Source organism: Lagopus muta, chromosome 3 (assembly GCF_023343835.1).
Source record: "Lagopus muta isolate bLagMut1 chromosome 3, bLagMut1 primary, whole genome shotgun sequence".
NCBI classification, from domain to species: domain Eukaryota; kingdom Metazoa; phylum Chordata; class Aves; order Galliformes; family Phasianidae; genus Lagopus; species Lagopus muta.
The window spans coordinates 32,389,534-32,498,477 of record NC_064435.1 but is presented as its reverse complement, the minus strand read 5'-3'; the positions used below and the strand labels follow the sequence as shown (position 1 = coordinate 32,498,477).

At 39.6% G+C, this 108,944-nt stretch overlaps 3 protein-coding genes and 2 long non-coding RNA genes across 7 annotated transcripts; 1 reads left to right on the top strand and 4 right to left on the bottom strand.

The window, feature by feature from the left end:
- Positions 1-2,227: 2,227 nt before the first annotated feature.
- Positions 2,228-22,266, bottom strand: TRAM1 (translocation associated membrane protein 1). Its single transcript, XM_048938944.1, has 11 exons — positions 21,968-22,266; positions 19,700-19,763; positions 18,953-19,074; positions 18,646-18,762; positions 17,590-17,648; positions 17,145-17,229; positions 14,742-14,812; positions 14,549-14,653; positions 13,801-13,944; positions 12,594-12,754; positions 2,228-8,716 (listed from the first exon to the last, which is right to left on the bottom strand). The coding sequence occupies exons 1-11, from the start codon at positions 22,088-22,090 to the stop codon at positions 8,643-8,645; spliced, it is 1,125 nt and encodes a 374-aa protein (XP_048794901.1). The 5' UTR covers positions 22,091-22,266; the 3' UTR covers positions 2,228-8,642.
- Positions 22,267-23,177: 911 nt separating this feature from the next.
- On the bottom strand, positions 23,178-38,198 carry LACTB2 (lactamase beta 2). Its single transcript, XM_048938945.1, has 7 exons — positions 37,992-38,198; positions 37,460-37,623; positions 36,079-36,205; positions 34,272-34,450; positions 30,296-30,444; positions 28,712-28,793; positions 23,178-25,973 (listed from the first exon to the last, which is right to left on the bottom strand). The coding sequence occupies exons 1-7, from the start codon at positions 38,111-38,113 to the stop codon at positions 25,930-25,932; spliced, it is 867 nt and encodes a 288-aa protein (XP_048794902.1). The 5' UTR covers positions 38,114-38,198; the 3' UTR covers positions 23,178-25,929.
- A 6,231-nt stretch (positions 38,199-44,429) lies between these two features.
- Positions 44,430-65,904, bottom strand: LOC125690536 (uncharacterized). 3 transcript variants are annotated; one of them, XR_007375700.1, is made up of 6 exons: positions 65,465-65,904; positions 61,677-61,900; positions 61,204-61,330; positions 46,880-47,108; positions 45,827-46,035; positions 44,430-44,786 (listed from the first exon to the last, which is right to left on the bottom strand). It is a non-coding gene; the product is annotated as an uncharacterized LOC125690536 (long non-coding RNA). The 3 variants fall into 3 exon arrangements; XR_007375699.1 differs by lacking the exons at positions 44,430-44,786; positions 45,827-46,035; positions 46,880-47,108 and adding an exon at positions 56,272-57,963 and having other exon boundaries at positions 65,465-65,898; XR_007375701.1 differs by lacking the exons at positions 44,430-44,786; positions 45,827-46,035; positions 46,880-47,108 and adding an exon at positions 56,291-57,963 and having other exon boundaries at positions 61,677-61,820; positions 65,465-65,896.
- Positions 48,231-55,886, top strand: XKR9 (XK related 9). The gene is made up of 3 exons (XM_048938943.1): positions 48,231-48,520; positions 54,021-54,244; positions 55,192-55,886. The coding sequence occupies exons 1-3, from the start codon at positions 48,246-48,248 to the stop codon at positions 55,827-55,829; spliced, it is 1,137 nt and encodes a 378-aa protein (XP_048794900.1). The 5' UTR covers positions 48,231-48,245; the 3' UTR covers positions 55,830-55,886.
- A 31,027-nt stretch (positions 65,905-96,931) lies between the features above and the next one.
- Positions 96,932-106,027, bottom strand: LOC125690540 (uncharacterized). Its single transcript, XR_007375705.1, has 3 exons — positions 105,926-106,027; positions 101,013-101,087; positions 96,932-97,225 (listed from the first exon to the last, which is right to left on the bottom strand). It is a non-coding gene; the product is annotated as an uncharacterized LOC125690540 (long non-coding RNA).
- Positions 106,028-108,944: the final 2,917 nt, after the last annotated feature.

Below are 108,944 nucleotides of genomic sequence, written 5' to 3'. Positions count from 1 at the left end.
CGTGCGCCTCACGACCCGTTTCCAAACGCATTTAACATTGACGCAGAGCCACACAGACGGACTTGCTGCACTTCTGCCCTGGTGGTCAGTGCAGCGCTGCTGAGCTGGGAGCAGGCGGGCCGGCAGGACGCTGAACCCGCCCACGGCTGTTTAATGAATTCCAAATCAGAGCACGCTCACAGCTAATAATGTGACCCTGCTCGTCTGCCATCCCTCACCAGGACTACCCAAATCCAGATGTTCAGGACAGATTTGCCCAGACTCCACCAAAGTCCCAAGACATTCCTGAAGGAAAGCCATTTTAATTATTCTTCCAGGGCTAAATCATCCTGCTCTGCAGTGCTTTCCAGCAGACGAAGGTAAAATGACCCAGAAGATACGAACAAAAAAGAACACATTGCAAACAGTCTTCCAAAATCACCCCAGAACGCCCTTCTGCTACATGAAAGTGGGCACATGCTCAAGAAACAAGACCTCTCTGTATTATTGAAGGCAAAAACTATAAGCTGCCAAGTTTTATGTATTTTTTCACTGAAATTACTTTTAACTGCAGAGTTCTTCTACAGCATCTAAAGGAGATGTCCACAGGCAATACTCCTGCAAAGTAAATCTCTCCTATCAGCAGATGAAACAGATCTTTTTCCATTGCAGAGAACAGATTTATGGGGCCATCACCCCATATCTTGTTCTGAAACCATCAAAAATTGCTGGATATGCAAAGAGCAGGTTTTTTTTTTTCTTTTTCTTTTTCCCCCCACACAAGCAAAGAAATCAGCATCTGCCTCAGCACTGTGTACTTGCCTGCAAAACCAAGCACAGCCAGCAGATCTAATTTGAGGCTTACGTTGCATTCTGTACTCTATTTTTAATGTAGGATGTTGCAGCTTTGGAACAAAATAAAGCTTTAATAGTGAAGATCTACATCCTGCTCTCCCAAACGTGAGTCAGGAAATAGTTTCCATCCCAACAAGATTGTCTTTTGAGATCTGCAGAGTATCACTTCTCTTAAAAAAAAAATAAATAAATAAAAATTAAATAAAAATTAGGTCAGCAGCAAGATCAAAACGACAAGGAGTTGTGACTAATTTAATTCAGTGCTCGGCTTTCTGAGTTACAGAAGAAATGCTGCTTACAAGGAGACAAAAATATATATTCTTTCTTGCAGGAAGGGTAGCAGGGCTGTGGGCTTCTGGACACCCACGCTCAAAGCCAGCTGCCAGAAAGATTGTGGTGGCCTCTAGTGGCTGTTTTGCCCAGCACGCCAAACTCATCACACACAGCTCCGAAGGCTCCGGCTGCTCCACCTCCCATCAGCATTTTGCAGGTCACCCACCTGAGATGGGCAGCAGGAGCATGGGAACGACGCTGAGAGGAGCAGCAGAGAAAGGTGAGGCAGGAGGTTGGACTGCGTGATCACCAGAGGTCCCTTCCAACCCTGCCACCCTGTGACTTGTCAGCCCTCCTGGGTGCCAGTCATGCAACATCCACCAACCCTCACCAGGTGACCTGACAGCTACATCTATCACTCAAGTAGCTCAGGTTCTTAGAATTAGATTATCAATGGAGACTACATAACACAATTTCATCTCAAGCTATGAGTGTCTCAATAACATAATTGACCCAACTGTAATGAACCTGAGAATGAGATGTGTCTTCACAGCTGACTAGCGGTGTAGGATTTTAAAACGATTAAATAGTTCTTCACAAGAACTCTGATTTATCTTGAACTGAATATGAAGATTTTTCAGCCTATTCTCAACCCCGTTACCATACAGGAATCAAACTCATTTGAAGGCAACACTTGTGGCACAGATTTTCTACAGCCCGTCTTTACTTTCCCTTAATTTGGGTGAAAGCTCCCTATCACCTGGCCTACATCACCAGTGGATCAATTCAGAGGTTGCTTTATAAGATTGCATTGAGTTGTTTTTCTTCTGCGTCAGTGAGCACTAAGCCTAAAAAGGCTTTAAATGCAAGTATTACCACAAACAAGCCGCATCTTCCCATGATGGAGCACAACTGGTTGATGGCAGGTGGAAAAACTCAGCCTTGAACTCCCAATAAACGGGCAAGCTCCAGCTCCAGCCTCAGTTGCAGGGTATTTCTCTTCAGCCTAAGGTTGTCTCCTGGCTGTGTTCACCTGTTACAGAGAACAGCGAGCACCTCTCTGCTGCTGGTGCAGCTTGGCTGTAGGCAAACCTCCATCATTTAACAGACTATCCAAGCACAATTTTAATTAGATACTCTTTATTATGATATCCAGGAAAACAATAACAAGGTGATTGCTTATTACAGCTTCCACAGATTGGGGCTCGAGGCCGTATTGTCCTGGGTACACACGCACACACACACAAGACAACTCTTGCCACAAAGAACTTACAGTCTAAATAAACAAAACAAAGGTAATGATGAATCTAAGAAACAAAGAGGAGGAATCACCTGCATGAGAACACAAGGTAGTTTTGGTTTGGCTTCCAGCCTGAAGTTCAAGAGTTGAAATTCCTATCCTATTACAATATTCCCATCACCACGGGCTGAATTTTTAATCCATTAATTACAATGCAAGATACATTCTTCAACATTCTTAATCAATATAAGGAGACACAGACAAAGATCAAAGTCCTTGACCATGATTCGCCAATATCTTTGTTGTGTGACAGCAAAACTACTCTCTACAGATACTGAAATCCTTTGTGCCCAGTTTCCTAAATGAGAAAAGCAGTACCAGTGAACGGTAATACAGAAAGATCTGGACTGAGAAACATCCAGGAATACCATTTTTTCCTAAAGCAGTCAGGACTTAGCACTTCTTTTTTTTTTTTCTTTTTCTTTTTTCCATTTCAGTGTATTGTATTGCATAATGTTCTTCTGTTTGGAATAAAGAAATGACAACTGCATTGTGCTGCATGACAGCGCCTGACCTTAAGTGTTAACCACAATAAATAAGAAGAAAAAACGAACACTGAAAAGCTATCAAATTGTAAAGCTACACCTCAGATGCTCTGATTCTGCAAAAAGATCCTAACATAAAAAGAAAAAGGAGTTGTCATTTCTGGCACTCACATCACAGATTTTCCATTCTCGAGCTGGATACAAATAAAAGTCTTTGCAGGTACCCAAAATAAAAGTGACAGGACACACTGCGCGAGATCAAGAGCAATCATCTTAGATCCAAAACTAGGTAGCACTTTTTCTTTTTTTTCTTTCAACCTGAAATAGAAGTTGTTAACTTTTTTCTTGTTGACATCAAAAGAACTTCCCTAAGAGGCAGAAAAAACCCACCTGCAGCTGCAGCCCAGGACTCCTCACCCATCACTCACAGAAGGGGAACCGACAGTTGTAGATGCTAATAGTAGTTCTGTTTTGTGGACAGAAAGGCACTTGCTATCTGAATGTGAGCTAAATTCAAACACCTCACTTGAAATACAAGTTGTATCAAAATGTATTCATGCTATAAAGAGTTTCAGTTCCCATTAAACGGGTTCTGATGACACCCTGTATATTGCTTTAATGTGCTTCTTTCTTCTTACGTGTCTGCTCCAGAAACACTCAGGCACTGCTTCTATTTTAGTTCTAAAAAGTATGCCAAATTCCTTAATGTGCACAGAACCAGGCTTATTAGATCCTAAATTGAGTAGTGTGGGGAGCAGTGATAAGGGGGATAGCAATGAGAAGAGGGTATACCCACCACAGAGACCCATCACCACCTATAGCAGAACAAGAAAACTAAAAAAGCTACAAAGCCAAGAACAACCACAACAAAAGCCCAAACAACAACAGGAGAAATTCAAACACAATGGACAGATGATAACGGACATCAGTTCTTTTAAGAGTCCTATTCTTTTCAAAGGATCTTTTCAGAATTTCCCCCCCAGTCTTAGCTCTGTAGGACACCGTCACACCCAGTGCAAGAAATAACTTCAGCACTTGAATAATAGGATAACTGTTACAGAACCTACAGGCATCAAACTACCAGCCACTAGAACGTAGTATGCTCTGTTTGCTGACTCGCACCGTGCCTGTACCTCAAACAAGCAGTATGACTGTCTACCTGGTGTTCTAACTCCTTCAATACCGACTTTTTCCACAAAGAACCATTAGGCCAGCAATGACCAACACAAAGAGAGCAGCCATGGAAGCTGCTGGTTTCTACCTTCTGAGCACAGGTCATGGGCTGAGTCACAAATGGAACAAAACGTAAGAATGACCTAGAAATGGGCTAGCCAGCATCCTGAAAACAGAATAACAAACTTAAGAGAAACAGAACAACCCTCCCTCCCAGATTGCTCAACAGAAAGACAACGCAGTTCTTGCAAAGCTCTTTGGAAGACCTGCTTTAACATATGAAGGGTTCACGGTGAAAAGAAGCTGTAGTTTCCCAGCTGCTAAAGAAAGTAATCTTGGTCCTTGATCCAGAAGAAATTACATTTTCAGAATTCCTATTTCTACACTTCCAGTTCCACTGCTTGGAAACCCATAAACCGAGACAGAGAAAATGAATTTCACTACAGAATACTGATTATTTCCCCTTCACCAAAATACCTGGCAGAAAGCCATAAATACTTAATCAGTTTGGCATGTCAGAGCTTTCAGATAGCAGTTTCCTTCTTGTATTGAAGACTGGAAGCCCTTCAATAAAGTCTTCCAACTTACACATAGTGTAATCTGTCATTTTCAACCAAAAAAAGTGCAGTTGAAAGGGACAATTGCCTTACACCTTCATGCACGTTTTTCCAGCTTATCTATAAAGACTTGTGTACCTCCAGGATTACTCTCAGGCAACTAATTCAGTAAAGAATAACTCAGCAAACATGGCAGTTTACAGCTGCGCCAGCTCCTTGATCGAGCTGACCATGCAACAAAAAAATCTTTGTGCTAGAAAAAGGGGCACTTTTTGGCAGCAACCTACAGTATTTTAAGTTTAGCACAGCCATGAAAATGCTCCTTCCCTCCAACACCAAATTTGACTCCCAGCAAAACTGCTTCGGGTGCAGTTACTTTTGCTAAGGTATTTGCTAAAAGGGCTGAAAATGTACATTAACTCTTTTTAAAGCAGTCTGATAACAGGAGGACAATTACTTTTATCAAAGTACCAAACTACTTACTAGAATTCAAGATGATGTAATTTCATTAGCACAACTAATATTTTCAAAGAAAAAAGCACTTTGGAAAGAGTATCAGATGCTTCATCATGACTGATACTCTAAATACATTATCCCAACATACTTTCAGTGTATTGTAACACCATAACCTACGCATTCTCTCCGCACGACTCCCTTCCCTCGATCACTCCTAACTTTGGGCTCGGGATCACACAGAAAGCAGTTTGTGAAGTGTCACCCTCACAAATAATTTACACATGAGAAATCACTCTTTTTAACTAGTCGTGAGAAATAAGTGTCCTAACAAGAGCAGAAAACCGCAAATGCTGAAAATGAATGTCAGCAGCTCTGCAGTCTCTGTTTACACTTCTAAGTTGCATAATGTTATTTAGTAACAGTAAAGTCCCAGCTTTGGTAACTAATTCTGCACATAAAGCAAACACACATTTAGGGCCAAAAAGAAAAAAATAAAAATAAAAAAGAGGCTCAGGATCATCAGTTAGGAAAGAGTTCTTCCAAGGTTGGGGGAGAGAGGTATGACAATAAAATGAAATCCCTTAACCACAGTCTGTATGGATCATTCTCTTCACATCCATTTACATGGACAAAGCCTTCTCTTTGTGGGATCTAGTAATTGATCAGGATAAACTGCCACAGCCTAAGCAAAAAGCATTACAATGAGGCATAGGAGCGCAATAACAAACTCTTCAGTCATTTCCATTTCTGATTTTCCTGATACCGTAACTTTGAAAACATTATTAGACAACTAATCTCCTATCCTAATGAATCCCAGATTACAAAGAGAGATGAAATGCGGTAAGGTTTGAAAATAGAATCATAGAATCATAGAATCATAGAATCACTAAGGTTGGAAAAGACCTAAAAGATCACCCAGTCCAACCGTTCACCTATTCCCAATAGCTCCTACTAAACCATGTCCCTCAATGCAACATCCAGTAAAATCAGACTGTAAGCAACTCAAAAGAAGTTATCCAAACAGGAAAGAACAACCTTATGCCAAAGCAAGTAACAAATCGGAAACAGAAATCTCAAAATGTTCTAAATTCACAGGGGTTTTCAGCACAAGGTAGAAATTAAAAAATTATTGCTTCTGCAGGAAGTCAGGAATGCCTCCTCCAAAACTATGAATGGGCATTTTTAGCTATGACGTAAGAAGATGAAAGAAACTGGCATTCAATGCTCTGTTCAAACTCAAGAACAAGAGAAATCATTCTATATTACTCATCAGAAAGCAACAAGTCCTATAAGGCAAAGATGAAGATCAAGCCATCGTGGAAGTAAAAATTCTTTTTGTGAAGTCCAAAGGCCGAGAACATCCATAAGGCCAACAGGAGACAAAAGCAATGTCAATATTAACAGGCAACAACACACTCTTCTGAAGTTTTTAGAAGGGAATCTACAGTTGACATTTCAAGACTCCCGTGACAAACAATGAGCTTTACAAAAACAGTTCCTTTAGGGACACAGCAATCACAATCCTCAGACTCCAATGTATCAAAGAGCTGAAGAAGTACCTTAAAAGCACCCTCTATAATTTCTTTCTCCATCTCTTATGATTCTGACAATACCAAGACAACCGGATATATCACACGCAAACTTGATTTACAAGTCAAAGTACCAGACAAGAAACTTTAAACATTTGCCCCTTTTGGCTTAAGGTACAACTTGAGAGCAAGGCACGCAGAATCTATGCACGTCTGTTAGAAATATCAGATGTGAAATGGGATTTTGTGCAGTATTTCATTTATCAATTCCCTCAGCATTTCTGTATTCCAAATTTCCAGTTTCATGGTCAGATTGGATAGACTCACAGTTCCATCACTTGAGTTTTCTTTTTTTCCCATCAGTACATAAAAATAACTACACCTACTGAAGTAGATTGGGAGCATTAAAGGGCGGGCAGCTCCAGGGTTCTCAAGTTAACTAAGTCCAAGTCTGTCAAGTACACTTCAGGAGCTGTGAAGCAAGTACTCAAAACTGTGACTTGAACTGCCTGGAACACACAACAAATTAAATGGTAGTAACACTAAATAGCACTGTATGACTGAAGAACAGATAGTTACATGTAGTCAATATTTTGCACTAGAAATTTTATTCTGTATAGTAAGCAACCGAACTGTGTAAGATACAGAATGCAGATTTTTTGTTGTTGTTGGGCATAAACTCAATTAAAGTAACAATTTTTAGTTAATCTGTTTATTTCTCAGTTTGATTGCTTATAATCACTCCTACTAAATCCATAAGCATTCTAACACTGGGGTTAACCTGAAAGCCTGATTTAGTAACTCGTCAAGACTGAATAAAAATCTTTAACTCATTCCCAAGTCAAATGGTTCCCATTACAAAAGGATACACAAGAAAAACATTAACTGCATATTAAATTGAAAAATTAACTGGACAAGGCTTCACATTTAATACAATTCTGAAAGACAGATAATGGAAAAAATCTTAAATCCAGATTCCTCCAGCCGTAGCGAAGGGCACACACAATATACCAGTTTTAAGAAGTTGTAGCTTTTAAATATTCTCTCATAAAAATATATATATAGGAGAAATCAAACTATTTCCTAACAGAGGCGAAACAAGGCAAAGCATTTAGAATAGAGGAATGTTTGTCAAAACTTGATCCATTTATCTAACAAATTCCCTCTTCATGGAGCATTAGATGCCTCCCCACCTAAAACAAACAACACAGTGTAAGAATCTCCCCCTCTAAAATCAGAAAGACAGGTTTTGGAAGAAGGTCCAACGCACAGTAACTGTCCAAGATATGTACACTTTAAAAGCACAGACAGGAGTTAACAGTGCTACTCAAATCAACTCCATGACATACACTTTTCCCTTCTAATTTTCAAGTGCTAAAGCTTTATCTCAGAAAGGTTTCTCTGTTCCTTGTAAGACATTTCTAACCAACGAGCAATAAGACTCTGCAACATTTCCAATCAGTTCAGTTTTGTTTTAATGATGTGGGGCAATTCTTAGAGCAGACATCGTGTAGCTAGCAACTACAAAATAAAGTAAGTTTACTTTTGTGGTCCTAGAATTCCAATTTGATCTGTGAATTTGAATCAACTAACTTAAAAGTCAGAGTATCCGAAAATGCATACTACATTTTTACTTCAATTTCGTAATATATTTGAAGTTTTGAAGAACTAGGAAAAAGTGAAGTTGGAAAACAGTATATATCACCAAGATTACAAAAACTGGAAAGGAATAATACATTGCATCAGTGATCCTCATTAAGTGAAGTTATTTCATCACAGTAAGTGTTTAAAAAAGTGTCAATGTTATTTAAAAAGTGTTTTGTCCCCCCACCCCCCAAGCGTTTGTTTGAAGACAGATAAACCTTTTCTTTTAGTCAAAATGGCTTTTAAAAAAAGTTTCACAAAACAATAGCAATAATCAAAAAACATGATTTGTATTTTCTTTAATCCATTACATCTCTAGTGCTGAAGGGCCATCCATGTAAAAAGCAGATTCTTTGGGGACACTTGTCAATTAACTTAATAAAACCCAGTTTTACGAGGATTTATCCTTCCTGCTACGAGGCGAGTCTGCTCCATTTGAGGTCACTGTCCCATTTATTCCATTTTCTACAAAAAAAAATAAATAAATCAAGTAGAATGAGACACTTTATTATTTTACTACATTTTAGTAGGTCCTAAACAGTCATTAACTTCTTCTCTGATGCATCTATTTTGTTAAATCTCATCATTACCATTTATAACTGGAACTATATCATTTATTACCATTTATTCACTGGAACAGGTTGCCCAAGGAGGCTGTGGAGGCCCCATCCCTGCAGGCATTCAAGGCCAGGCTGGATGTGGCTCTGGGCAGCCTGGTCTGGTGGTTGGTGAGCCTGCACATAGCAGGGAGTTGAAACTAGATGATCATTGTGGTCCTTTTCAACCCAGGCCATTCTATGATAATACAACAGTATAACGAAGCTTTTACCAACTGCAAAATACAACGTTTACTCAGACAACTGAAGCACAGTTTGCTGACATGGCCAAATACTGACATGGTTGTGTTACATGTATTATAAACTGAAAATCAACATTAGCTAGATATTCTCTGATAAAGAGAAATATTCAACTTGTTGGTAAGACATTCCTGTGAAATTCTGGAGTCAGATGGTACACCCCTCGTATCATTCTTCTTCCTATTTCATTTTCTAATGCCTAAGAAACTTGCACTCCTTTACTCACCTTTACAAGCTTTTTATACACATAGAAAAATTAAGGTTAATTAATCACGTACTTAAAAAAATACAGAGGTCATTTATTTTCTGAAGAAAATATTTAAATAGATAAGATGGACAGAAGTAAAACATCAGTTAAAATATAAGAAAAGTATACAAGGAGCTCAAGCATAGGACTTAGACACCTAAGAACACAAAGCAAGAACCTGATACCATCAGCAGCTCTTTACTTGTATCCCACTTCTGGGTCAGCTCAAGAGTTTTAATATGAAATAGTCAACAAGTGGTACCTGTGCACAGCAAACATTTGCTCTCAGCAATGACCCAACGTCTGTGGATCTATCATGTCCTCAAAAGAGTGGAACAGAGCAGCGTGATACCACTATGAACGAAAGCATCCCCTCTACTTAAAGTCACCACAGCCCACGGAAGCACAGCTGCTGCCTGACAGCAACCAAATTTATAAAACAGACCAAAAGAGCAGAAGTGCGTAGTCAGCTTTACTGCTTGCATCTCTGCTCAACTAACTTGCACCACCATTTTGATTTAAAGCAACTATACCTTCCCGTACAGATAACAGGTTAAGTTCATGTTTTTCATCTCCAAAAATGCTGCAGATCATCAGAAGGAGTGGCCAATCCACAGAAATAACTGCAGATATTCCTTCTCCCCTCCTTTCCTTCACCCAAAGCTCCCATGCATGCTAACAAGCAACTGAAGTAAAAAGGAGAACAAAAAACGAAACCAATCAACCAAGCAGCAACACGAGTGAGAAAGAAACTGGTCACAGGCCTGATCAGTCATAGAGGAACAGTCAGAGCCTCTTTATTTGGCTGTAAATGACACCACCATCTCAAGCTTATGTCAGGCTTCTTCGGGCTCCTCTCAAAAAAATTTGGTTATTCTTGATTTATAAAGCTTACAAACAGTGATCTAGATCCAAACCAGCAGAGATCATATTCTCTTAACAGTTAAGTCAAAACAAGTGAAAAGAAAGAACACAAATCAGCAAGTGCTGGGCATCACACATACATCACCAACATTTTCCCACTACTATTGCTTGCTTCTGGCACAGTCTAAAAGCAAGGCATTTTGTGTCCTGGCTCCCCAAATGCAGCCTGCCACACTCACGTGCAGCTCCCCCCCAAAATAAACATCAAAAAAAACCTGTTTGAAATGCAACTTAATTGCATGTTTTAGTTCTCAGAAAAAAAATACCACATCTTGTGCAAATGTTCTGAGTTAACACTGTTATAGGAATCTTCCAAACAGAAAAGTCTAAAACAACATCAGCCTTTGGGATCAACCTTTTCTTTAGAATTCCAATTTAAAATAAGCTGCAAAATTCCTGGGTCTTTAAGGCAGTCATAGCTCAATTATTATGTGAATTCAATCATAATTCAAGTTAACTACAAGTTTACCAAATTAAATCAATGAAATTTAAGAAAAGTTTTAACATTTTAACTCACTGATTAAATAGCAGATATATAAACGAATTCCACAAGTAAAACAAAGTAATAAATGAACATTAAGCTCCGATTCAGTCGGACACCTACAAGTTCTATTGATAAAAATGCCACTCCTATTTTTTTCTAGTATCACAGAATGATAGAATGGCTTGGGTTGGAAGTGACCTCAAGGATCACCAAATTCCAACCCCCTGCCACAGGCAGGGCTGCCAACTTCCCCATTTATTACCAGACCAGGCTGCCCAGGGCCCCATCCAATCTGGCCTTGAACACCTCCAGGGACGGGGCATCCACAACCTCTCTGGGCAGCCTGTTCCAGCACCTCATCACTCTCTCTGTAAAGAATTTTCCCCTGACATCCAACCTAAATCTTCCCTCCCTCAACTTAAAACCATTTCCCCTTGTCCTGCTGTTATCAACCCTTTCAAAAAGCTGACTCCCCTCCTGCTTGTAGGCTCCCTTTAGGTACTGAAATGCTGCAATGAGGTCACCCCGCAACCTTCTCTTCTCCAGGCTGAACAAGCCCAGTTCCCTCATCCTGTCTTTGTAGGGGAGGTGCTCCAGTCCCCTGATCATCTTCATGGCCCTCCTCTGGACCCTCTCCAACAGCTCCCTGTTTTTCTTGTATTGGGAGCCCTGGATCTGGATGCAGAACTGCAGATGGGGCCTCATGAGGGCAGAGCAGAGAGGGAGATCATCATCTCATATACACACCACCTCATGTATATTGTAAAAACCTAAACTCTGCCCACCAAGAACCCAAAACAAACTCAAAAATAATAAAATAATATAAAAATCAAGGTCTGAAATCTGTCAGCTGAAGTAAAAATATGTGCATGTTAGCAATGGGCAACAAAACCTAAAAACTAACAATGGACAAACACAAAATAGTGCTAATCGAAAACAACCAAAATGATGTAAGGAACAATCTAAAGCATGACTTTAATACAAAAAAGACACCTTAAAAGTTGAAAATCCACCTCTGACACATCTCAGTTCTCAGTACAACTGTCTTCATGCAGTAAATTCAATGTATTGAAAAAGCATTAGAGGTTGGCAACAAGCAAAAGATCATGTGGAAATAAGCTTTTGAGGTGACTGAGTTTCAAAGAAGTTCAGGAATTATTCAAGCTAGCACTTAACTACAAAGAAGCTCAACTGTACAACAGATTTATCTACGTAAACTGAGTACATAATTTCATTGGAGGAAATGGCAGACTGTTCATCTTTCATCTTCCCCTAAGAGTGACACAAACCATCAATTCATTTCCAAAAGCTCTTAAAGATTAAAGTAGTAACCAGTTGTTACCTACACCTTTAAAAGAAACATCAAAATGCTGTTATTAGTAAAGACAGCCCAACATGAGCTTATTTACTGGATCTTCACTCAGTGGCACTGAAAAATATGCCTGAAATTCACTGCAAGAAAAAAGAACTTACGAGCAATCATGGGAACATCTAAAAATGTCTCCTCCCTTTTTATAACTGTAAACAACATGAGCACGACAGATTTCATGCAATAAGATTAGACACAATAAATTGCAAAGCTGCAATAACTGTAACAGTGATTCCTTCATTCCATCAATTACAAAACAAAGCCAAGCCCACTTTTTCTAGATCAAGATTTTTTTTTTTTTAATCAATAAAATAAATTCACCAATACTGCTTCTGCAACTGAACCTTCCCATTGGAGAGCAGAACACAGAAATTACTTCATGAGTTTTATCATAAAAGGTTCTCTGTTATCTGAAGTTGCTTTCGAGACACCAAAGTAACAGGAAACTTGAAAATACAAACCTCTTTCTTTTCTGGAAGTCTTTCCTTTAGCTGTGACAAACTTCTTTTTCACCGATTGAGGCTGAGAAGAAGAATGCTCTCTCCATCTCCGAAGTTGGAAATTAATGAATTTCCACATCATAAATGCTTGAGCCAAGCAGATGGAGGCCAGCACGCTGATTCTGAAAAAGAAACAGGTACAGATTTAGCAGTAAGTCCACCTTGTTCAAAGAAAAAAGGAAAGCAGAATAGCACATCATACAGTTTTTTTTTGTACATCAGAAACGGCCTTTTTACTTTGTTTCCTCCAGTGCAACAGAGTTGTTCTTTCTGGACTACACATTAGTAAATGTTTCTTGCTTTCTGGCTAGGAGGTTTTCCTCTCCATCTCCTAACACCCATTTTTCCACAGATACAAGAGTTAGTGGGCTTAACACAGCAGAACAAAACTGGATGTGTACTAAGAGCAAAGACTTCATACTTCCATCAAAACTGAAAAGCAGTAAGTTTCTTTTCTGCTTTCTCCTTTCTCTAACACTCAAGGTACCTGTCACCAGAACACAGAATGGCCAGGGTTAGAAGGGACCTCAAGGATCATGAAGCTCCAAGCCCCCTGCCACAGGCAGGGCCACCAACTTCTCCATTTAATACTAGACCAGGCTGCCCAGGGCCCCATCCAATCTCACCCTGAACTCCTCCAGGATGGAACACGGGTCCTCCAGTTCTGAATAGTTAGACTGCAGGGTACTGTGGACACTGGCAATGTTTTAATAAATTCCTTTTATGCATTTAATTCATAAAAAGGCTGAATGGTTGGCCAAACCAACCATTGCATCAGGCAGCAGCAATAAAAGTCATAATAAAGGCAGAGAAAGAGGTGAGAATCTTCAACCAGATTCAAAGATGCTTGGATATGATGTCCAATTGTCACTGCAATTATTTATAGTTCAATTTAATAACTCTGAGGTGTGAAAGGCATCTCTACAGCTGGATATTCCTTTTAATCTTGTTTTATCTTCCTAACTCGTAACCAGTTATAGATTTCTCAGTGACAGACTGTAAATTCTTCCATTCACTTCAATGTGCTTGACAAGCTTTTTTTTTTTTTTTTTTTTAAAAAACCAAAGCCATGCCCACTGATCCCATTCAGTACTACTACCATTAACACTACACAGGTTTAACACAGGCTTACAGATCATGCTTAGGAACCATCCCAAGTTTACTGTACCTAACAGCCAGGATATTGAAGTTTCCAGTGCTGAAATTCAGCTGCTGATTTTCTGCTCTTGCCAGACCAAAGCCAAAAGTGAGGACAGAAAGAATCAAGGTGAGAAGCCTTCCCAAAACAAAAAGGACTGCCCACAGTGAAAATCTGCAAAGAGAAAGACCACAAACACTATACGAATTCTCTGCTCACAGCACAAGTACTAACAAGGAAAATAGTTACTCTTAACTCTAAGAACTCATCTGAGAGTTAAGAATTTGACTCAGTTATTTTTCACTTGTCCTAATCCTTTATTTTCAGTTATTACAGAAGACAAAAATTAAGAAACGCCTCACTTAGGATTTTTTTTCCTACAAACCAAAACTTTGTTCTGAAAATTATTTGTATCTCAACAGGAAGTGCCTCCCGTGACTATCAGAACATGAGTGTGTTTAGAGTTTATTCAGAACCAACTGCATTAGCAGCCCAGGCTGTTGCCTCTTCTACAAGACTTGTACCTGGAAAATGTTTTATTTTTACTTTTAATAAAAGTAGTATGAGATTTAACTCCATTTTACATAGCTACTAACATCTACTTATACAGGACAGTAAGTTAAAAAAAAAAAAAAAAGTTTTTTTTTTAGTCTGGAGGACAGTGGCCTCTAAGGAAATACAAGACAACCTTCCCTGTAATCCTGGCTTCTGCTTAGTTAAAATGCAGGAGGCTTGCAAGACAGAGGTTACCTGAATTTGAAAACTGCTGACTACTTACCCTTTCTGGTATCTTTCATCACTAAAGTAGAAAAGACGAGATATGTGGAAAAGAAATTCAACGAAGTAATGTAATACCAGGAGAACAAGTCCAAGGTGGGTCAGACTATTAAAACAAATAGAACAGCCATTCAAATGCTTTGTTACATCTTAGGACAGTGATTGAAGACAATAAAACCTCATACATTACTTACTTCAAAAGATAGGCTCCAGCAATATGAAAGAGATAAAGTCCAATGTAGACAATTTGGCGAAAGATATCCTCCTATTGAAAAGAAACAAATAAACATACATTACACGCAATGCTATATGATGTTACAGTACAGACTGCTTCCTAGTCCTAGAAATTATCATCTTCTCAGCTACCCCACGTGGCCTGTTTTGGCACTGAGTTACTCCATCTAATTCCACACCACTTACTGCTTACTTACCAGTAACATACTGCATTTTTTACATACACTTTTGTGAGAAAATGCATTTGAAAATGCATTTCAAAAGATGAATTTAATTCTTTGTTAAGACTTATCTGAACTTGCAGCAGTTACTACAATAAGTACATAATTGGTATGAATTATTGTATCTCCAGATAAACTTCTGTAGTTTGACACGCTTTCTGCCATTCTGATTCTGTCAGATCATTACAGGAATAGAACAAAAGCCTATGAACCAAAAAGAAGTTTACAACTGCTGTTGTGCATTTAAAAAAATTCAAGATCACTCATGATTTTGGTACATTGTTGGCAGTAAACAGAATAACATTACTAAGCAGTGATACAAACACCACCTGAGAAAAGAAAACTCACTGAAGTATACCAGATCATAGCATGAGTATTCATTCTGAAATGGTAGGTAGAATACATCCATTTGTGCTCAAGAACTCCAACTTCTTTAAAGATTCCCTACGCTTCAGGTAAGGGGCTTTCAGTTTTATCATGCATGCACATAAATGCAACCAACCAAAGAAACACAAGAAAACCTCCTAAAAATGTCATCCTTTAAGATCTACTCTACATCTCCAATACTTTACCTCAAAGCTGACAAAACAAAATGCCTGTTACAACACCTAACAACTCAGAGAGAGGGAATATAGTTAAAAACCTACTCTAAATGATCCCAAAGAAAACAAAAAACAGGTTGTGCAGAGAAAACACGAGTGTGCTCACTGCAAACACTGTGGTTCTCCAAGTACTACCAGAACAAGCCTTTTGCACTTTATTTTCAGAACAAAGGTAACATTTAAATAGCCTCAGCTGCCTGCTTACATAAACTGTCAGACTTAAGGCCTATTGGAATAACTCGGGTGGAGTTATCCACCACTAAACAAAAAGCAGAGTTGAGAACCCCCTATATTTTTCTTTTTTAAATGTCAGAAGTAGAAATAACTGGACCTGAGCAAAAGCAGCCAATTCCTGCATGAGAAATAAGGCAGCGAAGTCAAGACAGGAAAGGTGAAACTGTGGTAAGGGGGTGTCAACTCGAAACGTGATAAAATAAAACAAATAGCCTTAAAACTTAACCAAAAAACTGAAAACCCAAATGACCAAACAAAATGCTACTATTAAGCATACAGCATTTCTGCCACTTTCTGGCAGCTTTCATAAAGTCACATTAAAGCAAACAAAAAACAGAGCCAACCAATACTTAAATATTAATTCAAGTTCTAGAGATATCACTGCCCCAGTGTGGCAATATTGGAGCATCAGCTGAAATATCTGCATAACATCACTGCTGATACTGCAATCAGTATGAAAACAAACCTCATTACTACTTTCCCAAGCCTGCTCTATGTCCTGGAATAAAGACCTGTGGTTACCTAACATACATTTCATTTCCTTGAATGAAGCAGAATCCTGACAGCAGAAACTCAATCTAGTCACAGAGCAACAAGAGAAGAGTTTTTAAAAGGAAGCTGTGCATGCAAAGACAGCCTGAGCAAAGAACGTGCAAAGAGACTATTTGTGTTGGTCAAGAAAAGCAAAAACTGCTACAGAAATCTACAGTGAACTCAATGTGAGCAGTTAAATTCTGAGAAACACAATGGACAAAACTCTCATGTGGCAAAGATGCTGTTCAAAGACTCACTGCACTATTAACTAGAAATTCTGCTGAGGACAGTGGTATTTACAACAAATCTCTGTAGTTTATAGTGCTTGGATTCAGCACATTATTCACTGCCTCTATTAAATACCTATATTGAATAGAATACCTGTATTGTGATTCCTGAAGCATTTCTGTATCTCAGTGAGATTATTCAGACAAGTAATTACAGAAAACAAGAAAAGATTCTGAAACAATCTCCCAATCATTTGTTCAAAGGAAAATTCAAGTTCTTTTAGCAGATGGGATATGCTACTGATTTGTATTTACACAACAGACACACAGTGATTTTACTTCAGAAATACAGGGTTTAAGTGAAAACAAAACACTTGCTTCTCACATGTACATCAGAGCACCAAAATTCCAATAAGGAAAAGCTTAAGCACATAGATAAGAAAGGGGTTGCAAATGTAGGGTAACACACTTTCCCAAAGAGATGAATCACTCCACTATTCCAGCTGCTTTGCTTGGCATTCTTTCCATTTGCTTTCTGAACTTACTTTTTTAGTTTTCTGGAAGTACAATTCTGGGAAAGCATGAAACCAGTATGCCAACTGTAAGATGTAGAAAAACTTCATTTGAAACCTGTACAATACAGCAAGAATTGAAGAATATTACTTTCTCTTCATAAACTTAAAATGTTCCAGAAACTTCCTAGTGAATATATTTAATCGCTATCTCTAAAGAGAAGCAGAGATCCTTGTTGCCAGTCAGCTTTGTTCTCAGAAAGATCAAATAATCAAATTCACCACAGCTTCATTTCATAAATAAACAGCCTGCAGAAGGATTAATGTATACTCCCCACTGATAGGGAATAAAGCTTCTCTGTCAATACAAACAAAAAATACATCAGTGACAAATTTAATTTCAGCAATTTCCATATGACTTCAAAATGCCAACACCCCTTTCCTCCCCCAGAACCGTCCTTCAAGGAAGAGGCCTTACGGAATCAGAGTGTGTGGGTAGTCCCTCCACAGAGAGGTTGGATCTGATATATAGTTCTCCTAAAAAACAAAAGCACAGCTTCTGAAGTCACACAGCGTTGCTGTTTCCTAGTTAGAAATAATGAAGGGACACACATACATGTATTTTTATACATCTGATGTGTGCACACAGAAATACTGACACGCAACTAAAAGCTGCAGATTGATACATTGCCATTTACAAAACTAAAACAACAAAACACAACTGTATTAGCCTAAAAGGAAAAAAAAATAAGGAACAATAAACAATTCAAGTGCTCATTGAAGAAAAGATTCCTTCTGAGCTGGAGGTTATTTCAACATCACCACAGATAGAAGTCTTCCCTTGTAAACTGCTGACAAGCTTTGAGCTTAACTAGGAGAAGAAAAGTTCTTTTAGGAGTCATTGTGCTACAGAAAAAGATTCTACTCTACCTTTTTCTTGAAAATTTTAAGTTTCTATAATCATCGTTAGAAAATGAGCTTTCAAATTAAACAATAGGTTATACTCCTGTAAGGGAAGAATAATTTAGGAGCTTACAATGAACCACATACTTCTCCCTAAGCACCTGTGTAAGTGGGAACAAGAGATGGGTTATGCCTTTCTTCTAAAAGCAGGAAGTGGGGTGAGCACAAACAGCCCAGTGCTAGCAAAGGGCATAGCATCTGACAGGGCTCACCTAAGCCTACAGCAACTTGTCCACTGCCCATTCCCTAGGCTGCCAAAATGCACTGCATAACTAATACATTAAACGTTTATTTTACAATGATGAACCAACACTGAAAAACTATGGAGAATGAAGCACCCTAACAGAGCTTAAAAATCACATTTTATTCATTTGACAGCAAATTCAATTTACTGAGATGGAGCAACAGTAACGCTGCTGGACTTCATACTTAATTTTGATACAATTCACACTGAATTCTGAAACATGCCCGTGCTTTAATATTAAAATCAGCTAAAATTAGGATAAGTTGAAAACTTACTGGTGTTGCTAAGTTGCAGTCTTATAAGAAACACAAGAGGAAGTGTACTTACAGAGACAAGAATACTCGTGCCCCAAACACAGGAGAAAAGGTAGAATGCACTAAGTTGTCCAGACTCATTGAACTTGCTATGCTTTGTTTTGGAAAAGTGCATTTTCCTGTTAATTTTCTGAAATGAAAGTCCACTGTTATTTATATGTTGTTGTACTTAACATTAGCTGTTACCAGCATTAGGACATCTGAAAGTTCCAATAAATGTTTCAGTATTTTAAAGGTAAATTTTAGCATTAAAGCTTTTAAGTTAACAGTCAAAGTCTAATCTACTATCTTGATGAAAGGAATTAGTATTTTGTACTTACATCCAATACATACTCCTGAATAATAGCGTGTATGATTATTGCTACGAGCATATAAAAGAAAATTGTAGCCAAGTCTTTGATGCCATAGTGATAGAGAGAGATTGTTTCTGCAGATTGTTCTTCTAGAAGACAAAAACAGAATTAACTGTTAGGCACTGATACAGTTTTATTGCCAATAAGTTTGTTTCTTAAAGTGAAACCTTTCAGGCAAAAGTCATTTGTTGTCAGCTGAACAAATATAAGTCAAATTAAACCACCACCCTGAGCTAGGTCACTAGACTCCATTTACAATAATCTTCTCCATCGCATCACAAACTCAATTTGATTTTGGAAGGATGTAATACAAAAATGGAAACTTAAGTGCACTTAGGAAGCTTAGCCAAATGCACTGAAAGGGAACTATAAAATTATGTTAAACTATCAACCCTCCCCCCCCCCGTCCCCACACACTAAGTAGAACAGATCACTTGCATAACCAGAGTAAGAACATGAACTTATTAACCACCGAGACTGGGTTTCAGGATCAAGAACAAACCCAGCAGAGCAGAAACGTTTTCCCTAATGCAATTCACAAAATGACAGAACGGATTCCTTGGAAGTTTTACCAAAACAATTTATATTAAGTCCTTAAAATCTCTGTACTGTTCATTTAAACTCGGTAACTTATCCTCCGTTTAGGGCATACAACACGTTAGCAGTGTCTGAGGATAATAGCCCATGACTAACCAACCACCTGCAAGCACATACCTGTGGCAGGAATGGTAACGTTATACTGAAGAGTGACGAAAATGACAGCTGCTTTTGCTGTAATCTGGAAAAGAAAACACAGAAGTGCTGTCGAATCTCACCGACATAAGCTATTTTAAACTGAAGATGTTTACCCCCCAGTTTTAGCACTCTTCCCCAAGCATGTCTGCTCCTCCCAAGAAAACAACCAACTCCCACCATCACACCACTTCATCTGACTTTCTGAAGGCAAAAGAGACTACATAGATTTGTTTACAGAAATACCCTCAAAAATTCCTCTTCATGAGGGACAGCAAGAAAAAACAAAATTCACAATAGAAGAGAGAAGCAGAAAATGTTTGTTCTGAAGTCTTTTCTGGGCAGGGAGATGATACCTTCAAAGAAGAAAACAAAAGCAGCAATTCTTGTTCATCAATAACAATTTTCAAGTGTAAGACATTTTGCTACCTGAAGATAACCCACTAAATTATTATTATGGCTCAAAAGAAATTGGACTTTTCTTAAAAATTTTTATATCTTTTTCACTGAAACAAGCACTCCATAAACTAGGAGTTTTCCTTGGAACCAACCCTGTGCAACTTCTGGGAACCCAACTAGTCTGCCAGAATTTATTCCACTGCTCAGGACTGTGGAAGGAGCCTCCAGAAGACTCACACCACCAGCCAGTTCTGACATGCCATACCAAGCCTCACTCAGCTAACGTTGTTCAGCTGAGCAAGGGCAAGGCAGTACCTAAAGGGAGCCTATAAACAGGAGGGGAGCCAACTCTTTACAAGGGTTGGTAACAGCAGGATAAGGGGAAATGGTTTTAAGTTAAGAGAGGGAAGATTTAGATTGGATGTCAGAGGGAAGTTCTTTACCATGAGAGTGGTGAGGTGCTGGAACAAGCTGCCCAGAAAGGCTGTGGATGCCCCGTCCCTGGAGGCGTTCAAGGCCAGACTGGATGAGGCCCTGGGCAGCCTGGTCTAGTATTAAATGGGAAGTTGGTGGTCCTGCCTGTGGCAGGGGGTTGGAGCTTCATGATCCTTGAGGTCACTTCCAACCTGGGCCATTCCGTGATTCTGTGAGGACAGCATCAATACTGTACCATACCAGCACTAACTGCGGCAGATGATTTCTAAGGCCTGTATGCAAAGCATTTCAGAGACCTAGCAATCTGTTCAGCCTCACTGTATGTGTAACAACGGAGGTACATGGTCCCTCTATGCCAAGATAGAAAATAAATGTCGTGAAGTGAAAATCAGAGAGATTTTCAGAGAAATGTCGAAGAGACAAAGGCTTCGGCACACCCAATGCTAGCAGCAATGTGGTGAATAAACAGTAAGCATACACACAAGGGAAGGGTTTAGGTCCGTATCTCTAACCTTAAAACCACACTGTGAGGCATGGTGTGATTCCTGGTGACTTTTGGTAGTAAAAATCACACAGAACAGCGTTCTTAGTGTGTCCCATCTTTTCAGACGTTAGGAGTTTTTCAAACCCTACACCTGAGCAGCACAAAGGCCGGGTAAAACTGCCGAAAGTCATCTGCGTGGGTAAAACAGCCACCGGCTGGGACTCTGAAAAGCCACAACCGCGCCGCGTGGCGGACGTGTCCTGCCGCGATAGGGCACTCTGGGAACATCTCGGGGATCCCTCGCAAGGGAACCCAGCACGGCACGCTCAGCTCAGCGGCCGGCTCGGGGAGGGTTTCCGGGGAACCGGGAGCTCCGCAGGCCACGTGGGCCGGGCCGACCAAAGCCAGGCGGCGGCCGCCGGGGGACGCGCGCCCCGCTGCCCGCGCGGCGGCCGTAGGTACACGTCACCGCCGGCCGCCCTTCCCCCTGCGGGCCGCGCGGCGGCGCGCGGCCTCACGGGAGTCGTAGTGCCGGCGGGGCCGCCCGGGCAGCGCACACAAAGAGCGCGGTGAGGCAGGGCAGGGCCGGGCCGCGCCTCCCCGCCGCCCCCCTCCGCCTCCCCCGGTCCGAGCGCGGCCGCACGCCGCGCACCCCTCCCCCGGCCGAGTGCCACGTAACCCCGGCGCGGCGGAGGGAAGCGCGCCTCGGCTCCTCGCGGCGGCGGGGCACCGTCTCGCTCGCGAGGACGGTTGCGGCGGGCAGCGCGTCTCCGCGCCGAAGAGGGCGTTCCCGGAGGGGCCGGGCCCCGGGGAGCGGGGACGCGGCGCCCGCCCGGGCTCCGCCGTACGGCCGCGATCGCGGCACCGCGATGCCGCCCGCCCCCGGGCCGCCCGGACTCCCGGCGGAGAGGAGGACGGAGCGGGAGTCTCACCTCGAACATGAGCCCCAGCAGGAAGATCATAGCCATGCAGGAGACGATGTCGGCGTGGTTCTGCACGATGAACTCGTGGCTCAGCACCGGCGGGTTCTTGTTGCTCTTCTTGCGGATCGCCATGGCGGGCCGGGAGCTGGGCGCCGCCGCCTCCCCGCTGCCAGCACAGCTCTCGCTGCGGCCAGGAAGAGGCGGGTGGGAGGAGGCGGCCGCGCAGCAGAGGAATGGCAGCAGCCGCCGCTTCACCCCGCCCCGCCCGCCGCGGCCCCGCGCGGCCCTTCCTCCGCTGCCCGGCCGCCGGGAGCGGCCCCCGCCGCCGCCCGCCAGCGCCCCTGCCGGCCGGAGGGGTCTTCGGCCCGCCCGCGGGGAGGCGGTGGCCCGGCGCTTCGCGGGCCCCGACGGCTGGCTGAGGGCCGGCCGGGGCTCCTCGGGCGGCGCTACGTGGCTGTGGCTGCCTTCGCCGGCCCTGCTTCTGCGTTGCCCAAAGCCGACTTCGGTTTCGTTCTCTTCCCTCTCTCTGGCGAAGTTTAGTTTCTATTAGGCCGTTCCTAGCTGGACGTCGGGAGAAACGAAGGATGTCGTTAAGAAACGGAACGCGCTGGGTTTGTTAGGGTTATGGCTAGGGCACGGCCCCAGGGTATGAATAACAGCAGATTCCTGCCAGCCCGTAGCCTGGAACAACACACATCCAAACACCTTGGAATCCCAGGACAAGAAAAGTTATCCCATGAGAGGGGTAAAAAAAAAATTTCTAAATCAGAAATATGTTATGGAGAAGAGATATCAAAAGCCTGTGAATAATTTAAAAAACAAAAACAACAACAACAAACAAACAAACAACCAAAAAAAAACAACCAAAAAACCCCAAACCCAATTGCCCCAAAACAAAAGCCTGCTCTTAATTTAAAAAAGATATGTACGTATATGAGAAAGATCAGCCCAGATGGAAGAAAAGGGAAGGCAAATAAAGGTGTCCTGACAGATACTCCCACTGGAGAAGAATAGTCTCCAGCGTACCTGATGGCTGAAGCTGAGTGGTGTGAGGGTGGGTTCTGGCTTGCCAGAGCAGAGTGCACACCACATCCAGGCCATGACCAGCTTTCTGAACGACACCTGCCAATATAAACTAGATTTATGTTCAGGCTCAAGCATTAAATCAGGTCTTTCCAGAACCAGAGCTACTCTAAACAAATAAAATCTGTGAAGATGCTCAGAAGCTCTGTAAAACTTTATTAAGTCATGGAGACAGGAATACTCAGTAATTGGAGATGGTCTGGGATACTTAGAATACAGAATAAACTATTTTTTTCCTCCTTTTTTTTTTTTTAATATATGAAAGTAGTTCAAACTGAACAAGCGTTCCTGTTTCAATACTAATATATTTCTTTTCAATCCTAGGAATCCCTCAATCTCTTGGCCATATATTTTGTAAAGAACATTATTTCAAAAATGATGATGTGAAAGTTGCATTTAGGTGCATTCCACATAGTTACAGATGTAATATAATATAATGCAGAAGTGAAGTACACCGAGTTAGGATAAAAAATAAAAAAATTCTTTTTTCAAAGTAGTCTTGAATTTATTTATGAAAAGAAAACAAGTCCATAGAACTTAGGGAATGGGATTTAACTACCTGGGATGGGACATCCTATTTTTCAAGCAAAAATCAGCAAATGCCCTGAGCGGATGGCTACTGTCTTACTTTACAGGCACAGAGATCTTGGTGTTAACTGGCTTTTTGTGTTTATCAATACAAACCACTACACTGAAAAGGAAAATAAAGCAACCCATTGCCTCATCTGAGTGTTTTCCACATATTCCTATTGTTGGAGACCTCTCTTCTGCCACGTGATGTTTCTTACGGTGCTTTAGGCAAAGTGTTATGATCTGAAATACCTGTCAGTCCTCAGTCTTACTACTTGCCAAAGGGCTGTTGGTCTACGTTTGCCAGATTTTGTCCCAGCTTTCCAGATATTGAAAGACTATGCTTCAAAATGATCTTAGGAAGGAAGTCTGAAATCTATTTCAAGTTGGAAGATTGTGGAGGATTTAGCAGTAACCATATTACTGCACCTGACGTAACAGATACAGACAGAACAATGCCCTTCCAATTTGGGAACCTTTCAATCATCAGTTATACTTAAAAACATATCTCAAGAAAGATATTTATTAAGAAATATAAACTGCAAGAAGCAGAATGGGAAACTTGAAAATGTTATACCTACTGTCAAAATTATTTCCTAGTTCTTAAACCTAATAACCTACATTTCTGTGTGTTTCATCTCAGGACAGCATATTAAAACTACCCAATTTAGTGCTCCTTCTGTCCCCAGCTGTTTACAAAGTTAATGCACTGAACATTTGCCCTTCCATCTTGATGAGACAGAAATTGCCCCTTCTCCTGTTTTCATTCTCAGTCCTAAATAGATTCTGCACAGACTAATGAATTCAAGGCAGGGGTTGGAAACAGGATGATCCTCATTTTTATATAGGCATGGATTATAGCTTACTGTCCCATTATTAAACAAACCTAAAATCTCATAGCAAGGAATCTTATGACTTGTGCAATGTCACAGATGCAAGTATAGGTCTTAGTAAAGCAACCTCTGCTTTTAATATTTCAGACACCATCTATATCACAGAAGACAACTCAAGTCTGGTCAAACTGCTATTTCCCTCATCTTTCATGAGCTTTACACGTCAGCTGCATCACAGCATGGAATATGTAATGTAGTTCTTTGCATCACATCTCTTTACTATCTGTAATTTAACTCAGTTCTGAAGAATCTTCCATAAACACAGTCAAACAGAAGAAAATGGTGCAGTGACATTTGGGATGCCAGTAGCTTTCTTTAGCTTGGAAGGTAATGAGACATCATCACTTCATACCAAACCCTACTGTGTTTTAGGTTCTCAGGCTTCCCACCATGACAAAACTGTACCATTTCACTTAAATTTCTCTTCTCCTGAAGCAAAAAGCCATCATTAGGAACAAATGTTATCAACTTCATCAGATTCTGGTAACTATTAAGCTGTGCCTACTAAAAACACCCAAACATATGCATGTTCCACAAATGAAGATACAGGAGGAACTTGAAAGGTTCTCAAGGATTTTCAAGAACATACATTTGTCTTTAGTACCTTTAAACATCTCTTTAAGGTTGGACCAGCATTAGAAAAGTGAATCAAAAACATATGTTAAATGCACAATATAATACAAACATTTATATATTACTCTGAAAGCTACACAGAAAACTAAAGTTTGAATTCATCTGCAAACATATTTTACTACAACTACTCAGTATCTTACAATCAAATACAACCTTTAGTTAAAATATTTGTTCTTTAAATGGTGCTAATAACACAATTCTAAGCTTGTTATAAAGTGGTAGAAAAACATAACCTCATATTGTTTACAATATATATTTCAATTTAAGTAGCTTTTTAAACACATTCTTGCAGAAACTTAGAAGATATAGAATTAAAGTCTGTCTTAATGCTGTGTATGTTTTGACATTAATTAGGTAAATTAATGCTCCTTTAAATTTCACAGAAATGGTGTTTCCATGAGCAAACAGATATATCTGGAAGTACTCTCAGTTAAAACATACTGCCAGCAAAAACGTGCACAGACAGTTACATTATGGAAAAGAATATGAAAAACAGTATTTCCACTTGCTAGCAAGAATTGGTTGTATTTAGAATTTACAGAGAAGTTACCATCAGAATCACTTTTTGAAAAGCACAACAAAAGCAGCTGAAGTGTCTGATCTTTGTTCTTTTTACTACAGATTTGTTTATACACTCTCCAATTTACTGTTTAATAAACATCACTTTTAAATTGTTAGAACCTAAAAAACAAATGAAAGACTTTTACTTCACATATCCTCCGAGCTCATCATTCTCTTCTTTCATGCAGCAACCGTGCAGACTGAAAATGCTCTCAAGAAATCTTGTGTAAGCTACAGATTGTTTCTCCATCTGAAGCTGGGTGATGCATCATGTACTGTTAAGATAAAGAGTCCAAATTAGTCATAAGCTAACACTTAGATGCTACATATAAGCAATAGACTATCTCAATCTGCAAATTCTGCATGTCTTTATATGGCATTTTGAAGAAGATGATCAGGTTGGCTATTAAAATGCTTTCCTGCAGGCCAGTGCTGAATTGTAGTGGAAACTGATTAACACTGTTTTACAATGTAAGTCCTAGTGATATTAAAAAAAAAAAAAAAAAAAAAAAAAAAAAAAAAAAAAAAAGCTTAATAATCCTGCAGTTATTTAATGTTCAGGATACTAAAATTGCTAGACAGTAATAAATTTGAAGTAGAGGAACACTTGTTGCATTTTGTGACATTTATGAACTTGAGAAGTGTGCTGCTAAATTTATAGCAGCTTTATCTCTTCGACTGTTTTTTAAGAACTTGAAACAATGACAATTTTCCAAATATGGCAGAGTTTACATGTATGTGTCGTGCAATGCTCCTGTATGCAAGGCATTGTTTTTCTGTCCAAAGTGAGAAAAACAAATGAGTAAAAGCCATTATCACTCCTAATTGGAGCTATAAAAATTATGTACCCATATACACTGCAATCCCTAGGATGAAGTGGTAAATTAACAACAGTGGCAGGAAGCGTATGGCCATAATCTGCATGGAGCAGCTCTCCAGTAACAGTGGAATATGCCTGTCTTATTCATTACCAACACCAACAACACGTTTCTTTGAGATAATATTTTGTGAAAATTAGGAGCTGTAGCCATGCTGCTGTTTGCCTATCTTCCATCACAATGACAAAATCTGAAATACTGTAAGACTACATGTAAAGTGAGTATGCAAGCATTTGTATGCTACTCATTAAGAACCAATCAACTTTCCTCAACAGATGTGCTTAATTTGAACTGAAAGATCAGCAATGGTTACATGATGTTAAGTGTGTATCACAGGTCCAGGTCTAAGCTCGTACTGAAAAAGTTAGCAGCTATTTTCTAGGCTGTAGAGGTCAGCACATAGATGCCTCAAGTTTTCTGATGAGATGGCTTTCTTCCTTGTCTGTGAGCACGAAATGAGGATCAAAACCCAAAAACCAAACCAAATCTAAGACCTTTAAAAAGCACTTCTTGTGCTCCTCAGAAAACAAGAGAAGGCAGCAAAATCATGTAAAAGAATCATAAAAATTATTCTAATCAGTTATCTTCTAGTTACTACAGCTCTCTAATGTCTTCAAGCAGAAGATACTTTGTGAACAGGTATCTGACTGAAGCTCCTTATCTTCTGTATCTTCAACCTTCAGAGGTAAGCACCTTTCTGAGGAAAATGGTGTCCACTAAACATGGAATGTTGTTCTGAACAAAACTGGCTTAAAAGATGGAAGTAAGTAACTTTGAGAAATTAATTCCTCAACATTGATGATACAAACACACAGCCTACTGTATGAAAGGCTGCAATTCTACCGCTGAAGAGAAAGTTAATTTACCCACTACTTTATCTAAACGTAAAATGCTGTTGCTTGAGCCACTCCAGCAGTAAAAGGGAAGAGATAATTTCAGTCAACAGCATCGGATACCCTGGAGGAACTCTGTGTAGCCAGGTTGGAGAAACGTGCAGGTTTGTGCTCAGTAAGCTGCGTCAACAACCAAGAACTGAAATCAGATTGAAAAGTTGGTGCAGTGCCAGTCAGCAAGCTTACAGGGCATTCTGAATGAAGTACGCATGAAGATACTATATTTGAACTTTAATAAAAACAACTGTGTTTGCATGATTCTAGTCCTTTTTCTTGGAACGAATATCATATCATAATAATAACAAAAATTCGTTCTCAGCTTTTCAATCAGTACTGAGCCTATCAGATGATTAATTATTAAAATAAACAGGACGATGGAAAAAAGGCACCATGGAAAAAAAGGCACCAACTTCACATTGTCATCATTTACCAATGTAAGCAATTTTGAACAGATAAAATTGTTCATGTAATTGCTTACTTGCGGATGTGTACTTATGTAATGTACAGTGTGTGTGAGTGTACTTATGTAATGTACAGAAACAAATATTTTCCTCAGCTCATAGATGAAAGCGCTTCCAATTGCTCCTGCCATTACCAAAATAAAATACTTCATTTTGTTCACTAATGTAAAGGCAACAGTGTAAAAATAATAAATTAAATATAGTTGCTCTGCTTAAGTCAATCAGAATGTTAATCAGAAAAAAGTAACTCTATCTGATTTTAACCACCCCCAGAACACACATACACAACATGCACAGTGCACAAAATGAAGGGACCCCAAGGATCATGAAGCTCTAACTCTCCCGCATCAGGCAGGGCCACCAACCTCCACATTCAATACCAGACCAGGCTGCCCAGGGCCCCATCCAATCTGGCCTTGAACACCCCCAGGGACGGGGCATCCACAACCTCTCTGGGCAGCCTATTCCAGCACCTCACCACTCTTCCTGTGAAGAACTTCCCCCTGACATCCAACCTAAATCTTCCTTCAACTTAAAACCATTTCCCCTTGTCCTGCTATTATCTACCCTTTCAAAGAGTTGATTCCCCTCCTGTTTTTAGAGACCCTTTAGGTATTGAAAGGCTGCAGTGAGTTCACCCTGCAGCCTTCTCTTCTCCAGGCTGAACAAGCCCAGATCCCTCAGCCTGTCTTCATAGGGGAGGTGCTCCTGTCCCCTGATCATCTACACAGAAAATCAAAATGGAAATGACTACCTTTACATCCCACCATCCCCAACTTACACACTTTTCCTTCCTTTTCCAACTTCTTCAAGTGGACTATGAGGTTGTTTTCTGCTGCTAGAAGTAAATTTTCAGGAATGTCCTAATGGGAACACAAACATATGTTTTGTATTAATTTAAGTATCTCCCAAATATATATTTAGTACACTGATATTGTTTATTAATATAGCTTTTCCTCTTCTCATTACTGTCTTGCGCATTTAGCTATACAGTGATTAAAACCTGAAATGACTAAATTAACTTCAAACCCTTTAAACTGCAGACTATAACACATTTCTGATTACTGTGCCCACTTTTTGCATCACACACTTTCGTAATTCAAGCTTTGGTCAGCTCTAAGACTGCGTTCTTCTGAGCTTGGTCTACACTGGGTTGTCAATATAGCTAAGCATTTTTCCACAGGTTTCGATGACAAAATCAAAGATGCATTTCTCCACAGATACTGATTACTTCTTTTTCTTGACAATATTTGCATGGATTTTACTATTCTTTAACAACTAGCATCCATAAATGTGTAAGCAATTTAAAAATACAGCTTCAGGAGGACAAAGTATCTTAAAATTTCACACTGATAAAGTATAATATTATAACCAATGATAATAATATTTTTCAAAATCCCCTTCTGCTGCATTATCTTCATATATACAAAGCCTTCTTACAGAAGATTAAAAAAATTCTTCTCCAAGATCTGAAGTAAGGAAGAAACTCCCTAGAAAATTGGCTCAATAAATTGTGAATCTCTAAAACGCTTTGAGAAAAATACACTTTTTGTTTTAAAGCTTTAGTAGTACTGGAAAAAAACTCTTAAAACACAGTCACAGGAAAAATGGTTTGTGATTTACAGAAGCATAAAGATGGCTCTACACTTACAAAGTGCAAGAAGTAAATAGCCACAGATAATAGTACATCAGCAATGGAAAATGTTCAGTGTGACTTGCATTTTCTTCTTTGGAAACTGGGGCTTAGTAGAACCATGAAAAAAATAGTTGTGAAGCTGTGACAGACCTCTTCACATACTACAGCCATTGACAATTATGATATCTTCCTCTGAAGCTAAAGTTGCATCTCTTTAATGTTTGCATCTCTTTCTATTTGCTAAATGCAATAACTCCCACTTCACATGCACAAATTACTGAGGTTACATGAGGAATGAAGTAGGGATGCTTGTCTAATGACACATATGAGCTACCTGACTTCTGAGTGCAATACCTATCTCTGCAAAACTGCAGACCGATGAACGAAGACAGGTCAACAATTAACAGTAATCCCACACTTTGCACTTACAACCAAGCACTACAGCTGTATTTCAGCTTGGTCCTATGAAACCAAGCTTAAGGCTATGTAGTGGAATAAGAAATTTGCAAGGATCATCTGAGCTCCAATCCAATCCAATGCAGTGCTTAAACAATGCTATTTAAAATACACATTTTGAACAGGCAGAAATCTTTCAATCTTTTTTTTTTTTCCTTCTTTTTTTAAAGCCACCATAATCTTCAATCAAACATTTAGGCTGCTATGTACAATTTTAGTAACATACTCTCAATTTTCTTTAGTTAAAGCTAAAAGACTTCCATCAGTAATTACCTTGTACACTATCTTTACAAGCTCTGAAGATGTATATGATTTTCCAGCATTCTTCTGGAAAACATTCAGAATTTGCTCTTCACGTGCATTTCGGTGAGAAATGTATCCTTGAATTCTAGCATTTGCATCACGGACCACTGGGCCATGACCTAAATTGAAACACATGCACCAGAGTGCTGTTACTTACATTTGGATTTAAGTATGCTACAGAATAACTGACTCATTCTTATATAAACTTTGGTAGGCTTTAAGAACTGTATGAGAGGAACAGCACCTGTATGTATCACTCTGAGCATCCCTGGTGCAAAACTACAAGATGCTCTTCATGCTTTGCATTTTTTTTTTTCTTATAAAGGGATTGAAATTAAGTTTGAGTGCCTTCATCATAGTCTGCGCTTATATAGGACTTAGATGGAAGAGGAGAATTAGGAGATCTCACAAGTCTGAATGTGCAAAGGGAATGCTTTTGATAAGATAAAAAAAAAAAAAAAAAACTACTTTATACTGCTTAATGCAAGAAAAAAGAGTTTGCTACTGAACAGATTTGAAAGATGAGAGATTATTATATTACATCTGCTTGTCTCACCCTCCGCAAAGGATATCGGTATTGATTTAAATTGAAACTGGTCTCTATAAAGTAATGATTGAGGCAAAGACTCACGTATTGTACTACCATTCCTGTAACAAACACCAGCAAACACAGAGGTGAAGTAAGTTAAGCTGCAAGAGAACACATTTTCCATGACATATCTTCAGAACTCACTCATACACAGTGCTGTGTTAATATTTGTATAGCAAGGTTTCTTGTATCTTGCATGCATCATCTAAAGTAGCAGCATCAGCTTCTGGTTCTGCCAGTTCAAACTCTCTCACTTTTTAAATAAAATATAACTTTTCTTTAGAACTAAAATTATCTTTCCTTTAAGTTTTAAAAGTTTAAGTTTAAAAGTTACTGGTTACCATGCCAATCAGTTTTCTTTGATGCTCTTGGGCTGTTTCTGAAAAATCATCATATTCTCTACTTGTAGTTCTTGGTTGACTGACCAAGTAAGTTTTTAGCTTTCAGGTAGTTTAAATTATGGCTTATTTCACCTGAAAACAGGCACCTTATAGAAAAAGAGCAAATAATTTTTCATAATCTGAATACCTGTGAAATAAAAAAAAAAGCATCAAAGAAATCTATGCTTTACCACAAGTCAAAAGTTCCTTAACTTGTACACTCACTTCAACAGACTTGAAGTAAAAAATTATCAATAAAAGATATCATAGAATCATAGAATGGCCTGGGTTGAAAAGGACCACAATGATCATTTAGTTTCAACCCCCTGTTATGTACAGGGTCACCAACCACCAGACCAGGCTGCCCAGAGCCACATCCAGCCTGGCCCTGAATGCCTCCAGGAATGGGGCATCCACAACCTCCTTGGGCAACCTGTTCCAGTGTGTCACCACCCTCTGTGTGAAAAACTTCCTCCTAATATCAACCTAAACCTCCCCTGTCTCAGTTTAAAACCATTCCCCCCCCCAGTCCTCCCTATCACTATCCACCCTTATAAACAGCCGTTCTGTTCCTCCTCCAAACATATCAAGTACTGGAAAGCCACAATGAGGCCTCCCTGGAACCTTCTTTTCTCCAAGCTAAACAAACCCAGTTCCCTCAACCTTTCCTCACAGCAGAGGTGCTCCATGTTAAGGCCAACATAAAAATGAACTGTCACACATGCACTTATTTTTCATGATTTTAATTATATTTCATCTGAATTTATTTTTCCTTACAAAAGGAGCTATAAATATAACAGTAGCCCTTGTAAACACGTTGTCATTCATTAAAAAAAAAATTCAATTTAGAAAACCACTAAAATATACAGAGCAATGACCATAATGTCAACTGTCCACTTACATTCTCAAAAAGACAGCAGGCACAATAAAGTACTCAAGCACTTTAAGTACTTGAGTATTAAACGTCATAAAGCTTGGAACTGAATTTAGGTGTGGATCTTTCACACCTGCAATTTTCAGGGATAGCAACATAATTAACCTCACTAAAAAATTAATATCTACATAAATTTCAAGTATTTCTGAGTATTTGAAGAAGATATCTTAAAATATAACTATCTTTTAAAAAAATAACTTAGACATTATGTCAGACAGCTGCATATTTAAGACTTCTGTATATCCCAGGTGATCACACATTTATTCTTATAGCATCCTGTAAAGTAATATAGGTTCTCTTGTTTCATCCATGAGAAATGGAAGCAAGAAAGATAAAACTAAAAGAAAAGAATTGGCTCCTGAAGTCTTGCACAGATTTCTAACTACTGTGCCCTTTCTTCTATGCCGCCAAGTAGCAGTGTTTAATATTACAGGATAGGGCGCCCTCTGCTGGCCACAGGGCCTTTTCTGTTCCCAAGGATTCTCACCAACCACGAGCAGCAAAATACTGCAATGAGAACTTTGCCCGAAGTCATTCCAATGTGACAGTAAAACAAACTATCTTCTGCTACGGTTTTTACTATAGTACATAGCAATAACATAAACAATTATTTTGGCTAGGCAATAACTATCTTTTACGCTATTGCACATCCATTTTATGATGTGTGGATAAAGAAACAAAGTTATAAATCATATCAACACCTAGCTACCCATCAGTGAAAATGAGTAATATCCTACTGTCTTCCTAATTGCAAGCAGAGCATGAGCACACGCACAGCAGCGTTGCAAACGGTTACGGATAAGTGGGACAAACGTTCAACCTTGGTGAATGTGTAATCTAGATAAATAATGGTGAAGGAGAGAGTGAGACACAGCAGATAGAAGTAATAAACCAAACACAAATTGGCATATGTGGGGTTTTTGGAAGACAGAAATTCAATTAAAGGAACAGATTGTGCTTTGCAGGTTTTAAGAAAAAAAAGAAGTAGAACGTTTCATTGATCAATAGATTGAGATTCAGAACCTCAAGTATTCTTAGTTTTACCACTAGTTTAGTCAATTACTACAAGTACTATTTATGTTTGTGTCAGCCTCCACATCCATGGAATACATAGAATCATATTTTTCTTAAATTGCACTTTTAAAAAAAATTGATCTAAGCAGCTTATGATTTTAGATCTTAAATATCTACTATATCTGCATTAAAAAAGAACACAAAAGAGATTTGGCTATGCAGGCTAAACATAGTTAATGGACGTAGACAGAAATGAGAGTGTAGAAAGTCCCTCCAACTAGCTGAAAAAGATGAAACAGGAAAGGCCAGAGAAATTCCTGAGATGTAACTGAGGAAGAAAGTGAGGAGGTTAAACCCATTCTTCTCAAATAGAAATAAACACGTAGTTTATACAAAAAATAAACACATCTTCCCCAAACCTTGGGAATAAGAGGGAAAAAATGAAAAGCAGAGTTTTAGACAGAATCCATCAGCAATTTATTTTTAGAGCATAATGTTTGGATTTGTTGGATCCTGTTCCTATTAAGCTAAGTCATTAACTAACATAACCATTTGACAGTTCTGCAGCCTTCCAAGATGAATTTGTGATTAAACTGTTGCAAAGAACACACTTCTCTAAAAACACACTGCATAGTGACTGAGTACATGGGCTGCAGAGGACCAAAAGAAGAACTATTTTATTCTTCTAGGGTAACACTGGTGATAGATTGGTTAATGAAATAAAAGCCAACTTCTTATATGATTGCAGCAGTCAACAATCCTGGCTTCTGTATGCTTTTAATGCAGAAAGAACAAGAATCACCCTCAAAGGAAGAAATCACAGGAATGAAAACTATTTGTCATGGAGAGATTTTTAAGTGTCACAGATGTCCAAGCCATTAACTCAGTTTAGCACCAGGCATACATTCAATATTGAACATGAATTGTTACATTAATAACAATCTTTGACTGTAAGAGTTGATACAGTAAAAAAAATATTATATATATATATTTTAAAAATATATAAATAATCAAAACAGAACCACTAACCTGGATATATTAAATCTGGTTTCATTTGTAATAACATTTTCAAACTTTTCATGTAATCATACAGGTCTTCTATTACTGTTGTTCCTTCCCCTAAAATACAGTCACCAGAAAATATAGCATTTTCCTCTTCTAGATGTAAAGACATATGATCATCAGTGTGCCCGGGTGTATATAAAACTCTGTTTAAAGAAAAACGACAAGAAAGTTTAAGACTTTCATTCAGCAGTCATACAGAACTACCTTCATTTCCAGATGCCTAAAACAACAGTGATAAAATCATACCTTTCCAAAGGAACCTACAGGAAGAATCACAAAAGGTATTCTACTGGGAATTTCTGAAGTGTCAGTGTAAACACAATGTTATTTTGTTTAATCTCAGTCCATTCTCTTATACCAAATAGAGAACACAGATGAACATCTGTAACGTTCTTTGTCTTAGTCACATCACAGAGGCAGTGCATTAGTGCAGCTAGTTAGTCATGTAAAACTTCTGTTGTAGAGGGTTTCACTGTGATAGTTTAAGAAAGAAAAAAACAATGACAATTTGTTCTCAGATTGAAAAGTTCCTGACATCCACATTGCACCTGGCAAAAAAAAGGCAAAAAAAGTTGCTGATTCTCTGAGAAATTCCTTGTACATTAACAGACATAACACAAATAACATTCTGCATTCCTGTGTTTAGTTTACCCTGAAGGCCCCATGACACAGTGGGCAGAACTGTAAAATACAAGGACTGGTGGTCTTTTAGCTCTTTTATATGCAGGTCATGAAACATCTGTAAGGTATGGATTTAAGATACCACAGCTTAGTGAAATACTGTGTTAAAATTAAAAGACACATATATAGTAATCAGAGCTGCTAAGGAGCTGCACTACAGTTTTTGAAAGGCAGAAATCCTCTGACTCAAGCTCAGACCAGCATCAGTGCTTTAACTCAACAGAGTCTACTTGTCAATGGGATGCACAGAGCTGGTGCCAAACATGGCATATAACCTAATGCTAAACAGCCCCAGACACTTCAGCAGAGGGCCAGAAGCACAGCACTGATGCAACGGCTCTCAATTCTGGAATACCAAGTGCTGTGGAAAGCAGGTGAGTCATAACCCTGCTGAGGCAACAGAAAATCAGGTGAAAGGCTTTCCTAATGGAGCTTCACCAGGAAGTTTCAATACTAATATGCAAAAAACCAAACTTGAATGAAACTAACACGGATTGGCATCCTCCTTGAAAAATTTAAAGTTGCTAACCAGAAATGAAATGTGCTGACACTGTTGCTTTAAAACCACCAGGGAGGGCATCTATGAGTATCCTTCACTAGTAGAGATTACATGCTCTTAACCAAGTATAAAGGTTGGTTGCATAACTGCATACTTCAAAACGTACCACCTTCAGATTTGTTTGGAATCAAATTAGAATTTAACAATTTAATGCTAAATACTTAATGTTGCAATGTTTCTTTTAGAAGCATTTTATTATGTTCACAGAGATCATCACAAACATCACCAAAGTATCAATTTCACATCATAACTATGTATCTAAGAGTAAAGACAAGTTACATAAAATCTTGTGTGGTTTTTCCCTCAGGAAATATTTCTCAAGGAAGGCATTTCTCTGGTGAGGCCAAAGACTAAAGGCTGATTCCTCATAAGAACAACTTTTTTGCATAAACACACCCTGCTGAGTCATGACAGGAAGTCTACTTGAGTAAATGTTGGCAGGCTCAGACATTGGATTGTATGGATTACATATATGCACCAGATTTCTGAAGAAACAAATGATCAAACAAAGCTGCAGAAATCACTGCTTACCTGAGTGTGGCTCCCTCTGTCTGTATCACATCCCCATCTTTAAGATATAAATATTTATATCCTCCATCTCCTATTATTTCTTCACAGTGAGGGACACGAGGAAGCTTACAAATGCGATATTCAGAGTCTATTTAAAGAAAGCAAAGAAAATAACGATTCATATTTTGTCACTGACAAAGCTAATACTACAGAATTACTTACGCTTTTTGTAGATGTACTATAAATTATTACACTGTCTGATAGCAAATCTTCAGGTAAACAATGGTAACCAGTAATTTTATGCTTATAAAATAACCTTCTTCTAGAGCCAGAAATACCGAGTAGTGAAGGCTCTGAATTTTATATACCATACTCTGTACCAGCAGCAATTTTGAAGAGTAAAAAGCAAGAGTGAAATTAATACATAACTATGTATAAGCAGAATTCCAATAATCATTACATTTTGAAAATGTTGTTCCTTACTGACTCATCAAGAGCAAAAAGATAAGTGTGTAAAATAGCATTCGAGTCCAACATTATGATTCACAGAAGCACTATGCAACATTTATCTAACACTAAATGGTTTGACATGAAACCTCCCTCAGCATCTTTCATTCTATATTGCGCGTGCTTTGATCGCCTTGGCTACAGACAGCACACAATCCCAAAGTTAGGCACTTATACCCCTTGCAAGTCTTAAACTTTAAGGAGTAAATAAGATTGTCACTAAGACATCCATGCTGGTTTCAGCATTGCTAGAGCTTTTTTGAAGATATGCATCTGGCAACTCAACAAGATCTGATAAAGACTGTGACAAAGTCCACTGAAGCCAAGATGAGCTGCATTATCTACATTGCTTACTCTGTTCTATTAATAACTTCTCAGCTATCACTACAGAATACGCACTTGACATTAGAATTTATCATAAATAACATCCCTACCTTCTTCTCCTGATTTGAGGCCTAAAAGTTTGCCATGGTCTACAGTATGAAGTCTCAATGTTATGCATGCTCTTTTTTTTTTTTTTTTTTTTTTAAAAAGAGATTATTTATTGCTTTTTACACAAGTAAAAACAGTCAGTTTGTCACCACTGTCAATGCAGAATGGAAAAAGCGCTGTGTTATTCTCATGTCTTTTGATAACGTGCAAATTGCTCATTATACACTTGCAAGAAAAATTCTCTGTGAAGTTACACGCAGGTATTGAAGAAAAATACAGTACTGTAATTATGAAATTCAGACTATTCACTGTTTCACTCTACACATTATAGTGGTACAGTGAAGTTGCATGTGGATTATGTGGAGATTGCAAAAGATTATTCCAATTGTTGTACAAAGAATCAGCCGTTTTAAGTTACTTCTTGCCACATATCTTGCAACAAGAACTGAAAGTTGTGGCCTACCATTCAGGATGTTTGTGCAGATGTCAGGTATTCCACCGGTATGATCACGATGCCAGTGTGTCACCAAGATCTCTTGAATTGAGATGTTGAACTCGGACAGGGCCTGCTTCAAGCAGCCAATATACTCAGGAATAGCTGGCTCGCCTGTGTCAATGAGGATTCTTCTACACATGGGCAAAGAAAAAAAAAAAGAAAACAAACAACCACAGAGTTTAGAGCCCTTGTGTGAGTTAAACAATGTCTAAAAATAAAGGAAAAAAAGCAACCACAGCACTGCAGTTACTGAGGCAACAGTAGCTATCCCCAGCTAAACTCCACTACTGTTTCAGCTTTTTAGTCATTAGAAGCAACACAGTTTTCAACCCTCAGTCCTTACACACGATCACAGTTTACTTCCACCACCGACAGAGCACGGCCTCGGCTCCACCACCCTTCCCATGGGCTGCACCACAGCTCGGGCAGTCCGACCCGGGTTATTACACTCACACCGCCCAGCCCCGCGCTGCGTCGAGCCCCGCCGCCGGGCCGCTACCTGAGCCCGGTGCCCACCAGATAGGTGTTGGTGCCCTGCAGAGTCATAGGCCCAGGGTTGCAGCCCAGCACCCGCACCACGCGCGACGAGAGCCGTTCGATACGCGGCAGCAGCGACGCCATCTCCGCCGCTCGGCCTTCCCGCCGCCGCCGGACAGCCCGCGGGAAGGCGGAAGCGGCCCTCCGCCTCGCACCGCCCCCCGGTCCCGGTCCCGCTCCTCCCCCTGAGGGCCCTTGTGCGCTGCGGGGCGGCGCCGCCACACTCCGAGGGAACGTCCATGTGGGCCTGTGGCGGTCGCCTTTCTGCTGGCGTTCTTAGAGACGTTGCAGCACGCAGCCTCCCTCCTTAAAGAGCCTGCAAAAGGAGGAAAAATGCGATTATTTGAAATTAAAGCAGGCAGTACCACGTTGTAGGCAACTTCAGCGGTATTACAATCTCAAAGTCTGCATTAGTCTCATTGTTTATACATATAAAGGATCCTATGTATTACATACAGCCATATTCCCCTTTCTGAAGGGGCACGTATCCCCAGATAGAGTCTTGAGAGGCATGCTTCCAGAAGGCTTGTAAGATACAAACAACGCAGTGTGTCTTGGAACTGAAAAACTAAACTACAGACTTTCACAGCAAGTGATATATGCTACATATGCCAGGAAATGAGTTACTGGAGAGTTCACATGTAATAAAGGTCTACACGTTTCCATCTATGATAGACTGGTGTTCCCCACTCCTCTGCAATGTCTCTCTTCCCATTTCAAGCTCTCATTCTGCTGCAGATCCATCTGATATATGTAGCTTGCAGGGCAGCGGCAAGGCAGAGGATGTCAGCTGGCAGGGAGGCAGCTCCAAGGTAGACCTGGTTACCTGCCTGACCTTGTTCTACTTGTTGGTGTCAGTACGCAACTCACCTCTTCCAGCTGGCCTCCAAGGTTAGAGAACAATGTTTTCAGCTGCCAGGTCAGACAGCAACACTGTGTCTTTGCTTTTCAGGTGCCAACAGCATGCTTGCCTCTATGCTGTTTCAACAGTGCTAATTTAGCTGCATGTTAGTGCACTTAAAGTGCTAACCAGCCCTTCAGCAGTTCAAACAGTATGAATTATTTTCAGTCCCTCATTCAGCAAAACAATCTGTTCTGTGATGTACAAGATGCTTCCTAGCAGCATGTTGTGCAGGTCTCTGTATGCAGCAATTCAAAAAACCTACTCCTGGGTATGGACTTTAATAGCAGCTGTTAATTGCTAGGCATCAAAAAAAGCGACAGACAGCAATTGGACCACAGTGCAGATACTGGACAACCCTATGTTTAGATCTTCAAGCCAATCTCCATTATTCAGTTGAATTATTCCTATCAAAACATTGTTTACTTTCTTTTTTCTTCTTCAAACTCATGGAAGCATGATGCACTGATATCAAAAAAAGATATTTTATGTGGAAAGAAAGAGGCTTTTTTGTGTGCATGTGTGCTACTGGAATAAGGAAGACACACTATATACAATATTTCAATATTTCAATATCTTCCCATATAATTTCCCAGTCTTGTTTTATAAAAGGACATGTGACTAAATCTGAACTTACTCATGAGGTACTCAATTATGTTGACTTTGTAGCACCCATATATACCCATTTGCTGGTACATTCAACCCATTTTCATTCCCTAAGTGAAGTTCAGTTGCTTTGCCATTAAGCAAAAGTACTATCTAATCAAATGTGGGTGTTTCACTGGTTTCCTATTCCGAAAACGTAGAGGAGATTTCTAAAATGAAGATTTACATGTCCTTGACAACAGAGTAGTAAGGCACAAATTATTTTTATGATCATAGGTTTGATATTGTAAAAACTAAGAGCTGGGGGGAACTGCAGATTTATCCTGTAAGTGGGGATACTTACAACTATGGTGTAGTAAAATCGTATGTTCTATTATTAGGTGAGAGCTTGGATTCTGTTTCGTCTGTAGATGGCAGCAGTGGGTGCCTTCGGACAATTAATTCCAGGTTCTTTCTTTCATTGTGGTCTTCATTTCCTGCACAAGCCCACCAGCTAAAAGTTTAACGTTTCTCTTATAAAATGGGGATAATAGGCACGCATTGACAGTCTTGCTGTTATACATTTGGTACGATCACATGTGACTGCAGAACCTCAAGATGTTCTTTGGTTCAATAAGTTGCTGTTTTACATTGTCAATACAAATTTTTCAGGGGAAATGTAAGTGCTAGTCCTAATGAGGACCTTAGTTTCTGATATTCATAGAATCATAGAATCATAGAATCACTAAGGTTGGAAAAGACCTAAAAGATCACCCAGTCCAACCGTTCACCTATTCCCAATAGCTCCTACTAAACCATGTCCCTCAACACAACATCCAGCCTTTCCTTGAACACCCCCAGGCTCGGTGATTCCACCACCTCCCTGGGCAGTCCATTCCAGTGCCTGACCACCCTTTCTGAAAAGTAATACTTCCTCATGTCCAGCCTGAATCTCCCCTGGCGTAGCTTGAAACCATTCCCCCTGGTCCTATCACTAATGACACGAGAGAAGAGGCCGACCCCCAGCTCACTACAACCTCCCTTCAGGAAGTTATAGAGAGCAATAAGGTCTCCCCTAAGCCTCCTCTTCTCCAGGCTGAACATTCCCAGCTCCTTCAGCCTCTCCTCATATGGCCTGTGTTCCAGACCCCTCACCAGATTTGTTGCCCTTCTTTGAACACGTTCCAGGGCCTCAATATCTTTCTTGCAGTGAGGGGCCCAAAACTGGACACAGTACTCGAGGTGCGGCCTCATGAGTGCTGAATATAGGGGAACAATCACCTCTCTGCTCCTGCTTGCAACACTGTTTCTGATGCAAGCCAGGATGCCATTGGCCTTCTTGGCCACCTGGGCACACTGTCGGCTCATGTTCAGCCGAGCATCAATCAATACCCCCAGGTCCATTTCCTCTACGCAGTCCTCCAGCCACACCGCCCCAAGCCTGTAGCGTCGCCTGGGGTTGTTGTGGCCGAAGTGCAGGACCCGGCATTTGGCCTTGTTGAAACTCATCCCATTGGCTCCAGCCCAGCTCTCCAGCCTGTCCAGATCCCTCTGTAGGGCCTCGCTACCCCCAGGCAGATCCACACTTCCAGCCAATTTGGTGTCATCTGCGAATTTACTGAGGGTGCACTCGATGCCCTCATCCAGGTCATCAATAAAGATATTGAAGAGGACAGGCCCCAGCACCGACCCCTGCGGAACACCACTCACGACTGGTCGCCAGCTGGATTTGACTCCATTCACCACCACTCTCTGTGCCCGGCCCTCCAGCCAGCTCCTTACCCAGCCAAGAGTGTACCCATCCAAGCCTCTGGCTGCCAGCTTCTGCAGGAGAATGCTGTGGGAGACAGTGTCAAAGGCTTTGCTGAAGTCTAGGTGGACCACATCAACAGCCTTTCCTTCATCCACCAGATGGGTCACTAGATCATAGAAGGAGATCAGGTTGGTCAAACAGGACCTGCCCTTCATGAACCCATGCTGGCTAGGCCTGATCCCCCGGTCACCCTGCACATGCCGCATGATCTCCCTCAAGACGATCTGCTCCATAACCTTCCCTGGCACCGAGGTCAGGCTGACAGGCCTGTAGTTCCCCGGATCCTCCTTACGACCTTTCTTATAAATGGGAGTCACATTGGCAAGCCTCCAGTCTTCTGGGACCTCACCAGTCAACAAGGAGCGCTGACAGATGATGAAAAGTGGCTCGGCTATCACCTCCGCCAGTTCCCTCAGCACTCTCGGGTGGATCTCATCTGGCCCCATCGACTTGTGACAGTCCAGCTGGAGCAGTAGGTCTCTGACTGTTTCTTTCAGAATCACAGGGGGGTTAGTGTGCTCCCCGGCCGAGATTACCAGGTCAGAGAGAGGAGTATCCTGAGGATAACTGGTCTGACTTTTAAAGACAGACGTAAAGAAGGCATTCAGAACCTCCGCCTTTTCCTTATCCTCAGTGGTCACATTCCCAGCCTCATCCAGCAAAGAGTGGATATTCTCCTTTGTCCTCCTCTTACTGTTAATGTATTTATAAAAGAGTTTCTTATTCCTTTTCACACCAGCAGCTAGGTTAAATTCAAGCTGGGCTTTTGCCTTTCTGATTTCACCTCTACACATCCTAACAACTTTCCTGTATTCATTTTGAGTGGCCTGTCCCTCTTTCCACAGGCGGTAGATTCTCTTTTTCTCCCGGAGCCTCAGGAATAGCTCCCTATTCATCCACGCCGGTCTTCTTCCCCGCCGGCTCATTTTGCAGCTCAGGGGGACTGCCTGCTCCTGCGCCCTTAAATATATATATTTATATATATAAATATAAATATAAATATATATATTTATATATATATATATTTGAAAAAAGTTGACTACTCTAAAGGTAAAATATCCAGTGTCTTGTCAACACTAATCAAAGCAGAGAGAAAATATACTTCCTGCTCCATTTGGAAGCAAATAACAAGATGTGTAGTGAATACCATAGGATTTTTGTCATAGTGTGCTTTCTTCAATGGCAAGTCTAACTAGAAAACAAACAGGTCATCCAGCCACTAGTTTAACTCATGAGTTACGTGGTTATTAAGTCCAAGGATGAGATACGCAAACCTATCTCTCAGTCCTTATTTCTCTGTGCTACAGAATTTGCGTAATTTGTTTAATAACAAAGGTCACAGCAATGGCTTTGTGCCCTGACTAATTTTAGATGCCTTCCCTCAAGGCCACAGGAGCTTAGTTACCATTTGGACAAACAACTTGCAAAGCTTTGTAGAAATTTTAAGTCCTGAGCTTGAGTTATAAGCATTTGAAAATATAGCACAATATGTAATGTATTTATTGCTCTGCTACTAAATTATGAATATTATCATCATTCTGGTAGAACACTCACCTCAAATGATCAAAAGTTATTTCATACTTAAAAGTTCTGTTAGTAACAGGCTAAAGTCGTTGAAGTTTTTCAACTTTTTTCAAGTTTTAAAAGAGGTCTGTGTTGTACTGGAAGGCACCTGCTTTTCACATCTGGTTCAGACTCATGGAGAGGGGTAGTCTTGGCAAAAACTGTCAACTGTAGGTAATCTAATCCACAGCCAGGTTGTCACAGCCTTGTCTTGCTTGTGCAGTTGCATCCATCAAACTCCTGGTGAAGTGCAAGTTATGAAGAACCAGCAGCCCAGTGCATTCCAGTGGCTTTTATGCAAGCATATAATAAAGTCTGGGGGATAAAACAAAGTATGGATGAGATGCATCTCTTTTGTCTTGGCAGAGACAGACTTTCAATTTGCTGCAAAAGCCCATGGTAGCTTAGTCACATGTAAAGGCCAAGAAACCTGGGACTTATCACTGTTCATAAATACCAGCAGGGTGGGAGTCAAGTGGATATGCCAGGCTCTTTTCAGTGGTGCCCAGTGACAAAAGGAAGGACAATGGCTACAAACCAATGGGCACAAACACAGGGTGATCCATCGGAACTTAGGAAAGAACTTTAAAGTGAGGGTGACAGAACACAGGAACAGGGCACCCAGGGAGGTTGTGGAGTCTCCTTCTCTGGAGGTATTCAAAATCTGCCTGGACATTTTCCTATGTGACCTGCGTACAGAACCTGTTTTAGCAGTGGGGTTGGTCTAGATGAACATCAGAGGTCACTTCCAACCCCCACAATTCTGTGATTCTGGAAATATTGTCCACAAATACTATATTCTAACCAAGTGCTTGTATTAATTTCATCATTTATAGGACTGAGCAGGTATCATAGTTGCTGAGCTGCTTCTTTCTGGAAGTCACCTGGATTTTGCTGGGAGAAATATAAAACTGTTTTAAATTAATTTGTTAATGATGCTCAGAACCATAATGAAGACTTTGTTCGGCATGTATGCAGCAGCTCTATTATCTTTGAACCATCACCGAGATTTCATACAGGCAGAAAGATCTTCATCTTCCAGAGGGCAGTTATGGATAATGCATTGACCTGCTGATGACTGAAGGTGTTTTTTTAATGTGTTATCTCATAGAGATGAAGGAACCACGTACAGTTAAATCACGAATTCTGCTGGACAGTTTGGGATTCAGACACTGTTCTTTGAAAAAATCTCAGATAAACTGATGCCATTATTTAAATGGTGCCATGAAAATACTGGCGCTGCAAGAACTGCTTAGTATTCTAATCTATAGACGGGAGGGAGCACAAGAAAGGGAAATCAGTCATCTTATATTCCCTATGAAGATATTGATTTGGTTGTGTCTCCTGCCCTTAGAGCTAGAAGAGCTACAGACTGCTCTTGCTGAGGGCTTGTATCACCCTGTGCGGCACAGAAAGGCTGAATACCAACACCTACTCATTGTATCCTGCAGCTCCTTTAAATGTGCTCTGGATTTTCTCAGCAGCATCAAGTTTGTGTTGAGTGCTGATAGAACAACTGGAGCAGACTCTTGCAAACACCTGCAGTTTTACCAGAGGGAAGTTTTAATAAGTTTTAATAATTTGTCACTGGATACATGCCGTGTCTTCCCATATTATTACATAGGAAAGCTTTTCACAAATATTTTTAAAAGTGCATTTTATTGTATCTTTCTACTGTTGCCAAAATGATTTTTTTCATAAATCTTTGAGCTACAGAAATGTGCATACAAATTAATAAATATTTATAAACTTCCGTATAAACACACATATATTGTGGGAATACAAGAAAAACTGTTCAGAGCAGCAGCTGTGTAGTAGGATAAGCAGGCAGCATGAGAACCAAGGACACCTTCGGAAGAAGAAAGAACATCTCACGGCTCTGATTGGATAAGCGCCTGTATGAAAGGTTGGAGAATGTTTTGTTAACATGTAAATGGAATAGTGCTTAACAATAAAGTGGACTAACAGCTTCTAACCACATTGCTGTGCTGTTGCATCTCTGCATGTCCTGAGAGTCCAGAGACTTCCCCACAATATATAAACACAGATAGATTTGTATGTTTTCATAAATATATATTGGGTTTTGCTCAACAGGTCTGACAAACTATGTTCTCAGTTTGAACATGCATACACACACACAGGGGAAAAGTGGGATTCTGTTATTTCTTTTTTTTTATTATTTTGACCTTTAAGGAGCAAAGTGTCAAATTCATTTACTGAAGGGAATTTTATAATATATTAAACATAGACAGGGATTTATAAATAGACTCCTTACAATGGAATTTTTATAATGTATTCGTAAGAATAACAATTCTTAACAGGTAAAAAAATCATTAACTATGTCACATGCTTTGCATATAGTTTTAGTTTCGATTTGTGTTATGTCAGTAAGCCCTGAAACTTTTCTTGTGTTATGAGTCTTAAGGAAGTCTGGATGGGAAACCTGCAAATATGCAAATCTGCAGGTTAGTTTACATGAAAAATCTCTTGCATATTTATTGAGGCCAGTGTTATGGTAAGTCTGCATTTTGTAATAGCACTTGAATCATGAAATTATCCAGTTAATAACATTTTGTTGGTTCTGCTTTATTATAAACTAATTCTATTGAATTATTTTAGCTTTCAAGGCAGGTTTACATTTCTGTTGGGTGACAGATTCTATACTCTACTTGTTCCTGTCATGCTAGCTCATATGTGTTAAAGACAAGATAACTGTGAGTAATATAATGCATTCTCTCTGGTAGCATTTAAGCGTTCCCCGACAGGGGCACAACACTGTTCTGTTTTTCCAAAGAGAGCTCTTGTGGATAAAATATTGGGGATCTTAAGAGCTGAGATCTTCAACAGAGATTTCACCTGTGAGCAGACATTCATGCTCGGTCTTGATATTAAGACGTAGGACTACGGGCATGTGAATTTGTAAGTCTCAGCTTACCTGATGGCTTTCCATACCAGGCAGGATTGCAGACAGACAGTATGGCAGCTGTTTGGGCAGGATGCACTTCAGTGGTAGAAATCACCTTGCTCCCAGCTACTCTTCATGATGTTTTTTTCTGCATCTGGATGTCGCCCATAAAACTTCCTTTCTAATTAGGGTTAATAAGACAATAAGATAACTCCAGTTTGTTAAGTACTCGCAGAAGCCTGGGAAGGCAATAAAGATGGAGAAGTCCAATTACCCTCATTATTCATTCCAGGTATGAAATTAGAGGCTATTCTTCACTACTGAAATGGTGAATACAGTATTACTTATTAAATATGAAACCTATTACCTTCTTCGGTCATTTATTGTCTTCACAAGGAAATTTCTGTTTGTAGCAAATCGTTTGCTTACCATTTACTGTTGTGTCTTCTACACAAATAGTGAACTTTTTTTTTAAAATCTGTTCCAAAAATGGTGCATAATGTTCTTGTCATAAAAAGGATATACATCCAGTTGTAGACTGACATGATGCTCTTCTATAAAGAAAATGCAGGGCTTTTGTTTTCGATTTTATTGAATGAAGACTGTTTATAAGCTATTAAGTTGATTCATATGCAAGTTTTCAGCTTATGAAATATTTGTAAAGCTCTGTTTATGCTAGACTGTACTAAAGCCCATTTCCCTGAATCTGCCTGTAAGTTGGATGTAGTTTCACTAGTGATTTGAAAGAGACTAGTGATGTTTTGGAGAGGATAGGAAAGGATGGTGAAAGGATACCAGCTGTCCTAACTATGAGATCACCTTATGACCTTTACTGGGCCAGGATGTGCAACCTCAGTAGGAAACAGGCAAGAGGCAAGGAATAGCTAAGGCCTAGATTAAATAATAATAATAATAATAATAATAATAATAATAATGCTTAGAGACCCAGACCCAGCACCTATTTAGGCTGTTACGTCCCCACTGCCCTCTTTAGGAAATTAGGAGCTTAGGTTCTCTTTTCAGACTGGTACCTGGGTCAAGATACAGACAAACTCAGCCAGCACAGCTTAGAACAGTTGTTACCTTTCTACAGGTTGGTGTGCTGTTAACTGACTGTGCCAGCCTGCTCCTCCATGATGGTGAGCCTAAACTCACAAAAATCTGCAGGAGGCTGGCCCTGCATGGACCACCATGATGTCGTTGCCCTCATGGCACGGCCTGCTGCCCTTGGGTTTTGGAAGAACCGAACCTGCTGCTCTGGCACCTCCTGCCTCTTCTTCCTTGGGATTGCTGCCACAAGCCTTTATTTTTCCTGAGAAATGCAAACAAAAGAGGGAATGCTCTAATTCTAACATTTACAGATAGCAGAGTGGAACCGAACGAGAAAAAGGATGTATGTACTTCCTTATAGCTTTTATGACTCACCTGTCAAGTATCACCAATCTGTAGAAGGACTAATCAGAAAGATCACAAGAATCCTTGCTATGTTAGGCAATCTACACAGAGTTTGGACTGTGAACAAATTCCATTTGTGGTAGATAGTGTGGTTAGGTCATCTACATATAGCTGCTACTGATGCAGGCTGTGAGACGCCTGTCAGTGAGGAGTAGGAGCAGGCCTGGCTCCTTTCACATCTCCTTCACAGAAGAAGCACAGGCCTGCTCAGCACTTTGTTGCTGCATTGGGACAAATGAGCATAAAAGGTGAAACCATGAGGTGCATGCACACAAAGTCAGCCACTCAGATGGAAATGGCATAGTGACGTGTACTGTGATACACCACTGTGTACCCAGGACAGGAGTTCTCTCAGCCTTGCACGCTGTGAATCATTTGCAAGTTCAAGTTCTGGGATGGAGTCACTTATTTTCCATAAACTGGCTTTAAAAGTGATTAGAGGTAAGCTTGTTTCTTGGTATTTTGTTACAATTAAAAGTTGTCTCAGAAGCTGCTTAGTAAGGCGAAGAGTCACAGTGGTTGGGAGGATGAGTGACCATGGGGTGTTCAGAGGTGCAGCTTCTTTTACACTAATTGTTCACAGATATCTCAGTAAATTCTGATTCACATTCTTTGTATGCGAAGTGTGACAACTTAAAAAAAAAAAATTACTGTGATTCAATTAAAAAAAAAATATTGTTGCTGATGATCTTCCTTTTTCTTCTGTTTAGGAACCAGTAAAGAAGAGTGACTGAACCAACTACAAAGACAAAATAGATTTACAATTTACAGAGTAGGCACGCATCAAAGAAGTTGGCTTAATATTTCAATCAAGAACATGGGAAAATGGAAGTAGTGCTTTTAACTTGCCATAATAAAAACACGTAACCAACTTTTGCCTGCATAAAGCACTACAAACAGGAAAAAGGACTCTGCTGTAGGAAAGCATTTGGATTTATTCTGAATTTCCTTCACATAAAATGAGGACAGAATGACAACAGTGACAATCTAATGCATGATGAAATTTACCAAATGGAATTTTATTTTTTTGGTTGGTGGAATTGTAGTTTACATAGCTGATATTGGAGTGGATTTCTGGGTTGCTAGTAAATATTTCTATCAGGGACAATATTGTTGGGCTATACTGATACTCTGTTTTAGGGGCTTTTCATCACTAATAACTCAGATATTCAGTTATCAATGGTTTAAAAATGACTGGAAAGGTACTGCTCCTGGGAAGCTAGATTGGATCTTTCTAGTTCATTTCTTCCACTGTGGAATTTTTATAAGGTAAGCTTTGTCTTTTTGTTGTTTGTTTTTAATTTAAAATGAAAAATCATACTGCTTTTAGCTTTTCTTAAAAAGAAAATCCAGTGGCAGGCTGTCATGTTAATACAGCTTCAGGGATATTTGTGTTAACAATCATTGGTCCATATAAGTGTATACTGCTGCTTATGCTTATGTCAGGTTTTGCTGCACATGTAGATTTCTATTTAATTTTACTTACCAATAATAATCTATTTGATTAATAACCTTTTAATCAGGTGTATTTATAAACAATTCTTGCTTTACAGAGAAATACTGTCTTAACTGATAAAGAAATGTAAGTAGTTAAAGTGACGCTAGGAAGAGAAATCGTTTGGTTACACTAAGTAGGAGAGAAAGCTGATGAAAGAGCTAATTTGTAGATCCAAGTGTCTATCAATACTTAGAAAACCACAAGATTTGGGAGAGAAATGAATTGTTAAATACTGAAGAAGGATACATTCTATAGGGACCGAGTTAATGGTGATTGGTTCCTTTGTTTCCTGGCAGGTACACGTCCAGAAAAAGTTTAAGATATTACACATGTAAGATTCTTTAACTTCCATGGTGGTATTGCTGTAGAATTATCACTGTCACTACAGAAATCATTTGGGATAAGGTTTGACTTTTGTTTTCAAAACGATTTGAAAGTTTTTAGTGAAAAGTCCTGAGGAACTGAATTTTAATTATTTTCTGTAAGTTACATGCAATAAACACAGGAAGATAAAGACTCCTCAGAGACACTTAATAAAATTCTTATTTTAAAAGCCTGTTTTAAATTCCTATACAAATTAAAGGAAAGTAGCGAAATGTATATTTATGTCAGTGTAAAACTTCCCCTTGCACACACGTTTTATTCATTTTGTTATCACGGCTTAAGGAGAATGTTGAAGGTTTTGCTCACCACAGTTAACTTTTACTTCTCAATATTCTTTTTTCTTTTGCTCACCAGCTTTACTTTCCTGCTGTTCCTCATACAATCCTGAAGCCCTAGACTTCACAGAGGAGCACTTACTGCCAAGTTTAACATTTTGGTGTCAGGCATTAGAAAAGCTTTAAAATTTTGAAGGGCAAAAAAAAAATCCCTCTTCAATTTTTCTGAATGGCTTCATGTTCAGCACGGTTTGGTTCATGAGTGAGGTACAAAGATCCAGCCACAGGAACTGTACCACATTCTGCCTTTTAGGGAGATGTCTCAGGGCCTGCTGTAGCACCCCCTTTTTTGTCCATTTCCAAGGCTCTTAATCTTCAGTTTTCAGTTAACCTGAGCTTGTTTCTTCCAAAGGAAATTAAGGCTCTGACATCAGTTTCTTATAACTCATGATAAATGTTAAACCAGCAACTGTAGTGGCATATGGTAAGCCTCCCTTCTTCCCCTTTCTCTACAATGACATCATTCTCCATGATTTGTACTCGATTCTGGTTTCACCTTTGGTTTAACACACCCAGGTTGCCCCTAAAATCTCCCTCTGATTTGTGCCTATCTTTAAAAACTCTCCTCTTCAACATTCAGATTTAAGTTCTGATCATCTACAGTTCTTGGTGATATAATTTTGATTTAACTCTTACATCAATTCAATCTATTCAAAACATTGCCTCTACAGAGGCATTTTCAATGGATTACTTTATTTCCTACTCTTTCAATTTTAATCACACATTTTCACCGTTTCCTTCATACAATGAGCAACACCTTCTCTTAGCAGTTTGTTATCTAGTAAATGTAATTTTGTCTTCTGCAGTCAGTGCAATGTGGCTGTCTTGGTCCTCTTTTTCTCTATTGGGCAAATTGTGTATTTTCTTATGCTGCTGCTTCTGCATGGAAAAAGTTCCCAGGTTGACACATATAACTGAGCCGCTCCTCAAAATTCAATAGTGTGATAATGCACACTGTAAGGTGTAAGTTGGTATCAGCAAGCTGACACCTGTGCTTGTACCTTGTCATCAGCTATTATATACTTCCTATTTCATTTGTTTTCTTAAGTGTATGTATGTACACTCCCCTCCTGTCCCCTCCTCAGTCATCTGATATACCTAGTCGATGTAGACAGTGAGTCTCCCAGGTTTATCTCTATAGTCAGTATAGTCAAAATAGATATTGTCAAGAGTCAGGTCATAACTGTTAAGGTGAGCTTACCCAGAGGGCAGGAACCTATCTTCTTCACCCATCAAAGAGGGAAATGGGGGCCTAGACAGTAAATATCGACTCAGCCAGTGAACTGAGGATGCCTGAATTTGGAAGATATTAATACACTTCCTCAAACTCTCTTCCTTCATTTCTTTATTCTCTTATGCCTTTTATACCTCTTGCTTTGCCTTTGAAACAGGGAATTTCACTGTATTGTGTTTGTACAGTACTCAGATTGATAGAAGTCATCCAGTTTTTTTTAATCACAATATGAGTGCTAAATAATAATTGTGGAAGTTACATGCATATATATATATGAATGTATTTTACATATATATATATATATGAAAGAAATTAAAACTAGTCAATATCTAATAAGGCTTTATTTTAATGAAAAGATAACTGACATACCATTACATTTTATACAAAATGTTATTCTCTGAATGGAGTTTTTAAAGACAAAATGGAGTTGTTAAAGTATTAGTCATACCAACTAAAATTATTTTCAACTTGACCTATTTAAGTGGGTCCCAAAGATGTTAATGGAATTGAGAACAGACTGAAGCATAACAGCCAACATTAAGAAGATAACACAATCAGTGAATTTGGAAAAAGGGAATATTTCCCTGGAGCAGCATATGAATACACTGACTTGTAGCAGTTTGCAGCATCAGTCAAGAACACTTAAGAATGACTAAATTTTATCAAGAAATAACATTCCTGTCAGAACAGCAGGCCACAGCAGCAGCCATTGTGATATTGGCAGCTGCTACTGTACCTCTTGGTGCTTCAAGCAAGGATCAAAACGCCCCACAGCTTTAAACAGATGAAAACTTTTTTTTTGCTTATTTGTAGATACAAATTATAAGTACATGAAACAATAGAGCAACCTCTTAAACCCAGTATTTCATTTCAAAAAACGTGAAGAGAAAAAGAGAAGATACGCAGAATGAAGTTGTTAGGAAGGTATTTAAGGTACAAAGTCAGAGAGGTACAGATAGTTAATTGAAAGTGGAAAGTTTGTAAGGCTACTGTGAGTTAGAAGTCACAACATAACATGTACTTACTCATGCTTTCTTAATGCAAATGTACTGCCCCAAGGTATTGACATAGTCACTTCAGTTTCATGGATTGAATCCAAGCCTTTTGATACTTGGAAGATTAAGTTTAATGCGCAGCAAGGAAGAAATTTCTATTGATTAAAGATTTATTTAAAGCTGCAAATTGTGACTGCCTGATCAAAATTTAGAAGGGACAACTGTTGCTACCAGGTGTCTCTCACATCCTTCTTCCATGGAACTATACATTCTAGCTGGCACCCAAATCTTCATTGGTGTAATTTGATGAGATAGGACATATGCTGTAGTACTGGGACTGATTAGTCTCTTGGGGAACAGCCTTTTCCTAACCTCCACCTGACCCTCTCCTGACATCCTGTTCCCTCAGGTCCTGTCACTGTCACCAGAGAGCAGAGCACAGCGCTGCCCCTCTGCTCCCCTTGTGTGGAAGCTGTATTTCCATATTAATAAACATATTGCTATAGCAGCACCATGTTTCAATCCCCATAAACTGTTTTTATTATCTCGTGGCTTCACGCATCACCATTAGTGGTTAGTTTATAGCCTTGTTGCCTCCCATGCCCAGACATCCCTTATCATCCTACACACTACTTTTTCTCCTGCATCTCCACATTTCAGGATCTCTGCTATCAAACCAAAACTGTTTTTCTCTATCCTATGTCATAATGCCAGTCATACATATCTCATTCAATTTAGAATAGCAGGTTAGTGTTACCTGTGTAAAACCATGACAACGCCACACAAAAATAAACAAAAACATCAACTAATCGGTTAGAAAAAGATACCTTTTTTTTTCCTCTGCAGAAAATCCAAGGTAAGTCAATTTTGGCTACATGAAGGAAAAAGGTTGCAGGCAGGTCAAGAAAACTTCACTTAAGCCAGACAAGCAGAATTCTCAAGGCCTTGCAAAGCCAGTACAATGCTTACAGCCTACCGCTAGCAATGACTTGTTTGTGCTTATTGCTGTGCTTCAGTTCTAGCCTACTGCCTGCACAGCCACTTGAAATCAGGTAACTGGCAGAAGACAGCAAGCATCGCTTTGCTTTATGATGGGAAAGAACTGGCTGGCAGTAGGCTATTGGCAGTGAGAACCCACTCCTCTGGAACTTACACATTTCATCACTCATAGGTAGAAACTTTTCTATCTCCCCTAGCTTGAGAACCAGTACTATGAGCCAGATCATTCACCAGGGCCAAGCATGAGTGACTCCATCAAGTACAACAGAAATACCATAATTTGCAGCAGCAGGATTTCTGGTGCTTCATCAGGTCACAGCCACCATCCTGTTTTTCTAACACAGGTGTAAAAATTACCATGTACAAGATCTGGTTCCTTCCTTAGCTATCAAAACATTTTTAAAATTACAACTTAATTGTTCCCTTCCTTCTGACATGCTATAGCTCCCTTCAGGCCTGAAGCAAAAGCCTTGGAAACAAGAAAAAAACCTAGGTTTTATTTATGTCCAAGCATGGCATTAGAGATATCCTGAACAGAATAAGTTCTTCACTTAGTCAGTCAACTGGCTAACTAATTCCATGTATTTTTGAGTTTTCAGTTCTCTTAGAAGAAATTTTCATTTAGTCTTAATTGAAAATAAACTATTACTGTTCTAAAAGTCATTCAGGTGCAGTCATTCGCTGAAGCAAATGTTGTGTTTATGTAAAACTACTTAGATAATAGAATCTGCAGTCCCAGGAGATCCATCTGTTTTGAAAGTAGTTTTCTGAAATTAGAGTCTTTGTGACTATTTAGAAAAGAACACTTGAGTGGTTTTTTTTTTTTAAATTTTTGATGAAATCCTGTTGTATGTTTGTAGTTCATTAGATATTATCCTCGGGGTTTATAGACCTATATGCACTGGATATTCACAGCTGGGTATTCACTAATACCCTTAGAAGAATACAAAGAAAGTAAATAAGTATCTTTGAGAAAGTGAGAAAAGCTGGTCAGGGAATTTTTAGAAATTTTTTATCTTTCAACATATAAAAACCCAACAAAGTACTACTCATGATGTTTATTCAAGCAAGTCTCCTGCTCTTTTACTGGTTTTACATTGCATCAGTATCAGTGGGCATAAATGAATATCTGATATCACCAACACCAGTCAGATACTGGTCCAGATTTTATCTTAGCAGAAGGTACATTCAAAGATAAAATATGAATGGAGAATGAAATGGAAAATAATTTGTTGGCCAATATAAATTTATAGAATTGTACTTTAAAAAACATGGTCTAACCAGGTCTCTCTCTTATTTCCCCCCCCCCCCCCTTTTTAAATAGATATTGGTTTGCCTTGAAGTATGGCTGCCAAGCGGCTTTCAGACAAGACAGCAGTGGAGATATATCAGAAACAGACCCTCCCAACATCATCCATAAACAAGCTATTGAAGTACTGACTGATATTAACATGCTCAGGGTATTCAAGACTTTCCTTGAGACCACACCACAGCTCTTTGTTCAGATTTACATGCTCATGGAACACAACAACCATAATTTCTATCAATGTGAGTATTTGCTTCACTGTGACTTGGAAGTTGAGGATCTTACCCAAAAGCATAACTGTACAATCAACAAATGTACAGATATTACAGTTATGAAATACAACATGGAATTTAGCTACGCAGTTATTATACCAAAACAGAATAGATAGAATTCTTACCCATATTCTGGGCTTGCTATGAAACTCCAGAGGAGTGGATCTCCAGAAGAAATCCTTCCCTACTGGTAGTCAGCTCTTAAATGGGTCTAGGAGAGGTGGAGACAGGCTCCACCCCTTCCGGCAGCACTGGTGAATTGCCTTCACCTGTGCTCCCGTGGCTGACTTGCCTCAGGTGATTAATCAGAGGTTCAGGCTGTGATTCAGAAGTTCCCATACAATAACTCATATTATTGGATACTATTTTAAAAATATTTTGGTAAATGTATACTTCACTGTATAATTGCTTTGCATTTCATTAAAATTTCAGTCTGAAGAGATCTGCACTGTTAGGTAGGGTTCTTTGACAGTCCATGACTTCACAGGTACTGAGATAAAATGCTCAGATGAATCTCATCTTAAATATGACCACATGAAGGATCAAGTCTCAGCTATAGATGCTGACATAACCAGCATCTTTGTCAACATCAGTTGCTCAAACTCAACTATGTATGGGTATAAGGTATTTCCGACACCTTAAGTGTTTCTAAGTCATCTGTGTGTGCAAATGACAAACACAGTGCACATTTATGAGATGAGCAACAGCAAGAGATCCCAAATAACAATAGATATCTAGATTTAGGCAACTAAACTGAGCCTTAAAATTAATGTGTCTTGTTCAGGAGCACAGAAGATACATGAAGTTGGTATGAAGATAGTGCAAAGAAAGCATATACTTGTCCAAACATACAGAAGTTCTAATGTAAAAGAAATTCCGTTTCTTAAGTCTAACATTTGTTTTTGTGTTTTGTTTAGATGCTGCCATTATTATTTCATTTTGTGGTATTTCCTTTTCAATGGTTGATTATCAAATATCACTACGAAAATCTCTGCCTGATAAAGAGGAATTGCAAGTGCTTCCCAAGTTAGTGTATCTCTTCTATAAACTGTTCTCCATCACTTCTTGGATACTCAGTATTTCACTGATCACTCTACTGAGTGTTAGAAGTTCTGTAATTCTGCTGATACTTCTTTGGAGCTGCGGTTTTGCCTGGACTTTGAAACAGCACACAACATTTTGCAAATCCACAGAGATGGAATATCTGTACAGAACTGTTGTTGGAATCATTCTACTTTTTACTTTTTTTAACATAAAGGGGAGAAAAACAAAAGCTTGCATTTCTATTTATTATGCTACTCACACCCTCGTAACTGTAGGTATTTTGCTTGTATGTTTGTTTTGGAAACCTGCTGTTATCAAGGAAGTACATCTTACAGTTGTGAGCATCTTAACTATTCTCAGTCAGGTGTTAGGTATTATTTTTCTTGCTGTTTATTACAAGTATTTTCATCCCACTACTTATCGCAAGCATCAGACATTTTTTGATGAAGTTGATAGAAGGGGAGCAGACAATATGGAAGTTAGTAGATTTCAAAATTTCATAATGCAATGATCAGTATAGGTTTTGGTGTAGACCGCAAAGCAAAAACTTGCTGCAGAGTGTGCTTCTCTGTCTTTGTTTCTTATGTATTTTTACTAAGCAGCACTGGAGTTATTGGCTCTGAATAACTTTTCCACGATGTAATATAAAGTACCTTTATAACATGAATATTTTTCTATGTGTTAGTCAGTGTTACTTTTTCTAAAAGGAATCTATTTATGCATCCGATCCAATTCACTGTTTTAGTTTTTAGCAGTGCATGTAAAACATAGGAAAAGCTAAAAGCAAGTCAAATGGAAGTTAGCATTACCAATGTATTCTGTTTATGTTAATTCTGTTAAAAGCGAGGCTTAATTTTCTTGCTGGAAGGAAAGAGAAATATTGAGGGGTGATGATCTGTGAGCTGGCTGTTTCTTCCCATTACTGTAAGAGTTGCAGTTTTTATATAAATGAGCACAGATACAAACTTCACTGCCTCCTCCTTAAACATCCCATGAAGAAGAATGGCTTTGATTTATGACCCAATCACTGTCATGCTACAAGAAAACATGAGGAGTTATTTTAAAGCATTTTATCTTCTAGGTGTTTTAATGACTCCTTTATTGCTTTTGTTCTGCTAATCTTTCACACACCCCTTATTTAGGAGCGATGCCAGTTTGTTGTTCTGGATGATAATAGCAGCTTGAGTGATTTATTGACAGCAATACATGTCTCAGAAATAAAGAACAGCTATCTTCCTTGAAGCTTTCCTATCCTCTGAGCTCCAGGATACAATACTTAAATGCTAGCTTCCACTGAAGGACGAAGCTATGCAAGGTATGAAGTGGTACAGTTTCTTTAGTCTTTGCCACCAGCCACAGCTTTTTCAGAAATAAAACCTAAGGTGAAGTCTCTCAGAGCTGCTGGGTTTTTGAGTAACTTGAGTAATGAAAAATGGGCTTCTCTCCTCCGATAATTCACATTTCCAATTAGCATAGCCACAGGCAAAGGGAGGATACAGTGCTTGAGAAAGGAGACTAGAGATAAGCACAGCTGATAAACTTTGCCAGGAACAAAATCTGTTAGAATTACTGATTGACAGCAAACATCTCTTAAACTCTGGGGGGAGGGCTGATGCTTCGGTTGATACTTAGGGTGCTGAAGAGTTGTTCTCTGTGCTGCTTCGGCAGCAAAATACGTGATTTTAGTGTGAATATACTACTCTTTTTCTACAATAAATAAATAGGATCCTAAATAATGAAGACTAAAATCCCTTTATTTCTGTCTACACTTTTATTGTTTGCTCATCTGAAATCATGAGGAAGGGATTACGGGAAGGTAGGGTAGGAAAGTAAGAACATCATCTTGGAGAAAAACTACTTTTTCCTTTTCCTAACTACTACTTGGAAGAAGACCTCGAATCTTGCACATTATCTGGGAAGCAGATCTCTAGGGAAACATGAGCTTCTGAGAAACTGAGTGTCAGACTTCCAGCCCTGGGGCCTCCAGGTTGTCTGCCTGCTTGCCAGATGCCAGAAACGTGGAGCCTGAGTTATGCTGGAGGTTAGTTTATGCTGAAACAAAGCAAACTTGTCCTAGTGACTTTTTTTTTTCCCCTCCCTTTCAGTAAACTGACAAATCCCAACTGAAAGTATTTCATTGTCATACCTCTATCTGATTCTTAACACTTTTTTTTTTCTTCCATGAAATAAATGTGTACAGTGTGCTGGCTTCTATTTCTCCCCTTTTGCATTCTACTTATGTCTCATCATTCCCTCTTCTGAGCTACAGAAGAGGAATGTTATGTGGAAGTTAATTTGGCAACAAAGGGATCTATATCATAATTTATATCACATTAGCGCACACACACACACGCACACACACACACCCCTTATACATAACTTTCATTCCCCGTTTTATGCTTGTGTGTTCTTGAGGATCCAAGTTCATTCTTACTCTAAACTTTGGAACACATCCTTTGGGAAGCCATATGGGTTCTTTTCATAAAGCTTAAGCAGATCTTTGGTACCCTACCAAAGATACCAAAATGAAAATCTCCATTTTGCCACTATCCGTCAGCTGATCTTGAAGAAAAGTGAATTCTTGTCAGCATGTCCCTTGTAGACTTTTTTCCCCTCAGTTTGAATATCCTTCCTTTCTTCCTGACCTGCATTCAATATTTTCTCTTAATCAATGAATTCAATGACTTTGAATATCATCCTAATTCATTAGGTCATCCTAATTCATTATAGCACAGAGAGGGAAAGGCAAGAAAGCATATGGATTGGTTATAGACACATTTCATACCATCAGAGGCCATTCAGTCAAAACAAATAAACCCCCACTTCACCAAGGTGTAAAGTTCAAACAACAGATATTATACATGTCCTTTCTGTTCCCTGACTACTCTTAAAATTCAGCTGCCACTCAGTTTATGCATTGCATCTGACCTTGTCATTTTATTCTAACTGCAAATTGAAAACAAATGTTTTTTCTTTCTTTTTTAAAGAACATTTTTTAGGTCCATTACATCTTACAAGAAGTATTTTAATAAGTTAAATAAAAATAATACACAATTTCTTCCTGTTTTGACTACTGTCAGGCCTAAGTAAGAGGGACAACATTCAACAGAGTTGTTTTAAGTATCCTACTAATATTCAATGTGGTATTTGATGGCATTGGTGAGCTCACCTGATGTACCACAGATAGCACTGATTTATGAAGCCATAATTGGGGTTCCAATAAACATTTGTCAAAATAATGTATTCATTCAAACCAAAGTCTTCTTTATTTATTCATATAAAAGAGCACTTAACTTTCAACAAAGAATTGCTAGCCATCAAAAACACTCCATAAACAGAGGAAATTTATGAAGACACAGTACCAGAGGGTGATCAGTGAAAGACTAAAGTTCACTTTAACTCTTCAGGGTGCTCCACTCTGCCTCTTCCTTGTTTTTTTGGACTGTACATATTTCTTCCTAAGAGCCCCAAGCCCAGAGGTTAACCTTTGTATATTTACACATTCAAAGTACTAGTCATCTTTTCTACCATAGTCTTATATATCAAAGACTTTCAAACCTATGATCTTTCATTTTCATTATATGGTGTAGAAGTACGTATGCAATACAAAGGTAGTTGGTTTTAGGCTTACCAACATTTTTGCCTGAACCTGAAGCAGTGTATGTACTTGTATGTCATTCCAGTTGAATAATTTTCCACATTCTGCCTCTCTCCACTCTTCTGTATTTCCTTCCTATTAGTTTAGCTTAATTTTATAGTTTTTTTTTTTTTTTTTTTTGGTAGAGGGATAGCAAAATAGCAGAGATGTACAACTGATAATTGAAGTACAGATATCCCCTTGGGATCCATCTTCTTCAGATTTTTTTTTTTGTTTTGTTTTTAATCTCCAGATGTCTAGCATTTAACAAATAGGAGTCAGTGAAGATTCTTTCTATGAGAATCTTACATTCATCAGCTTAGCAAGAATGCACCTTGTTAGGTTAATGACCAGCACTTTAAACTTTCCTTAACCTGACAACTGTTGAAACTACAAACTGCACCAGCCTTTTGATATTACGTGTTGTAGCTAGGTTATGCATGTGTTTGTATTTTCAGGAACATTTTTGTTTTTGAGTACACACATTTGTAAATAGTAGAGTAGAATAAGAAACCATAGTAAAGATTTCAGGTGAACATTCACGTCTTAATTAAATGATAGATTCTTATTTCACCAATCTCAATATACAGTCTTCATCATTATTGTCACTGTTACTGGCACTTTGTGTAGAAGTCCAGGATGACATTACAAGGAATAACTTATGTCTATTGGAATGAGAATATAACGAAAAGTTGCTAGTAAAGTCCTCTGGTGAACCTCCTGCTCAGCACATGTAAGAGGTCACTTTTAAGCATGAAGTTAGATAGGAAGACATGCCAAATAATACTGGGAACTACTAGTTCACATTGACTATTTCATGTAGCATGCTCCACTAATTAGATCAAGCCTAAAGTCTGTTGCATTATAGAGTATGAAGGGACCTCAGACATCATTTTATAGTTTGCTTATCCCAGAGCAGCAGCATTATGCCAATCTTGGTAGAAGTCTTCTGACTTGTTTGGAAAAATATAAAAATATAAATATTTTTGGAAAAATATAAAAATATCCCAGGTAATCTCCCTAGATCTTGATTGGAAGCCTGCTACATCCATTTCCCATTAACTAGAGAGGGAACGCTGCCTACTAGCTATATTTACTAGAGGTAATATTAGGTGCGAAGTCAATGTTCGTAGAGTAATTCTATTACATACAGCAGAACTGCAGGCAGCAAATAAGGTCTCTCTTCAGGTTGTCTATATAGGGAGAACAGGAATATCTGTTCACTGCTTCTACCACTGAAAAGCTTAAAACTGAATGATGAGAGTACATCTTTCTCCTATAGACAGACTCTACTGAAGTGCTGAGATCTCTTGAATCTTACTTGCTGCTTCTGCTTAACAGGTTGTATTTAGCAATCTCAGATTGCTTATTAAATCCTTCAGACCATCTCTAAAGACAGTTTTAAAATCCTTCCTCTGAAACTCAGAATTAATGTTCCAGGTTAGTAAGCAACCATATAAATTTCTTCACAGTTAAAAATATATCAACTTGTACTAGATTTTGCTTAGATATAATTTGCCAGTATTATTCTAAAATACTTTCTCAGTTGAGAATAAAAGAACTTATTCTAAAGCAAATTCTCTTTGCATTCTCCACCATGCCACTGACTACACAATCTTAACTGAGTACAACATTACAGCTTGCAAAGCTAAAGGTAAGTAATGAGCACAAAGGAAGATAGGATAGACCACAATGTGGAGAAAGTTCTTTAAAAATCACTTAAATGATACTAAAAGTTTGCATTGGCTAATGAGCTTGGGCTTTGGGAACCAGTTATTTTAATCAACAGCTTTTTTTTTTTTTTTAAAGACAGCAACATAATTTTTTTTTTCCCCCCTCTCCCCCCTCAAGTCTCCTGTCTTTTTCTACTGTTCTTTTCAACAGCTTGGTGAATTTCATGAAAAGAAATAAACAGGGTAGTTCCAAATTGTGGGGGAAAAAAAGTTGTATCAAATTTTAATTAGTGGCTTAATGTCCATAACTATAGTAAGTATAGTAAGTACAGTATAGTAAGACTTTAACAATAATTGTAGCTATCACTAATTTATGCCTTTGAAAAACAAAAACCTCAAAGCCCCCCCTCCAGCTTATTTTCTCTCAGGCAAATAAATGTTTATGTGTATATAGTCAGCATTGTAATTCAGGCAGCTAGGTGTGGTCTTCCTCAGTCTGGATGAACAACATAAGACTCAAATAATGTTTTGGTAATGAGGGATTGTGCATGGGATAACAAAAGTGAATAACTCACCAGCCTTTTCATAGGCAGTAGCTTCTCACTCATCAAGCAGGGCTGGGCCTGCAGGGTTCAGGTTGAAGTGGTCCATGTGAAAGATGGATGGCACCTTGTTTTCTACTTTGTGGCTTCTTAAGCTTGGCTATTTTGGGAAAGGATGGAGCAAGTTTTCAGCTTAAATGCTTCATAGAAAAGTAACAGAATCCCATCAAAAACACTAAGCCTCCCACTTCCAGCTTCAATTTGTCAATAAGATGAGCACAACCAGTGACTGTCAAAATAACAATTTGCTGTTCAAAAAAAACCCAACACATCAATATGGTCAATGGTATCTCATGTATGTGTCAGACAGCCATATTCAGAGCCAAAAATTTAACTTGGAGATTAAATTTAAAGACTCCCAGCTGATTTTTTTACTAAATAAATGGTTTTCCTAGAAGCCAATTGAAGTGAAACTGCCAGTACTGATACAACTTAGGGTAGCTAACCTCACAAAGATGATGATCCCCAGGGCCTTCTGTCAGCTGTTTTCCAAATGGGTGGCTTCAGCAAGTTCTGGTGCATGCAATTGTTCCTTCACAGATTCACGACTTCACAATTCTCCTTGCTGAACTTCACATGGTCCATCTCAGCTGATTTGGGACATCAGTGAGATGAAGTAAGATGTACTAAGTTGGAAAATGCTAGTTATTCCTGCTTGCCATTCTTAGATCTGTAATCAATTACAAAATTAGTTAGATTAGTGGCTTATCTGACCACTCAACCATTTAACAGGGGTTGTCCTCTGTCATCTGAGCATCAGGGATAAGTCAACTTTTTGACATTCATAAATTAATATACTACATCCAGACAGACAATTCACTTTAAGTCAACTGCAGGTCAACAAACAAGACAAAAATAGAAACATTTGAAAAAAATCTCATTTTGATAGTGATGATGTTGGAGATGTACTGCTAACAAATGAAAAGAAAGCATTCTCAGAAGGCAGCATAGCTTCCAAACCAGGAATTGGTTACTGTATGTCAGAACTACAACATCTTCACATTTAGGTAATTTATTTACCAATAGAAAAGCAACAATTGAAAACCCGTGCAGGGAGGAGCAGTGTTGTTTACCATATAAGCAACCATAAATGTGGGGGCTGCTTTCCATTTTCCTTATCCTTCTTTCTCATCTATGCTCTGTTGCCTAACAACTAATCTACTTCATGCATAAAGGGATAATTAGCAGTTCTAGCACTCACTATGCAGTTGATTTTTTTTATTGCAGATGCTATTTTCAGAACAGGTTCCTTTAGGAACACATTCCTCACAGAATTACTAAAACTCCACAGTCTTTCAAAGAGGCATCAGGGCATGGCACGATCATTTTCTTGCATGGTAATCACGTCAGAAGTTCAGTTTGTGAAAACCATTCTCGATTTTGATGACTTAGCTCACTAAGCTGTTATTGGAGAAAGGAATGTGATAAAGCGATGGAAATTGTTCCTAAGCAACATTTTGGATCACAGTCCTGTTTCCTACTCCCCCTGCTAACTGCGAGGGAATCTTTTTACCCGGTGTACAAAGATGGGAGGCTGACAATGCCAGGGGTAGAGTTTCTCTCTTTATCCATCAAAATTTACAACAAAAGTAAAGGCACAGTTTCAACCCATCCTGCCCCATCAAGTTAGACTCTTCATTTAATCAGTGCCAGCCTGAAAAAAAAAAAAAAAACCCACCAAAAAAACCAACAAAATAAACCAAAAAGCAACTACTAGGAAGCAGGAATTTGAATGTTAAAAGCTTGCAGAAAAATTACAATCTGCCAACCGGCATCAGTGTTGCTCATTTCTGTTAGTGTTAAATAAAGCAAAATAAATGAAAAATTTCTTAATTCTGAGGTTAGATTGCCTCAGTTACCCCTAGATGAGAACTTCAGTAGTGCAAACAAGCAGCCAAAGCTCTGGCAAAGTACTCAACTCAAGGGCTTGAGCACATCCATAGCTCAACAGTAAATACAGATAGCACGTAAATACAGGCTAAGGGATTTGTATTTACCTGAAGAATTACAGAATTATTCTAAGAGTATTTATGAATCTCTGATTGTTATAGAAGAATATTTCAGTCCTCTATCACCCTAGACTTAACTTCAGTTTGATCAAGCGCTGAATTGATTGAATAGTATTTGAATTGAGTTGATTGAATAGTAGTTTAAATGAAGGCAGTTTAAGCTGTTTAAAGTTACTTGTGTTAATGAGTAAATCCCCTAACTTGATGGTCTGTAGATTTGGTCTCTCTTTAAGCAAGAAGACAGAGTGCACTTGAACTTCAAACTGACATAAGATTTTATTTCTCAACCTTTTTTCTGAGTGGATTCTTTATTGCAAAAATACTACGCAATTCTACAACTCTGCAGCACGCTGACCACAAGTCCTACCATTCCTACTTATAAATAATACATTATAATTACAAAAGATATCCATAGGGAGACAAGCACAGTCGAACTGATATTACATCTTTCACACACAAAAAAAGCAGATTATATCAAAACTTCAACTAGAGTGAACTGAAAAGTAGCATACAACAGGTGTCTGAAATTGCTATTGATGTGGAAAAGCAAATTACCACTCCCATTTTGCCCATCTCTTGTGATAGGAGAACAAAGAGACATCAAAGAAAAAGAAATGTGTCATTTTCAAAATGAAAGGAGAAGCTTACATGCTGTGGAAACTCTTGCCATGGGATGTGTTGGATGACAAGACATTGTGTGAATTTACTCAGCTATTGGAGAAAAATTGCAGAAGAGAAATTCTTGGAGGCCTTACTGAATACCAGCTTTGTATCTATTGATACAGATATAATTTCGTCAGAAACTTGTCTCATTTTCACACCATCAGTATAAAACACCCTTCCCCTCAGGAATGGACAAGCATAAGACATACAGGGCCTGGAGACCAAACATGTCACTGGATATTTTTCATATAAGGCAACTATTGGAATTTGTAGTCCAGACTCTTTGATACACCATTAATTTTGCAATGAAGCAGGAAACTGAACTTATGGAGATCCACATCTTAAGCATGCAGTTCTAATTTGTTAATGATTACTTGAAAATGTTAATAGGGATGGGTTGCCACAAGCACATTAGCAGCTTTAAGGACAGCTAATAAGGGTAACCACCTACCGCAATGTCAGAGTAAAGAAAATTTAAAAAGGCAAGTTGAAAAAAAAAAAAAAACAACAAATGGATTTTTTTTATTTTTTCTTGAAAAAAACCACAATGGTTTGAATATGTCAGTTCCAATCACTGAACTGACACTACTGAATCCAACTTTCTCAGTACCATACCAGGGAAACAGAAAATAAACAGCTCAACAGAGGAATGGCAATGGCTACTCCAGTCCTCCCCAGAAAACAGACCAGTGCTGTCATTGCTCTGGTGTACATTAAGAAAACAAGGAAAGCCCTGGGAACTGTGAACTGACAATGAAGTAGTACTATTACACTTTCAGTGGAACACTACCTAAAAAGCTCCCTTAGAAGTAAAGAAAAGACTGAAATATGTGAGTGCCTTCAGAGCACCGAAGTGCGTGGAAGAAGGAGGGAGACACATATAGACTACTGCATACACAGGAACAGAATACAAGCCTCTAAATTAAGGTGTACCCTGTGGAGAAGCAGGGCTAACATCTCTCACTGAGATAAGTAATTTGAAAAGGCAATGAAACCAGAAAATAAACATGAGTCTACTGACCTGGAATCGTAGTTCTTAGCCTGCTGGAATAATGAAGCACCCTGCATCCAATTACTGGTTGTCTGCTATACATTTGTATCCCTCAATGTGCATTAGTTTCCAAACATTTTAAAGGATGGAACATAATGCTCTGACGAGGAACACGTTTGCATGCTGATACAACTGTTTCCTGTAAAGTTTATTTCACCTAAACTTCTATGCTTTCCTAGGTATAATAGCTTTGTTTAAAATGAGCCAAGCAGCACAAATGCTACTGCTCCACATAGGAAAGTAGCCAACAATGTCAGTACATAGCATGAATTTATCATTATCAAAGTCCTCCAGATAACAATTTCTATATATGGAATTAACTGTCACTACTCCAGCAAAAGTGCATTAGAAGTCTGTAGCTTCCATTTTCTTTCTGAAATAATGAAAGAAACTACTGACTCTATCAATAACATAGTTTTTATAAAACTTTAACAAAGCAGAAAGATCATAAGTAGACCTGAACAATGCTTTTCTCTACTGCATTATTCCTACCGCATGATAAATTTCTTACCAGAAAAGGCTTCCACTGTCAGCAGCATCAGCTTCAACTAGGTGTTTCATTCTGGGGAGGAACACTACAGATAGCAGCAGAAGCAGAGAAGCACCACAAGCAGGGACAAGCCAGGAGCAAAGGCTGAGCAGAGCACCAGTAGCAATCTTCCAGTCAGCGTACAACCACGCTGTTCCTGGTCAGGATCACGTTGGCCACAATTACTACAAACTATCAAATGACAACCTCCAAAAATCTAAGGTTTCAGGTTCCAAGCCCAGCCAGGACAGCGGTCAGAAACAGCGAGCCAAGGATCAGTAGCAAGGTTCCTGCACAGGATATGTATCTAGAAGCTGGAATTAAATTAGAAAACAAACCAGCTCCACCACAGAAACACCGCTAAACAAACTAGGGAAACAACAAGAGCTCAGGGCTGAACTTAAATGGAGATCCTAGGCCCAGGAGCAGAGGTGCAGTGGAGGTTCCAGGTGAGGCTGGTCAGGGCAATTAAAGCTGATCAGTGTAATCAGGCTCATAGAGAATCACACCCAGCAGGAAAGAGAGAAACCACACTTTTTGATTTGACAGCCTAATTTGCAAAAGAAATTGGGGAAATTTCTCAGTTTTACCGAAATTCTTGGCTATCTTCATAGAATCATAAAATGGCTTGGGTTGAAAAGGGCCTCAAAGATCAGTTAGCCCCAGTTCCTGCCTCCCACCAGCTCAGGCTATCCAGGGCCTGTGCAACCTGGCCTTGAACACCTCCAAGGATGGGACACCCACAGCTTCTCTGGGCAGCCTGTGCCAATGCCTCACCACTCTCTCAGTAACATCTAATCCGAATCTCCCTCTTTTAGCTTAAAACCTTGTCCTATCACTATAAGAATGTGTAAAAAGTTGATTTCCATCCTGCTTAAAAGCTCCCTTTAAGTACTGCAAAGCTGCCGTGATGTCTCTTCTGAGCCTTCTCCAGGCTGAATAATATCATGCAGTATTTAAGTGCTCAAAACAAGCAGGTACTCTCTTAAACTTAGGGAAAAGTCACGTTTTATCTCAGTGAGGTCAGTAATAAAATTCCCATCAATTTCAATCAGGTCAAGGTTTTACCTTCCCATTTCTTTTCCTGAGCTGCTGCTGTTTTGAAGTCAATCACGGTAATAAAAATAATTAGAGGAAGTGCCACAGACTCTCTTTTTCCAAGCCTTTTCTGGAAATCCCATGGATCACTCTTATACCAGTGTGTTTTATACTCCCTACTTTGACCCTTTTGTCAGGCTAACAGCTTGCTGATTGAGAGTCAGATAAACCTACTCCAGAGCACATTAATATCATTCCCTTTCAGCCAGAGGTCTGGGTCAGCAACGTGAGCATGAAATATGCCTTTTATCCTGACCTGCTGATGGGGGAAATGTTGCTCTATTATAGGGCTTGCTGGTCCAAGCTGAAGGCGTCCCAGCAAATGAACCTGGAGTTTGGGGCCTTCCTATGGCAATTCTTTATTCCAATATTGACTATCTTTACTGTGAACTTTTATTGGCAATGCTTTTACTGTATCTGTTTGTGGAAATGGATTAATACTGTTAGTGCTTCTTATCATAGACTTTGGAATATATGAGTTTTTTTTTATTTTTTAATTTTTTTTATTTAAGTAAACAGGCTGAGTTACTGGAACCAGTAAGATGACAGGAGTTTATACATGCGAAATCCTATGACCTGTATGTCACAGAATCATAGAATTGCTCAGGTTGGAAAAGACCTTAAAGATAATCAAGACCGACCTCAACCTAACCATACTACCCTAACTCTAACAGCCCTCCGCTAAATCATGTCCCTGATCACCACATCCAAATGGTTTTTAACACATCCGGAGATGTTGACTCAACCACCTCCCTGAGGAGCCTATTCCAGTGCTTAACCACCCCGTCTGTAAAGAAGTTTTTCCTGATATTCAACCTAACCTTACCCTGGTGCAACTTGAGGCCATTTCCCCTCATTCTGTCACCTGTCACCAGTGAGAAGAGACCAACCCTGCTCTCGCTGTAAGCACCTTTCAGATATTGGAAGAGAGCAGTAAGGTCTCCCCTCAGCCTCCTTTTCCCCACACTGAACAGCCCCAGTTCTTTCAGTCTCTCCTCATAGGCCATATTCTCCAAATCCTTCACAAGCCTTGTTGCCCTTCTTTGGACCTGCTCCAGCACCTCAGTGTCCTTTCTGTACTGAGGTGCCCAAAACTGAACACAGTACTCAAGATGAGGCCTCACCAGTGCTGAGTACAGGGGCAGGATGACTTCCCTAGTCCTGCTCACCACACCATTCCTGATACAAGCCAGGATGCCGTTGGCCTTCTTGGCCACCTGGACACACTGCTGGCTCATATTCAGCCGACTGTCCATCAGAACACCAAGGTCTGTTTCTGTCTGGAAGCTTTCCAGCCACTCCTCCGCTCCAGCCTCTCCAATTCCATAGGGTTGCTTGGGGTTGTTGTGACCAAAATGCAGGATGTGACACTTGGCCCAATTGAAACTCATACAGTTTACCTTGGCCCACTGATCCAGCCTATCCAGCTCCCTCTCTAGTGCCTTTCTCAATGATCAGAAGGCTGGAGCACCTCCCCTGTGAAGAAACGTTGAGGGAACTGGGCTTGTTTAGCTTGGAGAAGAGAGGGCTCTGGGGAGGCCTCATTGTGGCTTTCCAATACTCGAAGGGAGCACTGAACAAGAGGGGGAACGGTTGTTTACAAAGATGGGTAGTGATAGGACAAGGGGCAATGGTCTTAAACTGAGACAGGGGAGGTTTAGGTTAGATTTTAGGAGGAAGTTTTTTACACAGAGGGTGGTGACACACCGGAATGGGTTGCCGAGGGAGGTTGTGGATGCCCCATCCTGGAGGCATTCAAGGCCAGACTGGATGTGGCTCTGGGCAGCCTGGTCTGGTGGTTGGTGACCCTGCACATAGCAGGGGATTGAAACTAAATGATCATTGTGGTTCTTTTCAACCCAGACCATTCTATGATTCTATGATTCTATGATTCTATGATTCTATGATTCTATGATTCTATGATTCTATGATTCTATGATTCTATGATTCTGTGATTCTATGATTCTATGATTCTCCTCACTGCCTCCCTCATGCTCGTGTCAGCACTTTCAATATTCCTTCTCTGAGGTTCATTATTACATGGTGTTCAGCAAGGAACTACACCCAGCACTGTCCAATGCTCTGCTCCTAGTGCCTCATGTACACAGTCCATCTCATAGCTAGGAACTATGGAACTGGCAAAGCATATGGGGTTTAGGTATCTACTTAAATTTAGGAATGAATGTATACATGTGTTAGTTGTTTGTTTCATACCACTAGAGCTTAGGATGCTTTTCAGCTGAGGGTGTTCCTCTCAGAGACTCTTGAGGAGTAACTGGTGTGGAGTGAAAAAAATCCAACAGATTCCTCTCCTGCTTTTCACTGAAACTCCTCCCTGACCACAAGAAAGAGAAAGAAATATATTAATAATGTCCCCCTCAGACTAATAAATAGCTCTGTTAATGAATAGCTAGATATATTTCTATACTGCTGTTACTCTGAAGATCTGCCCAGCTTTGAAATCTTGCAGAGGAGACCACAGCTTTTAGGTTCTATCTTTATTTTGTTTTTCCTTTCCAAAGAGGAAAGCTGACCTGCAGACAGCAAGACTCCATTATACATGTATCTATATCTGTGAATTAAGTATTTTTTAAAAAGATATATGCTACTGCAATTTATTGCTTGGAAAAATGACATATGATATTAATGTCAAAGATCTCACAGCAATGCACATACACAGGGGACAGAGGATAAACTTCAGTGTGGAAATGGAGTTTAATCTTTTCCTGACTTGTGCTTGGCTGATACTAAGCCATTTGCTCTCTCATAATGTTAGTGTTTATAGAGACCATGTACAACGCAAGACTATATTTCATTATAAAAAATAACAATATATTTCATATTCTAGTACATCCATTTCTACTTAAATCCTTCCAGTATAACTGATTCATGTTTAAAAAAATATTAAATACATTATTTTTCTTTGTCATTGAAAATCTAATCTTTGCTTCCAATTGTCCAACCTCATGCAAATATAAGTATGTTAACGATGGTATGAAGTCTATTTATTTGCATGCATATGAGAGAGCAGCAATGGGACCATTTGCAGACGTGAGCATCTGTGGTAATTTTAGCAAGACAGTCTTTTGGTAACAGTCTTTTAAAACTAAAATAGAGTTGACTTTCAAGAAGAGATAGATGCTGGTAGTTGCTTTTGGTACTGCGTTTTCTAGGTTCTTTAACAATCTTACACCCTATTTTTGCCTATTCAGCAGGGAGCCAGTCAGAACCCCTCCTACAGTTTTAATGCTGCAGTAGCTAGTGAAATGCATGCTTTCCACTTTCTTCACTTTGCTCCAGGAGGGAATTTCCAGTAGAAATAAAGGGTTAGACTTCATTTTCTACTGTTTTTGTCTGCTTTGTCTGTGTTCCCCCTCAGACAGCACTGATTCTGCTTGAACATTCAAACAACTTTCAGCTAGAGAATATTGGACCCTCCTATAGCCGTATGAATAAAATGTTCCTAATTGTTTTCTTGTGCAGTATATGAGAACAGCTGAAGTAAAAGGAGACACACACCTAGCATCCAAACAAGGCCTGTATTACGCTTGAACAACATCTGGAACAACCCCCTGTCTTTGTGGGAGTACAATCTCCTAAGCAAAGCTTAGCTTTTTGGAGGCCAAATACTCCTTTTGTATGTGTGCAGGTAGTTTCCTCGTAAGGTCTTAACTGAATCATGGTGAAGGTCGTCACAGCTCATTCTAACACTAATATTTTTCATAGAATCACAGAATGGCCAGGGTTGGGAGAGACCTCAAGGATCATGAATCTCCAACCCCTCTGCCACAGGAAGGGCCACCGACCCCCACATTTAATACCAGACCAGGCTGTCCAGGGCCCCATCCAACCTGGCCTTGAACACCTCTAGGGACGGGGCATCCACAACCTCTTTGGGCAGCCTGTTCCAGCACCTCACCGCTCTCTCTGTAAAAAATTTCCTCCTGACATCCAACCTAAATCTTCCTTCCCTCAACTTAAAGCCATTTCCCCTTGTCCTGCCATTATCTATCCCAGTAAAGAGTTGATTCCCCTCTTGTTTGTAGGCTCCCTTTAGGTACTGAAAGGCTTCAGTGAGGTCCCCTCAGCCTTCTCTTCTCCAGACTGAACAAGCACAACTCCCTCAGCCTATCTTCGCTGGGGAGGTGCTCCAGCCCCCTGAATGTCTATATGACTCTCCTCTGGACCCTCCCCAACAGCTCTCTATCTTTCCTGTATTGAGGCTCCAGACCTGGACATGGTGTTCTAGATGGGGCCTCACGAGGGCAGTGTAGAGAGGGACAATCACCTCCCTGTCCCTGCTGGCCACCCCTCTTCTGATGGAGCCCAGGATACCATTTGCTTTCCAAGCTGCAAGAGCAAACTGCTGGCTCACGTTAAGTTTTCAACTTGATTCAGCTGTGAAGAAACAATATAGAGAGCTGCAAGGTTTCAGTCTTGCGTATGGTCAAGAAGGAAGAGCAAGGCGTAAGGAAGTGTTTTCCCATTAGATAGAGGCATGCATGAGCTCCTTCCTAGCACTCAAGCTACCCTACCTTCTAATTGAATATTCTTTCCTTACTGCACACATCAGCACAACTTCTGCTCAGTCGAAGTGAACTTCAATACTTGGTGGCACTGCAACCTAGCAGAGCAACTTACCTTCTACGTACATGAGAAAATATTGTTTGTTTTATTTGTTTCAGAGCAGAAATGCTTAACTGGAAAAACACAGTGCTGCACCGTAAGCTCTGTATATGCAAGTGCTTTAATGAGTCCCAACTTTTAAAAATTTGTCAGACATAAAAGCAGTACTAATCCGATTAGTAACTGTGATTGAGTAAATCTACTGTAAAAATGGACCGTGCCCTGTTTTGAACATGATACCATGCTGGTCATTTGAGAACTGCCACTGTGAAACATAAAAGTCTCTTTGATGGAATATTTATTTCACGAGTTAAAAAAAGGGATAATATAGTATTGTTTGTTTTCAAAATCACTTGTAAAGTTTTATTAGCCAAGGAACCAATATTCAAAACAGCCAGGAAGAGAAGTGAGCTGTGCAGAAAGCGAGATGAAAGCTTGTGGAGGGGAAATGAAGTGGTTAAGCCCAAGAGTTGTTAGTTCTACTTATTTAGGCTGCAGTGTCTCATAGGAATAAAGGAAGAGAAGTATTTTGGAAAACCATATTTGTTAAGTTGAAAAAGTCAGCACTTTGTTGTGTGGCCTTGGAAACTCTCATCAAGCTTTCTATCTGCCCTCCAAAATATTTTTGCGTGTCACTTTGGGAGTCACAGCTACTAATTTTAAAGCAGAGAAGAGACTTCATTCCTTGGGGCTTACATGCGCTGCAATTAGTCTTATTATAAAATGCCAAAAAATCTCCGGCAGCTAAAATAAAGTCCAGGGAAATGTCCACACCACTGATGAATGAGTTCCTTGAAAAGAAGTAGGGGTGGGCATGAGCCACGACGATTGGATTTAGATCAGGTCTGGAAAACCTGAGGATTGTGTTTTGGCTGGGTCCATCATGCTTATATATAGAAGGAGATCAGCAGCGGCGTTTGTATCCAGATTTATGCTCCAGATTTCATTAACTATTTATTATAAGTCCATACACACGTACGCACACGTGCGGTTTACAATTGTTATCCAAACTTCAAATAGCACAATAAATATTATTGCATATAAAAGCTCTCGTTTTTCTTTCACCCACATGGAGCAGCATTTCCTTTCTGGTCAGAGTGCCTATGAGATTGTATTGAGCCATGAACGTTTGACCAACACTTTGTGCTCTAATGTTAATGCTCTATTTACCTAATTAAACATTAGATCAATTTGTGCAACATGCCAGACAACGATAGGAAAACAAACAAACAAACAAACAAACAAGCCAGCAACTGCATCTTTTCAGTCAGGACGTGCAATTTATCAACCCAGCTGAAAAGTTTTTCATTTTTTAAAGGAAGAATGAACTCAGTTTGTGATGGAGGTACTTCCGAATTGTTTGCCAAAGTGAAAAAATGTATACCAGTTTTAGGTTATAAGGAAAGCTTCCTGTGTTGCACAGAAACCTCTAGCTTGATGTCCAGTTTGCACCATTGCACAGAAGGAGCCATTTCAATCACCCGTCAAGACACCCTTCCTGCTCTCTTTCTGCATCACTGTATTCACAGCTGGGGGGATGTGGCTTGAGCTCTCACTGTCTTGGGTCTGCAGTTTTGAGTATCGCAGGCAGTTTCCAAACCACCATGATGAGGAATAGCAGCTCCTATTGTGAGAGAGCACTTGGTTCCTTGCTGGAGCCAAGGGGTTAGGGGGCCACCAGAGGAACACTGCAGAGGTACATCCCAAGGGTCTTTCAAAGAACGTGTCTATTAATGCAGACAGGTCTCTGGAAGTTAAATAGGAGGCAGAAGAATGCTTTATGCAGGCTTGAATACAACTTCTGAAGGCTACACAACCCTCCTTTGTTCCCAGCCCCACCAACCTGCATCTGCAGCGCACACCTTTTTTTAGTTTGAATCAGAACTGAATTTTTGCCAACAATTCAACAGGTGTAAAATGTAAAGACAAAAATTACTGTGTCAGCAGTTATTTTCATAATTTTCCTAATCAGATCCAGCTGTCAAAGAGGCACCACAGAACTGCTCAGCTTATGGAGTGAGATAAAAATTGTTTCTCAGAGTTGGAAGAATCACAGGATCACAGAATGATTAAGGATGGAAAAGACCTCTAAGATCACCCAGTCCAACCCATCCTCACCATGCCCACTAACCACATCCCTCAGTGCCACATCTCCACATTTCTTGAATACCTCCAGAGACAGTGACTCCACCACCTCCCTGGGCAGTCTGTTCCAATGCATCACCACACCTTCTAAGAAGAAATTCTTCCTAATATCCAACCTGAACCTCCCCTGGCAAAACTTAAGGCCATTACCTCTCATCTTACTTCTGTTACCTGGGAGAAGAAGCTGGTCCTCACTTCCTCACCTTTCAGGTGGTTGTAGAGAGCAGTAAGGTCTCCCCCAGGCTTCCTCTTCTCCAGACTTAACAGTCCTATAAGTATGAAAAAGGCAAGTTAGTGCCTGGGAGGGCTCACACACTGCTCCACATGGCTGTGAATAAAAATTGCATCCAATTACCTTCTTTTAAATAATATGTGACCCACTCTGTATTAAAAAAAAAAGAAAGAAACTGTGTCTGTAACACACACCTACTGGGATTCTACAGTGAAATGTGGATTTGATCCACAGAATGTTAATTTCTGACAGAAATTCTCCATCAGTTAACGACAGAGGAGCACTAGGGCACAGAGTGATAAATGTGCAGTGTGTTAGTGCATGGTGACTGCAGCAGAGTCAAGTCTGGCATTCTGAGAGCAACCGCAAAATACTCTTGGAAATCTCCAAAATCCCACATATCTTAAAAAACAGAGCTGCAAATCAGTCCTGCTAAAACACAGCATGGATTTTCTCACTGACATTTTTTCCTGACACAAGCTGGATGAGATGCACTTTTCTTTTACACTTCCCACCTGTTCTATCCCAGTGTATTTCAAAATCAGACTCCTTGCCAGAAAACCTTGTTTGTATTGAAACACAGGATTGTGTATTTCCGTCCTTCTGAACAAGGAAAGCCCAGCAGTGCAGTGTCCCTGGCTGCTTGTTAGGGATGATGTTGTGCACAGAGTGAGCCATGAACAATTCTTTGTTTCATTTCCAAACACTTTTATAAATAGAGTTCACTTGCAGTCTCATAAACTTCATTCTGTCCCGAGGCCTTTCTGCACAGCTTCATTTACACGCACACCAATCGAGCATTTAAGAGGTTTACTTTAGTCCGATAATGATCTATTAGGCCTGATTATAAAATAAAAAAATCCGGTATCTAGTACAAATATTCTTTCACATAAACAGCACATCACCTCATTTCACTGTGGTCTTGTTTCTGGATGGGGTATCGAGTTCATAACATTATTGCAGGGCAATGTGACTCGCTTGTGTAACATATTACTTTGGAAGTTGTATACTTTTAACAAAAGCAGAGCACCAGATCCCGAGTTTTTTTGGGAAGTTTCTTCCTAAAAGACATAAGTAGTGAATCAGATGGGATTCCACACGTAGGTATGTATGCGTGTATGTGTGCAGGGAAGCAGATGTGGACGGAAGGTATTCGTAATGCAGACTTGCACCATCCTGGTCATCCAAAAACTGCATGCTGCATGTCACTGGTTATAATTTAGGCTTCTTTGTTTTCAAGCTGTAATACATCTGGGATAGCAATTCCTAATCCCTTGCCTGCATTTGTTACTTACAAATTCCTCCTTATGCTCCATCCTACAAAACATTATACATCTTCCTAACTTTATATACAAAGTACGTGATGTGACCTGGGCTTAATGTGCTCAGCAGTGACCAATGCCACAAGCTGGGCTGGGGAGAGAAAGTGGGAATTATACTGGGAATGAGTGGACTAGGACAATCCTGACTGCAGGCTTCCAACAGCAGAGTCAGTGAGGTGGAGGTTAAAGAACACACCAAACAGGAACAAGTGCATTCCAAGCGCTTTATCTGCTGTCACTGCTGGTGCTGTAACCTAGCAAAGAGCTTCAATCTGCAGTGGTGGTGATGGCTTAGAGTGGTTGGAAGGGGTCTATGGGTACAGGGGAAACTGATGAGGAGAAGCTGAGCTGTGAAGGAAAAAGGAGGAGGGGCTTCTAGAAAACTCCCCTGTCAAATACACTGAATATCAGTTTATTGCTCTATTACTCCACCACTCTTCTGCTAAATGTCTTTGTGATCAGTGTTCCAACACTGTTTGTCAGCAGAGGAACAATAGGAAAGTCTGGAGTCACTTTCCAAGCACAGGCCAGGTGGTGGAATTGGACTGTGCTTAGCCCATAACCTAGTGGCCTAAGAATGTAAATGAGACAAGGTGTATGGAGAATAGAATAGAAACCATAAAATGGCTCACTACATATCTTCATAGTAGGAAGAAGAGAAAAAAATGAGACATTCCTGGGTTCAAAAATCCCTTCCCACACCTCAGGAAGAAGGCCTTGGGAGCTCTTTCTGCTCACAGTTGATATCAGGTACAATGCTGTAATTCTTCAGCACCACAAGGAACTTGTTAATATAGTACCCCAATGGGTTCAACCACTGGGCAGTCTGACCTGTTTATAAGTAGAACAAATAACTGCAAGTGACTATATGCAGGCAGAAAAAGTGAAAGGGTAAAAAAACTGTAAAATTCTGTCCTAGATTTGGTTATTTATTTATTAGAACAGAGTGCCCAGGGAAGTGGTGGGGTCACCATCCCTAAAGGTGTTCAAGAAATGTGTAGCACTGAAGAATGTGGACTAGAGGGCAAGCTGGTGGTGGGCTGACAGCTGGACTAGATGATCTTAGTGATCTCTTCCAACCTTAATGACTCTATGAGTCTATTTTTTTCTTCTGAAGAGCTTTCCTTTCAGACAGGCATTTCCACAGAAGGCTGCAGTGGTATACAGCTAAAAATCATTCAGTTCTTTGTTACCTGTTTGCACTTGATGAGATTCACAACATGATTACATGTAACATCAAAGAATGAGTCAAGCATTGCACTGAATTTGTTCCCACAATTAAAATGAAGTTACATTTCCATCCTGCTGAATGACCCAACCTATGGCAGCCATAAGACTCAACTGCAGATAAACATGTGGTCAAGACCCATCACGTTAATTAACTGACAGTGATCATCAACTCTAAATATCACTAGCTGTTATCTGTCCTGAGTATTTCTTGAAATTCTTGTACAGAATCCCAGAATGATTTGGGTTGGAAAAGACCAGTAAGAGTGTTCAGTCAACTGTCAGATCATCCCCACTATGCCCAATGACCATGTCCCTCAGTGCCACATCTCTGTGTTTCTTGAACACCTCTAGGGATGGTGACTTCACTACCTCCCTGAGCAGCCCGTTCCAATGCCTCACCACTCCTTCAAAGAAGGAACTTTTCTTAATATCCAACCTGAAGTTATCGAGTTGGTTGATCATCAGTTCAAACAGAGGAGAGCCTCTATCTCACAGCATCCTTTGTCGGAGGAAGAGAACGATGGAAAAAATGTATGTATACGGGAAGTTTTCAGATTTTTTTCCTTATTGGCTTTCAGCACTGACCCAGCGCGGCGGGAGCGACAAGCCCCGCGATCCGGCTCCTCACCGACCCGCAGCCAGGCTCTTCTGCCCCGGAGGCCACGGCGGATGCTGCCGGCAGGTGGCGCTGCCCCTACACGGAACACCGCCCGCTGGCCCCACGCGGGGCCCCGCCGAGCCGAGCGGGTCGGGGCTGCGGTAGCCGCAGGTCCCGGGCTAGTGCTCCTGCGGGGGCTTGGGGTGCAGCCGGTGCATCCTCCTTAACGCAGGCTTTTCTTCTTATTATTCACGTTTGTTTTTAAAATCATGGGTTTTCTGCTTTAGCACTTCTTCACGTAACAGACTGGGTCTGAATAAGTTGATGCATCAAAGATTTTGTCTTTTGTGGAAAGTATAGACAGCATTTAAAAAAGCTCACTGCACAGAAGTGAAAAACTAATAGCAGACCGTGTGTCTGCTTTGTACAGAAATAACAGTGTGGCAAGTACTTCATATTTCTGGGAATAATTACTTTACACTTTATTATTTATTTTTCTTTTTAAAGATCAATGTTTCTAAGACATTCCAATTTTCAGAGTTCAGTGTTCAGCTTGTTCCAAAAATGAGGCAGATGGAGTCTCAAACAGAGCACCCCCGGCTACTGGTCGCTTCTGGAAAACTAAGCCTGAAACTACAAAACTTCTCACTGCCACTGTATTTGCTGATAGAAGCTCATGCTGCCATCTGAAATATTTTGGCCTTCAGAGCAGACACAATTATGCTGTCTCATGAGCTCATCGCCAAGTCAAAAGTATTTGCTCAAATCTTTCTTTTTTTTGCTGGACAAACCTCAAAAGATCTGTGTTCAGGTTTGATCGGAACAACCATCCAACGGGAACGCAGTAAGAAGCAACGGTCAATTTTGGTTTCAGATCTGAATTTATTCAGAGCTCAAGGAAGAAACAGAACAGAAAGGTGATTTGGGTGTGTTTTGATTCACCCCTTTGTACCTGAGGGGCCCACAGAGAATTTTGGATCTGAATCCAAGCGTGTCTGAAATGCGGGAGCTTTGGTTTGGTTTGGATCTACCTCTCACTGCTTTGAACTGTTTGGGTGTTTACTTGAAACCTAGCCAACCTGTTCCACATTTTTTGAATTTGGAAAACTGAGTTGGAAATGTGACAAACTGACTTTTTTTCTTTTTCTTTTTCTTTCTTTCTTTCTTTCTTTCTTTCTTTCTTTCTTTCTTTCTTTCTTTCTTTCTTTCTTTCTTTCTTTCTTTCTTTCTTTCTTTCTTTCTTTCTTTTTTTTTTTTGGTGTTATTTAACAATTTCAGTTCTGAACAGAAACCAGAAATGAAGTCTACACATTGCAGAGCTTCTGGCACTTCAGCTGACAAAGAGTGTTTGGTAGCAGTGAGGGCAAAGAAGCACAGATGCAAGTGTGCCTGCACAGTTCTCAGCGTCTCCTCACTTCTTACACTCAGAGTACCAACAGAATGAAATGTAATTCTATTAGCAATGATTTGAGAAGGTGCAATGTTGAGATACCACATTTCCATAGATGTTTCAATAAAAAATAGACTTTCCTACTCTTTGATTTGCAAATCCAAAGGCTGGATGTAGCTTTGGGCAGCCTGGTCTGGTGGTTGGCAACCCTACACGTAGCAGGGGGGTTGAAACTAGATGATCATTGTGGTCCTTTTCAAGCCAGTCCATCCTGTGTTTCTATGAAGAAAGTTTGGTGAGCCTCATTAACAGAAAATTGCTTTCATCGTGTGTACCTTCAGTTTTCTGTAGTTCTGGGCACCTGAAATAAAAGATCCACTGACTTTGGAGGGTTTTTTCATCTTCTTATACATAATATGGTTTAAATCTTTAATGCATCATGTATCCCACTTTCACTTATTCAAAAATGTAATTATGCAAATATAATCAGAGCATCAGCACCAACCCTTGGCTTCAGGATCCTTCCATAGCTACACATGATTTTTATTTGAATTCTGACTTCATGTTAGTTCTGATGATCAATAAAACATTATTTTAAAAGTAACCTGTGATCTGATAATATTGGAACATTCAAACAGCTTTTTTTGATTGTGTTCTTTCTTTTCCTTGCCATTTCACCTTTTACATACTTTAAGTTATCCCAATTTATTACAAAGGCTATTCATGTCTGTAGATCTATTTAAATCTGCTTTCTAGCAAAGAGAATCTGCTGACTTCCCTTAAAATCTCACTGAAGCAAATATTTACACAATCGAAAACTGGAGCATATGCGGGTTTTGCTCAGGTAATTTATGAAACAAATGAGGGCCAAAAAGTGAAAAATCAGCATTTATCTTGTGCCAGCAAAAGTGCATCTCTCAAGTGAGTGTATAAAGCTGTCTGTGCATGCAGAGGGGAATCATATATATAAGTGCTACTTGCAGTCATCATACTCGGCCCCTTTTCAGGTACGTATATTCAACAGCGGCAAAGAAAATATGAGAGAATTAATTTTTAAAAAAGTCTCCCTGAATTAAGTCTGTATAGCAAATCTCTGCAGATAGTGATCTGAAAATTCTGATGTAAAAGAATAAGTATTTTAGCATATTTCTTTTGGGCTGGCAGAGTAAGTACTGAACAGCTTTCTGGGAGCTTTACCATGACAAGGAGCCGTGCATAGATCTCACAAAGTGCTTGAAGGATGACTGCAATAAGTCAGAGATAGTAGCTAGAAATGTAAGTAACAAGGTCACAGCTTATTTCTCTTCTAAAACAAAATAAATTGCTTGATGCTTCAAGGTGAAGAGCTTTAAATTTGCAGAGTGGATTTGCTTGAGCTGACAGTCTTTGAAGAGCTTGACCTGTAACTTGTATGCTCCTGTTCTACTGCCAGCCCAGCCCCATAACTCACTGAGATGGAGAGTGACAGCCTCACCTACAAAGTCATGTCTTCTCCTCGCTGGAGTTCACAGGATTAGCCTCCTTGGAAATGCTAACAAAAGTCTGAACGTATCGTATCACTGTTTGAGACAGCAGTGGGGATGTTTGTGGAACCATTCACTGTCTCAGGGCTAATCTCCGGGATAATTTAGATTGACCTTACAGATCTCTGGAAACCCCATTCCCCATGATGGACTATCTCCATTATATCCATTCTCAACCTTAAAGGTTTAACCCAAACTGACATCACAAAGTTATATCAAAAGCTTCAAACTGATATATATCTCTATATCAGTATAACCCTCAAACCCTCTTCAGTTAGACTTTACCTTTTGCTTTAAGGTCTCTGAGCCCCCTCGCAAAAACACTGTATCTACTGTGAATAATGCTAACCAGAGAGCGCAGGACATCTTGACATCTTCTTGTGTTTACTTTTTCGCAAGATGGATCGCTGTGGCAAATAGATGTAAAGTATCAAAGAGCTGCCCCTCTTGTGTTTGGGAAGGTTTTGAAATCGATCGGTGAGGGCTGGGAAGGGAGCAGGGTTCTTCACCTTAGCAAAGGTACCCCCGGGGCAGGCTCTGCCTCCTGGCATGGGAGGCCAAATCATTCTCTGTTCATGAAGGTATTTATAGCCATAATTACAACTTTGACTGCAGAGTACATGGCCAAAGGCCACTAGAAGCATGGGGAAATATGCACTAAGAGCATAATTCCAGTCTGAAGCTGAGTAAAAGAAATTAATCATGCTACATAGATTTATTAAAAACTATTCTGGTTTCAGGTGAGTAGAGTTGATTTTGTTCATATTGTCTGATATGTTGCTATGTATATGTTGTCTGATATGATGCTTTAGGAGAGAAGAAATGTTCATAACACAGATATGTTTTAGTTGCTGAGCAGTGCAGTACAGAGCCAAGGATGTTTCAGCTCCTTGTACTGAGCTGGAAGAGAGCAGAACCAAGATAGCTTTGGCCAAACAGGCCAAAGGGATGTCTCATACCATAAGTGTCATGTGAAAACTAGAAAACTGAGAAGAGTTGGCCGGGCAGCAGTCGCTCTTTAGGGACTGTTTGGGCATCAATTGGAGGATGGTGCTGGTCCTGCAGCTCCTAGGATCAGGAATCTCCTCTCACACATAAACTTGCTTCTAATTGCCCCCATGACCTGGCCTGCACTGCCTGAGCCTTCTTGCTGATTGCTGACTGCTCCCCACCAACAGGCTCAGGATAAAGCTGGCTGAGCTCAGCCATGCAGGTACTATTGCTGCCTATATAAAAAATGTCCAGTTAAGCACAATTATTGGAGGGCGAGGAAGATGTAATTGACTTTTTAGCCCAGGAAAAAAGCTGCCCCTCACACCCCCAGTTTTCATATGTGTCTTGCACTGAACCACACTATAGAAAAGGCATTATCCCTCTGATAACTAGAGATTACCCAGCTCCTTGGCTCCGTCAAGATGTTCCTGCCATCCCTGGGTCACAGCAGATAAATTTTACTTTTTGGCAGTTTTGAACAGGTTGAAGAACAGTTACAGAATACAGAAAAAAAATACGTACCTGAAAAAAGCAGGCCAACCATCATTTTGCTCTGGCAACTGTGAAAGTTTTTACTTCCAGACTACTTTTCAAGCACTAGTGTCAAAGATGGAGTAATAAAAGCAGATGAAAAATAATGATGCAAAGAGGCCATGTGTCTTATGGTTTATGTACAAGACAGAAGCTGACATAACATTGAAGGCTATAACTGTCTGGGAGGCACCAGCCTTTGGAGAACATTTTTTTCAGTTTCCATGTTGGTGATGCTCTGGGGAGTACTTATGTGATTGTTTCTCTGGTCTCTATGATTTCACAATTATGCAATCTACCTCCAGGGATGTGATCTCTTGACTCAAGAATAAAACAAAGATCTTAATAAAAATGAATACAAAGGTACAATAGAAAAATGGATTTTAGGACAAAGCATGGAAAATTTGAAGCATTCCTACAAAGGCGTTTAAACAATGCCACTCACTTCCACATACAGAAAGAGCAAATTTTGGAGCAGACAGTGAAGTCTCCTATTCTGGTGGTATAAAACAGATTTCAGCAAAACACTGGAGAATTTCTGGTGGAAAATCCTCCAACGTAAAAAAGAGCTGATGATCCATAAATTGGAGGATTTTCTAACAGAAAATATGCCAATGTACAGATTATTAACTCTTTTTGCCTGTTTCACAAGAAGAGGTTATCAATCCCATGGAGCTCTTATCTGTGGTATATCCATTTTGGGAGTCCTTAAAGAACTGCTACATAAATATGCCTGCTGTGCCTGGCAGCATAACATTTTGACTGTAGTAATAGTCCTAGTTCTAAGTCCTAGGACTTAGAAAGAAAGCCCATGGGCTAACCCACCAAGTCCATCCACTGATAGGGTCAGAGAGGAGTAGGTGCACATCCATGTAAAAAGTAGTTTGAATGGTGAGCAGGAAGTCAGGTCAGCTAAGGTATGTATGACCTACAACTGCAAGAATCAGGTGAAACCCCAGGAAATGTGTAAAATGAATGGTGTGAATGAATAATGAGAATGTTTTCTCCTACTCTAATATAAAAGTAGCTTTGTTTAAGAAGTGCCAGCCACTTTTCTTTCTTAGTTTTTCACATCCAGCTCCCCAAAGTGCAAGTACTAAAATTCAGCTAGTCATTAAAAAGAACCCCTATTCAGTCTAGATACTGATGTTAATAAAGTAATACATTCAACAGTCAGTATAAGTGACTTTGATTTTAACTGCACATACAAGAAGCATCCTTCCCATTGCTCGCCCCAAAGATCCTCTCTCTGTTACAAGTGATTTCACAACTATTTCCTTCCGTCTGTGGTGGATTTGGCCTAAACTTCAACTACATTTGTGCATTTTTTGCTCTGGAATCACTAATAATGAGTCAAAGAATCAATTCAAATGATGTGATTTATGTGAGAGTTAAGTGCCACTGAAAGGCAGGGTAACTCGTTCTCAAGACTGATTGCTGCTGCAATATTTGGTGTTTTTCTTAAAAGTCCCAGGGAGAGTTTCATGAGAATCCAGTTACTTTAAAATAAAAACCAACAAGTTTCAGGAGACTCAAAAATGGTTATGGGAATGTTAATAGGGGGGTTTCTTAAAGGCCTAGAAGACAAATGCATGAATATTTCAGCAAAAGAGCTGAACTTTCATCATTTGAATGAAGATTTTAAACCAAGTGCTTGGATAATAACTTTTGAATGATTGCTTTGGTGATGCTGAACAGAATCCTCAGCTCTCAAACACTCTATCCTTTGTGCCTGTTTTGGCCTTCAGGAAGAACAGTTTTACTCAAGGGTTAAGAGGTGGAAGAAGATCCTTTTATTACTAGTAGGGAGAAATCTGTTTGAAGTGTTTAGTTAGGATATGAAGAAACATGCCCTAGCTGTGTTTGGCAACCTTGGTGCTAGGACATTCAGCAGTGCTGGGCAGTGCTGGAGCTCACAGCCTGCCCCAACAGCTGTCAGACAGGGTTTGGGGCGCTCCAGGCCTCTGCAAATGAGCCCTTAACTTACTAATATATGTGTGTAGATGTATCCAGTTAGATGGGGACTTGCATATCTAATGATGGCAGAGACAACACATACACCCATTGTAGTTGATTCAGTGACTGCAACCTGCTGCCATGTAGCTGTTGGAAAAGTGGTCCTCGTTGTGTATGAGAGGGAAGAACTCATGACTACCATGTATCCACAAGCTAAAGCCCTTTCACAGAGACTGAAAGCAATTAAGACAGAATGCTAAAGGAATGGGATCAATAGGGCTGCCAAATAAGGTCAGTATGGCTTGGGAAGTGTTGCCAGAAACTTCTTTGATAGGCCTGGACATCCTGGGGCAAAAAATGAACTATCAGCTATCAGGTATGTGCTTGGATTGGCTGTGATCCTGAAGGCAGCCTGTGGACAGATCTGGAGATCACAGAATCATAGAATCATAGAATTGTTTAAGTTGGAAGGAACCCTTAAAGGTCATCCCAACTCTACTGCAATGAAAAGGGACACCTATAGCTACAACAGGTTGCTCAGAGCCCCATCCAGCCTGGCCTTGAACAGCTCCAGGAACAGGGCAGCTCACCACCCTTATTGTAAAAAAATTCTTTATATCCAATCTAAATCTCCCTTTGTTTAATTTGAAGCCATTTCCCCTGGTCCTGTCACAACAGACCCTGCTTTCTTATAGTCCCCTTTAGATATTGAAAAACCTCTATCAAGCCTCCCTGGAGCTTTCTCTTCTTCAGGCTGAACAGCCCCTGCTCTCTCAGCCTGTCCTTGTAGGGAGGCGTTCCATCCCCTGGATCATTTTTGTAGCCCTCCTCTGGATAAGTTCTAGAAAGTCCATGTCTCTCCTGTACTGAGGACTCTGTATCTGGAAGCAGTATTCCTCACCAGGGCAGAGTAGAGGGGTAGGATCACCTCCCTTGACTTGCTGGCCATGCTTTTGATGCAGCCCAGGATATGGTTGGCTTTCTGGGCAAGGACACATTGCTGACTCATGACCAGCTTGCCATCCACTAGTATTCCGAGTCCTTTTTGGCTGGGCTATGTTATATCCTTACAACCACTGGTTTGTATTGGTAGTAGGGATTGCCAGGTGCAAGACACTTGGCTTTGTTGAACTTCATGAGATTCTCCTTGGCACTTGGGCACTGCTTGAGCCTGAGATGAACTAGAAGATTCATTAACAGCAAACTTCTCTGGGGAATAGGCCCTCAAAATAGGCAAAGCTGTACCTTTGAGTTAAACGCAGTAAGAACCAAAGCCCACTAGTTTGGGGAAGGAACGGTCAACTTTAAGTTGGATACTGTATAAGTGCAAAGTATCTGGGACTTCCAAAGAGCTATTTTTTACCTGGTATGGCCAAAAGGAATTGTTTGGTTTGAGTTAATTTCATAAAACAGACCCCAGGAGGGAGATTCCTGCATTGAATCACCTGATGTGTGGTGTGCAAGTACCCCTGGGACTCATCAGGGGGAAATATATGGAACGGCAGCAGATGCTGCTTGGGGCAGGAGTGACATCCTGTCAACACTCATACATCAGCGGTTAAAGGTGCACTGTTCTGTAGCAAGGATTTCATGTTTCTTGAACTTAAGCTGCCCATGCAGCCTCTCTGCATTGGCCAGGAAACAAGAAGGAGAAAAAGTTCAACTGCATCTGAGGCCATGCATTTACTGTCTGTGATTAACAGATCAGAGTAAGTATAAATTTGGTTTTGTAAGAAATATGCTTCATGTTTTGACCTAAGTCACATCACATGGACATGGCTGAGGAGTATGGAACAGTCTAAGCCGAAGTAGTGAATCTAGCTAGCTGTTATTTGTAGGTCATGTCACCCGTGTGTTTTGAGTGCTTAGAGGCTCTAACTCTCCAAACTAAAACATTTCACCATAATTGATTAATCGCTTGGCATAGAACTTCTTAAACGTTTTATTCTCTGGGTGCTATTTTTCACGTTTTGTCTCCTTATTAAAAACTGTACTCGTCCAATCAGCTCTCAGAAACAATGACCTATGACTCATGTAACCATTGACAGACTGTTTTGGAACAACTCACAAAAAGCTGAAATGCATTAAATGATTCAGCTAATGCATAAATAGAATACAGGGTCAGTTTGCAAGCCATTTGTTAATAGACTAAAGGGCTTGCTTCCCACAAAAATAATTTAAAACATAGTTTATCCAGATTCTTTCAGAACAATTCATTCTTTCCAGAGTCTCCCCAATGTGAATTACAGATGTAAAGACTAGCCTGAATATAGTTGTCAAAGGCATATAATTTTTGCAGATTTTGGACAATTTTTTTTCCTTATATGTTGGCAAAACACTAGCTAGCTATGGTAGTCTAGCCTATTAGGTAAAATTCAAGAGCCTTCCTTATTCTTTCTATGGATTCAACAGTGGAACCCCTTTTATGCTGAAGTATTGGGCGTTTTCTCTCTCTGTAGAGTTTCTGAAGAGCTCTAACAATCCTGGTTGAGAAAGTCAAGAAAGCAGAGAGGAAGATCTTTGCTAGAATAGAAAAGGGCAAAATGCTGAGCCTGTAAACTCAAGTTGCCTGGAGGACTGGATATGACTGGAAGAGGGTTGGAAATTACTTTCTCCACATTTGGTTATGTGGGAAAATCTTCTACTGTTCTGTGTAGTTGTCAGGTTTCATTATAGAAAGGTGGAAGTGCCAACTAACCACTAAACTAGATATTCCCCCCTTTTCCTTGCGATGCAATTACAGACATATAGATACCAAGCTGTACTACAGGTTAAAGGTTATCCAGACCAGTACTCTGTTTTCAGTAGTACCCAGTGGCAGATGCATACCAAAATGCAAAAGAGTAGAGCAAAAAGATAGCGAAAACTTCAGTAAATTCATCTAGAGTCTGCTGTTCACAATCTTCCTCACTTAGACATAGCATCTGGTTTTCTGATAGCCTTCAACAGATTGTTTCCCTGAGTTTATACAATTACTCCTTAAATCCCTGTAAACCCTTCACCACAGTTTTACCAAGGTTAGGGTTAAGATTCTTCTATTCATTTTGAACACAATCCTGTATTATTTTAGTTCCGTTCTCCGCTCACTACATATAGCTCCAAATAGTTATGTACATTGTACCAGCTCTTTCCTGTTCCTTCCTTCATTCCACTGTGCTAAAATGGCAGCCAGACATAACATGGCACTTGCTTGGTTACAGTATGCAATTCCTTTTAACATTACTGACCCCTCTAATGACTTTCTTGGGCACTCACATGGCTGTCAGGGAGTTCAGGCTTTGGCAGCGGTCACCAACCATTCTGTGCTGAGAACTGCCCTGTTCAGCAGCAAGCTATGTTTTGGTCAGTTGTGCTGCCTTCTGGCTTCTCTGGGATCATTTCCACACTGTTGAGAACTCATGGGCTGTTGGCAGACACAGACTCAGGGGCTCTGGGTAATCCAAAGTGCAGATGTGCTTAGGTGCACTTTTTGTGCGGACCGACTTGTCCAGATGCGTGAATATACAAGTCATATTACGTCACTGAGTGCAGCTGGAATGGTCTTACTGCATGGTCATAAGTTTGCATATAACTATATGAAGTCTTCCTGGTCTTACAAGGCTCTTCTTTCAAAGGTCAATCATGTTGTTCAGATATATTCCTAATGCTTTAATGTTTAATTACGATATTGCAAAGAACTATGAAAGGTCTACTACTAGAATTTCCTATTAACATACCTCCTAAATGATCCGTATTGTATAAAGTAATGTATTTTGAAATGAAATATAAAACTAACAAAAGCAAACAGCTTTATAAATGAATACATCAATTTTGTTATAAAAAGTAAAGGAAGGTATAAAGATTCATTATTTTTCACACATGGTTGTGCTTTAAAAAGAATCAGGTGGGCAGAGGTAAGTTTCACAGCCAGTTTCAATGGCATTGTCTATAAGTCAGGCTTTCATTTCTTTTCCTCTTCATGAGATCTGAAACAGATGCTCTAAAGGGTTACCTCCAGAATTTAATTTTTTCCAACTGGAACAAATAACACTATGTAGAAGCAGGGAGAATAGGTGAAATTTTGTGCTTTTGAAAACGTGTCAAACAAAACCAGGAGTTGGTGCTTTTCTTGTGAAATGAAAATTACAAGTTTCCTGGGACCACAGGGAGAGTGACATTAGAAAGGCATTGGAGGCTAATCATGATTACCTCTAAATAAGTTTAGTTGATTAGACGTGTACATATATATGTTAATGTATGTTTTATGTTGTTGTGGTTTAATAGAAATTCTTTACTGTGAAGGTGGTGAGACACTGGAACAGGTTGTCCAGCAGGGTTGTGAATAACCCCTCCCTGGAAGCGCTCAAGGCCAGGCTGGATGGGACTGTGAGCAACCTGGTCTAAAGGAACGTGTCCCTGCCTATAGCAGGGGGTTGGAACTACATGATATTAAATGTCCCTTCCACCCAAACCATTCTATGATTCTATATACACCCTTAATTTGTAATTCTGTATGAGGAAAAATGATATTCTGCTCGATACTCTTGCATAAAGTCTGGTTGCCCCTCCCACAACTGGTAAACAGAGATGGCAATAGATAGGTTATATACATCTGTAGGAATTTCTATTGCTCATTCCTATGGCAACGAGAAACTCATACAATGGTTGTTCACCTTCAATGTAATTTGCAATAATGCTAGTTTTATTATTCCTTAACATGCAGAACAAACAGATTTCTTATCTGTGTGCACCAATGCAAAACAACTGAAGTATTCTATGTAATTATTGACAGAATCAGCTCACATGTGCCTCATGAGGATGCAGTGACTCGTCAAATAAGTACAGGCATAGCAACCTGCAGTGAGCTCTATTTGGATTTTACCAGTTTTAATAATGAAATACAGACTATTTCTCTGTATTTCCTGATTACTTTTGATGACATGGGAAAGTCAAATCAGAGGTTTGTGATTTTACTCACCTATCTGCTTCTAAGAGAGGAGGAAATATTTCTGAATGTCATCTAACCCGCAAACTATATATATCTCCCATAACCTCTTTATACTAGCCAACATAAAGAAATTCTTCAAGCATTTTCTGAAATTTAGTTTTCTGGAAGCATTCCCTGTCAGAAAATACAAGATGTTATGGAACCTTTTGCTGTGGGGCTGTTTAGAAGATAGTGCCTGGATACACCTTCCTGGGTAAAATCAGTGAGCCACAGCAGAGCGTGTTGAACAGCGATGAAAATTGAATACGTAGATTAATTTATTTTGTCTGCATTCTTAGGAAGTGCTGGAAGAAAGATGTAGTGAATATATGAAAACCTCATCTGAGCATGTTGCAGACATATGAAAGCACATAATGATAGATCAGCCTTGCACACAATGAGAGATCTAACTTCCCTCTTGGACTTGCAATAATATTATTCTCCAGAAACGCTCAAAAATCAGTAAAAAACTAGCCAAATTAATAGTGATTGAAATATATCTCATAGCCAGACAAAATATTTGCTATCATAAGGTAAATAAGGATCAAAAATGAAGAGATTAGTGAAACATATACAACATTGTCTATACATTTGTATGAACAAGCCTCAATCTGAAGAGATACAATTTTCACCCAGAATCTTTCTGTGAACAAAAACAGACTGTGTAGATATCAGTAATATTTCATTGTTGTAAAAGTAACCTGAAATATAAAATTCACAGCGTGCATACATCTGTGATAGAATAGCAAAGAAACCTGACATAATCAAGTTAGTGTAACCTGTTAGAATTAGGGTCAGAAGTACCCATTGCAGCAGCCTGTGTCATCAGGTTCCCTGTCAGGTTTAATGGGGTTTATAATCAAGTGTAGGCATTTGTGTTAAGATTTCCTATGGGAAAAGAGAGAGGAGGTGGCTAATTTGTTACTGATAGTACTAGACACAAAGCTATGATATGGCCTAAAAACTATTGCTATTATCTGTAAGGAAATCCGTAGCATGGTTTGCTGGATGTAAGTAGACGCAGTGGGAGCATGCTTAACACTGAGCTGTTACCAGGGTTTCATCAAGTGAAGCAGCAGCCACTCCTTTATCTGCAAAAGCGATTAGATAGCAAACTCGCACATGATTTGGTTGCTGAGTGGTGCCTGCAGGAACTTGCTGTTTTCTCTTCACACCTGCCCTGTGTGGCACATGACAAACAGTAGTGAGCTATTAGCAGTTATTGACATTTGTCAACTCTCTGGTTTTCCAGCAGGAAAACGGAAATGGCAGCAATCATGCCCAATTTAGTTTCTCATGATGTCAGGACTTCGTGGACTCACACACACATCAAGAAGCACCCAAAAAAGGTTTACAGATGTGCGGAAGGCAGTCAGCTATGACAGTGATGTTGCCAATGTTGCACATGGATCAACTAACGATTAAGATATCAAAAGCGATCACTGTAGCTTACTGACAGCAAGCTCAATTGTTTGCACCTGTTTCCCCTGCATTACACATGAGTCTGGAATGGATTACCCTAGCTTGTGCTAGACACATTTCACCTTTCCACACCATGATGTACTCCAGCAACATCTCTGCTCAAGATCACACAACTCACTTTTCCATAACGACCAGGACAGAGAAGGAGACGATTTGCTGCCTGTTTTCTCCTTGGTGAAAGGCTTCAATTGCTATGGTAATATCTTTACTTATTGCTTCTCCTCTGCAGAATCTGGGTACTGACTGAGAGCTGTAAATCAGGCATCAGCCTGACTGCTAAAATCCAGAAACAGGCCCGTGCTTGATCTCCCATGCATTAAAACAACCTCTTACCATACAGAATTTGTGCAGGAACTCTGAATGCTCCAAGGTCAGATGCACAGTTGACTGAACTAGTTCTGATACCTGTAGTAATAATCACAAAGCAGCCCAGATCTTCTCCCTGGGAGGAGAACCAGAGCCCCTGCAATAGCACAGTGGTATGATTTTCCTGGACTTGGTTTCCAAAGTTAGCTGAACTAGTTAAACCTAAGCTGCCACAGGTATATCTATACCAGGCTGCTGTCTGCCTCCTGCTGTACTTCAGGGGCAGCTCTTGTATCAGACTGCAGGCACACTGCTGGGATCAGACAGCTGGAAATGTGCACAGAATGTTTCAGTAATTATTGTACAAAGGCTGCTTATTCCAGAAGCTATTATCAAAATATATTGTTAGTAAAAGGCTGGTGTGAAGACCAGGCTGAGCGGTCTAAATTGTTGTTAGAACCATTCAGAAAAGAGGAGGATAACTTCAGAGAAAACCAGTGTTTATTCAGAAATGGTTTTCTATGAAAACAGGCTAAATTTATTTCAGAACATTCAGAACAAATAGTCCTTCTCATTGTGTGTGTCACGTACCAAATGTGGGAGCTGAGATGTGCCAGTTAGTTAGCAATAACTTTTGCATGAGGTCAGAAACAAGAAGACTTATGCCAAGCTCAAAGCAAATCACACTTAATGTATCACAAGTATCTTGTAGATATCACAGATATCGTGTTGTCTACTATATGATGTTGCCATCTACCATGGACTTATACAAGCATACAGTTAGTTATTGTTGCATTTCAGTAGGTGTGATTTATCTGAATGTAATAAAATAAAATTCCATCCTTAAGGCAGATAAGATTTTGCTTTATCAATACAAATCATTTAGCTCACTGTGATTAATACAACTTTTTGATCCATTTCTTTACTTTGCAATGTTTTGTCCTCATTTTCCATATAAACTAATGCAGATTCTGGTTAAGAAATTATAAAACAGCATAGATATTTTGCCAAAATGAGCACCATCAGTATTTGTTAGATCACATGGGTATGTTTTACATATTATTATAGTTGCTAAAGATTAAAATTGTAAATAAAAGTTATAGATGATATGCAGGAATAATCTTAGCTATATGGGTAGAATATTTCAACTTGATGGGCTTGTTTCATTATGGTAAATTTGCAGAAATTTAGAGAACTAAACAGACAAATACTTTCAGCTGATTCTTTAATCCTACACTGGATATGACTTTTTCTGAAGAAGCTTTTGCAATCAGAACTTGATCAAATTAGATAGAAAATTATCTGCAGATCCCAATGGAATAAATGTAGGGCATTAAAATGAAAATCAAACTATTCTTCACTTGTGCTCCTGTGGCTTTCTAGTGCATAAATATCAACACAGGCATTCTTTAAACATGTTAAGAATAAAGTATCAGCTTTGAAAATAGATCAGTTCTTTGTAGTCTAAGCTTCTTTTCTTGTTAGACTATTTTTTTTTTAAATCATCATTCATGTTGTAATTATTACACTTAACAAAAACCACCGTTCTCCATTCTCTCACCATTGCTCTGATTTGTGTTCACAAGGTACTGTCCTGGGACTGAAAGGGCTGAATGTTATTTCTCATTTTGCTGCAGATAGCTGGTACTTTATCACTACAGACCACTGTTTTCCAACCTATAAGGTGGATATAAAATTATTAGTCTACTGGATCAGAGAAGAAGAAATAACGAAAAAAAGTTACAGAAAAAAAGTAAATACAGAAGGTTGGTGCTTACTTCTGTCACTGTTTACAGAACCACAGCATGGCTGAGCATGGCAGGGAGCTCTGGGTCCATCTGCTCCAATCCTCCCCAGCACCCAGAGCAGGGTGCCCAGGTCCACATCTAGGAGGATTTTGAAAGTCTTCAGTGAAGAGACTCCACAGCCTCTCTAGGCAACTTGTGCCAGTGTTGGGTCATCTTCGCAGTCAAAAAGTATTTTCTCATGTTCAGATGGAATTCTGTATTTTTTGTATCATGGAAGCCAGCTGCAACCTCAACGGTGCTGTTGAGGGGAAGGGCCTCCTCCCTCCACTAAATGAAAGTTTAGCAGATTGACTAGGTAGCTTCTGTGTAATTCCCTATTCAGATGTAGCAGCATTTCCTGGGGAAGGATTCCTGAAACATGAGAATCATTAAACTAACCCTCTGGAATCAATGGAACACTGACAATTTTGGAGAACAATAATAGTGATAGCTAATTAAGATCACAGATTTTTCTGTTGTTTGTGGTGTTGATAGTCTAATATTTCCCTGAGATTATTTCATTAGAATAGTATCCCCCTTTTTTTTCATATTAGTAATCTCCAAGAATTAGGAAGAGGTATCTTAACAAACCAAAATACCCTTGCGTTTTAAGTTGTTTCTAGATTAGAAAGGCTCAGTGCTAATGTCATGTGTGGACTTCAAGTGCAAAAGTCTCCACATGCCATTTAGGCAAATCCACTACTATGGCTGAGTGAGACAGAGGTACTCTGTAAGATTCTTGGGAATTTAAGGAAAAGTATGAGACAGAGCAACTTAGCACTTCTATTTCCCCTTTAAGGTAGGACATTTGGGTATCTTTTGATTAATAATAATAATAATAAGCATTAAATATTCAGCATTCCAACAGCTTTGTTATTGCTCTTATTTCTGTTTCACCTCCAGGGTTCTGGCCAGAGCCAGGCTTGTCTGAAAGACAGGCAACAGCTGGACTGCAACAGAGATTGCCAAGAAAGCCTACCATGTGTTCAGAAATCTCACTTGTTCATTCCAGGCACGCATTATTTAGAGAAACTATGGCTGCCACACTAAACTGGAAAATACTCTTTTTGGTAAAAACATCAGAATTTCCATATAAACAGTATATATATATATAACAGTAACATATATAAAACAGTAGTATGATTGCTTTTTCGCTTTTCTGTATTTTACAGTAAATTATTTTTTTTTTTTTGGTGGGATTTTCTGATCTATTTTTCTTTGTGTATATTAAAACAAAGCCTACATTTTAAATAACATTACAAAAGATTTCCTTTAAAAAATCTCTCAAATCCCAAACAAATTCCTTTGGCATATATGATATCACAACATCAAGCCCTTCGACCTCAGAAAAAAAATAGCCCAATAAGAAACTTTTAAAGGCTTTTATTATTTTTTTTAAAGTCATTTATATGCAACTGCTGCTGATCGTTACCTAAAGTCATTATTTCACAAACATAAGCAAAGTAAGTGGGTCATAGAAATGGGACAGACATTAACTGAGGTATGTGGTCAGATTACACAGATAAAGTGATATGTAAGAAGGCCCCAGACTACTGGGCCATAGTTCTAGGAAATATTTTTTACAATTTAGAAAGATGACTCCACTATTACTGCACAAAGAATTCATTTTATACCATACCACAGGTAAACAGAATGAAAAATGCACTATCACAGTTGGAGTGCATTTGTTTATACTTTAGTGTTAGACTGGGCCACTGGCCTTCATAAAGGCAGAACTCCTGATTAAGTCAATGACATCTAAAAGGTTTAAGAGAATAAAAGCCTGCATAGTTTAAATAGCTGTCCAGAATTAAAATTGTGTGTGCATATATATATATATATATATATACCCACATGCTTGCACACAATTATATATATATGTATGTATTATACACACACACAGATATATATGTGTCGTCTGCCCCAAAAATAATGCCTCCTATTTTGTTTTGTTGGACCATGCCATCAGATGGCAGATGGTGGTGGTATGGCAGTAGGAGTGAACCTTCCTACCAGTATTCCATTACATGTTGTAGTTGTGTGACAGATGGCAGCAGAGAGGCAGTTTGACAAAATGGCATGGAAGTGTGTATGGAGCAAAAGTGTGTCACTGAATTCCTCTATATGAAATAAAAATGCACCCACGGTCATTCATAGATGCTTGTTGTACATTTATGGAGATCAAACAGTGGATGTGAGCACAGAGAGACAGTGGGTGGCTCATTTCAGCTGTGGTGACAGTGAAATGATCGGCAAACCATGTTCTGGAAAGCCACGCTCAGCTGAAACACCATGATATGAAATGCATCTTGATCATCCACATGAACTGGCCAAGGATGGTGACTATATTGAAAAATAGTGTTTTGTAACTGAGAATTTGCACTATAAAATAGCGTTATTGTTCTCTTTGTGTCTGTTTAGGAAATAGGAAGCATTACTTTTGGAGCAACCAACATATATATACATATATATATACGTATATATACACACACATATATTTGTTTATGTATCTTATTATTACATAACACATATATATAGATAATTTAAAGAGTCCAGAGAAACAAAAACACAGAAATCAGAATCAGAGGAAGGAAAACACGAACATATATTCTCAGAAATGTGTCCTACGGGGCATTTTTTAATGGTGGCAGCACAGGGGGGAAATAAAGCAGACCTGAGAACAAAATTATTAGGAGCTGATGTCGCCAATTTTGCTTTATGCAATGCATAAAATACTTATTGGTCGTTGATATTCAGAAATTGCATGTCATTCAATATGATGATTACTGGTAATTAGCTGAATCGAGATCTTCCGCCTTAATTTAATTTTTGAGGTACCAATCCATGCCAGCAAACTGATGTGGCTTAGCATTGCAGATAAGAGCTGAAGCGCATTTGGCATGATTATAGACAGGCAGAAAAGGAAAACTAAGAAACTCTTAGGTGTGCAAGAGATCTTGAGGTACAAGGACTTCGCTAAAATCATAGGCATGTTCTCAACTTTCTATGTATTTAGTGGGATGAAAATCCAAACATTTAGCAATTCGGTGCGTGAGCACATATATGTAACTTCTCTAAAGGTGTATTATGTATCGTCTTCTTTAAATCTGCCACCTACTGCTTTTGTTTGATGCCTCTTAGGGACAGACAATGAGCAGTTGATCTGTATCTGTCGTGCTGCTCTTAATTATCCAGCCCTCTCTCACAGCCTCCCTCAGATGTCTTTTCCAGGCTGACAAGCCCTTGCCTACTTAGCTGTTTCCTGCCTGAACACTTCTCTGTCCCTTTGATCATCCTTGTTGCTTTTCTCCAAATCTTTTTCCATTCCCTCTCATGTGTTATGAGAAGAGGGATCTGACCTGCATTCAAGACGTGGGCAGACTCTCTGTGCAGCTGCAGGATGACCAGTAGACACTGAGTACACCAGATGACATCTAACCTTGGTACAGAGCCCTGAGAACTCCCTGGTGACCCTCTTAGTTGTGAAAGTAACTTTGCAGCCCTAGCTTCTGCTTCTATTACCACTCTTGCTTATGCAAATGCTTGCTCATTCCTTTGAAGTACTGCAATAGTTTTCTGAGCTGTGATTTCCCTTTATGAAAGATTGTCAGATGTTGATTGAGCACAGAAGCAGTAGGTGACACCTCCCCTGCTGGCATCCTGGCACAGATGCACAAAAGGCAAAGCTAAAGACAGCATTTAGTTGTCCATAGGAGGCGAGACTTGGAAGAAATATACAAACTTTCCACAATCAGCTAGTGACAAATTTAGTATATAAAGACATTTTGTCTGTGTAGCTTACTCCTTAGATTTGCAGTGGTTGTAACATTCACACACAATTGTTTATATATACATACCATATTGATAATTGAACAAAATGCCAGTGAGGTCTACAAAACGCATGTGCTACAAGCTGTTGTGAAACTTGAGCTGAAACCACAGTCCAGGTTATATATCTTCCTTTTGAACCATAAAACCTTGATATTTATATTTGTTCTCTCTCTCTCTCTCTCTTTTTTATTTTTTTTTCATTAAGTTCTCTAAAATAAGATAAAGAATATATGAACTGAGGCAGAAAAAGAGCACATAAACTGCTGAAAGTCACACAGGTACAGGAGCATGTGGGGAAGAGAGTGCACATTTCCAGGCTCAGGTTAATGTTAAGCACAGGGCCATGCCACTTCAATAAGTTGGGGCTAATTTTATCGACAGTATCAGTAACAATGGGGAGAAAGAGGTTTCAAAAGGGCGATTATTTCTCTCTAGTCCCATTCAAACTAGCTTTGTGAGTACAATCTCCTGATTGTGAACACTTGCAGTGCTTCACTGCTTCTGTGGTAAAAATGTTATTTGCCTCAGGGCTATTTGAGCAGAAAAAGAATATCTCGCTCTGGTAGGAAAGTCTATCTTAGGCAAATGAATCACTCCTACATGACCATAAGCAGTACAGATGCGTTGTAATCACTGCTTAATAATTACTTTCAGATCAAACAATGTTCAAGAGGTTACCACAAGTGTAAGATGCTCTAAATGAAAGGACGGGACGTTTTGTACAGACTGATAGAGAGAAGCAAGCTGTTAATAGGGGCAGCAACTCTGTGTTACTTTGTGTTATATACTCATGCATGGTGAGGCAGAACCTATGTTCTAAGCACAGCAGGAATATGAACAATCTCCGAGCTCTTGTGATTATAATCTTATTTAGCCAAGCCTTCCTTCAATAATATTACTGATTCAGAAAGCCCCTGTAAAACTGTTTGTGCCTTCTGTGGAATCTCCCCCTCCTCCTGGATGATGTTTGTTATTCTACATGTGTGTTATGAGCATTGGTTAAATTATTTGCCCTGATTCTCAGAAGCCTCTCACCATTGTTTAGAATCAAATTAATCATGCTGCACACACATTTCCTTTTAGTCTGGGGACTACCCAGCAACAAAACACCCACACAGTATCCACAAGATGAGCAGGTTTCAGTCTTGTTACCATTAGGTTTGGTTTGGTTTGGCTTGATTTGGTTTTCTCCTGCTCCCTCCCCTGCTCTTTATAAACAAGTGGTATTTATCTAAGCATCCTGCACTGGGCAGCTGGCTGATGGGTCCCTCCAGCTGGATATCTTCTCTACATTTAGCTCGACCACACCTGCTTCAGATAGCAAACAAGAAGTGTTTTTATTTTCTGCATCTGAAAGAACGGGGAATGGAAGGGCTACATGAGATGAGGTTGGGGCAGAGGAAAAGGGAAAATCTTGGACAAATCGCACCTCTTTCAGCTGTAATACTTCATGATGTTTTCAGATCCCATCTGGCCTTGTACAGAAAAAAAGAATAAAGTTCAAGGGCTTTTTTCTTTCTTTACTGCTGCACTACTCTCTTTAACACAGTTATTTCATTATCTCTTGCTATCATTTGATCAAATTTATCTTCCATTAGAACTTCCTTTCCCTTGAAGTAGACAGTGACATGAGAATGCATGCCTTTCCAAGCTTTTATTGTTCTGAATTAAGAAATGGTAGAATGGTCTCATGAAAGATTAATGACTTCCCGTAAGCATCTTTGTACCTGCGGACAAGCAATTACAAAAATATGTTCAAAAGAAAACAAGAAAGGATATGAGAATGTATTGGCCAGGTATTTCTTGGCAGGCAGCAAGCTTAGTTTGTTACACTGCCAGCATATTTAGAGCTAAGGCAACTTCTGTCCTGACCTCATGTATCATATTTTGTTTTGTACATTAGTAGCAATATTGGCCTTGTAAGAAGAACCGTCACTTTACAGGTATTTTGTTGATGCTTTGTTGTACTTAATCTCATGTATATGTGCTCGTACCTGTTTCTGAGAGTTAGCTCTATGTTAAAAATTAAGAGTTAAGGACTGAGTATGCTGTACAGCATTTATACAATTTCAGCAGCTATTTCATGCTGATGGATTCTTGTTTTCCTTTCTAGCTTTTTGTTTTTGTTTCTCTTGTGCAGAGATTTTCCATAAAGTTTCTTCTGGGCTCACAAAAACAGTAAATTGAAGAATCTTGATGATTGCCTAAGTCTTAAATATTCTCTGCTTGGATAGTCTAAATATTGAACATCCTTCATTTGACAGTCTTCTGTCACGGCCTCTGAGGGAGGATGGAAACCTCCAGAGCCTCCAGTTTCTGACACTACAGTGCGGACTGATTGTAACTTCTCAGCTTCAACTCATCAGCGTGAGCAAGCAGGAGCTGGTGAAGGAGTACCTGGAGCTGGAGAAGTGCCTCTCCCGCACTTTATCCTGCTGTTATGTTCAAATTAAAGGGACTGGATTGGGTGTAGCCATGATGCACTTGATCTTCCTGTCTACATACTCAGCCCTATGGTAACTTCAGTACAGACGTCTAATCAATGTGAAATTGCTTAATTTCAACCATTTTCTCAGTAAAGCCAGAAAATCATGATTTCCTGATTCTGAGAGCTCAGCTGTGGATTCAGATAAGCACATTTCTTAGGCGACCACATTTTGTTATTTCTGGGGTTCTTCAATGAATTGTAGTATAAAATCTCTCCTTTGAAAAAGATATTCCATGCCTGCAGATAGCTAATACAACCCATTTTTTGTAAACATATAAGAATATACTGTTCATATACGACCAGTATAGTACAGTCTGTTTTGATGTCAAAGTAGTTTCAGTAGTTAGTGGACCAGGTTACTGCCCACAGGTATCAGCTCAGCCTAGTATGCATGCAGGAGAGTACAAAATTAGCAGCAGTAAGCAGAGAATGATAGAATCAAGGCAGAGGCAACTCATGTAGATGTACATTCAGATGGGAGAGTAATTGCAGGACTTGAGACCTTGGCTAGCTTAAAGAATGATTACAGAATACTGTATTTGCAGTTATTGCCTCTAACTTTATCTTGGAGTTCTGTGAAATACAAGGAGGGCTCATGTAGAGTCAGCTGTTCCAAGAGGAGTGCTGTTGGAGGTCTGGACGTGATTTAGTGGAGGGCTATTAGAGTAGTATGAGTAGTATAGTTAGGTTGCAGTTGGAGTTGATGGACTTAAGGTCTTTTCCAACCTGAGCAGTTCTATGACTCTATGATTCTATGATTCCAACAGTTCTAACATCCATGGCTTCATAAAATAGGAAAGGACTGAGTTCCCACTCATCCTAGCTTTCGAAACAAAAAAGCAAATATTACTAAATACCATGCAGGTGGGGATTGCAGTTTTGGGGACTCTAGGAAAACTCACCTATGATCTGTTCACTTTCAGTTTTATTTCTGTTTTATTCTCAACTCGAGATTAATTTTCTTGTAGTGTTTTATTTGGGAGTATCAAATCTTGTTTTGTTCCCTTTTCCTCATTAGAGTTACCATAATTTTCACAACTATTTAGTTATTCCTTTAAATCCGTTCTCTCTTTTGAGTCCAAATCTCATTATCTAAAGGATATGGAGTAGGATAATTGTCCATACAGCTTTGAACGTATCCAAAATTTTCTGTGAAAGAGCATGCAGAAGTGAAATGTAATGTACACAAAACCACAAAGAACTGCTCTCCTTTATAGAAAATCATTCCAAGAAAGCTGAGACAAACAGTTCTTGTCCTGTTCATTTTGATGTCAGGTGAAAGGAGGATTAGCCTGAACATAAATACATTAAGAATGTGAATGTTTAAAGTTATTGTTTACAGAGAAAACAGGAAAGTGTCTTCAGTTTCTAATTTCTACATGCATCTTTTCTTCATTGGAAGTGCCACATGCTCCAGTCGGTGGCCCTGAGTAACTGAAATGCTCATACTGAGCTTTAGCTGGCTGCATGGAGGTCTTTCAGCAATGGGATTTAACATTCTGACCTAACATTTAATGTATTAATCCCAATTTTATGCTTATACTAAGACTCTCTGCTGTATTAAATCAACCTAGGTTCATTCCAAATTAGGTCTCTCCCACCCAAGATCAATAGGGCCAGTGTTTTGTTCCCCAGAACTGACCACCCACTTTTATGAGAATCTGCAGTGAATTAGAAAATCTGTCATTGCTGGAGGAGCTGGACAGCTAGGATATGGCCTGTCATTCCTTCCATACAATATGCACCCTTTGTCTGCTATCTCTTAAACTAACCTGACATAATTTAGCCTCCTGGTCAATGGTATCTTTATTCTCTCCGAAGGAATGCTTCGTTTGCCAGCATTATTAAGAAATTTCTGGACAATGTTTAGTGGCTGTGCAATCATCCAAGGTTCTATTAAAAAGCCATCTGGGTAATTAATAGCACATTTGTTCTCAGCCTCCTCCCAATTTGTCCATTAGTGGAATAAAAGCACAGGACAAAGGCTAATGTGGTTCGCTTATATTTTACAAGAATTCTTCAGGAAGTTGAAAACACATGATAGTTTTCTAAAGATGCTTATGTTTATGGGCACTCTACGACAGTGGCAAAATTGCATAAGGCAGGGGCTCCTAAGCAGACTCCTTCCCTGCCAATGGTGGGTTGAGCATTGCTGGTGTGCTGCCTCACAGTGACACTGCCCGGCCTGAGATGAGGAGGGTCAGCAAATTGTCTCCTTCATCTCCATCCAGTTACAGCTGATAAAACTGATTCCAAGAGCCATGTCAGGGAACCACATCAAATACAGCACAAACGACTTTTATACTCTTTAAGTTGATATTTGAAGGCTTTTCTGAGGTTTCTTTTTAATGTCTCCTCTTGAAAGCAAGACTACAGCCTCAGGCTGCAATCTCTGAGGTTTTTTTTTTTTTTTTTTTTTTTTTTTTTTTAATTCTTTCCCTTTCATTTACCTTTTCTTTTTCCTGTCCCTTGAAATCACCTGAAGAATAAACACTTTGAGATTTTAGAAGTTCGTTGTTAAAACTAAAACACTCTCCACTTGAGCTTGAATTTTTAGTCCTTTTATTCTTGTTTTCCCTCCTATAAGGAGGATAGTTACTATTACTTTGTGTCTAGTGACATAGATAGAAGCCAAGTCTGCATCTTTCAAACTACTGTAAAATGAACAATTGCTGAATAGCTATGCTTCAGCAGCAGGGATCTCTCTTGTACCACAGACAATTAAAACTAATATTTGTGTGTATGCAGTTATAATTTATTATAACTTATTATAATATATTATAAATGTTATAATTGGGTGTAGGGCTAGAGCTGGTGTAATCCCAGTGGTGAAATCAACAGGACCATGATGATGTACACCGTGGGTGGATCTGGCCTCATGAGAAAAATAAGTCTAGAATTCATAAACTGCTTTGATGAAAATTTGGGTTGTGCACAAAATTTTTTTAATTAAAAAAAAAAATCTTTCTGTGGAAGTTTTGGTTTCTTGGGGTTGAAATATTGAATTTCTGAAAACCAAGACTTACCCATTTGCCTATTTTGCCCCAGAGGCTGAAAGGGATTACATTTCTGTTGTTTTGTTTGTCTTCATGGGCTGCGCTCTGGAGGGAAAAATGCAAATCCCCAGTGAATCACAAGATGACATTGTCATGGTTCACAACCTCCTTGAGATTGCTGTGCAGCTTCAGAGAGTCAGTCCAGAGAGCAGCTTGCATTCATACTCTACAAATGCAGTCCAGAGTACAGAGCATCACACAGTGTTTCTGAAATCCCTAGCCTCCACTTCTAGTTAACTGCTTGGATTTGATTTTAGTTTTCTGGAGGTGAGTGTGCCAGCTTGTTTATGTCAGTTTTTGTTTCAGCAGATTCCACAGGTACAGCCTACTTGGTGACATTTGAACTTTCTTGGGTTGTGCTTCCCTTTCGTACCAGCTTTCTGTTTTCCATACTAGCAGTACCTTTTGAGGCTCCTTCATCTTCTGGTTTAGCAGATAACTGAGATCAGTAACAAGAAGACTGTAAAATTAACACTGTCACCATCTCCGCTGAATTTTCACAGCTAATGGAATTTCTACCTGAGCAATAAGGAGTCATTCTTTATCTTTTTTTCTTTAAAAAGTGAGCAGAGTTTTTTATATATAGGATTTCATTTCTAAAGCAGTTTTCCACTGGAAAAATGGAAAAAATTTCCTGTTCTATATTCAGACCTCCTCCAAGAGATAAAAGTTGAAGTCCCAGAGATAGCTTTTTTTCCCACCTAAATGGAGTGTGTTGGGGTTTTGGCCTGGATTTTGGCCAAAACAAAGAATGTGTAGAGCACAGAAACAACACAGCAGGTTTTTAATTTACTTTTCACTCCAATGCTTCCCCCACACTTGTGTGAAGAAGCTCTTTCCACAGCAGTATAAATGTTTGTTGACACTTCACAACCTCAAGTGCCTATAAGAAAGTGATTATAAAGGAAGTGCTCTGTAAATACTCAAAAGGCTCAAGCTGGTATGTCTAACTGTGCAGCACCCATACTTAATTTTGTTTGCATGGTGTAGGCCTATTGACATAAGTGATGCTCCCAATAAAGGTTGTTTAAGGTAATTAAAGCCCTTAAAGCTTCCATTCTGAGCTAACTGCATTAAAATCAGCAATGCACTCGTAGTACCACTGATTCTGATGGACATGTAGCTATCTTGTTTCTGCCACATCAGTCAGAAGGCTTAAAATTCTTTTTTTTTGGCAAGGCACAGCTTCTCTTACACAAAGTGCCCCTTAGTGTCTTAGTGCTGTATGATGTCACAGTGTCACATTTCATCCTGCCGTAACGTCCCAGCTTTCTCTGGGCAAAATCGTTTTCCATCTGTGGTCCTGAAAGCACAGTACCTTACTCTATACATAGCCCTAAGAACTTGAGAACATTTATTCTCAAGTGAGACTAATGAAGACCTTTTGGGAAGTACACATATCTTCCTACATCTTCAATAAAAAGAGACAGAAAGATCACATGGAAGAATAAAGGATAATGAAATGTGCTAGAAGTCTAAAAAGCAGTCCACGGGAAGATACCTTTTGTAGAAAAAGAATAAAGAAAGATTTCAGCACAGCTTCAGTTCACAGCTTCCACATATTCCAGCCTCTGCATCTACAGCCTCAGGTTGCTTTTGTGCAATCCCTCCAGATCTGCCAACACCACTCCACCATCAGATGCACATTCCCCTCTTTTACATCTAAGTTAACTCACAGAACAGAAACCTCAAAATAATGTTTTGTCTTTTTTCCCCTTCTAGATTCATGTTGGTGTAAAAATCATTGAATTTCTGAATTATGAATGATGCCAGTTGCGTCTGGTACTTTGACAGAAGCACTGAACCCATTTTGTTTAAAGTTCTACAGGCTTTTATTTTTCTATGCATTTCCATTCTAAGTTTGACTTCCTCATTGGCTCACATAAAAGCTTTCCTCCAGGAGACCCACAGAAATTTTTGTGATGGGGCTCAACTGAAATGCAAAAGAATAATTTTAAGATTGTCCTTTTGGTTACTGTAATTCAGTGAGGAGAGTGGGGCATTTCTTGGTAAGCCTTAATTAGCTGCCTTGGAATTGGCACACGTGTACTTGAGGTTTTCAATTAACTCATTTTGGTGATATTGGTGTTTATCCGGGTCCAACATAGAAATGACTGATTTTGTAGGTCACTTAGCAGGAAGTCTTCACTTGACACCAGTTGTGTTTTAGCTGTACCATCCTTTTCCACACTGATCTAGACCTTTTTTTGTGAGACTGTGCTGGAGGAAGTCTGACTGACTGTGAACTACTTCTGTAGGGCATTTTTTGTCCCACTGACTTTCTGAAAAATGAAGGGTGCCTTCTGTAGAACTTATAAACAGTACAAGCTGAACTGCTTCTGACCTGTACTCAACCTATTCAGCTTCTGCTCCTGACAGACTTTTCAACAGTGAACTCACTTTTTTTTCCCTCCCTGTTAGGACTTCTCCTCTCCCCTTTTGTTTTTCCTTTCCCTTTCATTTTATTATTTCTTTTCTTTTTTCTTCCCTCCTCCTTCCCCCCTCCCCCTCCCCTTTTCCCTCTCCTGCTCTCTCCCCTCCCCTCCATTTCCTTCCTTTTCCCTTCCCCTTCTGCTTCCCTGTTTTAGTTTCAATTAACTTTGTTTACCACTATTTGTGCTCACACTTTGCTTCCCAGGTTCCTTAAAACATTCCTAGGAGCAAGAAAAGAACCAGGAACATTTCATTTACCACTGGTAGCAGAATGTGATTACTGAGAGCATTTGGCCCATAGAAAAATAGTACAATTTGGGAGAAAGTCTCCCAGCCGTTTCATAGAATGACATACTATGACAGAACGTCTGCACAGAAATCTGTACATATTGAGCTCACATACTCTGGGGTTCTGATGCATGTGTTAGAAGTGGTCGAATAGGGAAAGAAGAGTCTGTTTTCTCTCTTGTGATTTTATATTCTCAAAGCAAAGTTTCATAGTCAACATAATTTCATTTTAAGTATTTCTATTTTCGGTATTTTCTGTCCAGTTTTATGACACATTAAGGACAATTCCTGAGGTGCTAGATATGTGTTGATGAGTACAAGTTAAACACAAAGTATTTCCTGGGAAGCTTTTTACTGTCAGATAACACTTATCCTTTCTTCTCCATGGTGCTGTTTGCCAAAAGAGAGCCATTTAAGATGACATACTTAAGCTAATATTTTTATTTATATTGCACTGATTTTCAGTTCAGTTGGGGAGAAATGCTGAAGATATGTCTCTTCAGTAGAAAAATACTAAGGGCAAGTAATTAGAAATTATGTAGAACAGATTATTGGACTAGATGATCTTTTGAGGAACCTTCCAATCCCTGACATTCTCTGATCGAAATTCAGATCAGAGATCAGATCGATTCAGTGACGAAATCACTGAAGGAAGATCTGTATGCATTCATTTTCACAGTAAGATACAGCATGTTAATTTTTGCTTCTATCAAACTGCTCTAACAAATTCTTTCACTGATTAAAGACAAAAGCCTGCTATATAGAAATTACCATATTTTTTCTCTCCTATTAAGTCAAACTCATTAGAAAACCCATAATAGAAACACATGGACTGCATTCAGGTGAACAGATTATGAACTAAATAAGCCTTGTAGATCCACACTGCCTTGTTCAGTACTTATGAACTTCAGTGTTTGAGGGGCTTTCAGTTGTTTATGGAAACAAAAGCTGTTACTGCAGTGTCCTGTTCATGAGCCACATCTTTCAGCTTTTTTTTTTTTTTTTTCTTCTCTCTAGTGTTCCATTTCCTATGTTCCAGCTACCTTATTGCTGGCAGAAAAGGAAGGAGACCTGGATTGCTGGGTTCTGAGGTAATAACTGAGTTAGATTTGTAAATAGTAAACAGATGATGAAGAAATTTTTGTAGACTGATAATGAAAGCCAACTGAAAAGTGCAAACATAATAACATTTCTGGAAGTCATATACTGTAATTAATCTTTTTGTCCTGTTCATTCAGGATCCTTCTGCTAATGGGTCTTTGCCAAAAACATAGTAATCAAGAAGGTGGAACATAACTAATTCCCCATGTTCTTACAAAATAATTTCCTGATTAGAAGTTTACATTCTCAAGGTGACCCCTTCTTATACAAGGTCACTGAAAACACTTAATAGCATTAGTTAATTCTTTTACTAAGCATTATAGTTTATAATGTTACTGGTTCACTTGTTAAGAAAATCAAGTTTGTTGCACCCAAAACAGTTACATGAATAGCTGTGTAGCTTCCCCCATGCCTTAAGAATTTCACAGAATAACAGAACTGCAGGAGTTTGAAGGAGCCTCAAGAGATCATTAAGTCCATTGGGTCTTGAATACCTCTGCAGAAAGAGACTCCACAACCTCTCTGGGCAACCTGCTCCAGTGCTCCATCACCCTTAGCATAAAAAAAAAAATTCTTCCATATGTTTGTAGGCATCTTCCTACCTTCAAGTTCTAGGCCTATTGCTATGCACCACTGAGAAGAGCCTGGCCTCATTCATTTGCATCCCACCTCCCTTTAGATATTTATAAATACTTATCAGATCCCTCCTTAGTCTTTGTTTCCCCAGGCTGAGCAGACCCAGGTTACTCACCCTTTCCTCATAAGAGAGATGCCCGAGGCCACTAATAATCACAGAATCACCAAGGTTGGAAAAGACCTAAAAGATCATCCAATCCAACCGTTCACCTATTATCAATAGCTCCCACTAAACCATGTCCCTCAACACAACATCCAGTCTTTAACCTTTGAGGCTGTACAATCAATGAACATACAGATGCTATAACCATGATATATAAGAGAGTTAGGCTAAGCAGGTTATTACCCCCCCCCCAAAAAAAAAACCTACAAAAAAAACCAACCAAACAAAAACAAACAAAAAAAAAAACAGATAGAGTGCTTACCCTTGTCCTGGGCTTGCTGTAAAAGTCCAAAGAAGAGATACCCAGAAGAGATCCTTCCCTACTGGTAGTCAGCTCTTAAATGGGGTCTAGGAGAGGTGAAGCCAAGCTCCATCCCTTCCAGCAGCACAGGTGGATTGCCTTCACCTGTGCTCCCAGGGCTGACTCATTGTTTGTCTCAGGTGATCAATCAGAGGTTCAGGCTGTGATTCAGCAGTTCCCATAGAATGGCCCTCTGCTGGACTCCTTATAGGAGATCTCTGTCTGTTTTTAACTGTGGATCCTGGAACTACATGTTGAACAAGACCAGACTCAGCACTGATCTCTGGGGAACACCACTAGTTACACGCCTCCAAACTCTGTGCCACTGATGACCACCCTCTGAGCTTTGACAGTCAGCCAGATCTCAATCCACCTCGCTGTCCGCATATCTATCCCATACTTTCTAAGTTTCATAACAAGGACGTTATGGGACATGGTGTCAAACATGTCATGTTTTGTATTTATTTGCCTGTACCTTCCTCTCCTCCTCTTCACATCCTTCCTTGCTGTCATCCCAGTCTCCCACTGCCACCTGATTTCTATGTGACCCAACCCTCACATTTTCTTTTGCAGCTCCCAGCCTGTTCTGAAGTTTGCCTTTTCAGTGTATCCCTGGTCCTTAGGAAATATTCAACAAGTTCTTCGCATTGCTCTTTTTTTGTTTGTTTTTTAAATCCTGAAGGTTAAACTGTCTGCTCTTTGTTCCTCCTTTTAACCACGATGTGCTGGAGTATACATGGCATTTCTGGCAACATAGATGGCAGATTTAATGTTGACACGAATTAGGAACTTCTGAAAGAACTGTGCTTTCTGATCTACCAAAAAATGATTGCTATGAGAGAACTTAACATAAAAGGAATAAATAATTTGAAAGATATTTAAAGATATTTTCTCCGTTGCATTCCTCATATTCTAGAGGTTGTCATCCCGTTCCTCCAAGGGTTTCCTGAGATTTATTTGGGAAGGCAGAGGGAGAGGATGGTTAAGGTTTAAGAGTTAGTATATTTCAGGAGGTGTGATTGTGGTCTTGGATGTTGATCTCGTGTATAAAGTTTCCCTTAAGCATTAATATAAGCTGTAGATAAATTATTCTGAAACAAAAAGTAAGTTGGGTTTCCAGAACTGAACTGCAGAAACCAACCACAGTTATGGGTATGTGCAATTATAGCAGAGGTTTTAAAAATAACAAAGCACACACACCAAAAAAGCATGACTGCAGCCAGGAAAGTAAAAAGATATTTTGCATATCTGAGCAAGCTTATCTATTGCTGCTGAAGGGTTTCAGAAAACTGTTATAGCAGAGTACGAAATTGAGTAGTCTTAATATTAAAACAGTTACAAATCTTGGGATAGAAATCCTTATTTCCTTCTGTGCCCTTAAAAGCATACTTGTTTGAAGCATCAGCATGAGATGCTGTTATATATTGGGACTACTTTTAACATAACTCAGTAACAAAACATAAAACACAGAAGTAATATCTCTGGTCATATTTATCACTAATAAGTTTAGCCAGAAAGATTTCACTGGACTAAATGGACACTTTATGTATGACATTTGGGAAAATTTTCAATCAGTCAAGCTTAACCTTAGGGCTCCATGAAAGTATAGAAACACTCTCTTATGCAAAGCAAAATTGTAAGCAATAAAATAATGAGAAACATTAATAAAAAATAATAAATAATAAGAAGATGAGAAGCAGTCCAAACAGATTGCCAAATACAGATTGAGCCAAAGCTAGCTCCAAATCTAATTTTCTTCCATGCTGAATAAGTAGTGTGATGGATAGGCAGGAAACAATAATAGTGACATATTTTGCCTCTAGGAAAGTTTTTCAAAAATGTGCTCTCTATGTGCCATATCCATAAAGAGTGGAAAAACAGTACTCTGACTATCTTAGGTCAAACCTAGGTCAAGATCAGTAGATGCAGAATTGCTTGAAAATCTGTACCCAGACAGTAGTTACTTAGCAATTACACATACAGGTACGACTGCGCAAGGACATCTTCACCCAGTGTCCTTCAGCAGCACTGTCAGTATAGACTAGATTAGAATAGCAAATATGCCTATCAAATTCAGAGGCAGCACAAATCTGTGAGGGGACTCTATAGCAGACTATAAGAAAAGATCAGAATTTAAAATAAGTTCAAAAGTCTGAGGAAGTCAGAAATCAATGAAGTGGATTAATAGAATTCTACAGAGAAAAATTTGAAGGAAGCAAAAAATTTGGCCTTTTCAAGGTGCAGTGTAATTGGCTGTGTTAGTAAGAAGTAAACAAAATAAAAGCCAAAGGGAAACGTGGTTCTAATATCAAAAGCTAAAACTTAAGAAAAAATATTTTATTTGTTTTTCATTCAGCTTTATCTGGACCACATAGGCATCTCTCCTTTCAAAAAAGGTGCAGATCATTTAGAGACAGACCAAAGGGGCAGCAGGAAAAAATCCTTACGAGACATAATCCACAAGAGGTATGAAGTTAATGAAGATGCATATAAGGGAGAGGAAAAGATTAACTGTTTCTTAACACGTCTGTAGAAGCCAAAACATCATCTGCTGGGAAGAGCCTAGGGGTAGACTTGAACCTGCCTAGGGGTTGGCCATTATCAGGTCCCTCCATTTCCATGCTCTGCAGTTATGGAGATGGAAACAGTTCAATTTAAGCATCTGTCATGTTTTCTTTCTTCACGCTTTCTGACCTGGTGATTCATGGAGCTGGGGACAGGTCCAGGCGTGCATGAGTTAATGGATGTTTACCCAAGGAGAAATGTCTTAGCACTTGAGGTATTCAAAACCAGATGAAATTGGGAAAAGGCCCTCAGCAGTGCTAGGGGAATTTGAAGGCATGTGTGCATCCTGTAAAAGCCAGATCTTCATTGAGAATCCAGAACCATTAGTTAGAGTTTAGGGTTTATTTAGACCTATGCCAGTCTGTTATGTGCCAAAGGTGTTGCACACACTGTTGGCAGGCAGTGTGGAAACGTG

Bases quoted from the DNA above. Each gene is read 5' to 3' on its own strand.
- XKR9 (XM_048938943.1), top strand. From the start codon at position 48,246: ATGATGAAATTTACCAAATGGAATTTTATTTTTTTGGTTGGTGGAATT. The intron at 48,521-54,020 runs GTAAGCTTTGTC...CTTTTTAAATAG, and splicing joins CACTGTGGAATTTTTATAAG to ATATTGGTTTGCCTTGAAGT. The intron at 54,245-55,191 runs GTGAGTATTTGC...TGTTTTGTTTAG, and splicing joins CAACCATAATTTCTATCAAT to ATGCTGCCATTATTATTTCA.
- TRAM1 (XM_048938944.1), bottom strand. From the start codon at position 22,090: ATGGCGATCCGCAAGAAGAGCAACAAGAACCCGCCGGTGCTGAGCCAC. The intron at 18,763-18,952 runs GTAAGTACAAAA...CTTTCATTTCAG, and splicing joins TTCAGGAGTATGTATTGGAT to AAAATTAACAGGAAAATGCA. The intron at 14,813-17,144 runs GTAAGTTCAGAA...TCTTTTCAATAG, and splicing joins ACTTCCAGAAAACTAAAAAA to GAGGATATCTTTCGCCAAAT.
- LACTB2 (XM_048938945.1), bottom strand. From the start codon at position 38,113: ATGGCGTCGCTGCTGCCGCGTATCGAACGGCTCTCGTCGCGCGTGGTG. The intron at 37,624-37,991 runs GTAGCGGCCCGG...GCCCATGTGTAG, and splicing joins CTGGTGGGCACCGGGCTCAG to AAGAATCCTCATTGACACAG. The intron at 28,794-30,295 runs GTAATTACTGAT...TGTTCCCATTAG, and splicing joins TTGTAAAGATAGTGTACAAG to GACATTCCTGAAAATTTACT.